This window comes from Hemiscyllium ocellatum, chromosome 1 (genome assembly GCF_020745735.1).
Source record: "Hemiscyllium ocellatum isolate sHemOce1 chromosome 1, sHemOce1.pat.X.cur, whole genome shotgun sequence".
Classification (NCBI taxonomy): Eukaryota; Metazoa; Chordata; class Chondrichthyes; order Orectolobiformes; family Hemiscylliidae; genus Hemiscyllium; species Hemiscyllium ocellatum.
In genome coordinates, this window is record NC_083401.1 from 47814721 (window position 1) to 47936616 (window position 121896).

Genomic DNA, 121896 nt, shown 5'->3' on the forward strand with positions numbered 1-121896 from the left:
GATGCACAAAGACGGGTGATATGTTAGATGGTACAGTAGAATTTTAAGCATGACTAATAAAAATAAAAGAAAATGAGAGAAAGCTGATTAGGAATATAAAAGTAGTTAGTTTCTATGGTAATTAGAAATGAAAAGAGTTAAAGCGAGCACTAGTCCTGCAGCAAGTACTTTGGGGAAATTAATAATGGAAAATAGGAGTTAGCAGATGAATTGAACAGGTACTTTGCAGCAGTCTTCACTACATACAGTTTCAAGTAACTTCCCAAAAATAGGTGCAGATTGGAAGTGAGAGGAACTGTTCTTTTTCTCTACCACTCGAGAAAAAGAACCAGAAATGACATCACCACAGGAAATGATATCACCACAGGAAAATGACATCAACAACCCAAAGAAACCTAATATATGAATGGAAAACAGGAATTATCAAGTGCTTTGCCCGGAGGCCCACTGAAGATGTTACCTAGTCGGGGTGACAAAATGTCTGGAAATGAACCTTCCAACTCAGCGAGCAAACCTACGTCCCAAACTCAACCTGAACTACAAATCTTCTCAAACCTCGCTACTAAGTGAAATGTAAGGTCATTATTCCAAACTAATATTTCCAAGGCAAAAATAATAACAGGATGAAGGTTTACTAGATTGATATTTGGAATGGAATGGGATAGTCTTGATAGGATTGTTGCTGAACAGGCTGGAGTTGTTATCACTGGAGTTGAGGAATAAGCGTCGACTTTGACTGATAGGTACAAAATCCAGAATGGCATTCAGAAATTGGAAAGGATGTTTCTTCTTGTGGATGTGTCCAGAGCTAGGGATGATAGTTTTAAAATTAAGGTTTATCCTTTCACATGAGAGACGATTATACAACATTGGAACTTTGAGGTGTTCAAGGAGGGTGTCACTGAATATTTTTGAGAGCTAGATAGACTTCTGAGGAGGAGAATATCACGGGTACTGGGGTAGATGGAAATGTGGAATTCAAAATAAACAGATATAATCTTATTGAATAGTACCGCAGGCTCAAGGGGTTGAATAGACGACCTCTGCTCCTATTTCATATGTAATTACTTGATTAGCTGGCAATGGATAATTATGTGAAAAGTAGCACATTAAGTTTGCATTTTAGATTACTTACCATTGTAACATATTTTGGTTTATTAGTGTCATTTGAGCATGCAAATTAGTGTTCAATGATTCATGGCAAAGAATACTCCCGATTTTTTTTTTAAAAAAACATACTGATAGCAAAGAAGATCAAACCTGTTTTATTCTAAATTTACTTTTAGACATTTATAAATTCATGATGAACTTATAGTAGATATTAAATTGTACTTTGTTGAATTTAGTGCTTTAAAGAATAGACACAATTAGCACAGTGGAGAGCGCTAGATTTTGAGGGAAGCAATGCCAGTGAGAAAAGTGAATTGAAGTATGGAAACACAAAAATTTCAATATACATCCTTCTTCTTCTCAAAGAATATTAACAGGCTCTGTAATTAATAGCTTTATCTGAACTCAAATGAACTCGTACAGAAGATATGAAACAGTTCACTCGTTTTGCTTATGTTTACTATTACATTTTTCTAGAATTCAAGTCAAAATTCAGTTTGCCCAATTCATAAATGTATAACCAGAAACAAAGGCAGACTACATTATTTTAATATCACAGCACTATCCATTGCTTTTAAGACCCAGACATTATGGAACTTCTGAATCAGTTATTACTGGGATACTGATATCCAATTTAAATTTGCTTCATGTTGTTTCTTTTCCACATCTGAACCACTATTTTTCCTAAACACTAAATTGAAGTCAGTGTTTTTCGTGTTCCTATCGGTAATTTAAAACAACATAATTGCACTTGGTAAGTTATTTGAAATAGTCCAGTTCAGTTTCTGTTCAAGAACTTTTATGAGCAGAACTGTTATGAGTAGAAGAAAGAAATTGCATCTAAATTATTCAATCAACACAATCATCCCTCTTCAGATGAAAAAGTTTTAAATTTTAATAAAAATCATTCTTTCAAAAAATAATGCTAAAAATGATTAAAAGTCTTCAATTAGGAAAAAATGCATTAGAAAATACATGACCTCTTGCTGAAAGGAGGCCCCCAAACAAAATTTAGTGGGAAATGAGATGTAGGAAATAATACTGACAAGCACTTTGGAGAATGTGGATTAATTTCCTTCACTCAATTTCTTCTAAAATCATAGGGTGCACTTTAAAAATCAGAAAGTGGAATGGAATGGAATAAAATTAGGAAACATTTGCTTGTGGAATTTCAGGTATAATGTAGGCCGATGAGATTCATGTGTATTTTAACTTAAAATACATTGGTTCATCTGAGCTATATTGGATTTGTTAGCAAAAATAAATCACAAGGATTAATGTTACAACAAGAATGTGTAATTGGCAAAAAGCTAGAAACCAGATCGCAGTGATCAATGGCTGCTTTCCTACTGAAGTTGTGAAATCTCCACAAAAACCTCATCCTGTGCTGTAGGATTCCACGATTTAACTGTTTAAAATTATGGTTGTCATGATTTGGAGATGATTTGGGGTGTACAAAGTTAAAAATCACAACACCAGATTATAGTCCAAAGGGTTTATTTGGAAGCACTGGCTTTTGGATCATTACTCCTTCAACCGCCTGACAAAGGAGCAGCGCTCTGAAAGCTAGTGCTTCCAAATAAACCTGTTGGACTATAACCTGGTGTTGTGTGAATTTTAAAATTACAGGGAAGTAGTAGCTTTAAGTGCCAAATCCAGTCATTTAAGGTATTCCATTCCACAGTTAACTCGGAAATAATTTGATATTCTAACTACTTCTGTGGCTTCTCAACTGCCTTTTAAATAAAGCTGGTAGGAGAACACTGCTATGACAGGGTAATATATTGCTGACAATTACTCCTGTCTATTACTTTTGCGTAACAAAATTCACTTCAAAAGCTGACTGCAAAACATAATGAATAGGTGAAGAAAACAATTCCAAAATGAATTGCCTCAGTCTAGCTTATTGTATATTTGAAACAAAATAGCAAACAATACTGAAATTCTTTAAAATGCGGAGCTGGAAGAACACAGCAGGTCAGACAGCATCGGAGGAGCAAGCAAGTCGATGTTTCAGGTCAGAACCCTTCATCAGGGCTGGGAGGGAGAAGGGAACTCAGAAATAAACAGAGGGAGGAGGGTCAGGCTGGGGGAAAGCAGGTGAGAGGGTTATAGGTGGAATAAGGGCAAAGTAGATAGGGTGGTGATAGGTGGATTCAGGTAGGGGATTTTTGTGATTTGTCAGTGGCAAGGGTGGAACAGATAGGTGAGAAGAAAGATGGACAGATTAGGTCAGGTCAAAGAAAAGGAGGAAGGCTGCACATGGGATGAGGTTGGGATGGGTAGGTTTTGAAGCTGGTGAACTCTGTTGAGGCCATTGGGCTGTAAGCTCCCGAAGCAGAATACAAGATGTTGTTCTTCCATTTTGCATGTGCCCTTATTTTAACACTGGAGGCAGCCCAAGATGGCCACGCTGCCAAGGGAGTAGGAGGGGAAAGTTGAAATGGCTGGCAAGTGGAAGGTGGTGTTGATTGGAGCATACAGAGTGCAGATGCTCCACGAACCAGTCCCTGAGTCTGCTCTTAGTCTCTCCGACGTAGAGGAGACCACATCAGGAACAAAGGATGCAATAGACCAGGTTAGAAGTGCAGCTGAATCTCTGCTGGATTTGCAATGATAATTTAGGGTCTTGGAGGTGAGTGTGGAAGGTTTAGGGGTTGCACTTCCTGCAGTTTCAGGGAAAGGTACCAGGTGTGGAGGAGAGATTGGTCGGGTGTGTGGAAATGACAAGGGAATCGTGGAGTGAATGGTCCCTTGGGGAAACAGTTAGAGGTGGGGAAGGAAATATCTTCTTGGTGGTGGAATCTGACTGTAAGTGACAAAAATGGCAGACGATGATGTATTGGATTTGGAGGTTGGTGGGAACCAGGGGACTCTCCTTACGGAGGTTGGGCGACGTGAGTTTGAAGGCAGAGGTGCAGGAAATAGAGATGTGGTTGAGGGCATTATTAATTGCGAGGGAGGGGAAATTACAGCCCTTGAAGTAGGGAGTATGGGATTGCATATTTGCAGAAGGGTGGGCGAGAGGTGTAGTCGAGGTAAGTGCAGAAGTTGGGTTTGAAATAAATGTCAGTGCTAAGTTGGTTACCAAAGATGGAGACTGAGAGGTGGTTTTTGAGGGGGGGAAGAGAAGAGTTGTCAGAGATGGTTAAGGTCAATTTGAGGTCAGGGTGGAAGGTGTGGGTGAAGTTGATGAACTGTTCACATTCCTTGTGGGAACACGAGACAGTGCCAATAGTCTTTAACTGGTAATGATTAGATTCCTTCTTGATTGGGTTGCCCCAAAGTCAAACTTTAATGAGGTAGGTCAAATTATTCACCCCAATTCATACTGTGTTCTCAATAACTGCCTTTCAGCTGAATATATCAGTTTTATTATCCCTTTATACCATGTTCTACAGAATTTTATTTGCTCTTTTTACATTTCACAGCACAATAGACACTGTTATAAAATAAGTATTAAAAGTAAAATATATCAAAAGACTAAAATTTACTGGATATAGGCCAAGGTGTAAGTTCAATTAAGGCATCCAAAAATGTCTGACGGGCCATTTCAATTCGTATACATACAGCATGTTTCTCAAAAACAGAACTGGCTAATGAAACTCAGGTCTGGCAGCATCTATGGGAAGAAAGCAGAGTTAGCATTCACAAGCAGAGTCAGTCTGGTGACATCACTGACTCCAAGTGTGAACTCTGATTTCTTCTCACAGACACTGCCAGATTTGCTGAGTTTTGCCAGCAAGTTCAGTTTTTGTTTCAGATCTCAAGCATTCAGTTTTATTTTTATTTCTGCACGTTTCTCATCTGATTTCTGAACAAGCATACAGCACCCTGTAGCAAGAAAAAGCTACCCTCAATAGTAGATCAATTACCAAAAGATGACCTGCACATATAGACATTAAAAGAGTTCAGGATGAAGTAGGGCTGTTTGATTGGCACAGTGATAGTCCCTACCCCCAAAGACTGTAGTGGTTCAAGTTCACCTCTACTTTCAACAGGCAATTAGTAATGGGCAATAAATGAGGACCTAGCCAGTGGTGTTAAACCCCACAAATCAATAAAAAGTGTAGGAATATCAAACTTCTGTACTGGTAGCTGATAATTTTAATGGATAAATTTCTATTAACAGATCGATGACTGCTTCAGATCCTTAAGATTTAGCTCCACCAACACACGCCTCATCTTCAAATAATGTGCTGTTGGAAAAGCTATTTATCAAGTGAACAGTGATTTTACAAGAAGTTTCTTAGTAGCTTGGTCTACATTTTAAACATGGCAAATGACTTCCCAGCCAGCTGATTTTAAAATTTTACACTTGAGTGAATTTGGATCTCACCTTCACCTCACACCCTGAAGTGACTTTTCTAACCGTCTGGATAATCTGCTGAAGAGGACCAAGGAGGAAAATAAACCTTTTGACCCTTCATTAGTTTAAAAGTCTTTTCTACTGGTTTAAAGTTTTGTTTTATTTTATTATACCTTATTTTCCATGGTTGAAGTTTCCTAGTACTACAGTCGGAGCATCGTATGGAGTTTTGAGTTTTGAGTTTATCTACAGAAACACTCGTGAAGTGGTACAACAAAGTTTAAATGACTAATTCCTTGGAGGGATTCCAGTAGGAGAAAAGATTAAATAGACTGACTCTTAATTCTCTGGAGATGGGCATAAATACAACAAACAGGATTAGACCATTTGGTCTCTTGAGACTGCCTGTTGCGGATCTCATTCAAATATACAAAATTGTACAGAAATCAACAGGGTAGATGCAAAATATTTCCACTGGCTGGAATATATGGATCCAAGAGAGAATTTAATGATAAGGGGTAGACCACTCAGGACTAAGATGAGGAACTTGTTCACCTGTGTTCATGAATGTCTGGAATTTTTTGCTCCAGAGGCTCAGCTATTTAGAATGTTCAACACCGAAATCTTACAAATTAGCAGTAGGCCATTAATCTGTTATGGCCTGCTCTATCCTTCATTGAGATGCAAGTGAGGCCACAAATTCATATTTCTGCCTTCCCGCCAAATATCGTCAACTCTCTCATTATTCGAGAATCTAACTCTGCCTCTACAATTGTTAGGAGTGTACCAATGACTATGAACCCTCATAAAAAATTGTCTCCTCGTTCTCGTCTCTTCCCTGAGGAGAAAAATCCTTTCATTATCCACTCTGTAGCAATTGTTTATTACACATCAAAAACATCAAGGGATATGGGGGTTGTGCATTAAAAGTGTTTAAATAGAGATCACCTAGGATCTCAATGAGAGTAAAATCCAGCAGCAGGGCTGAATAGTCTACTCCTGCTTCATTTCTTATGGCACAAGGGGCTGCATTTAAAATGGATCAAGTCAGAAATTCAAATTAACATAATGTCATCTTGGGCAAACCAAGTAAATGATTAAGAGTTTTTGTTTCTAAACACATAGGCTTTTAAAACAATAATCTCCAATAGATGTGTCTAACTGAGTTACTCACCTGAACTAGCATGCCTAGCATTCACACAAAACTGACACAGTGAAGATTGAGATGCGCTGGCAACTTGTCTAGGATGTCTGACACACTCTCACCAAGATCATATTTCAATAAAGAGCTGGAGTGTGCTACCATGGGGGTCAAAGGAATTGCTACAGGGACACCCTGGAGGCTTCACTTAGGAGTTCTGGCATCAAATTCGAGTCCTGGTGCAACCAAATAAAAAAAAAATTATGCAGCCCCTGAGAGCTCAACCTGCATTTGAAGCAGAAACAAAATGCAAGAATAAATCCTTAATTGTTTGAAACTTAGTCTGCTGTTCCCGTTGCAGTATAACATTCCAGATGCAGACATGCTTTAGTAGTCATGCACTCAAAAAGTCATGTGGCCATAAGAATCCTACCAAGCATCCCTGGCAATGGCTAGCTTCACCTCGAAGGGCAAAGACAACAAGATAAGCTCTACTAGATATGAATCATGTTCAAAACCTATGCAGGAGCAAACAAAAAAAATGTAGTCTTTAAACGATTAGTCTTCAGCACTCCTTTAAAAAAAAGGATCTAGGTAAGAAAAATATGCTATAAACTGAGATATTAAACTTCGTACCCATGTACAATAATTGGAGAACAGTGCAAGTTGGAACATTTATACTCTCTTCAAAAAGTCTGTTTTTAGTTACACTAAAAAAGATGTAGTTTCAGAAGTGAAGTCGATTTACACTCAACATACATGCTATGTCAAAAACCATCACAGCAGAAAATAAACCATCACGATGACCATTCAATCAAGCATTTTCTGAAGGGCAGAAAATATCAGTATACGAGAGTCATTTCAGAGATTTTGTTTAGCAAAAAATGCCTTTGTTTCTCCACATATTGGATTAACGCAGAGCGGACAACGTAGACTCAATTGTTTGGAAGAAGTTTCTGCAGATTTTAAGTGTGCATCGACCAAATCTGCTAGGGCCTAGAAAAGAAGAATTGTTACTTTATTAGGATAAACAAGTACTTTTACTCAGAATCATCAGTGTTAAGCAATAAGAATCACAATTACAACTAAGTGAATGAACAGGTTATGCAACACAACATGGTGTTAGTAGCACACAATTTAATTGCTGATAAACCCAGTTTTGGGCTGCTACACATGATCATAGTTCAACTCCACATAGCCAATAGTATCTCACACTTTTAGTTTGTAGGACAATCATCCTAACAAGTCCACCAGAACACAAAGGACTGAGGAGGACATGAGGATCCACTGAAGTTACTGCCAGAATCTTGGTTTTCATACAACGTCTGAATCATAGAACCACACAGTTTTATTTTTTACTACTGAATTTCGATAAGGGGGTTTAATAGACCACCTTGGTCAGACAAGAACTGCTTTTACTGTAGTAGTGTTGGCTCCCTGACTGATGGGTATTAACCAATCAATTGGGATTTTCATGCAATCTGGCAGCTTTTATGGTAATTTTTCTGGTACTCCCCTCAGAAATATCCAACCTATTCAATTTCACAAAAGGTTATGAAATTTTAATTTGTGATCTCTGCTTTGGGGGAGTTGAAAAACAGTAAATTGTTTTTAAACTAACTGCATTCAAGCCTTTATGCAAAAATATGTCACTGCGACACAGCCATATTAACCCAGAAGATACTCTGGCCTGATGCTGCTTATTGCTGACTAAGTTAATCACAAGAAGTTTTAACCTATTTCATTACCTCAGTCTATGACCAATATTCATCAACTAATGAAACAGGAAATATTTCATGTAATCTGATTTAAAGGAAGGAACTGCTTGAATTTAGTTTACATTTCCACAACCTCATATCTCAGAACACTGTACAAACAAACAATTAAGTACTTCTAAAAAGCAGCCTTTTTTTTGGTAGGAGTGTCAAAAACTGTACTAAAGAACACTGAACTTAACTAAGCTCAGTCATCTCATTGGACATTATATGAGCAAGTCACTCATAATGAAGTTAACAGCTGTCACTAAAAAGCTGAACAGGGAGAATAAGAGAATGCAGGATTAGAAGTAGGCATTTGAGCCATTGAGCCACTCCATCCTCAACTCCCTCGATCTTCTTACCGATTAAAGTTCTGTCACACCTTGAATATATTGAGCGACACAGCATCTAAAGCCCTCTGCTGTTATAAATTCCACAGATTCACTATCCGCAGAAAACACTCCTCCTCATTCTGAGGTTGTGCTCTCTGGTTCAAGATTTGAAGCTCTTAGTGTCTATTTTTATATTACTTGCTAGTTTGTCCTTTCAGTGTACTTTCATCTTTCATTGACCTTTTTGCATCAATGACCATGTGCCATTATTGAATTAAAAAGACCTTCATTTTTCTATGTTAAACTGGCAACAGACTTGTAATCTGCACAGTACACTGCCACAAAAATAATCACGGGGGTTAACTGCTCTACAAAATTAAACATAATAAAACTACATCACCTTTATAAACAGCTGGTTTCCATTTAGTGACTCTGCTCGCCTAATGTTTTCAACACCACACTGAAAACAGGTACCAAGGAAAGAAAACAAAAGAAGTTATTTAGAAACACATTTCTCCAAGACATTTATTTCCAATTTTATATGCTGCACAACAACCCACGTGACCAATCACTGAGAGCACGGTCTTTGCACCACCGGGGTCAAATCTAATTCACACTGAAAGTGAAAATCTTCTTTCCACAGTTTTGAGGTTTTCACATTAAATGGATTTGTTCATTCGAAAAGATCACACAATAAAAGCATCCCCAACAGAATATTCAATGACAATCTCACTCAGGGTTTAAATGAAGGCCGATATGGGAGGAAGAAAAAAATTCATCAGTGTAAAAAGACATGTCTTTGAGGTGGAGTTACCTTACATTGATGGACACAATAAAAAGAATCAACACTGAACTGCAGGAGATTGCCTTATGACACTGACAAGACTAGAATTTAATACCAGTAAATGTTCATTCTTCACATCCTTCAGCTCAAACAACACAAATGACACTTGGGATCTCACTTGCTCAATCGAAATCACATTGAGCAAGGACTAGTCAATTGTTCAAAAAGAGAGAAAGCAAAAGGGAACAGAAGACAAATTATTCCTATGGATCACCCTTACTCCTTTCCAAATGACTGGCAATGTGGTAACAATGGCAGAACACAGATGGAATTCAGTGCCAACTTTGTATCAAACATAGGCAAGGAAACCTCCAGCTAATTTGTATATATCCCCAATCCTAAAATTGCCAGCCTTCAACCAATACAAATCATGATATGATAGAGAAATGGTTGAAGGTACTGGACACTGCAAAGACAGAGCCGCAACAGCATTCGGGCATTAGTACTGGAGGCTTGCGCCGCTCGTCAAGCTGTTCTAGAACACAGTCATAACACTGGCATCGAGGTAAAAACAATGACTGCAGATGCTGGAAACCAGATTCTGGATCAGCGGTGCTGGAAGAGCACAGCAGTTCAGGCAGCATCCAAAGTGCAGCGAAATTGACGTTTTGGGTAAAAGGGCTTTTGCCCGAAACGTCGATTTCGCTGCACTTTGGATGCTGCCTGAACTGCTGTGCTCTTCCAGCACCGCTGATCCAGAATAACACTGGCAACCACCAGACATTGTGGAAAAAAAATTATCCAGGTAGTGTTTGATACATGAAAAAAGGACAAATCCAACCAGGCCAATTACCACCTTGTCAGTATACTCTTCAGCTTCAGTAAAAATGATAGATGATATAATTGACAATGCTATGTTAAGTAAGTGCCACTACATTAAACTGCTCTCCGATGGTCAGATAAAGTTCTGCCAGACCCACTAGCTCCCAAGTAGCTTCAATCTAAACATTAACGGCTGAGAGTGACAGCCTTTTACATCAAGCCTTCAACTGGCATCAAAGGAGCACTGGCAAAACTGGAGTTAAAGGGAATCGGGAAAACCCTGCTGGTTGGAGTTTTCCCCTGTAGAAAGATAGATATTTTGTGGTTGTTGGAGGTCAATCATTTTAAGTAAGGGATATAACCGCAGGAGCTCCTCAGGCTGGTGTCCTAGATTGAACCATATTCAGCAATCACAAGGTCAGAGATGCAGGTGGGGAGGAAACTGGAACATAGAAATGGTTCTGGATGGGGTCATTAGGGGCAAGCAAACTGTTTTCTGCAGCAGTGATTGAGTGTCACAAAGGCAGCACTGCCTGCTTGGTGCCAGAGTTAAGGACATCTCCCGAGAGCTTGAGAAAAACTTGAAGGAGAGGTGGGAAGTAGTTGTCATCATCCATGTAGGCACTTACGACACTGACAAGTGGAAAGCAGGGTCTATTGGAAGATTTTGAATAGTTAGGATCGAGACCAAAAAGCAGAAACTTCCAGGTAATCCAAACTTTCCTACAGAGTGTCGTGAATTTGGCCCAGACAATCACAAAGGCCAACCTCCCATTTGTAGAATCCATCTACCAGACCCGCTATCAAGGAAAGGCAGCCAGCATTCTCAATGATCCATCCCACCCTGACAATGCTTTTCTACAACCTCCACCATCAGGGAGAAGGTACAGAAGCCTGAACATACCAGGCAACATCCTGGTAAATTTCTTCTGCACCCTCCCATGTCCTTCCTATAATATGCCAACCAGAACTGTATGCAATACTCCAAGTGCGGCCACACCAGTTTTTCTTTTTACAGCTGCAACATGACCTCATGGCTCCTAAACTCAACCCTCTACCAATAAAACCTAACACACCATACACCTTCTTAACAACCTTATCAACCTGAGTAACAACTTTCAGGGACCGGTGCACATGGACACAGAGATCCCTCTGCTGATCCACACTACCAAGAACCTTACCATTAGCCCATTTCTCGATATTCCTGTTGATCCTTCCAAAGTGATTCACCTCTCACTTTTCCACATTAAACTCTATTTGTCACCTTTCAGCCTAGCTCTGCAGTTTATGTATGTCCCTCTGTAACCTGCAACATCCTTCTGCATGGACCACAACTCTACTGACTTTAGTGCCTTCTGCAAATTTACTAACACATCCTTCTACTCTCTCATCCAGGTCATTTATAAAAATGACAAACAGCAGTGGCCTTGCAGTATACCACTAGTAACTGAACTCCAGGATGGACATTTCCCATCAACCACCATCATCTGCCTTCTTTCAGCTAGCCAATTTCTGATCCAAACTGCTAAGTCACCCTCAATCCTACGCCTCCATATTTTCTGCATGAGCCTACCATGGGGAGCCTTATCAAACACTTTACTGAAACTCATATACACCACATCAACCACTTTACCCTCATTCCCCGTTTGGTCACCTTCTCAAAGAACTCAATAAGGTTTGTGAGGCATGACCTAACCTTCACAATTTCAGCTTCACATTCAGTAGCTTCATGATTACTCCATCTCCTATGAACTTCCTGGGAGTTTATCACTGACTCAAAATGGGACTGGACTGGCCAAGTAAATATGTGGCTGCAAACATAGGTCAGATGCTGGGAATTGTGTGGTAAGTAACTCATTCCCTTACTCTTTGAACCACGTCCATCAGCTATAAGGCATAAGTCAGGAGTGTGACAGAACACTCTCCACATGCCTGAATGAGTGCAGATCCAACAATATTCAAGAAGTTTGCCACCATCCAGGACAAAGCAACTCACTTGACTGTCACCCTATTGTACACCATCAACATTCACTCTCACCAATACCAAAGTACACTGGTAGTGTGTATCATGCATAAGTTGCGCTGCAACAAATCACCAAGGTTTCTTCTATGGTATCCTCCAAACTCATGACCTCTAGCACCTAAAAGAATGCATGCAACAGATGCACAATGAACAGTACCATCTGCAAGATCCCTTTAAAGCCACAACCATCCTGTCTTGGAACTATTTCATTCTTTTCACTGTTAATGGGATATCTTGCTGGAACTCTATGCCTAATGGTACCATGGATGCCATACACAATGATTCAACAAGGGAACTTATTATCACTTTCTCAAGGGCAATCAGGAATGGACAAGAAATATTGGCTTAGCTAGCAACATCCACATCCAGTGAATAAATAAGATTAACTGGATAGAAACACAGCTACTTTGTTGAGGATGGGCAAAGAAAAGCAAAATAAATAATACTTGTTGCAATTTTACATAAGAAAGGCATCTTTCAAGCAGCTTAATTTCACTCTATAGTAAACATGGTAATTTTCCTTCAGTGAACTTAGAGAACATGTTAAGTTTCTTTCTTGTATTGTTATTTTTACTGTATTTAACTGATTGGGATCTCTTATTCTCAAACTATACCTTGTAGCTTTAGTCACCCCCATGAAAGGAAACAGCTTCTTGGTATCTACCTTACACAGTCCACTTAGGATCTTATATATTTCAGTAGCGATCAACTTGCATTTCTGCTAGATTAGATTAGATTAGACTTAGATTAGACTTACAGTGTGGAAACAGGCCCTTCGGCCCAACAAGTCCACACCGACCCGCCGAAGCGAAACCCACCCATACCCCTACATTTACCCCTTACCTAACACTATGGGCAATTTAGCATGGCCAATTCACCTGACCTGCACATCTTTGGACTGTGGGAGGAAACCGGAGCACCCGGAGGAAACCCACGCTGACACGGGGAGAACGTGCAAACTCCACACAGTCAGTCGCCTGAGTCGGGAATTGAACCCGGGTCTCAGGCGCTGTGAGGCAGCAGTGCTAACCACTGTGCCACCGTGCCGCCCATCACTGTGCCACCGTGCCGCCCATAACTGTGCCACCGTGCCGCCCATAGATGTGAAAGATCAATTTACCATATATACTAGAGTAAAGTCAAATTTTTAGACTATTTGTTAAGATTAAATATATGGAGACGACTATTACATGGATAATACTTTTGAGAGACTGAAATTCATGCATTGAGAGTGTGATGCTGGAAAAGCACAGGAGATCAGGCAGCATCTGAGGAGCAGGAGAATCGACATTTTGGGTGTAAGCCCTTCATGAGGGTTCAAGCAACCTGCTGGATATATTAAGACACGCCTCTCGAGCAGGAAGGATTTGAGCCCAGAAGGTCTGGCTCAGATGTAAAAGACAGTACCACTGCGCCACAAGTCCCTATGTGAAGTGATTAAAACAGAACGTAGAGTTATAGAATCAGAGATATAAAGCATGGAAACAGACCCTTTGGTCCAACTCGTCCATGCCAACCAGATTTCCTGTATAAATCTAGCCCCATTTGCCAGCATTTGGCCCATATCCCTCTAAACCCTTCATATTCATATACCCATCCAGGTACCTTATAAATGTTGTAATCATAGCAGCATCCATCACTTCATCTGGCAGCTCATTCTGTACACGCACAACTTTGTGTGAAAACGTTTCCCCTTAGGTCCCTTTTATACCTTTCCTCCCTCACCTTAAATCTGTGCCCGTTAGGTTTCGAGTCTCTTACCTCTAGCAAAAGAACTTGCCTATTTACCCTCTAGAAAGTCAGCTTCCGATCGTCCAGGGAAAATAGTTCTGAACCCTGTCAAATTTTACAAAAGCCTTCCTACAGGAGAGAGACCATAATTGCATGCAATACTTCAAAAGTGGCCGAACCAATGTCCTGTGTAGCCGCAACATGACCTCCCAACTCCTGTACTCAATGCACTGACCAATAAAGACAAGCATACCAAACGTCTTCTTCACTATCTTATCGACCTGCAACTCTACTTTCAAGGAATTCCAAGGTCTCTTTGTTCAGCAGCACACCGTAGGACCTTACCATTAAGTATATACAACCAGCCCTGATATACCTTTCCAAAATGCAGCACCTCACATTTATCTAAATTAAACTCCATCTGTCACTCCCCAGCCCACTGGCCAACCTGATTAAGATCCCATTGTACTTTTAGGTAACCTTCTTTATTGTCCATTACACCTCCAATTTCAGTGCCATCTGCAAATCTACTAACCATATTATGTTCACATCCAAATCTGTTATATAAATGACAAAAAGCAGTGGACTCAGCACCAATCCTTGCGGCACACTGCTGGTCACAGGCCTCCCAGTTTGAAAAGCAACCCCCCCCTCCACCCTCTGTCCTCTACTTTTGAGATAGTTCTGTATCCAAGTAGCTAACTTGAAAAATGCACTTCAACCAGGTAGGACCCATTTATCATTCCTTCATAAGTCCTGCAACCCAAGAATGAATTAAGTGAACCTTTTGTGAACTACATCTAAAAGCAATTCTATGTTTTTTTTCATAATCAGGAGACAATATGTGTAGACAATATTTCAGATGTGGTTTCACACAACCACCTGTACAGCTGTGTAAGATGTTTCTACTTTTACATTCAATTCTTGCACACCTTCATAATGCAAAAATCATAATTTGCACCTTGCGTGCAAGGAACTTAGAATCCTGTAATTTCATATTATTAATGAAAGCAAATAATCATGACTGCGTTTTAACTTGGATTTGAGAGCCTTTTTTTTCCCACTGGAAGTTCCATCTACCAAGATAAAACGATGATTAAGTATATCATGGTAAGCCCTTGCGTAACAAAAATAAATCTCTCACTTCCTTAACCAATATGGGGAGATTGCCAAGATGACCATGCATCACAAACAACCTGACAACTCACCTCATTGGCTAAGATTTGTGCATATTCTATATCAAGTTCATGCAGTGTTTCAATGTGATCACTGGTGAAAGCAATAGGAACCAATAATAAGTTTTTGTTGCCTCTCTCACACAATCCTTTGATGGTGTCATCTGTAGAAGGTCCAAGCCAGGGCATAGGACCAACCTGTATTAAAAGAAAATATAAATTACATCATTAACAGAACTTCACTATTAAGAAGAGCTAAAGCACAATGGTTCAGGTTATTTACACCTGATTTTTCTATACTTATGTCAAACATGATGATGTTATCAGATGCAGGAGGACATAACTGAACCAAATGAACTTCAATAGCTGTAGTGACTGTCAATCACCTGCAGGTGTCACTTGATGACAGTATTTCATGTCATGACACTTTAAAATGAAATACCACATCACAATTTCCCATTACATAATTTCTTCAGTTTATCAATTCTCTATCAGTTCTACCCAGTTCAAATGTAACTCCATTGACTAAAATTTATTCAACATCATTTTAAAACACAGTTTGAAATGGATGGGTCACAAAAGTACACAGTAAAGTGGAATAAATACATGAAACATTATTTTGTGGTATAGTATCAAAGTCTCCCTATCAGTACACCCTAAACTTTTCCAGAATGAATTAGATTTTCAGTAAAATGTTAACCATTCAGTTGGACTCTACCAAGATCTATTGATGCAATATCTGCAATGAGCTTGTTGCTCAAATGATATTTCACAAGATTTGTTCACTCAAAATTTTTAAATCTCCCTGTCTTACTCGGCCTGAGCACAAGAACAGCAAGTTACATTGGGAGGGCAAACAGTAGCCACAGAAACTGACAGAATGGTTTTTGGGTCTGCATGCAAGTATTCAAAGATCTATACAAAACTAACAACACAAAAACAAGTATATTAAGGGGTATGAAGTGAAGGCAAGTAAATAGAATCAAGGTATAATTTAGTCACACTGTTGGACAGTGGAATAGGTTTAATATTCCAGGTGTAATCTTCTGCAAATAAATAAATAATGGTATGGAGTAATGTATGTTACCTTAGACTGCCACACCAGCCTGTATGGGTTACTGAAATTTAGCATTTCCATGACTCGCTGAACGGTTGCTCCTACCTCCTGTGGATAGGGGTCACCACGATTCACCACCTGAAATACAGACAGTGCTAACAAATTATGGTAGCGTAATGGATTCCATATAGTTAGTTATTCAAAAATAAGCAATGGACAATAAATGCTGGATTTGGCAGTAATGTACACGTTCAATTATTTAATTATATTCCCAATTAACAACTTATACTCTGTAGTAAATACAATGAAACAATATGTCAACTTATGACAAAGTATCTCTCAAAGCTCCCATTCACTATGTTCCAGTGGTTTATCATATAGGTTGCTTATTCCCACACCTATCAAAATACAGTGAACACACACACTATATATATATATATATATATATATATATATATATATATAGAGAGAGAGAGAGAGAGAGAGAGAGAGAGAGAGTGCTAGATTCTACTCTGAGCACCTCTTTTCGCTCCCATAAGGTTTATTTACTTTGCAAATACAGCACAGAAACAATTTTCATACACTGCGTGCATGGCAACTAACGTAGGCTTAAGTGAACTGCACAATAAACCATGGTATTGGCATTGTGGGATTTAAAGGCCAAAAGTATTTCCTCTATTGCCAACTCAATTATCCAAAAAGAAAGTCAACATTTGATTCCAGGCCAAGCTGGTTACAGTGCCCATCCTCAAAGTTACAGTACAAACACCATACATAATTACTTCTCCAGGCAGAAATTTTCATATCAATCCCAGATAGAATTTGAATGAGCTAGGATTTAAAATGGTGACCAAACAGGCTTTGTCACGAAAGCGAAAATAACTTTTGTTCAGGAAGCCAAATGTTCTGCCAACACCTTGAAAACTGCTTTGGAAGGAAGGAGGGGCCTTTTTGTCAACCTAGATGGAATTTGAAATGGTTTCAGAAACAATTTTTTTTTAAAACTCCCTCTTAGGACCTGGGGGCAGTTAGCTGGCCAGCAATTATTACCCATCCTAAAGTGTCCTTGAGAAGGAGGTGGTGAGTTGTTTTCTTGAACTTCTGAAGTCCATGATCTGTAGATTGAACCTCAATGCCATTCAGGAGGGAATTCCAGCGACAGTAAAGGAACGGCTATATTTTTCCAAGTCAGGATGGCGAGTGGCTTGGAGGGGAACTTGCAGGTGGTGGACTTCCCACATATCTGCTGCCCTTGCCCTTCTAGATGGAAGTGGTTGAGAGTTTGGAAGGTGCTGTCTGAGGATCTTTGGTGAACTTCTGCAATGCATCTTGTAGATAGTACATGCTGCTGCTATCAAACGTCAGTGCTAGATGAAATGAATCCTTGTGAATGTGGTGCCAAGTGGACTGCTTTGTCCTGGACGGTGAAAAGCTTCTTGAGTTTTGTTGGGGTTGCAATCATCCAGCCAAGTGGGGAGTATTCCATTCAACTCCTGACTTGTGCCTTTGGGGAGTTAGGTGGTGACTTACTTGCCACACTATTCCTAGCATCTGACTAGGAATTGTGTTTATATGGAGAGTTCAGTTCAGGTCAATAGTGGGGGATTCAGTGATGGTAAAAAACTTTAAAAAGTCAAGGGCTAATAGCTATATGGTCTTTTAGGCCATAAGATATAACAGCAGAAATTAGGATATTCGGCCCATTGAGTCTGCTCTGCCATTCAATCATAGCTGATAGGTTTTTCAATCCCATTGTCCGCTTTCTCATCATAACCTTTGATCCCCTTGGCAATCAAAAACTTACCTACCTCTGTTTTAAACATAAAGTCAAAGATGTCCAGCACGTAAAAACAGACCCAAATGATCTGGCCTCTACAGCCTTCTGCGGCAATGAACTCCAAAGATTCACAACACTCTGGCTGTGCCCTCGGGTCTTTGTCTCTTCTGCGAATGGAAACATCATCCCAATCTCCACTTCACCGAGGGCATTCAGTATTGTGAAAGTTTCAATCAGAACCCCCTCATCTTTCTAATCTCCACTGAGTATAGTCCCAGAGTCTCAAATGTTATTCATACGTTAAGCCTTTCATTCCTGGGATCATTCTCGTGAACTTCCTCTGGACCTGCTCCAGGTCCAACAGATGTTTGCTAAGGCGTGGGACCCAAAATTGCACAAATACTCAAAATGTGGTCTGACCAGAGCCTTACAAAGCCTCAGAAGTACATCCCTGCTTTAATATTCTAGTGCTTGAGATGAATGACAACATTGTATTTGCCCTCCTAACTGGTGACTCTACCTGTAAGTTTACCTTAAAAGAAACCTAGACTCGGACTCCTGAATCCCTTTGAACTTCCAATTTCCGAATTTTTGCCCCACTTAGAAAACAGCCCATGCTTCCATTCTTCTGACCAAAGTGTATGATCTCACACTTAAGGGCGGCACAGTGGTTAACACTACTGCCTCACATGCCAGGGAACGGGTTTGATTCCAGCCTCAGACAATTTCTGCGTGGAGTTTGCACATTCTCCCTGTGTCTGCGTGGGTTTCCTCTGGGTACTCCGGTTCCCTCCCACAATCCAAAAGATGTGCAGGATAGGCGAATTGGCCATGCTAAATTGCTCATAGTGTAGATTATTAGTCAGGGGTAAATATATGTTAGGGGAATGGGTCTGGGAGGGTTGCTCTTCGGAGAGTCGGTATGGACTTGTTAGGCTGAAGGGCCTGTTTCCACACTATAGGGATTCGAATTCTAATACTTTCCCAAGTTATATTTCATCTGCCAGTTATACCCAATCTCCTAACCTGTCTAAATCTTTCTGTCATCTCAATACTACCTGCTCCATCACCTATCTTTGCATCTGCAAACTGAACCAGAAAGCCCACAGTTCTTCATCCAGATCATTAAAGTATAAAGTGAAAAGTTGTGTTCCAACACCAACCCTTGTGGAACACCACCAGACACCAGTTTCCATCCTCAGAAAGACCCTTTTATCCCCACTCTCTGCCTTCTGCCAGACAACCAATCTTCTATCCATGCTAGTACCTAGCCTCTCTCACCACAGGTCCTTATCTTACGCAGCAGCTTCCTGTGTGACACCTTAGCAAAGGCCTTCAGGAAGTCCAGATAGATAACATCTATTGGCTCTCCTTGGTCTAACCTGCTTGTTACCACCTCTTATTGGAAGTGGTAATTGCCTGGCGTTTGTGGTGACCAAATATTACTTGTCACTTGCCAGCCTGAGCCTGATATTGCCCATAGATTGTTGCATTTGAACATGCACTGCTTCAGAACGGCACAAATAGTCCCACCTCAGACCTTATGATAGAGGAAAGGTCATTGATGAAGCAGCTGAACATGGTTGGGCCTAGGGCACCACCCTGTGGAGCCCCTGTAGAGTTGTCAAGGAGCTCAGGTGACTGACCTCCAACAATCACGACCACCTTCCTATTTGCCAGGTATGACACCAACCAGCAGAGAGTTCGTCTGCAATACCCATTGGTTCCGGTTTTGCTTGGGCTCCTCGATGCAGCACTTGGTTGAATAAAGCTTTGATGTCAAGGGCTAATCACTTTCACCTCACCTCTGGAATTCAGCTCTTTGGTCCATGTTTGAACCAAAGCTATAATGAGGTCAAGAGCTGAGTGACCCTGGCAGAACCTAAACTGGACATCCTTGAGCAGGTGCTGCTTGATTGCACTGTTCCCATGAATGAATAAATAAATAAGACTGATAGGGTGATAACTGGCCAGGTTGGATTTATCTTGCTTTGTGCCTACAGAACACACCTAGGCAATTTTCCACATTGTTGGGCAGATAACAGTGTTGTAACTGTAATGGAAGAGCTTGGCTGGGGGCACAAGCCTTCAGTACTTTTGCGGAAATGTTGTCAGGGCCCACAGCCTTTGCAGCATCCAGTGCCTCCAACTGTTTCGTTATGTAATGTGGAGTGAATCGAATAGGCTAAAGAATAGCATCTGTGTTGCTGGGGACCACAGCGGGAGCTCCAGGTGGATCATTCACTCGAAACGTCTGGCTCAAGATTTCTGCAATGCTTCAGTCTTATCTTTTGCACTTACACGCTGGCCTCTTCTGTCACTGGGATTTTTGTGCAGTCTGCTCCTTCAGAGTTGTTTCATGTCCATCACCATTCACTTGATGTGGGAGGACTGCAGAGGTTACAGCTGATCCATCAGTTATGGGATTGTTTAGCTGTGTCTAACATGTGCTGTCTGGCATGCAAGCAATCCAGTTTGGTACTTTATCAGGCTGACCCTTCATTTTTTTGGTATTCCTGATGCTGCTCCAGGCATGGCATCCTGCAACCTCCATTGAACCAGAATTGACCCCTTGGCTTGATGGTAATGGTTGGGTGGGAGATAAGCTGGGCCAAGAGGTTGCAGTACAATTCAACTGCTGTTGATGGCTCACTGCATCTCATGGATGCCCAGCATTGAGTTGCTAGATCTGTTCACAAATTTATCCCATTTAGCATGGTAATAGTGCCACACAATATGTTGGACGGTATTCTTAATGTGAAAGCAGGACTTAATCTCCACATAACGGTGGTCACTCTTACAGTTATTGTCATGGACAGATGCATTTGCAGCCGGCAGACTGGTAAGGACATAGGACAAGTATGATTTTCTCTCTTGGTTCCCTCACTACCTGCCACAGACCCAATCTGGCAGCTGTCCTCTAAGAACCAATCAACTTGATCAGTAGCACGGCTGCTGAACCACTTGATGGTGGACAATGAAAACCCCCACCGAGAGTACATTTTGTACTGTGCCACCCTAAGTGTTTCCTCCAAGTGTTGTTCAACATGGAGGAGTACTGATTCATCCTGAAGAAGGGCTTTTGCCTGAAATGCCGACTTTCCACTCCTCAGATGCTGCCTGACGGGCTGTGCTTTTCCAGCACCACTCTAATCTAAACTATTGATTCATTAGCTGAGTAAGGGCTGTACTTGATCAGCAGGCTTCCTTGCTCATGTTTAGCTTGAAGCTATGAGACTTCCTTGGGTCTGGAGTCAACATTAAGGACTCGCAGGGCAACTCCCTGTATACCATGATGTTACTACCTCTGCTGGGTCTGTCCTGCTGGTGAGACAGAACATATGTGGACCAGATAAAGTGAGTATAGCAGACTTTGTTCTCTGAAGGACATCAGTGAGTCAGATGGATTTTTCCAACAATTGATAATAGTTTCAGGTTCATAATTCCACACACTTTTCACTAACCATAAAATTAAAGTTAGGCTATTTGGTTCATTGAGTCTTTGCCACTATTTAATCATGGCAGGTATGATTCTTAGAGTAAAAAGTGAAGTCTGCAGATGCTGGAGATCAGAGCTGAAAATGTGTTGCTGGTTAAAGCACAGCAGGTCAGGCAGCATCCAAGGAACAGGAAATTCGATGTTTCGGGCCAGAGCCCTTCCTGATGAAGGGCTTTGGCCCGAAACGTCGAATTTCCTGTTCCTTGGATGCTGCCTGACCTGCTGTGCTTTAACCAGCAACACATTTTCAGGTATGATTCTTAACCCCATACTCCTACTTTTTTTCCTCTAACTTTGATCTCCTAACTATTCAAAAACTTTCTCTATTTTAAACATATTCAATGACCTGGCCTCCAAAGCCTTCTGTGGTAATGAGCTCCACAGATTAACCAGCCTTCGGCTGAAGAAATTCCTTCTAACCTCAGTTCTAAAGTGCCATTCCTGCACTCTGAGGCTGTGCCTTTAGGTCCAAGTCTTTCCCATTAATGGAATGAGCTTCGCCATGTCCATTCTATCCAGGTTTCTCAGTATTTTGTAAATTTTAATTCCACATCATTCTTCTGAACTCCAAGTACAGATCCAGAATCCTCAACCACTCCTCCCAATAAGCCCTCATCCTTGAAATCATTCTTGTAAACCTACACTGCACCCTTTCCAAGGCCAGCACATCTTTCCATAGATGACAGGGCCCAAAACTGCTCAGAATATTCCAAATGCAATCTGACCAGAATCTTATACAGCTTTAGCTGTGCATCCCTGCTCCTGTTTCCTAGCACTCTTGAAATTAATGCTGACATTGCACTTGCCTACCAACTGCCAAATGAACCTGTATGTTAGCCTTAAGGGAACCGTGAACTAGAACTCCCAGATCCCTTTATGCTTCAGACTTCAGCCTTCCCCAACATTCAGAAAATAATCTACATCTCTGTTCTTCCTACCAAAGTACATAACCTCACATATTCCCACTGTATTCCATCTGCCACTTCTTTGCCCACTCTCCTAGCCTGCTCAAGACTTTTGTAACTTTCCTGCCTCCTCAACATTACCTGTCCCATCTCCTATCTTTGCATCATCTGCAAAACTTCGCAACAATGCCATCAGTTTAACCCGACACATTGCCTTTTCCAAGTCAGCCAATCTTCTATTCATATAAGAACCTTTCCCCTAACATTATGGGATCTTATTTAATTTAACAGCCTCCTGTGCAGTACCTTTCAAATGACTTGCTAAATTCAAATATATCACATCCGCTGACTCTCCTTTGTCTAACTTTGGATTCAAGTTCCAACATCTGTTCTGGCAGGATTCAAACTGAGTTCCCAGAACATTCTCACAAGACTACGATTACAGAAACTCAGCTAATACCACTAGGCCATTGCTTCCTTGTTATGTCTTTAATCTCAGTTGTTCCCCTAATTTACAAAAAAAAATTTTTTCAAACCTGTGATACAATAGTTAATGAGCACAACCAAGACAAGACAGAAGATTTTGGATAGATCAGCTGAAAAAAATGAAGTCCAATACAAATTCAAAACTGGACCAGAAGCATATAAAACTTAGCAAAGTATGCAAAAACCCAGAATCCACTCGTGTGTTTTTCTAGTTAAACTGATTCTTTCAAACACAAGATTGCTCAAAGGCACTTACAGACATAGGCAGAGAATGAGCAGAGAACAAAATTACTACATCATCTCTTTTATTAGATGGAAATCGATCAAGTTCCTGCCGTATATGGTCCGCAAAGCACTGCAAGGTAAATAAAATCCGTTAACCAAACAATTACTAATATAAGAATGAATGTTGGTGCACTTCAAAAAAAAAACTGATGCTTATTCTGAATTAACTGTCAAATGATGATCAAAAGCATTTTATTTGCAAAGTCAAGTAACCCTAAAAAAGTAATTAAGTTTGAATAGTAGACAGCTCATCAGTGACAGATTGTATCGTCAGCACCCTTAACACCCAAGACAAATTAAGGTGTATCAACTACACTGCTAAGCTTCTGAAGGAATTACCAGCAGATAAAGGGCCAAGAGATTATATGGCACACTTTTAATTTCCTCACAATAAATCACACTTGTAAGAAGCACTTGACAGGACTCAAAGCTATGCTTTACTTTAAAATACAGAGTAAAATTAAAACCCACAACCAAAAGTTTAAATTTTGCCAATTTCTTAGTCCCGGACAAGTGTGTTCTAGTAGTCAACTACAGAGAAAAGCATGTCTAAGAACTGCTTTTGATACTGAGTATTCCAAAGTAAGAGAAAAAACAAATGGATCCACAACCATTACCTGAATTAATAAAGGATGTGTTGGCCACCTGTCAATCGTACTCCATTTCATCTTTGGTGCTGCTTTCCTCCCATTATAGTACCGATAAATTGCATTTAAACTACTTCCTATGAAAGAAAACCAATCAAATAATCTCTTACCTCACACTAGTCAATCAATTCTGGAGATCTCACCATTTTCCATTCAAACAGTGGATGAAATGTTGCACTAAGGTGGAATATATGTTTTATACTTTTAAGACAGCAAAGAGTATAGGTGCTTGGTATAAGTCACACAGAGAAAACTTGGGAAAATACAAAGTAAGAGATTAAATTATGATGGAAGGACTCAAAGCATTCATTTTAGAAGACAGAAGACTGGAGACATAACTGTTAAGGAAAGTATAGAATTGTGTAGTTTCCCAATCTCCAAAAGGCTTCATTAAACCCAAATGCTAATAAGAAGCACCTGCCTCACAGTTTGCATTCTGCTGGGGCTACAGAGTTCCTGACCTTATTATAGTCTTGGTTCAAACATGGACAAAAGAAATGAATTCCAGAGGTGAGATGAAAGCAATGCCCTCCTTGATATCACATTCCATTTGACTGAGTGCCCAATTAAGGAGCCCAAGCAAAGCTGGAATCAATGGGAATCGGGGAAAACCCTGATGGTTGGAGTTATACCGGTCACACAGAAATATAGTTGTGGGTGTTGAACCACTGCAGTGCTTGGAGTAAGGTACATTCATTGTGCTGTTGGGGAGGGAGTTCAAGGTTGTAACTTTGACAGTGACGGTTATGTGGAGAAAGATAGGAATGCAGATCAGAGTCAAAACGTGTGGTGCTGGAAAACTACAGCCAGTCAGGCAGCATTTGAAGAGCAGGAGAATCGACATTTCAGATACAAGTCCTCCATCAGGAATTGAGGCTTGTGGGCCAAGGGGGCTGAGAGATAAATAGGAGGGGGGGCTGGGGGAAGACAGCTGGGAATGTGATGGGTAGATGAAGGCGAGGGTGAAAGTGATAGGTTGGAGAGGAGGGTGGACAGATAGGTGGGAAGGAAGATGAACAGGTAGGACCATTCAAGAGGGTGGGGCCAAGTTGGAAGATTAGGACTGGGATAACATGGGGAATGGGGAAATGGAGAAACTGGTGAAATCCACATTGATCCAGTGTGGTTGGAGGGTCCCAGCGCAGAAGAGGAGACGTTCTTCCTTCAGGCGCCAGGTGGTTAGGGTTTGGCAATGGAGGAGGCCCAGGACCTGCATGTCCTTGGCAGAGTGGGAGGGTAAGTTAGAGTGTTCAGCCATAGGGTGATGGGGTTAGTGAGTGATTTGGAAAAGAATTAGCAAGTGATAGTGGGTCTCATAAATCTGCTGCATTTGTGCCTCTTGGTGGTAGCAGTCGCAAGTTTGGGAAGTAGTGAAATCAGAGGAACCTTGAAGAGTTACTACAGTGCATCAAGAACATGATACACACACTACTCAGTCTTGTAGTTCTCGTCAGTACTTGTACAACTAGTCCAGTTATTTTAAAATGTTAACATTTAGTGATACTTCTATACCTTATGCAAGCAATTCAGAAAATCTGCACATGGGTACAAATTTCATTGCAAATAAACCAGAATTTAATATTGAGTAGATCTTTGTTATAATTGTGCAGAAAAGTTGAGACGAGAGATTATATCGGCCCTATGGTCCACTACTACTCCCCCCCATTTCATGTGTTTGAAAACAGTATGAACATCTCCCAGGTGTGGAAAGGCATAGATGTCAACTTTGCTACATACATCTACTTCACCACTGAGGAGATCAGTTCAAATGTGAAGGCACTCAGATTTCCTGCTCTAGCTGGACTCCCACAAGACCAGGTAGTCATAGGCTTAACACATTCTACAGCCCAGACAGAATTAGAGCAACAAGAAGTTTTCAATTAAAACAGGATTCTACTTAATAATGTGCAACTGGCATACAGATTATTACTAAACTTTCAAGTACTGTTTTAAGGCAAATTTGAGTATTCATATAAATTTAAGGGCTCTGGTTGATAACAAAGGCAATACGTCAAAAGGGGGTTGGTAGGGATCAATTAATTCAATTAACAGAACACCTGGTTTGCCAACATTGTGGGTTCAATTCCCGGACCAGCTGAATTTATCACAAAGGATTCTCCTTTTCTTGCTGTTGTGCTGTTTTTTTTGTTCTTTGTTCTCAATCTCTTCTCCTGCCTGAGGCTTGGTGACCCTCCAGTTAAACTCAGCATTAGTCATCTCTCTCATGACAGATGAGACCTATGGTCCTCTAGGACTATGACAACTCTACCTTCAGTGGCTCGAAAGTCAAGTATTCATAATGCCAAAACTGAACAAGAAGTTTGAACTCGCACAAAATAAAACAAACTAAATGTCTGACTGAATATGGAGCGTATTGCCTGCATTTATAAACTCAACTGTAGTCTATACAGAATATTTTGGCAAAAACAAATGGATTTTACTAGGTAAATTATCTTTACATAGGGTATTTCGAATGCAGGCATGTGAATTAAAATTAAACTGGACTGGTGGTGTACAAGTGCTTTGTACCCCTTCAGCAAGGGAATGTTTAACATCAGGTATATCAGCCACTGACAGTCTGCAGACAGTTATATGCTTAGCTCAAACATTTGCGTCCTGCCCTTATGGAATAGAAGAAGTGGGATAAGGTAGAAAGAATTCCTTCAATAAAGAATAAATCTTGAAGGTAGCCTCATACTTAGAAAATAGTTTTAAACTTTCAACTTTTAGTGAACAGCATTATTCACTTTAGACATCTAACACGGCAATACCTGTGGTAGAACAGCTGTATTGAGGATATTGTGTAAAAGCTACTGCTCGCTCAATTCCATCTCTCTCCATCTCTTCCACTGCTTCTTCTGTGAGAGGATGAACATATCGAAAACCAATATAAAATTTGTGCGGTGCTGAAAAATAAGATGGCAAACAAGTTGATCATTATTTCCACATAATGTAACTGGAAACGGAACAGGATTGTCACATAACTCAAAGTTCCAATCACTTTAAAGAGCTAGCTGCATGACACATTTTTAGAATAGTTTTTGAAAAGGGAAGGAGACAAAGAAAAACAAGTAACTACAGGCCAGTCAGCTTACAAATTGTGTCTGGGAAAATGTTAAAAGTCTGCTTTACAGAATGTAACAGCAGAGCATTTAGAAATAATAAAATCAAGCAGAGTCAATGTGACTTCATGAAGAGAAAATCATGCCTGCCAAATCATGTATTTGAGGATGTAATAAGCAGGATAGATAATGGGGAAGCAATGTATGCAATATATTTGAATGTTCAGTTATATAGTAACATACCACACATTAGGCTACTTAGGATAATCCATTGGAGGTAATTTATTAGCATGGACAGAGGATTGGCTAAATAACAGAACAAAGTTGGCAAAGGAAGGCATTTTCAGGATGACAACCTCCAGCTATCAGTCATGGGCCACAATTATTTACATTGGATGACGAAATTGAACAAGTTTGGGGATGACAGACCAAAGTAGAAGGCTGCACACTAACACCAGCAATGTGCACCTGGAACTGCAATCGCCTTCCAAACTACCCACAGGCATGTGCATGTGCATAGGCATAACATTGTGACAATGTTGATCCTTGAACAAGGCTATGCTGTCCTGAGATTTTTTTCAAAAGGGGTTGTAAATAGCAGAGGTTCGGAACTGTCTGGAAATATCTACTTGAGAAGGCTTTTAAGTCTTTCTTTTAAAACACTTGCACAATGAGGGAGCGTGGCCAGTTCTACCAGTTCAGGTTTTGGTTTGGTTTGATTTTAGCAAGCAATCTGTTTGAAGCTAATGGTCAAGTTTTAGCTGGGGAGAAAGTTCCCAGATTCAACAGAAGTTTTCTGGCTGACTCTCATATTTCTCCTACAAGAACCTGTGTCTGATATTGCTTATTTTGCAAAGGGGGTGTTCATGGGGATGTTGTAAGTATTTGGAACAGCATAATTAAGTTGTGAGAGTGTCGACTGGGTTTTCAGATGGGATAAGTTATCTAAATTCAGTTCTCTTTTGTTCGTGTTGCATTCAGTAGTCTGTAAATAAATTCTGCTCTGTTTAAAACTGAGTAGTTGGGCCAGCTACATCAGTCCTTGAATATCTATTTTACATCTGCTTAAAACAACAAGAAAGGTTATGGTCTGAGTTGCCTTCTTGAAATGTTTTGAGGGGGTCTGACTTGACCTGACCAGTACACAAAGCTGGATGTCTAAGAAGCATTTGCATTTTATGTGCATAATTCCAGTGTTCACTTACTGCTCCTCACCCCCCTTGCTTGCAATAATTCAGCTGTTGTACTCTCACCTCCTTTGCCCTGCCACTTCTTTCACTCTTGCCCTGCTCTCTCATAAGGAACAATAAAAACCAAGCAGTGCAAGACAATAATTTGGAGAGGCGCAAAGTGAATTTGAATTGAATTAATTTAAAACATTTGAAAATATACTTTTATGGACCCTATTCTTTGATGGAAGCAGTTACCTGTCACACCAAAGTTGCAGCTGCAGCAAAACACTCCCTTCACGATCATGAGGGTGGAAGGCTCATAATTAAGTACAGCTTATGACCTAAGGCAAATGCACTGAAGTTGCAGAGAAAAGTCTGCAGGGCCTAACTATTGGTTTTCAATATATTTTTGATGAAACGTTGAAAATGACCAAAGGTTGCATGTTAAAAATACTTGAAAAATGTGGTGCTGGAAAAACACAGCAGGCCAGGCAGCATCTGAGGAGCAGGAGAATCGACGTTTCGGGCACAAGCCCTGCTCCTCGGATGCTGCCTGGCCTGCTGTGTTTTTCCAGCACCACATTTTTCAACTCTGGTCTCCAGCATCTGCAGTCCTCACACTTTTTCCATGTTAAAAATACTTCCAACAGTAACCATTTATATCAATATTAGAATCTATAAGCTGGAAAGGAAAATGTTAGTATTAGCCATTTCGAACATAGAACATTACAGTGCAGTACAGGCCCTTTGACCCTCGATGTTGCATTGACATGTGAAACCAATCTGAAGCCCATCTAACATACACTATTCCATTTTCATCCATGTATTTATCTAAAGACCATTTAAATGCCCTTAAAGCTGGCGGGTCTACTACTGTTGCAGGCAGGCCGTTCCATGCCCTACTACTCTGAGTAAAGAAACTACCTCTGACATCTGTCCGAGAACTATCACTCCTCAACTTAAAGCTACGCCCCCACATGCTAGCTATCATGGAGAAAAAAAGCTCTCACTATTCACCCTATCTAACCCTGTGATTACCTTATATTCTAAGTTAAGACACCTCTCAACCTCCTTCTCTCCAACAAAAACAGGCTCAAGTCCCTCAGCCTTTCCTTGTAAGACCTTCCTTCCATACCAGGCAACATCCTAGTAAATCGCCTCTGAACCCTTTCCAAAGCTTCCACATTCTTCTGATAATGCAGTGACCAGAACTGTATGCAGTAATCCAAGTGTGGCCTCAACAGAGTTTTGTACAGCTGCAACATCATGGCTCTGAAACTCAATCCCTCTGCCAATAAAAGCTAACGTACTGTATGCTTTCTCAACAACTCCATCAACCTGGGTGGCAACATTCAGGGATCTATGTACATGGACACAGATCTCTCTGCACATCTAGATGACCAATAATCTTATTAGCGCTCTGTAATCCTGTTACTACTTGCAAAGTGAATCACTTCACACTTTTCCATATTAAACTCCCTTTGCCTCCTCTCAGCCAAGCTCTGCAGCTTATTTATGTTAACCTGTAACATCCTCCAGCACTATCCACAACTCCACTGACCTTAGTGTCATCCGCAAATTTACTAACACATCCTTCTACATTCTCTTCCAGGTCATTTGTAAAACTAACAAACAGCAGTGGCCTCAAAACAGATCCTTGCCGTACACCAGTAGTAACTGAACTCCAGGATGAACATCTTCCATCAACCACCACCTGCTGTCTTCTTTCAGCTAGCCAATTTATGATCCAAACTGCCAAATCACCTCAATCCCATACATCCATATTTTCAGCAATAGCCTACCGTGGGGAACCTTATCAAATGCCTTACTAAAATCCATATACACCACACCAATTGTTTTGCCCTCGTCCACCTATTTGTTCACCTTCTCAAAGAACTCAATAAGGTTTGTGAAGCATGACCTACCCTTCACAAAACAGTGTTTTCTATCCCTAATCAACTTATTCCTTTCTAGATGATTATAAATCCCATCTCTTATAAGCTTTTCCAACACTTTACCCACAACCAAAGTAAGGATCACTGGTCTATAAGTACCAGGGTTGTCTCTTCTCACCTTCTTGAACAAGGGGAGAACATTTGCGATCCTCCAGTCTCCTGGCACTATTCCTGTAGACAATGACGACATAAAGATCAAAGACAAAGGCTCTGCAATCACCCCCTTAGCTTCCCAGAGAATCCTAGGGTAAATCCCATCCGACCCTGGGGACTTATCTATTTTCACACTTTCCAGAATAGCTAATAACTCCTCCTGGAGAACCTCAATCCAGTCTAGTCTAGTAACCTGCATCTCAGTATTCTCCTCATCAACATGGTCTTTTTCCAGTGTGAATACTGATGAAAAATACTCATTTAGCAGTTCTCCTATCTCCTCGGATTCGACAGACAACTTCCCACAACTGTCCTTGATTGGCCTTAACCTTACTCTAGTCATTCTTTAATTCTTGACAGACCTATAGAAAGCTTTAGGGTTTTCCTTGATCCTATTAGCCAATGATTTCTCATGTCCCCTCTTGGCTATTTTTAGCTTTATCTTAGTCCTCCCTGGCTAAATTGCAACTGTCAAGTACTCTTACTGTGCTTTCACGTCTCATCCTTACATAAGCCTTCTTCCTCTTGACAAGAGATTCAACTTGTTTAACAAACCACGGCTCCCTCGCTTGACCACCTCATCGCTGCCATACTTACCAAGGACACGCAGTAATTGTTCCCTGAATTAGCTCCACATTTCAGTTGAGCCCATTCCCTGCAGTTTCCTTCCCCATCCTATGCATCCTAAATCTTGCCTAATCGCATCGTAATTGCATTTTCCCCAGCTATAAATCTTGCCCTGCGGTATATACCTATCCCTTTCCATCACTAAAATAAACATAACTGAATTGTTGTCACTATCACCAAAATGCTCATCTACTTCCAAATCTAACAACTGGCTGGGTTCATTTCCCAGGACCAAATCCAATGTGGCCTCACCCCTTGTTGACTTGTCTACATACTACGTCAGGAAACCCTCCTGCACACACTGGACAAAACATGACCCATCTAAAAGTACTAACACTACAGTATTTCCAGTCAATATTTGGAAAGTTAAAATCCCCCATAACAACTACCCAGTTACTCTCGCTCCTATTCGGAATTATCTTTGCTATCCTATCCTCTACATCACTGGAACTATTTGGAGCCCTACAGAAAATTCCCAACAGGGTGACCTCTCCTTTTCTGTTTCTACCCTCAGCCCATACTACTTCAGTACACGAGTCCTCAACTGTCTTTTCTGCCACCGTAATACTTTCCTTGACTAACAATCCCACACCTCCCTCTATTTTCCACCTTCCCTCTTCTTACTGAAACATCTAAATCATGGAATCTGCAACAACCAGTCCTGTCCCTGCTCTATATCTGACATGGCCACAACATTGAAGTCCTAGGTACCAACTCATGTTGCAAGTTCACTCACTTTATTCCTGATGCTCCTGGCATTTAAGTTAACACTTCAAACACCTTCCTGCTTGCCGGTGCACTCTTACGATCTTGAAACCTTATTTATGACCTCACTATTCTCAACGTCCTGGTCACTGGAACTTCAATTTGGGTTCCCAAACCACTACTGAATCAGTTTAAACCCCCCTGAAGAGCATTAACAAACATTCACCCCCAGGATACTGGTACCCCTCTGGTTCAAGTGTAGATCATCCGTTTTTAGAGGCTACACTTACCCCGGAATGAGCTCCAATTATCGCGGTATCCTAAATCATCTCTCCTGCACCATGCCTTTAGTCTCGTATTCAATCTCTCTCTCTCTCTCTCTCCCCCTATTCCTCACCTTGCTAGCAAGTGACATGGGTAACAAATTCAGAAATAACAACTCTTTGTTCCAATTCCAAGCTTCCATCCTAGCTCCCTGAATTTCTGCCTTAAATCCCCATCTCTTTTCCTACCTATGTCATTAGTGCCTATGTGGACCACGACTTTGGGCTGCTCCCCCTCCATCTCAAAGATCCCAAAAATATGATCCAGGACATCACAAACCCTGGCAGCTGGGAGGCAACACATCAACCAGGAGTCTCTCTTATTCCCACAGAACTTCTTATCCATTCCCCTAACTATGGAGCCCCCGGTGACTAATGTTTTGGTCCTTTCCTCTCTTCCCGTCTGAGAAACAGAAACAAACTCTGTACCAGACACCTGCACCCAATGGCTTACCCCAGTAAATCGTGCTCCCCAACAGTATCCATGACGATATACTTGTTGTTGAGGGAAATTTTGACTGCTGATGGAACAAGCTGCGAGACTTTCCAGTGGGAGAACATCCTGAATGACAGTCAAGCTTGCCCAATGGTGCCACAGCCATTTCTGGGTATTAGTTTCTACCCACCCACAGTCATCCTGTTCCATGATTTCCCTTGTAACTAAAGCCATCTGTTTACTCAATGGAATTCTAAATCCTTCAGAGAGTGCATCAGATTGAAGGCACTCTCACAAGTTCCAAATGAGCAATGTTTTCAAACTGAATTTCTGTACAGAATGGCGTATGTAGAAAATAAAACAAATGTCAAGTTATGAACCACTGTTTTGATGTTTTGACATTACCGTACTTTCCCAATCCAACCTCCATAAACATGAACTAGTTCATTTGCTGTAGATAAATCCCACTTCGCATGAATTCCAAGTTATACATTGACTTCGGCTATCTGGTCAGCATGGACGAGTCAGAATGAAGGATTTGTTTCCATGCTGTACAACTTTCCAACTCTATGATCTCTCATACTTCCCTATGAAAGCTTTTTTTTTCAAAAGATATACTTAAGAGGGAAATCAGGAGGGCAAAAAGGGGACATGAGAAAGCTTTGGCAAATAGAATTAAGGAGAATCCAAAGGGTTTTTACAAATACATTAAGCACAAAAGGGTAACTATGGAGAGAATAGGACCCCTCAAAGATCAGCAAGGCGGCCTTTGTGTGGAGCCACAGAAAATGGAGGAGACACTAAACGAGTATTTTGCATCAATACTTACTGTGGAAAAGGATATGGAAGATATAGACTGTAGGGAAACAGATGGTGACACCTTGCATAATGTCCATATTACAGAGGAGGAAGTGCTGGATGTCTTGAAACACAAAGGTGGGTAAATCCCCAGGACCTGATCATGTGTACTCTATAACTCTGTGGGAAGCTAGAGAAGTGATTGCTGGGTCTCTTGCTGAGATATTTGTATCAATAGTCACAGGTGAGGTGCCGGAAGACTGGAGGTTGGCTAACGTGGTGCCACTGTTTAAGAAGGGTGGTAAGGACAAGCCATGGAACTATAGACCAATGAGTCTAATGTTGGTGGTGGGCAACTTGTTGGAGGGAATCCTGAGGGACAGGATGTACATGTATTTGGAAAGGCAAGGACTGATTAGGAATAGTCAACATGGCTTTGTGTGTGGGAAATCATGGCTCACAAACTTGATTTGAGTTCTTCCAAGTAACAAAGAGGACTGATGAGGGCAGAGTGGTAGACGTGATCTATATGGACTTTAGTAAGGCGTTCGACAAGGTTCCCCATGGAAGACTGGTTAGCAAGGTTAGATCTCACGGAATACAGTGAAAACTCGCCATTTGGATACAGAACTGGCTCAAAGGTAGAAGACAGAGTGGTGGTGGAGGGTTGTTTTTCAGACTGAAGGCCTGTAACCAGTCGTATGCTGCAAGGATTGGTGCTGGATCCTCTACTTTTTGTCATTTACATAAATGATTTAGATGCGAGCATAAGAGGTACAGTTAGTAAGTTTGCAGATGACACCAAAATTGGAGGTGTACTGGACAGCGAAGAGGGTTATCTCAGATTACAACAGGATCTTGACCAGATGGGCCAATGGGCTGAGAAGTGGCAGATGGAGTTTAATTCAGATAAATGCGAGGTGCTGCATTTTGGGAAAGCAAATCTTAGCAGGACTTCTACACCTAATGGTAAGGTCCTAGGGAGTGTTGCTGAACCAAGGGATCTGGAGTGCAGGTTCATAGCTCCTTGAAAGTGGAGTCGGAGTAGATAGGATAGTGAAGAAGGCATTTGGTATGCTTTCTTTTATTGGTCAGAGTATTGAATACAGGGGTTGGGAAGTCATATTGCGACTGTACAGGACATTGGTTAGGCCACTGTTGGAATATTGCATGAAATTCTGGTCTCCTTCATATTATAAAGATGTTGTGAAACTTGAAAGAGTTTGGAAAAGATTTACAAGGATGTTGCCAGGGTTGGAGGATTTGAGCTATAAAGTGAGGTTGAACAGGCTGGGGCTGTTTTCCTTGGAGCGTCAGAGGCTGAGGGGTGACCTTATAGAGGTTTACAAAATTATGAGAATGGATAGGGTAAATAGGCAAAGTCTTTTCCCTGAGGTCAGGGAACTAGAGGGCATAGGTTTAGGGTGAGGAGAAGAAAGATATAAAAGAGAGACTCAAGGGGCAACCTTTTCATGCAGAGGGTGGTACGTGTATGGAACGGGCTGCCAAAGGAAGTGGTGAAGGCTGGTACAATTGCAACATTTAAGAGGCATTTGGATGGGTATTTGAATAGGAAGGGTTTGGAGGGATATGGGCCGGGTGCTGGCAGGTGGGACTAGATTAGGTTGGGATATCTGGTTGGCATGGACAGGTTGGACTGAAGGGTCTGTTTCCATGCTGTACATCACTATGACTCTAAAAGATACTGAATTAATACAGTTGATAAGGGAGAGCCAGTGGGTATGGCTTACTTCGACCTTCTGTGGGGCATTATTGAAAGCCTTTCGAAGAGATTAGCATGTTAAATTAAAGCACACAGATTTGGGGCTAGTAAATGGACATGGGTAGAGAACAGGTTGGCAGTCAGGAAACAAAGAGAAGGAATATTACACATAGGATACAGAAGGATCAGTGCTTGGACCCCAACAATATAAATCAATAATTTGGATGAAGGAACTAAATATAATATCTCTGCATTTACAGACACCACAAACGTGGGTGGGAGAAGAGATGCAGCAATGTGATTGGGTTTGGCTCATGGTACAACTGATTACTAATATGTCTTTGTATGGTGCTATTGTTTTAATTTGTCTTTTTGTTGGTATTGCTATAGATAAGCGTATTATTGCTAAACTATTTACTTTTATCGACAATATTGGTTCCAACCTGAAAGTGCTTCTTCTTTACTTAAATCATGATGAGCAAACATCATTGGTTGCCCTTGATTCCCCTCTGGGCGAAGGGGACGTAGGGCAGTCTTTTGCTGCCATTGGATTGGATTAATTTGATCCATGCCTTTATGGTGTCATCATAGAATGACCAAAGTGGGGAATGAGGATCTAAAATTTGAATTTAGGCAACAAAATATGTAGATTTTTATTATAACAAAATGGTTTCTTGAGTTAAAAGAATACTATAAAATGGCCTGTGAACCATACTGCAGATTTGTAGAATTAAGTTGCAGTTCAAGGATAAGAGGACAATAGAGTTTTCAAAAGCTGAATACTGACACATTAATTGACCATTTGAACGAACCTTGAACCAGTATGCGGCATGGCAATTTACGTAAATAAGATATCTTTTAGCATAGAATACCATTGGATTAGTCTGTCTTCAATCATGTCACCTTATTATGGTTGATTGGACCTTTCTTGTAATTAAGAACCTTTTCCCAGGAAATATCATTTGAATAACTTGCTGTAAATCATGTCAATATGTGATTAGTCTTTCTTGTAATTAAGACTGTACTATTTCTTAAATAATGTGTAATTTTCAAATGTAATTGCACAACTTCACCCTGGAACATGGAAGCTTCAATCTCTGTTGCTGGATAGAATGCGTCAAGGTACCTTAATTCAATAAACTAACGAACCTGACTTTTTGAATAGACCGCATTTGTCGATTCTTTTGTCCGATCTCGAAACAAGACACTCCTCTTGAGGGGACGCAGATCTTCAACAACACAAATGTGGGTGGGAGAAGAGATGCAAAGAGATGTTGCAATGTGATTTGGACAAGTTGTGAAAGAGGACACATGCATGGCAGCTCAAATCTATAGTATTGATAGATGCGAGGTTACCCACTTTGGAAGCAAAAAGAAGGAGGCAGATTATCTGAATAGCAATAGATTACAAAACAGGGAAATGCAATTAGATCTAGATGCTTTCGTAAATCAATTGCTATAAAAAATACATAGGTGCAGCAGGCAGTGAAGGAGGCAAATAGTATTCTTGGTTGTATAGCAATAGGATATGAGTACAGGAGCAGGGATATCTTGCTGCAATTGTACAGGACCTTGGTGTGACCACACCTGGAGTACTGTGCACAGTTTTGGCCTCCATATCGGAGGATGGATGTTCCAGCTATGAACGAAGAGCGATAATGGCTTATTAGACTGATTTCTGGGATGGCAGAACTTATAGAAGAGGAGAGACTGGCTCAGTTAAGACTATATTTACTGGAGTTTAGAAGAATGAAGAGGCTCATCAAACTCCTTAAAATTCTAAAGAAGGTAAATGCAAGATGGATGATCCCGATGACCACGAAGCCCAGAACTAGAGGTCACAGTTTAAGGATAACTGAGTCGGCCACTTAGGACTGATAAAGTGAAATTTCTTCACCCAGAAAGTGGTAAGTCTATGGCATTCTCTGCCACTAAGAAGAGATTGAAGCCAAAAAACATTGAATATTTTGAAGGAGGAGTTAGATATAGTTCTCAGGGCTAAAGAGATCATAGAGTAAAGGGATAAAACAGGTATGGGATAGTGAGTTGGATGATCTGTCATGATCCTATTGAATGCTGGAGCTGGCTCGAAGGACCTGCTGTTCCTACTCCCACTTTCCTATGAATTACAACATTTTGACCCAGACTTTCTGCCGATGCAAGTTCCCACAGAAATACAGCCTCCAAGATTATAGTATTCAGATTCTGCCAGTCAATGTAATCTTTTACTTTCAAGTACACACCAAATACCTACTCTCTGCACCCTGCCACCCATCCCAACAGTAGCACTGTCTTGCCTTTAACATGTGAATTTTCTTCTCTATTCAGATAAAATCCTCTAAATTCACATTTTTGGTCTATTTTCTCTCTGCATATTACCTTGGGAAGTAATATGAAAATAAATTTTATAAATTGAATAATCTTCTCCACCAGTCACTAAGGAATTTATCTCCATTTCAAAAGCTTCAAATTACTGTTTATATATAAAACCCAACAGTTGATGTTCAAATGTTTAACACTTATAATTTGAACAGGAATAATTACGCATATTTGAGAGCAGTGCAGACAAACCACCAAAATGTAAACCAACTACTCTTATCTTATCAGTTCAGAAATACAGTTGGTTCAGTTACTGCCCTGCCCCAGGTTATCTGCCTAATCACAATATGACACAAGTATAAGGAGGGGATTGGGATAAGTCTCTTCAGTTGATTATCAGAATCTTAAACCGAACATTTCAAGTTTAGGTTATCTAACATGCCAGGAAAATGAAATTACAAAACAGAAAATGTAAAATGCATTGGATATATTGAAAAACATTGATGCAACCTTTGAGATCTAAAGAACTATTGCTGGCCACACCACAGACATCATTCAAGAAACTTGTCAGTATTTTTTTAAAAACGTCACTGCAGCAAAGCATACAGCTTGGTTGACTCTGGGCCATCTAACCAATTTAGATATGATTCAGGAGGAGGAATAGGCTGCTCAGCCTCTCGAGTCTGCTCTGCCATTTAATACAACCATAGTTATTCTGAATGGTACACATCCCCACCTACCTCTGAGTACCTTTTCTCCCAGTGTTCATTAAGAATCTACCTACCGCTGTCTTAAAAACATTCAAGCTCATTGTTTTAAACTACCTTTTCAGAAAGAGAATTGCAAAATTCTCAACCCTCTTAAGAAAATTTCTCTGCGCATTTTAATGGGAAACACAATATTTTGAAACAGTAATCCCAGTTTTAGATTTGCACAGAGAGAAAAAAAATCATTTCCACATTCACCCTATCAGGACCCCTCTGGATCTTTCATGTTCCAATCAAGTCGCCGCTAAACTCCAACAGATACAGGTATAGCATGTCTAAACCTTTCTCATAAGACAACTTGCTCATTCCAGATATCACTTTTGTATATTTTCTCTGAACCGCTTCCAATGTACTCTTATCCTTCCTTTCATAAAAAAGGAAACAGTACTCCACATATGGTCTTGCCAATGCTCAACACAACTGAAGCAAAACCTCTGTCCTATCCACTCAATAAACAACACTACTAAATTCTGCTAACTAAATCTTCTATTCATGCCAAAATTTTTCTGACACCATGAGGTTTGATTTTCCATAATAACCTTGATGTGGCATCATATCAAATACCTTCTGGAAAACCTTCTGAAAGTACAGTACATACATCCACTCCCTTTATTATCATGTTACATCCTCAATATATATACCCAATAAATTGGTTAAACAGAATTTCCAAACGGAATTCAAAAAATGTGAACTCTGTCCAATTACCTTGAACTTTAAGTATCCTATTAGACTTCAGCAAACATTCTGGAGAACAGCTTTTAAGCTAACTGACATGTAGGTCCCAGTTTTCTGTCTCTGCCCTTTTTTGAATAAGTAAGTCATATTTGCTATTCTCCAATCTCATGGAACTTGCCCCCAGCTCTTGTAAATTTGGGAAAATTAGATCAAACGCATTAACTATCTCACTTGCCATTTTAAGGAGCTAGGATATTCAGGGAGCAGTTCAGAGAAAATATACAAAAGTAATATCTGGAATGAGCAAGTTGTCTTATGAGGAAGGTTTAGACATGCTATACCTGTATCTGTTGGAGTTTAGAGGTGACTTGATTGGAACATGAAAGATTCAGAGAGGTCCTGACAGGGTGGATGTGGAAATGATTTTTTTTTTCTCTGTGTAAATCTAAAACTGGGATGACTGTTTCAAAATATTGTGTTTCCCATTTAAAATGCACAGAGAAATTTTCTTAAGAGGGTTGAGAATTTTGCATTCAGGGCCGGGGACTTCTCAGCTGACATCTCTGGTTTGTTCAGCGCAACTTCCCACTGATCATAATTTTTTTGTTTCTCCCTCTTCTTTCCAATCTCTTGGATGATATTTGTGTCCTTTATAGTGAAGACTGATACCTGTGTACATTTATCTACCATCTAATTGCCATTATTAATTCACACACTTGACATAGGAACCTCACTTTGATAACTTTTCTTAAATATTTATAGAACCTTAACTGTTATTGTATTTCTAGCTAGCTTTCTTTTGTACTTCACATGTTTCTGCCTTTATAAGGTTTTAGTCATAATTTGAAGTCTTTTAAAAAATTCTATCTAATCTTCTGAGCTGCTACCTACTTTTGTATAATTATATGCTATTCATACAAACTTGACCATACCTTTAAACTGCTGTGTTTCTGGTGATCTATCCCTTAACCAAACTTCCCAGTTCAATTCCCCCAGCTACATTTTCACATCCTTATAACTGCCCTTATTTAAGTTTAGAATGCTGGTTTTGGATCTATGGCCCTTTCTTAAACTGAATGCAAAATTCAATCATATTAATTATGTTTGTTGCTGTCCAATGGTGCCTTCACGCTGAGTTTATTAATCCTTTCTTGCTGCAAAATGCCACAACGGCAGCTATTGTGACAGCTCAAGAATGAGGAGAAAGTGAGGACTGCAGATGCTGGAGATCAGAGTCGAGAGTGTGGTACTGGAAAATCACAGTCAGGCATCGTTTGAGGAACAGGAGAATTGACGCTTTAGGCGTAAACCCTTCATCAGGAATGAGGCTAATGAAGGGCTTATGCCTGAAACGTCGATTCGCCTGCTCCTCTGATAATGCCTGACCGGCTGCGCTTTTCCAGCACCACACTCTCAGCTCAAGAATAAGCCTCAGAAACTGCCCCAAAAACATTCTAAAATCCCCTAAACAAAGTAATTTGACCATCTGATTCTTCCAGTCTACATTGTCTAAAATTCCATTCGGTTTTTGCCTCACTTTTCCAATAAACACTTGTTAGCTCTTTCCTTACACTCCATCTTACCAGTGGTTATTGCTAAAGGGCCTCTACACCACTCCCGTAAATAACTTTTAGAATTTAGAATTTCTAATCTTTACCCAAATTACATCTATATCATGGTTTCCTGAAATTAGGACATCCTTTTTATTCTGCTAATGTCATCACTTAATTATCAAAACTGCCTCTATATTTTTCTGGCTTCCTGTCTTCAACATATTATGTGTCCTTCAATACTCAGATCCCAATCTATGTCATCCCACAGCCATGTGTCTGTAATGGCTATCACTTTTATTTATTTCTTTTTCTATCAGTTCATTGTTTTGAATGATAAGTTAATTCACAGAGTACCTTTAATTGTATCCTTTTACTATTTTTCTTATCTTTAGCAGTACATGTTGACTTATCTTAGATTTGTCCTCTCTGTCCCTTTCTGTCATGGTTAGCTTATAATTTCCCAAATTAATACTTTTCAGAACTTGATTGCTAGCCATTTCTATTTGGTTTAAAACCCTCTCTACTTCCCGAGGTAGAACCAAGTGCATTCACTTCTCAATAGTAGAGCATTCACTTTCCATAGTACTGATATCACTGCCCCATGAACTGGAATCACTCCTAATGCACCAGTCTTTGAGCTACTCATTCATTCCTCAATTCTCATTTGCTCTATGCAAATTTGTACATGGAGACTCCATTTGGTAATTCGGTACAGCATTCTTCATACTGACTGCACAGAATCTTGCTTCTTGGCCTGCCCATGTCATTGGTTCCTATTTGAAACAAGATGACTAGAATGTTAACTCCAGCTTTAAGTCCCTCTCCAGCAGTGTATATTACCCAAACCCTGGCAGCAGGCTGGATGTTCACCCTTCTCGAGAAAAGAATGCTGCTGGAATAGGTGATCTGACAAATAACTACAATATAAAAGCTGGGTCTCTGGATAGACTGAAACTGATGACACTCATAATATAGTGGTTCATTACACTTTGCTTGCTGTGAAACATTACAAACTGAAGTAATACCTGTCTCTGGAGACAATTCATCTAGTAGTTTCACCATGCCGTCTCCCTGCTTAGCAGTCCACATTTTAATCGGAGACCCTCCACCGATACGGTGATACTGTTCCTGAATCTTGGGAGTACGGCGTTTTGCAATAAAAGGAGCAAGTTTGCTGAAAGAAAAATCCCAGAAATTAAATTACGTTTCCTCCTCACTCCTGCCTCTTGAAGTATCTCTCTCTCACATTTCAAAAAAGTGTATGGGCAAAAATTCTCTACTGCTTGGTTATCAAAGTTACATGACAATGATTGGACTTACCTTTCTACAAAGAAATAATAGACTGAAATTTTTATTTCTCCTTTCTGGGATGTATCTCTTTACTATCAATGGAGTCAACAGATCTGCAAATATGTAGCATGCATTGGGATTAACAGTCAAAAAAGTCCTCTAAAAGAGGACTCTGCTCCTTTGCCAAAATTATACTGTTCATCAAAACTCACAGAAATTAAACTTTAAGTGCTAAAATACTTCTAAACAAATATCTTTTGTTTCAGAGATTAGGAAGATTGTATTAACTGTAACATGACGAGTGGACTTTTGATTCCAGTGTAAAATGTTTGTTGTCATACATATGGATCATCAAACCCCTAGAGGGTCAATGACTACTTAGCACGGAATGTATGGTGCTACCTAAATCACGTGACATTGCTGTGATAACTCATGATTTAACCAAATCTCAACTATACATTCCAACAAACGATGAGCTGCATTTACATAAATCCATGACTCTTTCCTACTTCACTTTTTTCCAAACTTGCATTAAATATATATGTCCTGAGATAACGCGTTTCTTCTCAGTAAAGGAAAGTATAGGCTGAACCAGTGAAGGCTACAGCAAAATGTTGGCAGAAAGTGGGACAGCAGTTACAGAAAGGGAAGATGAAGAGGCTAAAACAATAAAATCAAGAAAAACTGAAAGAAAAACAAGAAATAAGTTTTCAACAAATCACCTTCATCATCATACTTCTATGATATGAGCAGTAGATCAGAGGTTATGTGAACATTATGATGCAAAGTAGGAAAAACAACCAACAGTTATCTACTGAGTAAATGAAGTATGACTGAAAATGTGTTGCTGGTTAAAGCACAGCAGGTTAGGCAGCATCCAAGAAACAGGAAATTCGACGTTTCGGGCCAGAGCCCCCCGAAACGTCGAATTTCCTGTTCCTTGGATGCTGCCTAACCTGCTGTGCTTTAACCAGCAACACATTTTCAGCTCGGATCTCCAGCATCTGCAGACCTCACTTTTTACTTTAATGAAGTATGACTGTCAACCTTAAAACGGGCCATTTGACCCCAAGTGCTATTATGGGAAGAACAAATAAATCAAAACACTTCTTGAAGAATATCAGAAAATAACAGAATGGAATCACTACGGAATTTCTTCATCTTGAACATTCTTCCTTTCTGAATCAATGTTGTCTATCATGAAATATTGTTTCAACAATCACTTAGAATGCAGACTGACACAAGCTGTGCAGTATGATACTACGGAAGCTGCCTTTGAGACTGACAATGTAATAATCAACTGTTTTAATAAAAATGGAGGATACTTTGGTGTAGACTTTGAACCAGAGGATTTTAAGAGTCATATGCAAGACGTAGAGGAAGATTAGGAGAAATACACTAAGAATTGTAAACTTCATCAAACTAGAGTCAAGTCAAACACAAACAAAAGCGAATTCAAGCATGAAAGTAAATAACTCTGTGTAAACAATATTTCTATTTCTGGAGCTAATTGTTAACAAAGAAAAACGTGTGAAGGCTGCTGCTGAACAGAAGAAAACATTTAGAGTCATAGATATTTTTGTGGTTCGATTTTAGAAGCATAAAAACTAGGAGCAGGAGTACACCACGAGGTCCTTTGAGCCTGCTCTGCCATTTAGTATGCTCACGGCTGATAATCTAACTCAACATCACATTTCTGATTTTGCTCTATGCTCTTGAAGCATTTAATATCTAAAAAATAAATCGAATATGTTCACTGACCCGGCCTCCACAGCTTACTGTGGTGGTGAATTCAACAGGGTGACTACCCTTAGTAAAGAAAAGTTCTCTCATCTTAGTCCAAAATGGCCAACACCACATCTTGAGACCCGCCCCCAACTAAGGGAAGCATCCTCTCTAGATCTAAGCTATTATATCAGAATTTTCTGCTTTAATACCCACCCTATTCAGTCACATACCTCTAAGATAAATTTCAATTTACATAAATAATTTTTTTTTAAATTCTTAACAGTTCAAATTATTTTTAATCCATCATTTCTTTATTTTGAATTAGACTCCCTACAGTGTGGAAACATGCCCTTCGGCCCAACAAGTCCACACCGACTCTCCGAAGAGTAACCCACCCCCCCGACTAATGCACCTAACAACTATGGACAATTTAGCATGGCCAATTCACCTGACCTGCACATCTTTGGAATGTGGGAGGAAACCCACGCAGACATGGGGAGAATGTGCAAACTCCACACAGTCTCCCAAGGCTGGAACCAAATCTGGGACCCTGGCGCTGTGAGGCAGTAGTTCTAACCACTGAGCCACCATGTATTTGTCAGATGTAGCCAGGCTGCTGTCAATAAGTTCGAGAACAAAACTTGTATGATATATCAACAAATAAAAAAAAGTGACAATAGCAAAAACTATGGTTTGAAATACACATTAATAAAGCTGTGGGAGAAAGTTAAAATAAGAGTAGAAATTGGAACAAATACCACTGTACTTGTGCATACATAACTAAAAAAATTAATTTTTTTAATAAAAATTTTTTAAAATATGAACTCACTGTTTTTAGGGAACCATTTGTAAAAGCAGAAGATGCTCTCAAAGTAAAAATAATTAAGATACAACTGTAGGTTTTACCTTTGAGCTGGAAGTGGAATCAGGTCTTTATCTGTGAAAAGCCGTAGTAAGAAATCATGAACATCATCTAAAGTTTCAGGTCCTCCCATGTTCAGCATAAGGATGCCAGTCTTGGGTTTCCTAATCAAATGGGACGATAAAGATGACACGAGCACATCAACATATTTATCTATTTCTTGAATATTATAATTATAACATTCTTAGAACACAGAAGGAAGCCCATTGAGATTCTGTTAAGGCTACACGACATAGGAGCAGCAATAGGCTATCTGACCCATCAAGTCTGTTTCACCTTTCAAATAAGATCCTGGCTGACCTAATAATCCTCAACTCCACTTTTCTGCCTTATTCCCTTACTGACTAAAAATATGTCTACACATTGGCTCTCTGAAAAAGAACTTTGCTAATGCCACTGTCTTTGTCTTGCAGCCTTACAAATTTTAACACATGGAATGCTTATCCAATCCCACTGAAAGAGACAATCAAAATTATGTCCAATACCTTTACAGTTACTGTATTCCAAAGCCTAACCACTCGCTGCATTAATAAAAACCAATGTCGTCTTGGGTACTTTTGTGAATCACTTTAAATCTGTACCTGCAGGTCTCTATTTCTTCCATCAATATTTTTTTTCTATCCACTTGGCTCAGATATCTCATGATTCTGATCACCTTGATCAAAATATTTTTCAACCTTGTCTTCCCCACGAACAAAGCCAGCTTCTTGAATCTATGCAACTAATTTAGACCTCCCATGTTGGTACCACTCTTCTAAGTCTTTTCAGTACCTTTCCTAATGCATTTACATCCTTCCATAAAGTGCAGAGCTCTGAATTCATCACAGTTCTGCAGCTGAGACCAAACCAGTATTTCACCAGCTCTTCACTTCACCTAACCTGCCACCTTGAATAACGTGCACACATAATCAAAGCTCTCGTTGACCACAAACATCCTTTAGTTTATACTACCTCACTTCATTCTTCTTACCAAAGAATGTTTGATAACATTTCCACGCACTAAATTTTACTTGCCATGTGACCATCTAGTTTCCCAGCCTTTGACAGTGTATCAGTATACCCTTAAGCTTACATTTCCAAACTCCAAATCAGAGACAACACAAACGACTCAAGGTGTGTGAGGGGACTCTGTGGAAGTCCCACCTCCATGGGAATTGCCTTGAATGCTTGAATTTCCAATGGGCAATTCCTCTGCTCCCCAGAAGCCTAGGCTAAAGTCTTCAACTCTGAAATAGAGGCAGAGACTTCAGACAGTTTAGCAGCACTCACCTGGGCAGTGACAAAGGCAAGGTTAGACAGTACAAAACCCCAGTCTAACACCTAGGTAAGCAGAAGACCATTCTGCCCTGCCCCTCACCATGACCCCCACAACTTAACAACTCTCTTTGCCCCCCTATGATAATCACAACTTGACCCAATACTTTTCACTTATCTGTCCACTGACCAACTTAGTGATCGCCCCCATTCACTAATTTATCCACTTCCCATTTGCCCATTCATTAGCATTCAGCCTAGACCTTTAAACCTACAATAAAACAGCTAGTGCTATAAAAAAGGGACATGACCTGTTCTTACCCCTAAAACAACAGCACTGTGATGCAGCTCATTAATGGATTCTGGGCTCAGCAGTTGTGAAGATGCTAGATTTTCAAGACTTGGCAAGGAAAATAGATCAGAATGGCTGCCACTCTGAGGAACATCTGAGCCATTACTTCCAAGTTTTATTATCCACAATTGTGGTCTAGAACAGAAATGTAATTGACTGATATCCAATAGAAAAGAAGTGGTTCCAGGATGCCTGAGGAACAGCTTTGAAAAAACTGCTCACTGTTCCTCAGTTTCTTATCACTTATCAAATGACATAATGTATGCTGCCCATGTCCCTTTTATTCCATGGCTGGCAAGTCTATTGCAGAAGTCCAGATTAGAAGAATCTGTAACCTCGCATAGATAGAGCAGTTATGAAAAAAGATGAAAACCAATAAGTCTTACAAATTAAATAAAGTCAATTTAAAACAATAAATGATCACTATATAAAAACATTACTTCAAGAGCTTCATCTTAAATTAAGCCTAAAATGTGCCATATTACTGAAGTACAAGTCTTCTTTGTTCAGTATTGTCAGTGGGATGCATTTGACAGTACAACTGTTCACACTGCGGATAACTGTCTCAATTTCAACTGGGTCAGCAGCCAGCCAATGCTGACCACCTTGGGTCAGCAGAAGCAGGAATCCATATTCCACTAGAGCTTTGTCACTATAATGACATAAACAAATAATACATGAAGGGTGCTCTGGCAAGGGGCATATATATTTTATTAAATGTTTACCCGAAAAATATGAACACAACTGCTAGGGTCTGACGTCTGAGAAGTTGTCTTATTAATGTTTACTGTACACATTTTAACCGTTATTATCCATTCTTATATGTATCTCTTACCTCTTAGAGAAACAGCTAATTTTACTCACTCTACCTGATACCAAGAAATGATCACGGACTCTGACAATGTTCATGTAATAGCGCTAAAGTTTGGGGTTCAAAAATAATCATTCTTCTTACCAAGTTGTTCCCATACAGTGACAACACTGGAATCTGCTAATGTTGAAAACTGCCTTGCCATTCCTGCACACAAAAAGCAGGACAAACCCAAGTGGGCCAAATACTAGCTCATCAGTTTACTCTCAAATCATCAGCAAAATAATGGAAAATGTCATCGACAGTGCTATCAAACAGCACTTAACAACTAATTGCTCCCTAACACTCAGTTAGGAATCTGCAAGATCTACTCAGCTCCTGACCTCACAACAGCTTTGGTCCAAACATGGACTAAACAGTCCAACATCAGAGGGAAGGCATGGGTCCTGATATAAAGGGCACACCTATTCACAAGTAACAAGAAACAGCTCCAGCTAAACTGGGGTAAATGAGTTAAAAATCACAAAACACCAGGTTATAGTCCAACAGGTTTAATTGGAAGCACACTAGTTTTCGGAGCGACGCTCCTTCATCAGGTGATTGATAGAGTATCGCTCCGAAAGCTAGTGTGCTTCCAATTAAATCTGTTGGACTATAACCGGGTGTTGTGTGATTTTATAACTGTGTATACCCCAGTCCAACACCGGCATCTCCAAATCATGGAGTAAATGAGAATGGGAGAAACTCTCCTCTGTTAGGAGGCATACCCAGCACTAAGGAAGTTGGTCTTAATTGCTGCAGTTCAGCCACATTAACAGATCACCAAATGGACACTGCCACAAGAGATTCTCATGTAGTGTGCGAGACCCAATCAGGGAATTGGGTGTGAGCAATATTCCCAGTTATATGCGGGGCATTACAAACAAAATATAAGGGGCACACAAATAAATTACCCACACACACTACAAAGATTGTTAACTGAGGTAGAACAATATGTCATTAATAAAGATGAGGAAACTGACAAGTTTTCTTGAACATATTCCCAAGGAATGTCGATAAGAAATAGAGGCCTATACAGATTCTTGGGGGGCATAACAGGCAACAAAGCAGGAACAGGAAGAAATTCACTGTCGCTGATTCTCTAAATGCAACTGAATAATGGTGAATGAAACCAGGTTAAATAATTGGGATTTTCAAAGTGCAATTGTGAAGCTGAGAGTGAATGACAATTTTTTTGTCTGGCGTAGACACAGAAGGAGGTGCGATTGGGAGGGGGAAGGGGAATATTGCTGGAGAACAATACAAGTGAGAAGATAGCCTTATCTGTAATTGGCTTGAAGGTACACTAAAGCCTCATGAAATGGGAGAGATTACACATGTGGCTGTGAAAGGGTGTGGAGCACTTGTAAGGAGAGAGAAGTTGAGGGAGAACAGAAATGTCACAAATAGATAGTGGACAACAAGAGCATGCCAACTTTTAACAGCACAAATCAACAAAGCTAGTTTGCTTTGTTTTCTAAAACAGAGCGAAAATGACTGTTTTGGCATTGAATTAAAAGTTTTATATTGGCACATGCTATTTTACTTCAATGTTTTTTCCTTCTTTACTCAGGACAGTAAATCAATACATGGACAATCCCAGAAAGCTAGTACCAATCAATAGTCCTTTCACTTTTCTTTTAAAATAACAGAATATAAGAGTGGGAGTTAGCCATTTAGCCTCTTGAGTCTGTTCCATCATTCGATACGAGCATGACTGATTAACAAACTCAATACCCTTATCCAGCTCTTCCCATTTCCTTTGAGCACTTTAGTCCAAAAACTATACTTAGATTTTCCAGAAAGTCAATGTTAGGCTTCAACAGTTTCCTGTGGCAAAGAATTCCAAAAGGCTCACCGCTCTCCGGGTGAAGAAATTCCTCACTCCTGTTGTAAAAGGCCTACTCCACAGCCTTAGTCAATGACTCTCTGTTCTGGACTCCCCCATTATCAAGAACAACCTTCCACATCTGCCCTGTCTAATCAACCTCATCACATTTTTCTCAATTCTAGGCAGATTGTACGGGAAAAAAACTTGTAGAGTGGAACACAATCCTATCAAGCCGAGTAAACTTCGGTTTTTTGGTGGGGGCGGGATGCTGTTAAAAGAGATTACATGCAGTAACTACCTTGTTTTCATCACATTAAAATCTAAGATATATGGGCCAACAGCTTGCAAAGAGTGATGGCCACAACTACATATATATCACAATACAAATGTTTCACAAGAGTCAAGAACTCTGAACTTATGAAAATGTCTTTTAAGGTCAATTTCAATTTCCTTCCATGCATCTATCAGGACTTCACTGTTTATAGATGCAAATAAGCTGTTGAGTAGAATCTGTATTCCACCTTTATTAAAAGGCATTCTGTATATTACACAATTAAGCAATGTTACATATGAATAGCAGTGCCAAGGTAATGCCAGGTGTAAAGGCCATACATTCGAACAATTGACCAACTGAATTAAGGGAGTCAGGTTGCAGTGGTAATGCCACTGGTGCAGGAGGTCAAATGAGGGATATTACTTCGGGTATAATCAAAATTGACCGAATTAAGTTTTCTGGCATCAGCCATTTGGATTCTCCCTTCTTTCGGAAGGAAGTTGTGAAATTTGAAAGGTAGAAGACAGAGGGTGGTGGTGGAAGTTTGCCTTTCAGACCGGAGGCCTGTGACCAGCGGTGTGCTACAAGGATCAGTGCTGGGTCCACTGATGACACCAAAATTAGAGACCAAGCAAGACACTACAGCAATGGATGAATGGACAGCGGGCAACAATCGCCCGTCAGGAATGTTCGCTCCCAGTTGGGGAAAATTTCAGTGAACAAGGACATTCAGCTTTGGATCTTCAGGTAAGGGTTCTCTGAGGCAGCCGTCACGATACGCAACAATACTGAATCACCGAGAAACTGATAGCCAAGTTCTGTACCTGTGAGGATGCCCTCAACTGTAATTTTGGGTTAATGTTTTGCTACGTGACCCCACTAGACTGTTTCGTATCTGTAAAACCTTCCTTACTGTCTTGTTTTGACACTATCATCGTGATAAGTTGTTATGATCTATCTTAATTAGTTTGCATGGTTTTGGATTACTTTGGTTAGACCTTTGGCATATGACCCTTAGACCTATCATGTTATTCCAGTTAAATAAAAACCAAAAGAACTGTGGATGCTGTAAATCAGGAGTAAGGGCCGGTGGGGGGGGCTGCTCAGCAGATCTGGCAGCATCCAAAGAAGAAAAATTAGAGTGAACGTTTCGAGTCCGGTGACCCTTCCTCTGGTTTTTCTTCACAGATGCTGTCAGACCTGCTCAGCTTGTTCAGCATCTTCTGTTTTTGATCCATGATACTCTAGTCATTTGGCTTCTCTTCAGCATCACTTTTTCTAACTTTTTGTAATTATCTTGATCTCATTTAATTGGATTATAGGTCAGCCCTTCACTCATACCGTCGAACACTCTTGGTCACCAGCAGAGACTTATTATTCGACAAGCCACTCACTCCATTTGTATGATCTTGTGATCTTTCTGTCCATAAATTGTGCACTTCCCACTCACTTCATTTGACAAAGGGGCTATTACAAAAGCTTGTAATTTCAAATAAACCTGTTGGACTATAACTTGCTGTCATGTGATTTCTGACTTTGAAAATATTATCGCTGTTCCATCAACGTCAATGGGTCAGAATTCGGGTACTTTTTAACCTAATAGTATTGCGAGTCTATCTACACCAAAATGGACTGCAACAATTCAAGAAAGCTGCTCACCACAACCCTCTCAAGGGAAACTGGGAATGTGCAATAAATGTTGACTCAGAAGCCCACAACTGACAAAAGATTTTAAAAAGCAGCAGCATGTTTCCTTGCCAGTGTTTGACCTGTTGTCAGAAAATTTCATTAGGCCAATTTTGAGTATCAACAGGTCATCTCCCTTATTTGAACTCATGCACCACAGGCATACTATTATGCGACTGGATTTCTTGCCCAGTGACATTACCACTAATGACCCGTCTCCCTCAGTTCAGTTGGTCAGTTGTTCCAATGTGTGGTCTTCCTACTTGACATTACATTGGTACTGATTCACATTTTGGACTATAACCTGGTGTCATGTGATTTCTGACTTTGGCCACCTCCGTCCAACACCAGCATCTCCACATCATAACATTTCCAAGTCAGGACAATGAGTTGCTTGGGTGGTCTCACTACTGTCCTTGCCCATCTAGATGGTAATAAGACCCATGTTTGGAAGGTGAATTTCGGCCACGCATCTTGTCAATGGCACACAAGGCAGTGACTGAGCAATATCACAGTTTTTTTTCCCTGGATGTGGTACCAACCAAGTGGGCTAATGCGTTCTAGATGGCGTCAAGCTTTGTTAATGTTGTTGGAGCTACATTCGTCCTGGCAAATGTGATCTCATGAATTATGTAAATGGCTTCAATAGTCCACTCCTCCTCCTACTTACATTTTAATATCTGGACAAACAAACCATATGCCATTAAGTGAAATGGGGAACATAAGCAATATTGATTTAACTCTTGTCGACTCAATTATTTAAAAAGGAGCAAACTCTAAGTTTACTAGTACATATTTCCATATCCAACCTGCTCCAAATTTTGATGATATCAGATGTTTCTGGCAGTGAATTAGAAAACTGCTATTGTGACACTCCTGTTCAAGAAGGGAGAAGAGACAGAAAGCAAGAAACATCTTACTTAACCTAGAATCTGCCATTGGGAAAATGTTGGAGTTGTTAAGGAAAAAAGAACTGGGCATTGTAGCAAAGCTCAATGTCATCACAGTCAACATGATTTTGTGAAAGGCAAAATTATGTTCGATGAACTTCCTAGAAATCTTTAAGGATATAACAAGCAGAATTGACAAAGGGGTATCAGAAGGTGTCGTGTTTTTGGATTTAAAATCTGATTGAAGATTTTTTTGGATTTTCAGAAAGCATTTAAGAAGATGCCACATATAAGATTATTGCATAACATTGGAGCTGACAGTATAGGGTGTACAGTACTGGCATGGATGATGGATTGGTTAACACAGCAAAGAGAGTTGGGATGAAATGGATTTTTTTAGTCAACTTTGAAAGATATAAGTGGAGTACCATGAAGAAAAGTCCTGGGACCACAATTATGAATCTGTATTAATGATGCAGAAGGGAGAAGAGTACAATGTAACCCAATTTACAGACAATGCAATGAGGTAATTGTACTGTGATAAGGACATAAGGAATCTGCAAGGGGATACAGATAGGTTGATTGGATGGCTAATATTGGCAGACGGAGTGTAACGTAGTGAAGGATGCATTTCGGTAAGAAGAATCAAAAGGCAAGCTATTATTTAAATGAAGACAGACTCCAATAAAGTTCAACACAGGGATATCACAGTGTTCTAATGAATGAAACACAAAATTCTTGCATTTAGGTATAGCAATCAAATAAGAAGGAAAATGAAATTTGGCCTTTATTGCTAGGGGGTTGGAGTTTACAAACAGCGAGCTTTGTTATAACAACAGGGTGATGGGGAGGCTGCGTCGTGAGTATGGTGTGCCATTTGGTCCCTTTATTTAAATAAGGATGCACTGACATTGGAGTCTGTTCAAAAGCGGAGTTGTAGATTGAAGGGGTCGACTTGTTAAGAACAACGAACAGATTAGGCCTTTATTAATTGGAATTTAGAAGAATTAGAGGTGATCTTATTCAAACATACAAGATACTGAGAGGGTCTGACAGGGTAGATGTTGAAGACATATTTTCACTGTGAGCATGTGTTTGGCTAAGTATTTGGGGGCGGGGGGGATTAAGCACCTTGAACGAGGGGCTCAGTGGTTAGCACAGCTGCTTCATAGTGCCAGGGACAAGGGTTTGATTGCAGCATCGGGCGACTGCCATGTGGAGTTTGCACGTTTTCTCTGCACCTGCGCGGGTTTCCTCTGGGTGCTCTAGTTGTTGAGGATGCTTAGGCTAGGTGGATTAGCCATGGGAAACACAGGGTTACAGGGATAAGGCGGGTCTGAGTGGGGTGCTCTTCAGAAGGTCAGTCTGGTCTTGATGGGCTGAATTGCCTGCTTCCACACTCTAGGGATTTCAAGATTCTATAGGACATAGTTACAGAATAAGCTGTCACTCATTTAAAACTGAGGTGTGAAACGGGTAGTGAATGTCAGGAATTCTCTTCAGTGAGCTTTGGAGACGAGACCATTTCAAGTATTTAGAGAGAAGGTAGGTAGTTTTGAAACACTGGGGAGTTGAAGACCATGTTGAGTCACAAAGGAGGAGTTGAGTACTGGGAAATACTAACCATGGTCTTGTTAAGTGGCTGGGAAGACACAAAGGACAGAATGGCTTAAGTCATAGAGATGTACAGCATGGAAACAGACCCTTCAGTCCAACACAGTCCATGCTGACCAGATATCCCAACCTAATCCAGTCCCATTTGCCAGCACTTGACCCATATCCCTCCAAACCCTTCCTATTCATATACCCATCCAGATGCCTTTAAATGTTGCAATTGTACCAGCCTGCACCCTTCTTCTGGCAGCTCATTCCATACACATACCACCCTGTGTGAGAAAAAGGTTGCCCTTTTAGGTCTCTTTTATATCTTTCCCCTCTCACTCTAAACCTATGCCCTCTAGTTCTGGATGCACCCACCCTAGGGAAAAGACTCTGTCTATTTATTCTATCCATGCCCCTCACGATTTTATGAACTTCTATGAGGTCACCCTGCAGCCTCAGCCTATTCAGCCTCTCCCTATCAAGCAAATCCCCCAACTTTGGCAACATCCTGGTGAATCTTTTCTGAACCCTTTCAAGTGTCACAACATCTTTTTGATAGGAAGGAGACCAGAACTGCACGCAATATTTCAAAAGTGGCCTAACCAACGTCCTGTACAGCTGCAACATGACCTCCCAACTCCTAGACTCAATGCTCTGACCAATAAAGGAAAGCATACCAAACATCATCTTCACTATCCTATCTACCTGTGACTCCACTTTAAGTTCTGCTCCTACTTCTTATGTTCTAACTTTTCTATTGAATGTGGAAGAAATACTTACAAAAATCAACTTGGGCCATTTCAGAGTGTGATTTTTTGAGAAGCTTTGAAAGAGTTAACTATCTTTTGGATAGTTAACTTTTTCAAAGCTCCTCAAAACGTAAAGACCAGCCTCAAAATGTCTCCTCAAAAAGTACTCTTTAAGACTAGCCATTTGAGAAGCTTATTAAGAATATCCCACTCCTCCTCCCTAAAATTCACTTAGAGTCAGTGATGTACAGCATTGGAACAGACCTTTCAATCAAACCAACAATTTTATACATCAAAATTTTAATTTACCTTGCATTGAGTTGAGGTTTTTCTTTTACATCAGCTCTTTGCTCAGCTGCTGCTGAGGTTGAATGCCAGTGCCATGGGGCACGAGGACACATTTTATTTGAGTTGTTCTTCGTGACTGCACAAGAAACAGAATATATTTTTCACATTATCAGACAATTCAAAGAATGCAAAACATACTCTGCAAGCATGCTAGATGAAACAAATCATCGTTCTAACAGTTCATTCTACAATCACAGAATCATAATGGTGCCAGAGGCCATTGGGCCTATCATATCTACACTAGCTGTATTATCCAATGCTAGTCTCTTGCCTTTTTCCATATCCCTGCACATCATTACTATGCAAATAACCATCAATGCCCTCCTGAATGCTTCAATTGCACATGCCTCTACCATATTTCCAGGCAGTGCATTCCAAAACCTAACAACTCACTGTGGAAAGAGATTTTTTCTCACATTACCCTTGCTTCATTTGAACCTCATTTTAAATCTATGTCCTCTTGTTCTTGCTTCTTTTACAAGTGAGAACAGTTCATCTAGTCCATTTATCATTTTAAAAACCTCAATCAGATTACCTTTTTAACTTGCTTCTCTCCAGGAAGACTAGTCCTAATTATTTCAATCTATCCACATAGTTTAAGTTTCTCGTACCTGGAACCATTCTAGTAAAATAATTTCTGCACTCTCTAATGCTTTGGCATTTTTCCTATAATGTGGTACCCACAACTGAACACAACACTCCAGCTGAGATCTAACAAGTGTCTTGCAAAAAGGTTCATCATCAACTTCTTGCTCTTGTTATGTCCCTATTAATAAAGCAGAGATCAGATATACTTTATTTATTGCTCTATTCACGTGCCTTGCTACGCCAATGAACTGTGCGCATTAGAATTGCACTCCCATTTTGTATTGTCTTTTATGGAGTTCTTCCAACATCACACTAAAATAATTTCACAGAGGCTGGTACCCTGTCAGCAAGTCACCCATGGAGGGTCCTTGACACTGCTGCAGGTCTGACAGAACCTCTGACACTTCTGTTACTTTTTCCCCCCTTTTTTATTTTATTAAACAATTCAGTTTACAAAACTGTTAACATTAACAGCTGTATGCAAAGAGACAGCAATTTTATAAGGGAGAGGAGCAGCTAAACAAGGCCCAAACCCTACCATTCAACCAGTTTACAGGGAGATGAGGACAAACCTCAAATCCCTTTTTTTAAAAATCGGTTAGTCAGGACTCCTTGATTGAACCATATTAACCAACCCAAATCAAGAATCTTACTCCATGCTGTCCACCTGGCTGACCTCATTACAATCACTACACACAAATCTCAGCATTAAACCTCATCTGCCATCTCCTCCAACTTGTAAATGTCCTTTTCAAGTTGCACCGTGTTACAATTCATTCAAAGTACAATAATTTGCAGTTATCTGCTGCTTATCAAAATCCAGATCACTAATATGTATGTATTACATACGTGGAAAAGCAAGGGTCCGTATACTACCCCTGCCGAACTCCATTATAAACCCTCCTCGAGCCCAAAAACTATTCATTGATCATTATTACCTGTTTTCTATCACTGTCAACTTTGTATCCATACGATCCTGTTTATACCATGACCTACAACTTTCAAGTCTGTTGTGAAGCACTGTATGAAATGCCTTCTAGAAATTGATGTGTACCACATCAAAAACATTACCCTCATCAACCCTTTCCATTACCTCTGCAAAAATACACCACCCAGTTAGTTGAACATAGTTTCCCCTTTGGAAATCTATGCTGACTCTTCCTCATCAACCTACCTTTTCAATATGACTACTGATTCATTCCTAAGTAATGCTTTCCAAAAGTTCTTCTACTATTGCAGTTAAACCAACTAGTCTATAATTACTAGGATTATTATCAACCTTTTTTTGAACAAAGCTGGAATGTTGGCAATTCTCTAGTCTTCTCCCCAGAGTCCAAGGAAGACAGAAATATAATGGCCAGTGCTCTCTGCAATATCTATGCTCACTTCCTACAAAACCCTCTTCAATGCATCACCGCTCAAAGACGTATGATCTACAATTCACCCAATTATGAGCTACAAATATATTATAGGTATTGTTATTGGAGGAATGGTTTGGTGTTTTGAAAAGCAACATCTAATTTCAGACAATTATCAATTTACTTATCCCATCTCTATGTAAAAGATAGTAGTAATAAAGGACTGCACAAGTAAATTCATAAATCAGCTTTTCTAATGCTTTTTTTTGCCAGCCTCCCATCTTCCACAAATGTAATCTCACCCAGAAATCTGTTGCCTGGGTCTTAAAGTACAAAGATTGATTTTTATGGTTCCATATACATTATATTAAAATTCTCAGCTTTGCACTCAAATCTATATTTGGTTTTGAATTTCCAGGTTTTGATTCTTTCCCAGAAATGCACTTTGCTCAAACTCTCGCCTTTTTCATTTTCCCTTTTTTGATCTCAAATTGCCAGAATGAATTTCTGTAATTCCTTCCACCCACTTCTCTGTCTCTCTCAATTCCTTCAAGACCCTCCTTATAAGTTCTCACTTTGGTCAAGTTTTTGGTCACCTGTCCTGTAGATGCAGCAGCTGCCATTACTCACCCTCCCAATGTTCAAGGCCCCAAATACTCATTCACAAGGTATAACTTTGAATTACTTGTACTTGTTTCAACTTGGTATACCATGTGTGTTTTTCACCATGCAGTCCCTTTTAAATTACAAGGACAACTCTAAACTACATGACCACATTACAGAATATCCGTCTATAGTCCAGAAATAGGACTGTAAGCTCATTCATATCTGTACTCTGCTGTCTGCACTGCTCGAGCCTCCACTGGGTTTTATTCAAGGCACAATTAGTTTCTAAAAGTTCAACACTGAGTTAAATAACTTCAAAGTTAAAAATCACACAACCCCAGGTTATAGTCCAACAGGTTTATTTGGAAGCACTAGCTTTCGGAGCACTGCTCCTCAACCACCTGATGAGGGAGCAATGCTCCGAAAGCTAGTGCTTCCAAATAAATCTGTTGTACTATAACCCGGTGTTGTTAGATTTTTAACTTTGTACACCCGAGTCTAACACTAGCATCTCGAAATCTTAAATAACCTCAAAACTGTAATCACGATCTCTGGCCATTCTGCGCACACAACAGCTATTGATGATTCGACTATTCTCTTTCACAGGTCTTCTTGTCGCAAGTCTGTTTTTTTCAAACTAACATAACCTTTCAACTTACACCATCATTAGCTTTGTCATTTAATATCTCTTGCTTTCTAGTCTAACAAAGATGTTTCCTTTTGTTCTACATAGCACAATTATTCAAGTTACACAGCCGATAATTCCACTTCTATATTCGGTCATTCCCTCATAAAATAACTTCCCACGTCTTATTTTGCTCATGAGGCAAATATCACCCTGACAAATCCTGGCAAACTTCAGAGATGATCAGCGAGGAGAGGACTGACATCTAAGACAGACTCTCTTGAAGAAAGTAAAATAAGCTGACAGAGACATTACCCTTACTGATCCTTCTGATTGAATGCAAAGTCATTATTCTACCATGAATACATTTATCCTTAAACTTCTTTGGCACAGACTTGTACAAGCTCAGGGTTACAACTCTGATCAGCTCAAGGTAACAGAGGAACAGAGTCAAAGCGTACTTTTTTGATGTCCTGAAGTACTTCGTAAACAATTAACTATTTTCAACCATAAGTAACATCAAGCAGCCTACAGTCTGTTAAGTCTCTTGCAATTTGACCATTTTTAGGCAAAAACTGCAGCCTATTTGCTCACAGGAGATCCCAGAAACAGCAAGTGAAATAAATGTGTGGTTAATTTCTTAATGGTAGGATAGGCAGCAGTAAAAATGCCTTAGTAAAAACGTTCATACACAAGCCTCACTATTCTTCTGCACTTTACGCCACAGGATATTTTATGCCTACCCAGCGAGGCACTGAAATATTAAAACAAAGTTTTAATGATTTCACATGGGACTTTTGTTCAAACAAACCCATTAAAAACAAGAACCCGAGTAGGCCATTCAGTCTCTCGAGCTTGTTCTGCCATTCCAGAGGATCATGGCTGATTGACATTATTTACGTTCACATTCCTACGCTTTCCCCTGGATTTCTCTACTGATCAAGCATGAATCTCAGCCTTAAACATACACAAGGATCCTGCTCCAACAGTGTTCCGTGAAATGAGCTCCAAGACTCTCAAACTTCAGAGAAAGAATTCCTCCTCAGTCTTAGTCTTAATTAGTGCCCCTTGATTTTGAGACTCTACCCTCTGGTCCTAGACACTTCCATGAGGAGTAACATCCTCTCCATCTTTATCCTGTCAAGCCCTTTAAGAATCCTACATGTTTCAATTAGGTCACCCTTCTTTCAAAATTCCATTGAGTAGAGTCCCAATCTGTTTAATCTTTTTTTTCAGAAGACAAGCCCTCTGACTAAGGGATCATCCTAGTGAATCTTCTCTGAAACGCCTCCAAAGAAATTATATCTTTCCTTCAACAAGGGAACCAAATTCACAATATTCTAGTTCTGGCCTCATCGGCATCTTGAGCAGTTGCAATAAGACTTCACTACTCTTACACTTCAACCCCCTTGAAATAAGAACCAACCTTCCTGATTACCTGTTGCACCTGTATGCCAACTTTCCATGTTTTGTGCACAAGTAACCTGCCTTCCCCACACTTACCCCACTCCCAGTCCATTTGTGCTGCAGTTTTCTTCAATTTCTTCCCATTTAAATAATTTTCTGAAATTTTGTTCTCAACTATTTGCCGACTTATTAATATCTTTCTGTAAACTGTATGTAACCCCCAATTTCCTTTCAACTATTTCGTGTCATCTGCAAATTTGGCTAAGTACATTCATTGCCTTCTTCCAAATCATTAATGTAAATCGTGAAGAAATGGGTCCCAGGATTGATCTCTCAGAACCCCACTAGTCACTATCGTCAAAGCGTCTCGTGTTGAAAAAGCACCCCTTATCCTCATTCATTTGCTGTCATTTCCAATTCCCTATTCTCCAACACCATGGGCTCTTATGTCTTAACGTTGCGTGAGATACTTTGTCAAACCCCTTTATGATAGTATATTTTTTGAAAAACTTGTGCATTTCGCCAAGCAAAGTGCAACTGCAAGAATCAAAGTGTGAAGCAGAATTAAATTTCTTCAGCAGTGCTAAATCTTGCTATTCAGGTAATGCTCATAAAAGAACAAATCATTGTGGGTCAGCTAAATGTGTTTTGAGTGTCAAGGAGGAAACAAAAAAAAACCAGGAAGCAATTATAACTAAGACTCAAAGCTGATTAAATAAAGTTGAGGGGGGAAAAAAAATTAAGCACCTGAAACATCGAAACATTTCTTTCTTTACACCTTGTCAGAAATTACAAATATTTGCTTTGTTTTCCAGCTCTACAACATTTTGTTTGAAAACAATGTTCCATTAATACATCAAAAGCCTCAAACAAAATGCAAGAAAAAAATCAGGAACAGAGGGGAAAAGGCTTGTTTCAAATCAGGAACAAGTTACCTAAAGAGGCAGTGGAGGATGTTTCCAGAAATAGCTTTACAAAAAGGATAAAGTTAAAAAATCACAACACCAGGTTATAGTCCAACAAGTTTATTTGGAAGCACTAGCTTTCAGAGTGCCGCTTCATCAGCTACATGATGAAGGAACAGCACTGCAGGCTTATAGACAAAAATGCAAGGTTGTGTGCAGGATGTGGAACAAATACCCTCTCAAAGCTAGATGAGCCAAATAGCCAGCTTCCTGTGGTATGTTTTAATGAATCCCTGAAATGAAATGTATACTTGGCTGCACAACGATACTTTAGGAGGAGGAGGAGGAATGGACCATTCAGTCCCTTAATTAGTCTCATCAATTCTTTTGGATTTTGGCTGCTGTCTCCCTCAATAACATTTATCACCTAAATATTCTTAGCTAAAAAAAATTTATGAATTTTTAAAAAATTGATTCACCTTCCATGGACTTTTGTGGTGGTGGGTGGTGGAGATATAAGATTAATTAATCCCTTTTGCAACTTTCTGACCCCATATGTCACACAATAGAGAATAGATTCAAATTCAAGACTCTCAGATATATATGAAGAACTGCGCTTCTGTTGGATGAGAAAGTCAAATCAATTGGAATTCACCAATGTCCAAAATAAGGTGGACCTGGCAACTAAACACCAGCTCACGGACACCTCCTCCTACTGCCCCCTTGACCATGACCCCACCTTCCACCACCAAACCATCATCTCCCAGACCATCCATAACCTCATCTCCTCAGGGGATCTCCCATGCACCGCCACTAACCTCAGTCCCACAACCCCGCATCGCCCATTTCTACCTTCTGCACAAAATCCACAAACCTGACTGCCCTGGCTGACCTATTGTCTCAGCCTGCTCCTGCCCCACCGAACTCATCTCTGCATACCTTGACATGGTCCTGTCCCCCTTAGTCCAAGAACTCCCCACCTACGTTCGGGACACCACCCACGCCCTCCACCTCCTCCATGATTTTCGCTTCCCCGGTCCCCAACGCCTTATCTTCACCATGGACATCCAGTCCCTGTACACCTCAATCCCCCATCACGAAGGACTCAAAGCCCTCTGCTTCTTCCTTTTCCGCCGTACCAAAAAGTACCCTTCCACTGACACCTCCCTTTGACTCACTGAACTGGTTCTCACTCTGAACAACTTCTCGTTCCAATCCTCCCACTTACTCCAAACCAAAGGAGTAGCCATGGGCACCTGCATGGGCCCCAACTATGCCTGTCTCTTCATAGGATATGTGGAACAGTCCATCTTCCGCAGCTACACTGGCACCACCCCCACCTTTTCCTCCGCTACATCGATGACTGTATCGGCGCTGCCTCATGCTCCCACGAGGAGGTTGAACAGTTCATCCACTTTACTAACACCTTCCACCCTGACCTCACATTTACCTGGACCATCTCAGACTCCTTCCTCCCCTTCCTAGACCTCTCCATTTCTATCTCGGGCAACCGAATCAACACGGACATTTACTATAAACCGACCGACTCCCACAGCTACCTAGACTACACCTCCTCCCACCCTGCCCCCTGTAAAAACGCCATCCCACATTCCCAATTCCTTCGTCTCCGGTGCATCTGGTCCCAAGAGGACCAGATCCAATACTGAACAACGCAGATGGCCTCTTTCTTCAAAGACCGCAATTTCTCCTCAGACGTGGTCGAAGATGCCCTCCACCGCATCTCCTCCACTTCCCGGTCCTCTGCCCTTGAGCCCCGCCGCTCCAATCGCCACCAGGACAGAACCCCATTGGTCTTCACCTACCACCCCACCAACCTCCATATACATCGTATCATCCGTCATCATTTCCACCGCCTCCAAACAGACCCCACCACCAGGGATATATTCCCCTCCCCTATCAGCGTTCCAAAAAGATCACTCTCTCCGTGACTCCCTCGTCAGGTCCACACCCCCTACCTTCCACTGCAACCACAAGAAATGTAAAACTTGCGCCCACGCCCCCTTACTTCCCTCCAAGGGATCCTTCCATATCCGCCGCAAATTCACCTGCACCTCCACACACATCATTTACTGCATCCGCTGCACGCGGTGTGGCTTCCTCTATATTGGGGAGACAGGCTGCTTACTTACGGAACATTTCAAAGAACACCTCTCCGACACCCGGACCAAACAACCCAACCACCCTGTGGCTCAACACTTCAACTCCCCCTCCCACTCCGTCACGGACATGCAAGTCCTTGGACTCCTCCATCGCCCGACCATAGCAACACGACGGCTGGAGGAAGAGCGCCTCATCTTCCGCCTAGGAAACCGCCAACCACAAGAGATGAACTCAGATTTCTCCGGTTTCCTCATTTCCCCTCCACCCACCTTGTTTCAGTCCCAACCCTCGAACTCAGCACCACCTTCCTAACCTGCAAACTTCTTCCTGACCTCTGCCCCACCCCCACTCCAGCCTATCACCCTCACCTTAACCTCCTTCCACCTATCACATTTCCAGCGTCTCTCCCCCAAGTCCCTCCTCTCTACCTCTTATCTTAGCCTGCTGGGCACACTTCCCTCATTCCTGAAGAAGGGCTCATGCCTGAAACGTTGATTCTCCCGCTCCTTGGATGCTGCCTGACCTGCTGTGCTTTTCTCCACCGCAGAGACCTGACCATTTTCAGCTCTAATCTCCAGCATCTGCAGTCCTCACTTTCTCCAACAAGAAGATTCTATCTCCTCCTCCTGCTCCTTCTCCCAAAAGGGACAAAAAAAACGACATTTGGAGACTGCAGCAGCTTTTGGCCGGGGACATGTCCATTCACACACCCCCACCACACACACACAGACTCCGTTTCCCCCCCACCCCAGGACACACAACCCCTTCCCACCCTCCCCATCCCTGACACCCCACCCCCCAGGAGACACACACACACCCCCGGGACTCTCACACTCCCTCTCCACCACCACCCCCCCCCCCACCAGACACACACATACACACACACCCTCCCCACCCCTGACTGCCCCCCAGACACACGTACTCTCCTCGCCCCCCGCCCCCCCCCCCCCCCCGGGACACACACAATCCCCACCCCCGGGACACAGACACCCTTCCCACCCACCCCCCTCTGGACACAGACAATTCCCTTCCCCATACCCCCCCGGGACACACACAATCCCCCCCCCCCCCCCCCCCGGGACACACACAATTCCCCCCCCCCCCCCCGGGACACACACACTCCCGCCCCTCCCCGGACACACACAATCCCCCTCACTACCCTCCCCGCGCCCCCCCCCCCCCCCCCCGGGACACACACAATCCCCACCCCCGGGACACAGACACCCTTCCCACCCACCCCCCTCTGGACACAGACAATTCCCCTCCCCACACCCCCGCCCCCCGGGACACAGACAATTCCCCTCCACCCCCCGGGACACACACACTCCCGCCCCCCCCCCGGACACACACACTCCCCACCCCCCACCACCACCCCCCCCCGGGACACACACTCCCTCCCCACCCTCTCTCCTCCCGGCCGGACCCCAACAAGAAAGTTCCAGAACCGCCCCGCGGAGACCTGACCACAGAGAGATCGGACAGGCCGAGGGAGAGGCCGTGCCTGTCCCTCACCGGCCCGGGCACGGACACGGGTTCGGCTCGGTTTTGTTCTCACAGAGCTCTCATGGCGCAGGAGGATTGTTGTCAAGGGCACTCACCGACACAGAAGCGGGCGCACATCCTCAGCAACGCCATGTTGCGCAGCTTTCAATTCCGTCCCAGAGTGTGCTGTGACTGCCTCGGCCAGTCCCACCTCCCAGCTCCCCCTCCCCGAAACACTCAAAACCAGGGGGCAGGGAGGTGCTGCACTGTCCTGAACATCACTCCCCGCCCACCCAAATCATTCCAACAACACTGTCAAGGAAGTAGTGAAAGAAAACAGTGTCTTTATAGAGCTCTTTCCGGTATTACATAATATCTCAAAGTGCTTTACAAGCAATGAGGTGTTTTTGAAATGTTATATAAGAAATGCAACAGCCGATTTGTTGACAGTAAGTTCCCACATGCAGCAGTGCAATGAGAATTATGCAGTTGTTGACGACTGTGAATAACTCTCCTGCTCTTTATCACACAGTGCTGTGATATTTTTATATCCACCAGAGTGGGGGAAGTGCCAACATTTTACTGTCTCACTCAAAAGATATTTTGCCTCCCATACAATTTTCAGTCTTTGTGCAATGCCAGGGACACAAGCTAAGCAGCCTTATAATTAGCTAATTAAATCAACCCTTTTTTCCGGTCGTATAAATTTAGGTGATTGGTTGAAATTTGGCATGCTTGCGCTCAGACCTGAAAAATGCTGTCTATCTGAAAGATTTGAACTGGTTAAGCAAGCTATTTCACAAAGCTATGATGTAGAGCCATTTTCCACCAACAGGATGCTGCCATGTCAAGTTCTGCCCACCACACAATTGAACATTCATACACTAATTTTGATTTGAATTAGCTTTACTGTCATTTGTGTACAGTGAAAAGTTTACAAGTCACCACTTATAGTGCCATCTTAGATACAAAGGTACCTAGATAGATTTTTGAGTACAAATTCTTCAGAAAAAAAAGAAATATAATGAAATAAAAAAATCCAGCATTACAGACCTTCAAGAACAAAACTAATAATAAAATTAGATACATGAAGAAATAAAAGTTCTGAATTATACAGTCAAAGTAATACAGCACGGAAACAGATCCTTCAGTCGAATTAGTCCATGCTGACCAAATTTCCCAAACTAGACTCATTCTAATTGCCTACATTTGGCCCATATCCCAATAAACCTTTCCTATTCATGTACCTATCCAAATGTCTTTTAAATGTTGTAAACATACCTGCATCTTCCACTTCCTCTGGCACTTCATTCCACATACAAACCACCGTGTGTGTGAAAATGTTGCCCCTTAGTGGCTTTTTAAATCTTTCTCCTCTCTCCTTAAAAATATGCCCTCTCGTTTTGAACTCACCCACCCTTGGGAATAGACCTTTGTTATTTACCTTATCTATGCCCTTCACAAATTTGTAAACCTCCATAACATTACCCCCCAACCTCCTGCGCTCTCGTAAAAAAAATCCCAGAATATCCTTATTGCTCAAACTCTCCAGTCCCAACAACACCCTGATAAATCTTTTCTGGATCCTTCCAATTTAGTAATATCCTTCCTATAGATGGGCAGCCATAACTGTGCATGGTACTCCAAAAATGGCCTCACCGATATCCTCAACATGTTATCCCAACTCCTATACTCAATGGTCTGAGCAATGAAGGAAAAGTTGCTTCTTAACCATTCTGTCTACCAGTGACGTAACAATGCACCTGAACCCCTAAGTCTCTCTGTTCAACAATACTACCCAGGAGCCTACCATTAACTGTCTAAATCTGCCTTTGTTTGTTTTACCAAAATGCAATTTCTCACATTTATCCAAATTAACCTCCATCTGTCCCTCCTCAGCCCAGTGGCCCAATTGAACAAGATCCTTTTGTAATATTAGATAGCCTTCTTCACTTTTTGCCAAACCACCAGGTTTGGTATTATTCACAAATCATGCCTCCTGAATTTTCTTAAAGGGAGACATGTCAGGAGTGGGATTTGAACCCACACCCCTAGAAAGGGACCAGAATTCACAAGGCCAGATGCAGAGCAAGAACTAACACTCCTTAAGTCTGGCGCCTTAGACCACTCGGCCATCCTGATGAAGGGCTTATGCTCGAAACGTCGAATTCTCTATTCCTGAGATGCTGCCTAACCTGCTGTGCTTTGACCAGCAACACATTTGCAGCTGTGATCTCCAGCATCTGCAGACCTCATTTTTTACTCCTGAATTTTCTTCCAAACCATTTATATAAATGACAATTTGGTTATTTAAACAGTTTTAAAATTAATAATCCAAAACCCACATAATATCAAAAAAATCCCAATTTATGAAAAAAAATTACATGGTATTTTTTAAATTATTTGATCAAAATGACTCCAAACCCTAGATAAGGATTGGGCCAGATCCTAAATTCCCACTCAAATCACAGGTATATTGTCTTGGCTGTGTTTGCTGACACTATCTCATGCATGCTAATCCCATTTTAAATCGTGCAGGTGCAAATTTTGTGAAGCGGATGCAATGGTGTGTGGTAACAGATAGGGACAATAATAAGAGATAGTGAAAGATCGGAACTATAGGGATCGGGAGAGAGCTGTCCTTAATTCACAGGATATAAGTATCACTGCACCAGAATTTATTGTCCACCCGAAACTGTCCTCAAGAAGATGATTGTGACCTGCATTCTTGAACCTCTGTAATCATTGGTGTTTTGTTTTGGGGGTCTAGGTCCAGCCACAGTGCTGTAAAAATGAATGAAAGGAAGTTGACCCAGTGACAGTGAAGCAGCAGCGATACGGTTAAAATAAAGCAGTACAGGCATAGGCCCTTCATCCCACCAAGACTGTGCCAACACATGATGCCTTTCTAAACTAAAACCCTTTTGTCTCTTCATGGTCCATATCCTTCTGTTCCCTGCCTATTTGTATATCTGTCAAGATGCTTCTTAAATGTTGCTATTGTATCCACCTCTACCATTTCCTCTGGTAGCATATTCCAGGCACTTAACACACACTGTGTTAAAAAAAACTTTCCTTTAAACTTACCAGTTTTTATCTTAAATCTATTTCCCCTAGTTATTGACATTTTTGCCTTGGGAAAAAGGTTGATTATTCATTCTATCCACACTGTTCAGAGCTTTGTAAACATCTTCAAGTTGGCCACTGAGGCTCCAATGTTCAAGTGAAAACAGAGTTTTCCAATCTATCCTCATATCAAATACCCTCCAAACCAGACAACATCCTGGTAAACCTTTTCTGTACTCTCTTCAAAGCCTCCACATCCTTCTGGCAATGTGGCTACCAGAACTGTAGACAATATTGCAAATGTGGCCTAGCTAAAACTCTATAGAGCTGCAGCATGATTTGACAATTTTTATACTCTATGCCCTGACCAATGAAGGCAAGCATGACAAATGTCTTGACTTTATTGAATTCTGTTTCCATTCTGTGGACTTCTACATCTAGATGCCTCTGCACGTTAATTCTTCTCAGTGTTCTGCTATTTATCATATACTTTCCTCCTGCATTAGATCTTCCAAATTAAATTCCATCTGCCATTGCCTCATCCAAGTTTCCACACTATCTATCTCTTGCTGTATGCTTTGGCAATCCTCCTCATTATCCACAGCTCTCTAATCTTTGTACCATCCTCAAATTTCAAATCATGCCACCTACATTCTCCACCATATCATTCACATATTTACAAACAGCAACAGTCCTAGCACTGATCACTGCAGAACACCGCTGGTCACAGAGCTCATCAGAAAAACGCTTTCCACCATTACTCTGCCTTCTACAATCAAACCAGATCTAGATCAATCTCACCAGTTCACCATGGATCCATGTGATTTCATCTTCTGTATCAGCCTCCCATGAGGAACTTTGTCAAAGGTCTTTCTAAAGTTGATGTAGATATCTACCATCCCGCTTCAAACAACTTTTTCACTTCCTCAAAAGACCCAATCCATTTTGTGAGACGTGACCTCCTCCATACAAACCTATGCTGCCTATTGTTAATAAGTTCACATTTTTCCAAATTACAAGTAAATCCTGTCCTAATAATCTTCTCCAACAATTTCCCTACCACCGATGAAAGGCTCACTGGCCTGTAATTTTCCTGGGTTATCCCTGCTGTCCTTCTTAAATAAAGGAACAACATTGGCTATTCTCCAGTCCTTCGGGACCGCTTCTGTTACTAAAGGAATACAAAGATTTCCAAGATACAAAGGCCTAGCAATTTCCTCCATTGCTTCCCTTAGTGTTCTGGGATAGATTCTTTCAGGTCCTGTCTACCTTTATTGTTTTCAAAACACCCAACACCTTTTTTAATATCAACATACTGCTTTCTAAACTCACTATCCACCACGTCCTTCTCCTTTGTGAATGCTTCAGCAAAGTATTTGTTAAAGAACTCACCCATCTCCTCTGGCTGCACACAGAAATTCCCTCCTTTGTTCGAGTAGACCTACCCTTGCCCTAGCTCTCTTGCTCCTTATTTGTGTATAAAACGCCTTAGGATTTTCCTTAATCACATTTGCCCAGGACATTTTAAGAAATCTTTTAGCCCTCCTAATTGTTGTGGTTCTGTTCGCCGAGCTGGGAATTTGTGTTGCAGACGTTTCATCCCCTGTCTAGGTGACATCCTCAGTGCTTGGGAGCCTCCTGTGAAGCGCTTCTGTGATCTTTCCCCCGGCATTTGTAGTGGTTTGAATCTGCTACTTCTGGTTGTCAGTTCCAGCTGTCTGCTGCAGTGGTTGGTATATTGGGTCCAGGTCGATGTGCTTATTGATTGAATCTGTGGATGAGTGTCATGCCTCTAGGAATTCCCTGGCTGTTCTCTGTTTGGCTTGTCCTATCATAGTCGTGTTGTCCCAGTCGAATTCATGTTGCTTGTCATCTGCGTGTGTGGCTACTAAGGATAGCTGGTCACGTCGTTTTGTGGCTAGTTGGTGTTCCCATGCAAGGACTGCACAAAACACTACACAGGACAAACAGGAAGACAGCTAACGATCCGCATCCATGAACACCAACTAGCCACGAAACGACGTGACCAGCTATCCTTAGTAGCCACACACGCAGATGACAAGCAACATGAATTCGACTGGGACAACACGACTATTATAGGACAAGCCAAACAGAGAACAGCCAGGTAATTCCTAGAGGCATGGCACTCATCCACAGATTCAATCAATAAGCATATCGACCTGGACCCAATATACCGACCACTGCAGCGGACAGCTGGAACTGACAACAGGAAGCGGCAGATTCAAACCACTATAAATGCCGGAAGAAAGATCACAGAAGCGCTTCACAGGGGGCTCCAAGCACTGGGGATGTCACATAGACAGGGGACGAAACGTCTGCAACATAAATTCCCAGCTTGGCGAACAGAACCACAACAACGAGCACCCGAGCTACAAATCTTCTCCCAAACTTTGAGCCCTCCTAATTATTTGTTTGAGTTCTTTCTTGTTTTATTTATATTAGAGTCATCATCATAGAGCCATCCAGCACCAACACAGATCCTTCAGTAAAACCAATGCTGACCATAATCCAAAACTAGTCCCACCTGCCCGTGCTTTACCTATATCCTTCAAAATATTTATTATTCATGTATTTATCTAAATGTGCTTTAAGCACTTTAACTGTATACATATCTACCACTTTTCCTGGAAGTTCATTCCACACACTTAACCATTATGTAAAACAATGTACCCTCTTCTTTTAAATATACCGCATCTGACCTTAATATTATATATTCTCTAGTCTTGAAATTAAGGGAAAAGACACCTGCCATTCATTTTATCTATATCCTTATTCTTCAAGGGTCTGTCTTCAGTTTCCTGAAACTTATGTTTTCCTCCTTTGATGTTTTGACTAAGCTTGTAATTTCTTGTCATCAGAGGTTTCTGAATCTTGCCATCTTTCTTTCATTTTCACAGGAACATGCTGGTTGTGAACTCTAATCAACTGACCTTTTTTAAATATTGTCCACCTGCTGAAGGAGCAACGCTTCGAAAGCTACTGCTTCCAATGAAACCTGTTGGACTATAATCTGGTGTTGCGTGATTCTTAACCTAGTTAACATGGGAAAAGTTAAAAATCACCCATGACAACAACACTGTTGTTTTTACATCTTGCTATAACCTGCCCATATATCTGTTCTTCTCTCTTTTGCTGGCTGTGGGGAGGTCTGGAATACAATCCAAAATGACTGCAGCCTTCCTATTCCTAAGATCTATCCAAATTGCCTAACTAGATCAGCCCTCCAAGGCATCCTCTGAGTACAGCTGTGATATTGTCCATTGTCAGTAACACAACTTCCCCACCTCTTTTATATCCTCTCCATCTCTCCTGAAACATTTAAATCCCATAACGTTAGGCTATCAGTCTTGTCCCTCTTTCAACCAAGTCTCTGTAAGAACTGCAACATCATTGTTATAATTATAGTGATTATAATTGTGGGTAAGTGGAGTTGAAACGCCCATCAGCCATGATTGAATGGCGGAGAGGACTAGATGGGCTGAATGGCCTTAGTTCCACCCTATGTCTTATGGTCTTATGATGATTATAGTGAAGACAATAACAAATCTGCCTCTGACTGGAATGTCCAGTTTAAGTCCCAACTCATGATGGCCAGAGATGTGACATAACATGCTCAAACAAGTTGAATGCTGTAGAACAAGTTGAAAAACTCGAAAAACAACATTTGGGATTCTTGGCTTTATAAATCAAGGCGTAGAGGGTAAAAGCAAGTAGTTATGGTACATTTCTATCTCACACTGCATACACGTCTTCTAGTGCACTGTGCCCAATACAAGGCGACTTCATCTTAGAAAAGATATTAAGGCCTGAGAGAAACTGTAGAGATTTACTAGCATGGTATTAATGTTTAATTTTAAAGAAGTGTTAAGTGGAGAGCCAATAAAAACTGGGTGATGGTGGTGTAGTGGTAAGGTCACTGGATGGGTAACTTGGACATTAATATTCTGGGGCACGGATTTAAAATTATAACAGAGAAGCTGATGGAAATTAAAGTATCCAATCATTCGCCCAAACTCCAGACTTAAACTGGACATTCCAGTCAGAGCCAGATTTGTTATTGTCTTCACTATAATCATCACTATAATTATAACAATGACGTTGCAGTTCTTACAGAGATTTGGTTGAAAGAGGAACAAGACTGATAGCCTAACGTTATGGGATTTAAATGTTTCAGGTGACTAACCTCACATCATAAGAAAATCCCTCCATGCCTAGGATCAAAAAGTAAAGCTTCTCAGACTGACTCCAGTGCCAAAAAATCTTTCCCTTAATAAGAGGACCAAAACTGTTCACATCATTCCAGCTTGGTCTAACTAGGGCCTTGCATAGTTTTAGCAAGACCTTCCTGTTTTTAAATTCCAGTCCATTTGAAACACAAGTCGAAATTCTGCTTGCTTTTTCTACCATTCACTGAACTTAAACTTTTAAACAAAAGTACTTGGACTCGCAAAAGCCTTTGTGCTGCAGCTTTCTAAATAATATTCAGCTCTTCTATTCTTTAAGAATTTGTGATTGAAAGTGGTGACACATATACTGAGTGGATTGTCAGTGATCTTCATCATGAATTCTGATACAAGAGCTTGGATGTCATGCTACAATTGTACAGGGCCTTGGTGAGATGGCACCTGGAGTACTGTGTGCAGTTCTGGTCTCCTTATGTGAGGGAGGGTATAGAGGGAGTGTAACAAAGATTTACCGAAGCAAACAGCATTGCAGGAAATCATTCCTTTTCTGCTACAATCGACCATGATTAGTTATTAATGTATATTTTGCAGTAACAAAGAAATTCAAAAAGAAAACTCTCAGGAATTGTTAGAATGATTTTTGGAATGGCAGTACTGATGTGTCAAATTCTAACACTACTAGACAGGGTAAATGCAGGAAAGATGTTCCCAATGACCAGAGTGTCCAGAACCAGCAATCTCAGTTTAAGGATATGGGATAAGCCATCTTGCCCTGAGATAAGGAGAAATTTCTTTATCCAGAGAGTGGTAAACCTACAGAACTTTCTGCAACAGAAAGTAGTTAAAAGACAAATCATTGAATGTTTCTAAGAAGGAGTTAGATATAATTCTGCGGACTAAAGGGATCAAAGAGTATGAGAAGAAAATGGGAACAGGATACCGAGTTAGATGATCAACCATGACCATATAGAATGGTGCAGCACGCTTGAAGAGCTGCATTCCTGATGATGGGCTTTTGCTCAAAACGCCGATTTTCCTGCTCCTCGAATGGTGCCTGACCTGCTGTGCTTTTCCAGCACCATTCTAGTCCTGACTCCAATCTCCAGCATCTGCAGTATCCACTTCTGCCTTGAAGAGCTGAATGGCCTGCTCCTATTTTTGTACGTTTACATGAGATTAGTTAATCCTGAAATGACCAAGACGTGAACTCAAAACCTTCTGGTTTATATGGCTTTGCTTTATACTAGAAACGAGCAGTGCCATTACTTACTGATAAGGTTATTTTCGTAGCCTACCCGGGTTCTCTCCGACAGAATCAGAATGAACCTTGAAGTACATAATGTAATGAAACATGCATGATTTTCATAATTCTGTAAACAAGTCCTGTTTAGGTGACTGAAGAAGCAAGCAACATTGCAGGAAATCATTCCTTTTCTGCTACAATCAGAATAGCTAAGGATATGGGATGAATACTTAATGAATAGTTAATAATGTATATTTTGCAGTAGCAAAGGAATTCAAAAATAAAACTCTCACAAATTGTTAGAATGATTTATTATTGTAAATTTTGAACAAGCATTCTTGATATCAACATTGTACGCGAAGACAAGATAACCTACTGATGACAAAGTGATGTCAATTTCCAGCAGTTAAGCAATTCTTTAAATACAGATAACCAAGACCAAGGATTTAGCCAAGAGTCTGTACCTGAAATCACAGCCAGTGCTTTCAGATGCTGATGGATCGGCTGATCACTTGACAATTTTCCTTCTTTTTATGCAAGAGATAAAGTACATTAAATTTATTTTATTCCAGTGTTGCACCAAGGAGGTGTTACGGTTTGCACCGTTGAACAAAGCGTGGATACAAACATACGTCACGAATATGGTGTCTGTTGAGAAGCCATGTTAAAAATCGTTCCAGACCCAGGCCGTAACCACCATGAGGACAACTGCCATATTTACGCTAGGAGAAATAAGAATACAAATAAAGAACACAAGTGGAAATGAAAAATTTGAAGTCAGTTGAATAGGCATGCACACGTTGGAGTGATCTGCCTCCTTCCATGCTGTGAAAATTCTATGGTATGAAAACAAGACCTAATCAACTTATTCAAGGCGCCATCAAAGATCCCATTATATTTTTAGAGCAGCAGGGAGTTCTCCCAAATGCTTTCACAACTGTCACATCTCATTTATTGTAAGTAACATCAAAATTAATTGGGTATCCTGAAAGCTTGAGGGAATTTGATGGCTACAATAATAATTTGCAACATACAAGTACATTTTCCTTTTAATTCAAAAATATTAGGAAGGTTATATAAAAAAAAATGGTGCTGAGTTTAATTTCAAAGCACCACAGGAGTTACGTTTCTTTTCACCTTTAGCTTCAGTGCTTAGATGTAGTTGTAGATGTTCAGTGGTCCAAGAATTTATTTACTGTCCAGTGACTGAATGCTGATTATGACAGGACATTGACTAGGTGTAGTGCCAACAGCCAAAGAAGGTCAATGTACACATAGAAAAAACTAACACCTGTACAGCATCTTATTTCATCTTAAAGTCATTCACAGAAATGAATTGTGCTGAAGTGATTAGCTGCCAGATTTTCCAATTTAACAAGAAACAGCAATGAGAAATAATTAAATTTTGGTTGTTTAGTATTGCTCAGAGAACTGAATGAACGCATTGCTAAAAAGCACTAGTTATTTAGTCTACAGGAACATCAAATAGGCAGTCAAACTGGGCACCACACCTTCAGTGGTGTACTGAAGTTCTGAACTGAACTCTCAGCTCACTTTTTCAAGTGGTGCTTCAAGTTGTAACTATCCGAATGAAAAGGTAAGAATGTTAAGTGAACCAAACTGAAATTGTGTGTTCTTCATATCTGATGGATGGGATTTAGTGCCCTCTGGAGGCAAGTTGAGAGAGGAGGGGGCATTCCAATGGGAGGGAGATTACCAGGTGGGAACTCAAGCCACTTCTGCTAGAAAAGCACACTTTATAATGATAGCTTGTGGATTCCAAATCAGCACTGATGGCAATTCATAGCTGCTGGCCTTTGAGAAACACTTCATGCAACAGGCCTTCCGAAAGCAAGTGACATGGTGTTCTCCCTAGGTCTCCAACTGGGGTAAGACTTCTATTACCCAGTTTAAGTACCCTTAAAGAATTACCACTTTTATAAGGTACTAAAAATATAGTTGACATTCATACAACAGTGCCCTTGGGAGAAATTCTCAAAGAGAGGAAATTGGAAAAGAAAAATAACGTGGGAAAAAACAATGTGAAATTAGGGAGAACAAATTAAACCTTCGAGACGAAAACTAAATGCTCCTAAAATGTTGGCATTATCAAGAAATAAAAAAAATCTAAATGTACATGCATGAATTGTGAACTAGAATATTACTACAAGAAATTATAGCAAACTATTACATGGTTATATTGACTCATATTTTAAACTCACCGTTAAGAGCACACATAGAAACTGTTGGTATAAAGGGAGGGGCGAGGTGGTGGATAGCAGTGTTGGGAGATGAGTATGTGAAAATGCATTTTTGTCTTTCCATTGATGACTAAGATTGGTAAATACACTTATAGTGTAATACTAACCTACACAGGCCAAACAGTACTCCAGCTCAACAGCAATTAACATGGTAAGATTACACAACTTTTGTTTGTACGTAAATGTAGAAAACTAATACATGCAGATACCGTCAGAGGGATTATACACAGAACCAAAACAAGTGAAGGACACTTCCTGAAGTCTCCCTATGAAGTGAAAAGGCTGTGAACCACTTTTGATAAATGACCTGGAAAATAAACAATTCCAACTTACCTGGTCAGTGTACCAGTAGTAAGGAGTAGGATCAATGCCTTCACGCTCATAACCTTCCAACAGCTCCTCACTGTCCCAGATACGCATTGACCCTCCCACAATCTCACCAACATTTGGCATTAGGACATCAACCTCAAAATTAAAGGAAAAACATTTTACTTGAGCAGAGTGTTGAAAATTTGGAAAATTACATTATTTTAATTGTCTACACAACATGGGCATTGCTGGCAGTTTCTTGCCCTCATCACTCTCCTTAAAAGGGAGATGAGTTGAGGGTATTGATTAGCATGAGTTATTGTATCATTGTTATCAGAGTGACATGCCTGGGGAGGAGTAGGACTGGCAGCTCAATGTTCTAGGGTATAAAATCTTCAGGCAAAACAGGGAAAATCGTAAAAGAGGAGGTGGTATCACAATATTGATCAAGGAGTCAGTTACTGCAAAAAAAGAATTAATATATTTGAAGGTTCCTCAATTGATGTCACCTAGTAAAATTTAAAAACAAAAAGGGAGCAATCACATTGTTGGGAATGTATTAGACACTGCTAAACAATCATGGAAAGCTTGAAGGGTAGCTATGTAGGCAAATTTCAGAAAAGTGTAAAAATGACAGAATAATAATAGTAGGGAGTTTCAATATCCTGAACTTTAAGTGGAATACACAAGGTATGAAAAGTTTTGAGGGGGAGGAATTCTTAAAAATGTAAAGCCACATATATAAAGTTCAATGAGACAGGACAGTGTTGGACCTAATTTTAGGAAACAAAGGTGAGCAAGTGGTGAAAGTTGAGAGTGGGAGAGCATTTCTATGAAATTTCTATATTATTAAATTGGAAAGGGCACAGAAAAGGTTTACAAGGATGCTACCAGGAGTGGAGGATTTCAATCATAAGAGGAGGCTGGATAGGCTAGGACATTTTTCACTGGAGGATAGGAAGTTGAGGGGCGACCTTATATAGGCTTATAAAATCATGAGGGGCATAGGTAAGGTGAATAGCTAAGGTTTTTCCCCTAGGGTACAGGAGTTCAAAACTAGAAGGCATCAGGTGAGAGGAGAAAGATTTCAAAGGGGCAACGTTTTTACAGAGGGTGGTTCATATGTGGAATGAAGTGCCAGAGGAAGTGGTAGATGCAGGTACATTTAAAAGACATTTGAACAGGTACATGAACAGGAAAGGTTGAGAGATATAGTGGCTGGGTCCACTGCATTTGGTTATTTATATAAAATGATTTGGATGTGAACATAGGAGATATAGATAGTAAGTTTGCAGATGACACCAAAATTGGAGGTGTAGTGGACAGCAAAGAAGGTTACCTTAGAGTACAACAGGATCTTGACCAGATGGGCCAATGGGCTGAGGAGTGGCAGATGGAGTTTAATTTAGATAAATGTGAGGTGCTGCATTTGGGAAAGCAAATCTTAGCAGGACTTATACACTTAATGGTAAGGTCCTAGGGTGTGTTGCTGAACAAACAGACCTTGGAGTGCAAGATCATAGCTCCTTGAAAGTGGAGTCGCAGTAGATAGGATAGTGAAGAAGGTGTTTGGTATGCTTTCCCTTATTGGTCAGAGCATTGAGTGCAGGAGTTGGAAGATCATGTTGCATTTGTAAGGACATTGGTTAGGCCACTGTTGGAATATTGCATGCAATTCTGGTCTCCTTCCTTTCAGAACGATGTTGTGAAACTTGAAAGAGTTCAGAAAAGATTTACAAAGATGTTGCCAGGATTGGAAGATTTGAGCTATAGGGAGGGCTGAATTGGCTGGGGCTGTTTTCCCTGGAGAATTGGAGGCTGGGGGGGGAACCTCACAGAGGTTTATAAAATTATGAGGGGCATGGATAGGATAAATAGATAAAATATTTTCCCTGTGGTTGGGGAGTCCAGAACTAGAGGGCATAGGTTTAGGGTGAGAGGGGAAAGATATAAAAGGGACCTAAGGGGCAACTTTTTCATGCAGAGTGTGGTGCATAGAATGAGTTGTCAAAGGAAGTGGTGGAGGCATCTAAATGGGTATATGAATAGGAAGGGTTTAGAGGGATAATGGGCCAAGTGCTGACAAATGGGACTAGATTAGGTTGGGATATCTGGTCAGCATGGATGAGTTGGACCCAAGGGTCTATTTCTGTGCTGTACATCTCTATGGCTACAATTTGGACAAACACAAGCAAATGGGACTAGTTTAGTTTGGGAAACATGACCATACAGACTAGTTGGACCAAAGGGTCTATTTCCATGCTATATTTAAGATAGTCGTGGCAAAAGATGAAGATCAACTGGAAATAAAGGTTTTGAACTGGGGGAAAGCCAATTTAAAAAGAAGTTAGGATCTGGCCCTACTTGTCGGAAAGTCTACATCAAAGCAGTGGGAGTCTTTCAAAAGGGAAATCATGAAAATGCAGGATCAATATATTCTGTAAAAGTGAAGAGCCGAACCAAAAATACTCCATAAAACTCTGGATGTAAATGTACTGTACTGGATAAGGAAGAAAAGGGAAGTTTGCGGTTGATACTGAAGGCTTTTCATACCAGAGCTCTAGCGGCAAATAAAAAATGCAGGGGATTACTGTTTTAAAAAAAAAGGAAAGTGAAGAAGGAGCAAGAAAAAACTGCAGCAGGTAAAAGAAAATTCCTAAGTTGCAAACTGACAGTGGAACCAAAAGATGTAGGTGAGGTTTTAGATGATGGCATTTGTACTTACAATAGAGAAGGATGATGTCGGCAAAGAAACAGAGGGTGTAATAAACTTAACTTACTATTGAGAAGGAAGAGATATTTGCAGTTTTAGTGGGCTTAAAATTGGATAAAATCCACAGGGAGGAAGCGAGGACTACAGATGCTGGAGATCAGGGTCGAGAGTGTGGTGCTGGAAAAGCACAGCAGGTCAGGCAGTATCCGAAAAGCAGGAGAATCCTGATGAAGGGCTTATGCCTGAAATATTGATTCTCCTGCTCTTCGGATTCTGCCTGACTTGCTGTGCTTTTCCAGCACCACATTCTCGACTAAAATCCACAACCACAGAGAAGATGTATGTCAGGCTGCTGGGGGAGGTAAAGGAGCAGATTGCAGGGGTACTACCATTATTTTTTAAAATCCTCTCTGGACACAGGAGGTGTGCCAGAGAACTGTTAATATTCAAGAAGGATAAACCAGGGAACTGTAGGCCAGTGAGCGTAACATTAGTGATTGGAAACTATTGGTAATGTTCTGAGGGATAGAATTAATCTCCATTTGAACAGGCAAGGGCTAACCAAGGATAGGCACTATGTGTTTTCCATGTCTCACAGGTTGAAGATTTTTGTAGAGAAAGATTTGTGAATGATAGTAGTATCCTGGATGCAATCTACATCTAGTGGTTGTGGTCAAAGACTGTTTTTGTGAATTAGACCATGCTCAGCATCCTGCGTCTAATGGCATACTGTAGGATTTGGTACTGGGTTCCTTCCTTTTTGTATTATATATTAATAATCTGGACATGAATATAGGCGATTTGATTCTCAGGTGACACAAAAATTGATGCAGTGGTAAATAGCAAGGAAGAAAACCTTGGGGATAGACTGGTTAAATGCATAGAACAATGGCAAATGGAATTTAATCCTGAAAACTGCAAGGTGTTACATTCTGTGAAGATTAACAAGGCAAGAGAATATATGATGAATGGTCACACCTGAGGCAGTACAGAGAATCACAGAAACCTTGGTGTGTATGTCCATAGAAAGCAACAGGATATGAGGATAAGGTGGTTACAAAACTACATCGGATACTTGCCTTTTAGCTGAGGTACTGAATACAAGAACAAACAGGTTATCATAGAGGTACATAAGACATTAGTTAGGTCACACTATGCCCTGTTCCGGCCTAGACCTAGTCCACTGAATTCCTACAACAAACTTGGACTTGAACTGATTAGCCTTTAACAACTACAGGTAAAACAATTTACTACTACAATCACTGGTCAAGAGGATGTTTCCTCTTAAGGGAGAATCGAGATCTAGGGGACACTTATTAAAAATACAGGGTCACCCATTTAAAATGGAAGAGATGAGACCAATTTTTTCCTCACAGCATCAGTGCCTTTTCAGGAAGGGAATCTTTAACATTTTTACGACAGGAGTAGCTAGATTCATGGTAAGAATTGGGAGGGGCTGCGTGAAAAGTTATCAGGGATAAGCAGGAATGTGAATTTGAGGCTATAACATGACTTTTTAAAAAACAGCAGAGCAGGTTCAGAGGGCTGAATAACTGGCTCCAGCTCCATGCATGTGCGTACAAACTATAGGAAACTACCATCAAGCTTAATATTGTATATGTTCCAACAAAGCCTGGGTACGAGTTTTGCCCAGGCTGGTTAAACTTCAGTGAAGTAACCAATTTTCATCCATGAACCACTAATGTACACTCTTGTGGGCAGGAGAAACTCAATGTGTCAATTAATCACCATTCCACATCTACATTGCTCTCTGTTTGGAGTTACTCAGTAGTGATCAATGTCTTATGCCTTCTCACCCAGAGTTAAAAGACAAATGGTAATCACCTAGCTATGAGTCTGATGGAGACCAACCAGAAAAATAGACAGTGAACCAAATCCAGTATCTTTGTAGCATGTCATGATCTGACAAACCAGATCCTTGAACTTACAACAATCTACTTCCAAAGTTACTGACAGTAATTTCATGCTCTGAGTAGTTAGAGCTCTTTGGTGAGCTTAAAATGCCTTGACATCTTGGCATTATTACAGCAGACACAAATACATTTCTTCACTTTTTGTCAGGGGGGGGCGGGGAATGCACTGCAGTGTTACTAAATCATACAAAGAAGAAAAACCACATGCTCAAACTGTTACATCCCAGATAAAGCAAATTCAACTAGGAGAACAAAACGAACATAAAAATTGACTAGGAAAATAACATTTTAAAAAAGTTAAATTTTCAGATTCTATCTGTATACAATGGTAAATAGTGTACAGCAACAATTGCTCGACAGTGCATATGCACAGCAAGTGGATGAGGATAGAATCATGTTCACACTGACTAATTTCAAATACAAAGAGTTGTCACTCAGTTGAACAATCAAAAGGAAATTGACATTCCTTGAACAAATATTTCCCCGTGAACGAAATGAAAAAGAGCAAATAAAAAAAATTCCAAAGAAGCTAAATTAAATGCTTTATAAAAATGTCATCATTGTAGTGAATCAATCATGTTCTATGCATAATTTCTGTAATGTAGCCTGAGTAATCTACTGCTATTTGTGTACATCTGCTAACTTTCCTCAGGTTGGGGATTTTAAATGATTTCCTGCTGGATGAAATATCACTTAAACTCCAGAAAACCCATCTCAACAAGCCCACATTTTGTTTATAAAATCAAAAGGGACATGTATAGGGTAAATAGACAATGTCTTTTCCAGGGTTGGGGAGTCCAGAACTAGAGGGCACAGGTTTAGGGTGAGAGGGGAAAAATTTAAAAGGGACCTAAGGGGCAAATCTTTTCACACAGAGGATGGTGCATGCATGGAATGAGCTGCCAGAGGAAGTGATGGAGGTTGGTACAATTCCAACATTTAAAAGGCATCTGAATGGGTTTACAAATAGGAAGGGTTTATGCGCCAAGTGCTGACAAATGGGATTAGGTTAGGATCTGGTTGGCATGGACAAGTTGGATCAAAGGGTCTGTTTCCAAACGGTACATCTCTATCTAGCTACTAAAACCTTCATTAGTACTTTTGTTTCCTGTCCTTTCCTACCAAGACCTTATCATCCAAGGTGACTCATTCAAGTTTTACTACCCAGACTCAACTCACATTTTCTCCTCATCGCCACCTTTGCTATTCAATTCGATCCTAGTCTGCTGATGACTTAATCTTAAAATTTTTACCCTTGCTTGCAAATGTCTCCATGGCCTTGCTTCATGTATTACTGAAAACCCCTTCTCCCTTCAAAGCTAAAGCTTTTCATCCTCTTAGTCTCACTTCCCACACAAAACACTCTTGTTTCATCATTAATGACAGTAGTTCCAAAAGCTCAGAATTCTTACAAACCCTTTCAGTTCTCTATTTTCCATAAAGCCTAGCTCTTTAACTAAGTTGTTGGTCACCTCTCTCAATTTCTACTTCTTGGACTTCCCTTTGGAGTTTCCATACATTTTTGAGAAGGATTTTGTCCTATTTTAAATGCTGACATCTTAAAAATACTTTATCATTCTTGATTGACGAAAAATGTTACGGAAGCGTAACATCTCAAGTATATTTTGATCGTCAGTTAACCAAAGTCATTGTGGGATGAGCTTCAAATGCAGATCTATGTTTACTTGACATCAATAAAATCGAAAATGCTCTCACAGATTCAGTGAGCCGACGATCCTCTGGGCAACGCTGCATGTAGAAGGATTTGATCTCAGTGGGAAAACGACACAGTAGTATAGGTTCATTGATTGCATCAGTCATTAGTCTCTCTGGAGCCTCTGGGATATCCTGTGACAGAAAGCAAAAAGTTCAGTCCATCAGAAGTATTAATAGAATCATTGAACCCCTACAGTGTGGAAGCAGGCCATTCGGCCCATCAAGTTCACACTAACTCTCTGAAGAGCATCTCACCCAGACTCAACTTCTATCCAATCCTTGTAGCTCTGCATTTCTCATGGCTAATCCACCAAGCCTCCACATCCCTGGACACTATGAGCAATTTGGATTGTGTGAGGAAACCCACACAGACATAGAGATAACATGCAAACCCCACACAGTCAACCAAGGTTGGAATCTAACCCAGGTCCCTGGCACTGTGAGGCAATAGAGCCAACCACTGAGCCACCATGCCGCACTGGTAATAGGCTTCTACGAAAGCAACTTGAATATTTGCATGGGCATACAGATCATTCAAATGTTTTTCTATTGGACTAGAAATCTAGGTTAAAAAAGTCAGAACTGTAACTTAGCTGCACTTGGAAGAGCAAAAGCAACTTAGGCTCAACTAGAATAGTAAAATTGCCATGAACTACTCAACTGAAGTACAAGTTTTAAAAATAAAAAAAAGTTGCTTCATCTGTCTAAAGATCATGTACTTCTTTTTAACAAAAAAAATCCTGAAATGTGGACCACACAGGGAAATATTCATTACCCTTTACCAGAATCAGTCATGTCATCTTAAGTTGAAGATATGTAATATAGGCTGAACTCAAGTGATAGGTTCCCATCTCTGAAGGACACAAGCTAACCAATTGTGTTTTTAACAACAATCCAGTTGCTTGCATGGCAAATTCCTGGTGTTAGCTCACAAATAACTAAATTTTATTGATCTAGCTTTTGCAATTTGTTACGGTAGGTTTTGAACTGTCAGAGAAAGAAAAAATATCAGTCAAAGGTTTCTCTCTTTCACCATCCAATAACATACCAGAAAAATATATGTATGTTTATATAAACAGGTTTGCACTTCTTAGTATAGAATAATTTTAAGAGAACATTATATCAGGGGAGTAAAGGCCTCAAAAAGCTAACATTCTGCATCCTGTATTCCTATTTTTTTCCATTTTGGGTGATCATAATCTAATAATTTGTGAATCCAAGTAATCAGTTAACAGGAGAATTGTTCGTTGTGGCAATGTGGATCAATGTATCCAATTCAGCATAAGATGAAAACAGCACTGGACTCTGACTTTTCTTTACCCTTGATTATATTTGCCAGCAATTTGGCAAATAAGATTTAAATATAAATATTTCTACATTAATTTGTCCATGAGCAAGGTTGGATGAAGAAAAATGAAATTTCAAGCAGAAGATACCCACAAAGGCCCACAAATTCAGCAACAGTCCTTCATAAGGATGCCACAACACATAGGCGTTTACATATATGATACATGTGCTTTAAAGACTTACTGTCTCAACACTTGCACATTGAGAACGGACAAGTGCTATGTAATGACAAAATTGTCGAACTCCAGAAAAAAAAACACTTACTTCTCCAAATTCATAGAAAGTTCCATCATCTTTCTTGATATCGTGTTTTTTTAGCCACGTGATAGCATCTGTGTAATTCATTCTTTTGAAAGGGCGTTGAGGAGGCTGGAAATTCTAATTTGAAAAATTGAACAGAAGGAAAGGGATCAAAAGAACAGAAACTTTCATGTAAGTCAGATAATTTTGAAAAAATGCACTTTTCTTGAAAGCTTATTTTAATTCATGTCATTATAAAATTCTTTGAAATACAGTTGAACAGAGTACTTGCAGGACAAAATGCTTGCTTACAAGTTTACTTACGGGTTTACAAGTTTACTTACCGGGTTTAGTTCACGCACAAGGTCCTGATAAGGAGACTTCAAAATGCGTTCAACTACATCACAGACAAGGAATTCCAAACGGTTGAGAAGCTCATCAAAAGTAATAAATGGACACTCTGCCTCAACATGAGAGTACCTTGAAAATTCAACAGAAATATTTACACTCTTTGTGATTTAATTTTCAGAGGTTTACAATTCTTCCAACAGTTGACATGTTTAGCCAGGAGTACATGTACAAATAGCATGCAGGTTTCCTTCAATTATCAATTCATTTCAGTCAACTGGCTAATGTTATGGAGATTATGAGTAGATTTGGAAAAGGAAGCTGTCACTTGAGATACCACAGCTCAGAGGACTTGGTTTCAGAATCAGAGTTGTATACAGAAACACACCCTTCGGTTCAACTCGTCCGTGCCGACCAGATATCCTAAATTAATCACGTCCTATTTGCCAGCACTTGGCCTCTAAACCCTTCCTATTCATGTACCTATCCTGAGCCTTTTAAATGTTGTAATTGTACCAGCATCCACCACTTCCTCTGGCAGCTCATTCCACACACGCACCACCCTCCGAATGAAATAGTTGCCCTTGGGTGCTTTTAAATCTTTCCCCTCTCACCTTAAACCTATGCCCTCTAGTTTTGGACCACCCCCTGCCTCAACCTGGGAAAAAGATTTGGCAATTTGCCCTATCCATGTCCCTCATGATTTTATAAACCTCTATAAAATTCACCCTCATCCCCTGGCAACTCTCCAAACCTGGCAACATCCTTGTAAATCTTTTCTGAAGTCTTTCAAGTTTCACAACATCTTTCCTAAAGCAGGGAGACAAGAATTGAACATAGTATTCCAAAGGTGGCCTCACCAATGTCCTGTACAGCTGTAACATAGCCTCCCAACTCCTATACTCAATGCACTAACCAATAAAGGCAAGTGTACCAAACACCTTCTTCAATATCCTTGCCCTTAGGATGATCTGTAATAAATGTCCCAGGCAGAGGCAATTGATCTTCAAAACCACAAACATCATCTTCTATGTCAAATATGATACAGCTATTGGAGACCCTACTCATTAATCATCATTAATTCAGTTCTACTAATGTTCCTTCACGTCAGGTAAATTTAAAAGTGAGTAGCGTTTTGTGATATCTCACCAGAGCCTTGTGCCAAATATCACAGTGATTCAGAGTAAGTGCCCTTGATTTTGAGGTTCAATTCAGCCCAGCACAGCACCAAGGAATCTAAATTGCTTTTGCAATGTTAATTGCAATTCAGCATTCACAAAGAATGGTAAAAACCATGGGAATAATATGACTAGTATCCAATATTAACACTAATAAAAATCCAACATGCATTTTTTTCAGTCTATTTTATCAAAGACATTATATAGCGTGAAGGTGCTACATTAATGTTGGAGATTAGTCAGACTCTGTATTTGACTAACGCCAGAGTCTTTACACTAAACGTATAGAGTCAGCTTCTGGCATCACCTTGACATAAGTTGTACTTGCATCATTTGAATGTTAAGTGATAATACCAGTTCGTAGCTAATGTATGAAAAAAACAGTACTGACTCTGCAAGATGTCTGCGTGTCCGAGACTGCTCAGCACGGTAAGACTGAGCAACACAGAAAACATCTCCAAGGGATGGGATACAAGTCTCCAGATATAATTGAGAGGACTGGGTCAGGAATGCTTCTTCACCAAAATAATTCAGCTTAAATAGTGTAGAACCTCCCTCAACCTGTGTTTGGACCAGAGTGGGTGGGGTGACCTGTGAGAGAGAGATGTGAAATTCACAAAATTATCATCACGTTTGCAAAGGAAAAAAATAACCATCCCTCTCACATATTAATTCACTGTACCTGCTTATACTGATCATATGTGGCCAACTCTAATAATGTAACCATGTGAAACATGTGCTGGAACAATCCAGTACGCATTCAATTCTGCAAGGTTTGCAATGACAGCCAAATCCAGAGACAGCATTTGCTGTAACATTCTCATTTGAACAAAACATGGCTGGTGGAGGTACATAACAATCCAGATGATGGTACACGAAGCTTTCATACACAGTACTCTTCAGAATGGATTGACAAACTGAGTAACCATCAATAGAAAAGCTTAATAGATATGAGGTGGATGACACATATCAATTAAAAAGACTGAGAAGGGAACAGCCTCCCCCTACCTCAAGAGGCAGTGGAAAGAAGGAAAAGCAAAATGAAGTAGTACTTCAGCCGAGTTATGTTTCAAACTAATAGTTTTGCAAATTAACACTCACGTCTCTCGCTTTTTTTTGTATTATCAAAAGTAAATAAATTATGACCGTATCATAAACTTTGTTATAATTCTATTAATGAAATTAACAAAAACATAAACCTCACAACTATCTGGTACTAAAGAATAAATCACACACATTACACTCTGGAATTGTTCACAGTTATATAGCATGCAAACGTTGACCCTCAAAACAGTGAAATCATCTTTCGGCACCCTAATTCAAATGATTAAATGTAATTTTAGACACTTGCCAACAATTACAAATAAAGCATGTAAGACACATGGGGAAAAAAAACATACTTCAAAGTAGCCATTGTCAAAGTAGTGGTCCCGAAAGCACTGCACCAGAGCAGAGCGCACTTTGAAGATTTTGGACAAGTTCTCTCCTCTGAGCATCATGTGACGATTGTTGAGCTGCACGTCTACATCAGATTCTTCATTCAGCAAGTTGTCTGCACCCCCTGCTGGAGCTAAACCAATGAGCTCCCAATAATCACAAATCAATTCATGCCCTCCTGGAGCCTGAAAAAGACATGTGAAACCAAGCATATCAAGTACCGAGTGACAAAAGTTTTCCATTTCTCAGCCAAGACATTACTCTCCATCATGCAGTTTGATTGAATAGGATGGAAGACTTACATAATTGGAGATCCCAAAGCATTTTGGAAACATTGGGTGACATTGAAAAGTACTCATCTGTTAGTAAAAAATAATTTAACAACCAAAATGCTTAGTTCAGAACTAGAAATGTTGCCTAAGACTAAATTATCTATTAAGTTTCTAAAATTTTAAAAAAAGCATTTCTTTCTCCACACATTTTTTTGCAGCACCTTGTGAAACTTGGGACATCTTGACAAGTGTGAATGGCACACTAATAATTCATTCATGCAAAGAACAAAGAAAGTTTACAGCCCAGGAACAGGCCCTTCGGCCCTCCAAGCCTAAGCCGATCCAAATCTACTGTCTAAACCTGTCACCCAATTCCTAAGCATCTGTATCCCTCTGCTCCCCACCTACTCATGCATCTGTCCAGATGCATCTTAAATGAATTGACCATGCCTGCCTCTATCACCTCTGCTGGCAACGCATTCCAGACACCCACCATCCTATGTGTGAAGAACTTGCCATGTGTATCCCCCTGAAACTTTCCACCTCTCACCTTGAAAGCGTGACGTCTCATTATTGAATCCTTCACCCTAGGGAAAAAGCTCGTCTCTATCCACCCTGTCTATACCTGTCACGATTTTGTAAACCTCAGTCAGGTCCCCGCTCAATCTCTTTCTTTTCTAATGAAACAAACCTAACCTACTCAACCTCTCTTCATAACTAGCACCTTCCATACCAGGCAACATCCTCGCAAACCTTCTCTGCACCCTCTCCAAAGTGTCCACATCCTTTTGGTAATGTGGCGACCAGAACTATACACAGCATTCTAAATGAGGCCGAACCAATATCTTGTACAACTTTTTTTTTATATAGATATTTTTATTGGGAATTTAACATTTTGACAAATTTACAAAAATAAGCAGAATTTTCAAGCACAAACATTAATATAAAAATAGATCTTAAATATATAATCATCAAAATTCAACTAATCCACAATCATCCAGAGTGTATAGTTGAGTCGCTTACATCCTTCAAATAAGAGAAAATGTTCTCTAATACACTCATAACAGTATGATTAAAAGGAAGCTATTTCCAAACAATAAGAACAAACAAAAAAAAATTAAACATGTTTGAATGGAGATCTTCCCCCTTGTTCTCAGGGGGCCTTACTACCTTTCCAACGTTCCACCATATCCTCTCCCAAACAGTGTCCCACCCTCGACCCGGGCGCTCCTTAATAGGATTTAGATATAATACCGAGCTAGAGTTAACAGTGAGCGCCGCACCCCCACCCCACCCCACCCATACCTGAGTATATCTAATAGCATCAATGCCACGTACAAACACACATAACTATAAAATTACAACTCCAACAGATTACAGTTAAGTATAATAACATAGCAAGGAAGACAACCCCGCTCCCAGAGGCAAAAGTAAAGTATAATAAAGTATCCATTTCTCCCCACGGAGTGTGGGAGAGGCAAGCCAACATAAATTGTCTCTTACGATTTATTTAACCGAGTCTAAAAGTTTCTTGGCCTCTTCCGATGATCTAAAATTATACTCGGATCCTTCGTGGGTAAAGCATAACGTCGCTGGGTAGCGTAAGGTGTATTGAATATCTAAGTCCCTTAAACATTTTTTCACCTCATCAAACGCCTTCCTTCTTCGTGCCAAAGCCGGGGAGAAGTCCTGAAATAACATAATCTTGGATCCTTCATGAATCATAGCTTTAGGATCCTTTCCAAGCTTTCTGGAGGCATCCAGGAGTATCTGCCTCTCCCTATAACTCTGCAGCCGGAACAGGACCGGGCGTGGGCGCTGGTTTGGGCCAGATCCGCGTACCACGACCCGGTAGGCCCACTCCACCCTTACCCGGTCAGTTTCAGCCCCCAGGTTTAAAAGCTGGGGCAGCCATCGCTCCAGAAATGCTACTAACTGTTCTTTCCCTTCTTGCTCTTGAAGGCCCAGCAATCGAATATTCTTTCTCCGATTTCTGTTGTCAATATCATCCATGTAGATTTCAAAGGCCCGGACTCTCTGCTCCAGAGCTCGCACCTGTTCTGCAGCTGTTTGTGCTGCAGCCTCGGAGGTCGTGGCCTTTAGTTCCGCCCCCTCCACTCGGCCCTGCAGCTCCTCCATGGTTTGATTCTGTTTCTGCAGCTTTTCTTCGAATGCATTCCATCTCTGTCTGGATTCTGCGATGAAATTGACGAGTGTCGATTCCAATCTGGCAATCATCTCTATAAGGCCTGTTTTTACATCAGCTGCAGCCGGAGGAGAGGAGGGTGGGGGAGGGGTCTTTGTTTTCTGAGAGCTGCGGGGTCCCTTTGATTTACTCATTATCCACTCAGTATTAGACTATTTAAATATAATATTCAGCAGCTAATTAAGATTAAATAAATTTTTTGGGTGGTTTGGTAAGTGTGGTGGGGACAGGAAACCCACTTTACCCAGGTTTTGGGAAGGGCTCTGTAGACTCAGACTTGCTGAGTCGCCGCCATCTTGGATCTCCATCTTGTACAATTTTAACATGACTTGCAAGCTCTTATACTCATACTCTGCCCAACGAAGGCAAGCATACTATATGCCTTCTTGACCACTCTATCCACCTGTGCAGCAACCTTCAGGGTACAATGGACCTGCACTCCCAGATCTCTCTGCCCACTTCAGGGGCAGGTAGTAGTTTGGAAAACTTCCAAATCAGAAGAGTTTGGGAGAAATCAGCAAGTTATTAGAGTTGCAAACGATTAGGCTCTCAGACTTATGAAAAGTTCACATTGCAGACTTGGAAAGGATTCAGTGGATTATCTCCACAATCCACAGCAAAGAAACCATAAGGTACCAGTTACACAGCAAAGAGTCGAGAGAGGGATGTAGTATTACTGGACTGGAGTCTTCGCAACGGATAGTGTTGGGAACAGGTTGAAATATTGTTTTAATGCATTTTGAGACCTTTCTAACTGGTATTTCTGATTTCTTTTATGCAATGAACTTCTGCTTTGTTATTAAGGAAACTCTGTGAATATATCTCAGTGACTAAACACATTAACTAACTAAACTTTTTTAAAATCAAGCTAGGTTTCACTCGAGTGTCTGATTATCCTCTAGCATCATCAGCTGAGATCATAACAATTGCATTTTATACATTCTACAAGATACCGTGCATGAATGGCGATATAACGCATTAGTTAAACCACACTTAGCATATTGTAAACAGTGTAGGTTCCTTATCTAAGGAAACTGGAAGAAATCCAGAAAAAGTTCACTTAGTTTCTCCCAGACATGTGTGGACTTTAAGGAGTTGAGTTGGTTGGGCCTTGACTCATTGGAGTGAGAACAATGATGTGTGACCTTATTGAAACATGCAAGATCCTGAGGAGGCTCCACAGGGCAAAGAGATTGTTTCTCTTTTGAGAGACTCCACAGCCAGCGGGAATAATCTCAGAGTTAGAAGGTGCCCAGTTAAGTTGGAAATGAAGAGGAATTTATTCTGACAGGGTAATGAATCTGCTGAATTCTTCACTACAGGGAACTGCAGAGCTGGGCCATTAAATATATTCAAGGCCAAGAGTTTTGGTAAGTATGGGAATGAAGGGTGATAAGGAAAAGGCAGGAAAGTGGAATGAGGATTATTAAATCAAACATTACCTCACCAATTGGTAGAGCAGACTTGATAGACCAAATGGCCAGTTTCTGCTCTTATATCTTATGTCTATTAGGGCCCATTGACTGCAACATCTCTTTAGTCTTCAGCTAAGAAAACGCACCTACAAAAAGATTTTTGAGGTCTTTCTCCCCCCTTACAATTTACATTGTTTATGTCACTTGTTGGAATTTTCATGTCATATTTTCTCTATTAATATTTAAAACACACTAAATTTCATAACTTGCATCCTTCTAGCCACTTAAAATGAAGCAAGTGCTTATATGATAGGAAATTGGAAACAAGCACTTTGGAAAAAGACCCCAACTGAAAAGGTAGAATAATTTGCCCTTTCACATTTCTCAATTAAAAATATCTTTACCATCTTGCCTTCTGGCACAATGTTTAAGGTTCCATAAACTGCGATGGAGCTCTCAGTCGATAGTACCAGTCCATTGTAGCACTGACACTGAAAGGAAGAGAAGATAGTCAGGGTATACCTTACATTGAAATAAGAATCTAAATGGTTCAAACAACTTGAATATGAACAGAGAAAGAACTGAAAATTACTTAAGATTTTAACATGAAGCTAAAAGTTATTTCAACCTTAGCCTAAAATTGTGCAAAGTCTGCTGTCAGTGTTAGGTCCACAGAAGACAGCAGCAACAAAAATGTGGACCACCATTGGCATTCTCACACTATGAAGAACAAAGATTGAACGTTCCATAAATTGCGTATGAAAGACTGAAATTAAAACATTACCAACTCATCACTGAAGACACATTGAAGAAATCCTGTACCATCACGCAGAACAACAAACATCAAGTTCTTTCCTGTTAAGAAAAATGAGGATAAAGAGCTATTCTGTTTAACTTTTTACTTAATCTTTTAAAAAAAAGATACTGAAACAAAATTGATTACCACAAACACTGGCAAATAGAAATCGACTGTTTTGCACTTAAAGCCCATTTCATTGGTATAATGAAGACTTCTGTTTGATTAGCCTAGTATACAACTGAAATTCAAAAATACATGAAACTAAAAGAACACAAGGAAATATGCAATAGTAACAAGACTGGGAGAAAGTGAGGACTGCAGATGCTGGAGATCAGAGTTGAGAGTGTGGCGCTGGAAAAGCATAGCAAGTCAGGCAGCATTCGAGAAACACGAGAATTGATGTTTCGGGCATAAACTATTCATCAGGAATGGTTTGGGTCCAGCAGCCCTTCCTCAGAACTCAGCCCCTTCTAAGGAAGAGTCACCGGACTCCAAACATTAATCCCGATTTCTCTTCACAGATGCTGCCAGACCTGCTGAGCTTTACCAGCAACTTCTGTTTTTGTTTGTGATTTAAAGCATCCACAGTCATGGCGTCACAAAGATATACAGCACGGAAAGAAAACATTCAGTCCAATTCGTCCATGCCGACCAGATATCCTAACCTAATCTCATCCCATTTGCCAGCACTTGGCCCATATCCCTCTAAACCCTTCCTATTCATATACCCATCCAGATGCCTTTTAAATGTTGTAATTGTACCAACCTCCACACTTCCTCTGGCAGCTCATTCCATACATGCACCATCCTCTGTGTGAGAAAGTTGCTCCTTAGGTCCATTTTAAATCTATACCCTCTCACCCTAAACCTATGCCCTCTAGTCCTGGACTCCCCAACCCCAGGAAAAAGACCTGGTCTGTTTTAGCCTATCCATGTCCCTCATGATTTGAGAAACCTCTTTAAGGTCACCCCTCAGCCTCTGACACTCCAAGGAAAACAGTCCCAGCCTGTTCAGCCTCTCCTTATAGATCAAATCCTCCAACCCTGGCAACATCCTTGTAAATCTTTTCTGAACCCTTTCAAGTTTCACAACATCCTTCCGATAGAAAGGAAACTAGAATTGCACGCAATATTCCAAAAGTTGCCTAACCAATGTCCTGTACAGCCACAACATGACCTGCAACTCCTATATTTAATACTCTGACCAATAAAGGAAAACATACCAAAAAGCCTTCTTCACTACCCTATCTACCTACGACTCTACTTTTAAGGAACTATGAACCTGCACTCCATAGTCTCTTTGTTTACCAATACTCCCTAGGACCTTCCCATTAACTGTATAAGCCCTGCCCTAAATTACCTTTGCAAAATGCACCTCATATTTACCTATATTAAACTACATTTGCCACTCTTCTGCCCATTGGCCTTTCTGATCAAGATCCCGTTGTACTCTGAGGTAACCTTCTTCGTTGTCCACTACACCTCCAATTTTGGTATCATTTGCAAACCTTCTAACCATATCTCCTATTGTCACATCCAAATCATTAATTTAAATGACAAAAAGTAGTGAACTCAGCACAGATCCTTGTGGCACTCCACTGGTCGCATCCTCCATCTTGCGACTACCCCGAATGGTCCTTTCCATTTTTAAAAACTAATTCTAAATGTGATGGTGGACGGCCTACCGGATCCATTGTAGTCACTGTGGTGATGGTGCAACTAGAGCTCCTAATTCCCAATGAGTCAAAAACAAGGCTCATTCCCACCCAAAGGAAGGAAATAGTTCAAGTAAACATAGTATATCCTTACTTAGAGATACTGTTGAGTTCCTCAAAATAATTTGGGCTACAGGGAGAGGCTGAATAGGGTGGGGCTGTTTTCCCAGAAGCTTCGGAGGCTGAGAGGTGACGTTATAGAGGTTTATAAAATCACGAGGTTCATGGATCAAGTAACTAGTCAAGGTCTTTTCCCCGGGGCGGGGGGGGGGGGGGAGGGAGAGAGAAGTCCAGAACTAGAGAGCAAAGATTTAGGGTGAAAGAGGAAAGATTTAAAAGGGACCTACAGTGCAATCTTTTCACACAAAGGATGCTTTGTATGGAAGGCGCAGCCAGAGGAAGCGACGGCGGTTGGTACAACAACAATAACATTTAAAAAGCATCTGGATGGGTATATGAATACGAAGGGTTTAGAGGGATATGGGCCAAATACTGGCAAATGGGACCAGATTATTTATGATATCTGGTCTGCTTGGACAAGTTCAAATGACGGATCTATTTCCATGCTGTCCAGCTTTATGATGAAGAACTTGGTAACTGATCAGGCTCCATCTAGTGGCAGATATAACTCAATGCAGGCAGAACGATCAGCTTCAAATAACTTCTGTGGAGCTCAGGACTTCAGTACAAGTTCACAACAGCAACCAGGACAAAAATGGTGATGGGAACTTTAAAGGTAAGAACAGAGGTTGGGAAACAAAGAGAAGGCATGGATCATGTAGAGTGACTGAAGGTGGGGTGGGATGCAGAGAAAGACCATAGGAACTGAGTGAGTGCATGAGAGAAAAATGGAGGAAAGGCCTTGAAAGCAGACAGGCCACACAGGAGGGCTGAAGCAGACCATGTTAAACAAACTAAAAGTTAAACAAATACACTATTTTTCTTAACTACATTAAAGTGAAACCACATTAACTGAATCAACTTTACCCTTAACTGTTCAGCTTCTTAGTTGGCAGATCAAGACCAGTAATATTATCAGGATCAAGGATGTCACTGAGTGTCTTCAGGGATGGTGATAAAATGGAGGCTGTGATATACAGCAGTACTAATAAAATAGGTAGAATAAAGGAAGAGATTTTGCATCAAGAGTTCAAGGAGCTAGGCACTGGATTAAAAGGCAGGATCTCAAAGCTCCGAGTATCCCACCGTGACACGTGTGAGTACAGAAATACGAGAGTAGTATAGGTGGTTCATGGTTCAAGAAGAACGATGCTTTTAGATTCCTGGATGACTAGGACCATTTCTGAGGAAGCTGGGACATCTACAAGCACAAAAGCCTGCACCTGAACCAGGACAGGACCAAGATCCTTGCGGGAGGGTTTCTATACTGTTGGGAGAAGTTTAAATTAGTTTGACAGGGGCAGGGGCCAGTTTTCATTTTTTAATAATGCAGTATATCTTAGAAAAGGAACCTAGGCAAAAGGAGTTCAGCCATGTTGTGTGTCAAGGCAATAAGGGATGCTGGAGGGCCTTTATTTTAATGCAAGTATTATAGGTAAGACAGATGAGTTAAGGATTGTGACAGATTGACACACGGAAATGCAATGCCATCACAGAGACATGGTTGAAGGAAGGTTACGTAGCAAAGAGGGATGATATCTTGAAAGGGTCACTAAATGAGGCTTTGGGGGTACAATTTAAGACTAAAAAGGACAATCACATTGTTCGGAGTTTATTACAAGCCCCCAAACAGTTATTAAGCAATTGAGGAGCAGGTATGCAGTCAATTCACCAATGAGTTTAAAAATAATAGGGTAACTGTATTAGGGGATTTCAACTACTCCAATATTAATTGGGATAATCTCAGAGTAAAAGATTTAAAAAGGTGTCGATTTCTTGAAATGTATGGTCCTACTAGAGACCATGCAGCTGTGGACCTAATTCTGGGGAGCGAAACCAGACAGGAATTTGAGGTGGCAGTGTGGGAGCATTTTAAGCTTGTTATGGAAAAGGAAAAAGATGGTCCGCAGGAACAGTTTTGGAATGGGGGTAGGCAGAGTTTACTAAAATAAGGTAGGACCTGGCCAATGTAGGCTGGAAACATTGGATAGCATTCCAAAAGACATTGGAGTGTATAAGCCCAACATGTTCCCTATACGGTGAAATGTAGGAGCAACAAGCCCAGAGAACGCTGGAATTTTAGGAATATCCAGGACTGGAAAAGAAGATAAAGCAGGTGCAAAGACACTAAATCTACAGTTGTAAAGGAATATAGAAAGTGCAGAGCGAACTCAAGAAAGCAGTTAGGGGCATGAAAAAGAAAAGGGTAAGTTTGGAGAGAATCCCAAGATATTCTAAAAGTATATTAAGGGAAAGAGAATAAGCAGGGAAAGAATTGGGGCAAATCTGTGCGTGGACATGAAGGACATTGGTGGAGTGTTAAATATTTTCTTTATTCAGGCAAAGGAAAATGTAGGCACAGAATGAAAGAACGATGGACTGAGATTCTTGAGCAGTTTGATACAGCGAGTGATAAGGTCTTGAAAGTTTTGGCAGGTTTAAAAGGGGACAAATCCCTGATGAGTTTTATCCAAGGTTGCTGTGAGAGACAACGCAGGAAATCATAGGGACCCTGACCTAAATTTTTAATTCCTCTCTGACACAGGGGCAGTGCCAGAGGACTGGGGGACAGCTAATGTGGTTCTACTTTTCAAGCACGGTGTTGGAGATAGATCAGGGATCTATCTCCATTTCAGCAAGTCTCATATTAGTGGTAGGGAAACTTATGGAGAAAATTAATCTCCATTTACAGAGTCAATGTTTAATCAATGGTAGTCAGCATGGCTTTATCAGAGGGAGTTGATGCCGAACAAATCTGTTTGAACTTTTCAGGAGATGACAAAGCGTCTAAGTGAAAGTAGTTCAGTTGATGGAATTTATATCTATTTTACTAAGGCCTTTGACAAGGTCCCACACAGGAGACTGAAAGAAGGTAAAAGTACATGGGATTCAGGGTATCTTGACAATTGAATCCAAAATCAGCTTAGATCCAGGTGACAGATGCTGATGACAGAAGGCTGAGAAACTGGAGGCCGGTGTCCAGTGGCATGATACAGGGATCAGTGCTGGGTCTCTTACTGTTTGTGATAAGTACAAACAATGCAGATTGGAATGTGGGACGGCATGATAAATTAGTTTGTACAGGACATGAAAATTGACTTGACGGTTGACAGTAAGGAAGAAGGTCTTAAGTCACAGGAGGATAGGCAGATCAATGGCAGATGGAATGTAACCCTGATAAAGGTGAGGTGATATACTTTGGAAGTAGTAACAAGATGAAGCAGTACTCAATGAATGGCAGGACACTGGGAACAGAGGGAAAGGGCAGTTAAGGTGGTATATGGGATACTTACCTTTATCAGTTGAGGTACAGATAATGAGAGCAGGAAGATTATGTTGGAACTGTGCAAATGTTTGGTTAGGCCACAGCTTGAGTGTGTCTGCAGTTCTAGTTACCACATTATAGGAAGTTTGTGATTCCACTGGAGATGGTGCAGGGGAGATTCACCTAGATGTTACCTGGGATGAAGCACCTAAGTTACAAAGAGGGGCGAGAAAAGCTCAGGTTTTCTTTGGAGCAGAGGAGGTCGAGAGGGGACCTGATAGAGGTATAAAAGATTATGAGGGGCATGGACAGCCTATACTGAAATCAGCTGATCCCTTTAATTGAAGGATAAGTAATAAGGGGGCAATTTTAAGGTGAAAGGCAAGAGGTTTACAGGGGACTTAAGAAAAATATTTTTCACCCGAATTGGCAGGGGTCTAGAATGCTCTGCCTGGGAGGATAGTTGTGATGGGAAATATCACAGCCTTTAAAAAAATACTTAATGCCATGATATTCAGGGCTATAGGCAAAGTGTGAGAATGTGGGAATAGTGTAGATTTAGCACATTTTGTGAGTAGATTCAATGGGCTGAAAGGCCTCTTCTGTATTGTATGATTCTATGAATACCAGTTTGTCCAGGAACATCATAGCATACAATGAGACCTATCCTGGGAAAAAAAATTTGGTCTTTTGCTGATGGAAAGAGGAGAGCTAGTAAGTGCTTCAGTGATGTTTCAGAAAAATATTAAAAGTTCATCGCTGCTCATTTGGATCTAAAGTGTGTGATCTTCCAGGTAGCAAGTTTCAATGCTACAGTTTAACGATGCTGAAAATGTGTTGCTGAAAAAGCGCAGCAGGTCAGGCAGCATCCAGGGAACAGGAGATTCGATGTTTCAGGCACAAGCCCTTCTTCAGGAATCCTTTCCTGAAGAAGGGCTTGTGCCCGAAACGTCGAATCTCCTGTTCCCTGGATGCTGCCTGACCTGCTGCGCTTTTTCAGCAACACATTTTCAGCTCTGATCTCCAGCATCTGCAGACCTCACTTTCTCCTACAGTTTAACGAAGAAAACCTTCAGGCCAAAGTTGAAAGGACTGGAGCACAATTATGAACATTACATGTAGAAAAGTGTGTCCTTGCAAAAGCAAGAATTCTTATCCTCTTTCCTAGGCTGACATGTAAGTTATTTTGAAAAGCAGAATACAAACCTTGTCTCCGCAATCTGTGGACCCAGCCAAAGATCTTCACTCGTTGCCCTCTGTGTGCTTCTGTGGCTCGGATTTTTATCTATGAAATTGACAATAATAAAGAAATTAAAAACAGTTTGTTGAAAAAACACATCCAATTTAGACTCTCAAACTCAGAACCCCAATAGAAGTTATTTGGACTTGCAGTTACTTACTGAAGGAGAAATATAACAAGTTCAATCCAAAAAGGTGAGACATGAACCATGCGAAATTACGAAATGAATTGCTGCGCCAGGTTCTCAGGGTTTTTTTTCAGTTTCAGGACACAGCACCATCAGGTGTATCCATGAAATAATGGATCTGAATTGCCAGCATTATTGTTCTTACTAGTCAATGAGAAAGTAAGGTGCAGAGACTTGGTACAACAAAATTGCCCTTCTCTCACATTGGTGGCATATTGTCAAATTGCGCAGTTAGTATTTCTTAAACTGTTCTGTCCGACATATTCTGCAATGTAATGACTATTCCCACTTAACTAATGCCAATCTTCTGCGCACTGGATCTGATCCACAAATCAAAACTAGCTCTTTTCTTCCTACCCAGACAGACTCACCTTAAGCCAACTTCATATTTCATCAGGTCCTGTACTACAAAAGCAACATCTTGACTGTTATCAGATAGCATCTTAAGGGTGTTTAAATCTACCCAACATGCTTAACTGTAGAAACTGTTGTGTTTTTGTAATGAAAAGAAAAAGATTTGAGCTTTTTTAGAAAATTACAAAATACAAAATAGTGTATCCATTTTACAGTATAACAGCACCAATATAAATTTTTTTAAAAACTAACTACTAATCTACTCTACAAACTACCAAAACAACATAAAACAAAGACTACATAAAAAGAAGACCACAGTATCGAACATTACTAACAACAAAAAAGAAAAAAAAGGTAAATAATTAAATAAATAAGCGCTCAAAATAAGATTATATCAAGTCATAACGAAACCCGTATTTATACAGGATTCTTCCTCCAGGGGCCCCCGAAGCAATGAACATCATCCTCATGGCTAAACAAAAGCCCTAAACATTACGGCCGATACATCTGCATCGGTGTAGTTCAAAAAGAGCTGCCGTGTTCGATAAAATACTTCTGTTTTTTGGTGCACCATATTCATAAGGAAGTCCAGGGGAATATAATCCATAACTATCCTATGCCAATTCGAACGTCCTGGGGGACTTTGCAATACCCAACTCAATAAAATATCTTTCCTCGCACAAGAAAAGGATAGTAAATAGTTTCTTCCCTTATGTATCTAGAGAAGGAAAGTTTGGAAAGCTCAAAAGGAGAGACACTGGGTCCAAGCCAATCTCCATTCCCAAAATCTTTGCCAAGGCGTTCGCTACACTGCCCAATAGCTACGAATCTTATGGCATGTCCATAAACAATGAGTGAGAGTACCAACTTCTATTTTACATTTAGGGCACATTGGGGATGCTCCAGCCTTGAACTTTGCAAGCCACTCTGGTGCCATATGAGCCCTATGAAGTATCTTCAATTGAATAGCCTGAGTTCTATTACAGATAGAGATGTTCCTGGCATTTTCCCAGATATTCTCCCACATCTCCAAGGAGATCTCTATCCTCAATTCTTGATTCCAGGTTTTATATAACTGTGCCATGCCCTTCGATACCTTATCACCTAGCGAGTGGTAGACAGTACTGACTGAGGTGCACCCATCGGCTGAAGCACTCTCCTTTCCGTATCTGATTTGTATGGATTAATCATCAATGTACTTTTTTTTGTATGAAGTCTCGTACTTGAAAATATTGAAAAAGGTCCTTGCTAGGCAACCCGAACTTCTGACGCAACTGTTAGGAGGACATCATGACCTCCCTATCGAGCAGGTCTCCCAAACAGGAGATGCCTCTGGACTCCCAAATTTTAAATCCAGCGTCAGTTAAGCCTGGCTGAAATCCCAACACTCCCACTATAACAGAGTAGAAGGGGATTTTTTTTGTAAATTACCTGTCGCATCATCCTCCAAGCTTTGATTGTATTTAATACAAATGGGTTTTTACAATGATCCATAATAACTCTCATCTTATCCATAAATAATAAATTGATGAGGGGGACATTTTGCTTGGGAAGCCTCAACATCCAACCAAATTGATTGTGGGTCACAAGAGACCCAATCAGCTACATACAATAACAGAAAACCCAGTTGGTACCTTCTGCAATCCGGAAAATCTAGACCTCCCCTTACTTGTGGGAGCTGCAACTTATCTAATTTCATAAGGGGCCGTCTATGATTCCAAATAAAGGAGCCTAGCCAACCATAAAGCTGGTCTGAGTGCCTATCTCGGCAAACATTATGGGGTATAATAGGCGAGGTAGAATATTCATCTTGATAAAAACTATTCTTCCTAGCCAGGATATCGGGAGATCTTCCCAGTTGGATGTCCTGCCTTATTTTCTCTGATACATGTATATAATTAGCTTTGTACAGCTGATCAAACACGAGGGTAATAAAAATATCTAAATTGTGAAAACCTCCCAGTGACCACCAATAGGGGAAGCGTGATTCTTCCGGAAAATTGGATATGCCGTTAAGACCTCCTAGCGGCACAGCTTCTGATTTCATAAAGTTAATTTTGTAACCTGAGAACATCCCAATAAGTTATCCACTTGAATTAAGTGGGGCACAGATATCAATGGGTCATTTAAGAAAAGAAAGACACCGTCCGCATAAAGAGTGATTTTATGTTTACCCAATCTTACTACCGGGGGCATTATATTAGGGTCAGTTTGGATAGCTTCCGCCAGTGGTTCAATCATTAGTGTAAATATTAGTGGTGAGAGAGGGCATCCTTGACAACAACCTCTGTCAATACTAAAACTAAAAACTATCCGATGTTATGCCGTTGGTAATCACTGCTGGTTTAGGGTTGTTATATAATACTGCGACCCACTTGGTAAAGACCTTTCCAATGCCAAACCTTTCCATAGTATAAAAAAGATAAGGCTATTCTGTCCGATCAAATGCCTTCTCTGCATTTAGGGATTTGACTAATCCCGGTATCGCTCCCTGCTGGCAGACTTGTCAATGTATAATTTCAGTTACATCACACTGTAAATTTTTGCTATAAATTCTATGTGTTAGGGTTGAGCCCTCCACTATCACCTAACGAAGGAGCGACGCTCTGAAAGCTAGTGTGCTTCCAATTAAACCGGTTGGACTATAACCTGTTGTGTGATTTTTAACCATGTTTAACACTCTTAATATTGTTAGTCGATCTGCAACCTTGATAAACCCCCATCTGATCCTCTTTTATAATAAATGGTAAAACCCTCTCCAATCTTAATGCCAACATTTTTGAGAGAATTTTAAAGTCCACATTCAATAAGGACACAGGTCTATACAAAGTACAGTCATCTGGGACTTTTCCTTTCTTAAGGATGAGAGATATTTGCTTCCCTCGGGGAATGTGGGCGGCTACCCTGACTATATGAATAATTATGGAGTAAAAAATTAGGTTTGCAGATGCTGGAGATCACAGCTGAAAATGTGTTGCTGGTTAAAGCACAGCAGGTTAGGCAGCATCTCAGGAATAGGGAATTCGACGTTTCGAGCATAAGCCCTTCTATATGAATAATTATGCATATCTCTAAGTGGTCCGGTCAATGCGTCTATAAATTCTTTATAAAACTCAGCCTAGAATCCGTCTGGCCCAGGCACTTTACTGCTCTGGAGTTGCCTCACCGCCTCCTGGTCCTCCTGAGTTGTCAAAAGCGACATCTGCTCCAAGGTTAAGCCCAAGAGGGCCAGATTTTTAAAGAAAGACTTCATCTTCCTCGGTCTATCCTCACAACCCTCTGACTTATACAACTTGAAGCAGAACTTTCTAAAGGCTCCTTTGATCTTTTTAGGATCACAAGTCAGAGTACCAACACCCTCTCTAATAGACCTAATGGATTGGGTAAACTTCTTATTTCTAGCAAGGTATGCTAGATACCTGCCAGGCTTATCGCTGTGATCCACTAATCTCTGCTTCGCAAATAGTATCTCCCTCTTTGCTTTTTGAGTAAGTGAAGTATTCAAAGTAGCCTAAAGGGCTGTATTCTGCTGTAATTTAGCAATGGACGGCCTATCAACAGATGCTATCTCAGCTGCCTTCAGGCGAGCCTCAAGCAGATACTGTTGTTCTCCCTTTTGTCTTCTCCGGCTCGCATAATGCGAGATAACCCAACTGTGCGCATATGCCTTATCAGTCTCCCACATCACCGATGGGTTACTGAATTGATACGCCAGAAAGTTTAAAATTTCTGTAAGAAATATTCTATGAACTTACTATCCTTCAATAGGAAAGGGTCCATAAGCCAATGTCGGGAACCCATCGTCATCACTAGTCTTGACCTCCATATACATTGCTGCGTGGTCAGAAATAGTTAATTCCCTATTTTACAAGACAATATCGAATTCAGAAAGGTCGAGGGGACAAAAACATATCGATTCTGGTATGACACTTGTGTGGGTTAGAATAAAAAGTAAAATCTCTACCCACAGGGTAGAAACATTTCCACACATCTATTAGTCCCAACTCCCTATTCAGATCAGCCAACTGCCTAGATCTCAGAGATCTACCCTCGGTATCCTGTCCGCCTTGGGATCGATAATACAATTAAAATCTTCCCCTATAATTATGTGACACACCCCAAAAGCCATCAACTTGGAGAGTGCATCTGTTACAAATTTAAAAGGATGCGAAGAGGGGCAATATACATTCAAAATCCTGTACTCCTCTCCATATATTAGGGCTTTAAGTAATATATACCGTCTGGACTCATCTTTTATCTGGCTTAGCATTTGGAAAAGAAGATTCTTCTGGATAAGAATGGCTACTCCCCTACTTTTTGAGCTAAAAGATGAAAAGAACACCTGCCAATCCTCCCTGCTGCAGCTTCGAATGCTCCTTATCAAGTAGATATGTTGTTGTGGTTCTGTTCGCCAAGCTGGGAATTTTTGTTGCAAACGTTTCGTCCCCTTTCTAGGTGACATCTTCAGTGCCTGGGAGCCTCCTGTGAAGCTTCCCCTTTCACCTAGCAAGGGGACAAAATGTTTGCAACAAAAACTCCCAGCTCGGCGAACAGAACTACAACAACGAGCACCCGAGCTACAAATCTTCTCACAAACTTTGAAGTAGATATGTCTCCTGAAAAAGGGCTACATCAACCCCCTCTTTTTTTAAAACTTGATAATATATTTTTCCTTTTAATTGGTAAATGGTTCCCCTTGACACTCCAGGTGCACCATTTAAAACGAATGACGAGCCATGATCGTTCAAGAAAGTCCAAGATCTCCCCAGGAGGAAGAACCCCACTCAAAAAGCATCAGGTAGAGACCATAAGCAATTCATATAAACTTAAAAATACAAACTTTAAAACAATTAAATCAAAACAAATAAGAACTACTCCTAAAAAATATAAGACATAATCAAAAGGAGACTTTTTTCCATGTCCATAGGGGCACTCCTACCTTCCAGTAATCCCACCATAACACCTCCCAGACATTACAAAGTAAGATAAACAAATGCCAATGTCTTATAATACAAGAATTAGAAGTGGGCAACCAACCTGCCCCCTCCGTATTATTACCTAGGCACTCTTTACAAAACAGCAACATAAAATAAAATATATAAAATTACAATCCCAGCAAATATTAAGGGAAAAAAAACCTCAGAAACATCCCCCAACAACCGGATAAACCAAGCCAGTTATAGATAAGAGTTAAAAGAAAGAAGCACCCCCAAGGATGGATGGAAAACAGAAAGGGGGAGAGAGGAGGGGAAATGAAGGGGGTAAAATAAAGTAATTGTTCATATAGTTCAAGTCCATCAGTATATTTGAGAGCATCCAAAAATTCTTTTTACTTTTTTTGGCGATCCGAAATTATACACATACCATCCATGACTGAAGCTCAGCGTTGCCAGGTATCGCATAGAGTACTGAATATTTAAGCCCCTCAGACGCTTCTTTACCTCGCTAAATGCCTTCTTCTTGCATACCACAACCAGAGAAAAGCCCTGGAACAGCATTATTTTGGATCCCTTGTATACCATGGCTTGGGGATTCTTTCCCAAAACTCTGGAGGCCTCCAGCAACATTTGTTTTTCCCTATAGTGCTGGAGTTGCTCTCAGACTGGGTAGGGGTGCTGATCCGACTTAAGCCTGCGCCCAGCAACCCAGTGGGCCCGCTCAACCCATACCCGACCTAACTTAGAGTCCAGCTTCAGCAGTTGAGAGAGCCATTGCTCCAAAAAGTCAGCAAGCTGGCCTTCCTCCTCCCGTTCGAGAAGGCCCAGCAACCAAATATTTTTCTGACAACCATGATTTCCGGATGATTCAGCAACAGTCTCAGTGGGCGCAGCCCGTTGCTCTGACCCTCCAACACGCTGCCCGAGTTTCTTGATCTCTCGGTCATGCTTCTGCAGCATGACTCCCACCTGGACCGGGTGTCTTCAATCGATGCATCAATCTTCTCTCAGAACTTAACAAACTCCGAGATCAGGTTCACCTCTGCAGATAGGTCACCCGAGGTGGCTGCGGACGCATCTGTTGCTGTGAGGGAGGGAGGGTCCCTGCTTGTTGCAAACTTCGTGGTCCTTTATCTTTGGTCATCTTAAAATGCATCAAACTGTTAAAGTTTGATGTAGAATGACTGTAGTTGCTGGGAAAAAGCTATTTTTAATTTAAAAAGTGAGGGGAGGGTAGGTACCCCACTTTGCCTGGGTCCTGGGCAGAGCTCAGCAGACCCAGGCCTACTGGGTTGCTGCCACCTTGAATCTCTCCCCCCCCACCCCATCTCCGGTAACTGTTGTTAAGCAAATTCAACTTAGTGGAAGGAACCAGCTTCTGCTTAACACTGATACAACTTCATTTGAAGTGCAACCTGGAAACTCTGTCCAAAGTATGAACAAGACTTCCACAGCAGAACAAGAAAAACAGAAACTAGGTGCAAGAGTATACCACTCACGTCTTCAAACCTGCTCTGCCATTCAGTATGATCATGGCTGATCCTCTGTCTCAACCAGAGAATGAAGACTGGGTACTGTGCAATGAAAAAGGATTGTTCGTTGGGGTCTGTTAGTGAAGAATAACGATAACATGATGGAATTCTTCACAACGATTGCAAAAATACATGAAATCTGAAACCAAGATGCTGAACCAAAATAAAGGGAAATCCAAGAGTGAGAAGCATGGATTGGTACAGGTCGATTAGGGAACCTTACAAAAGGAATCAACAGTGGATAGATAATATTTAACATTTAAAGATTATGTGCATATAATACAACAATATCGAAAAACACTAATCATTTATAAGGGACTTTTTCAAAAACCTTCTGAAAATACAAATACACCACAATCAGTGGTTCTTCCTTACCTAGTCTACTAGTTACATCCTCAGAAAACACAACTAGACATGTTTTGCACATTTGACTTTTATAAATCCATGCTGGCCTATGTGCATTCGAGTTAATAAACATGGATCACAGCAGTTCAACAAGGCAGCTCAACATTAGTTTCTCAAGGGGAATGGGCAATAAATGCTGGAATTGCGAGATAGTTTGCCCAATCTATACATGAATTAAAGTTATCCATGATTAGAGGTGCACCGTTATTACAAGCAACTGATTTCTTGTTTAATGCCTTCCCTTAAGTTTCTTCCACTTGGAATGCCCATTGTTAATGTAGTATTTCATATCCATGTCTGTCAGATGGGAGATCGACATTCAACTCCCTAACTGGAAGTGGCTGACCCGTGTGTGAGACTGTACGTAAGCAAGGATGACTTCTTAAGGACTCTTGTGGTCCAATGGAAGTGTCCCTACGGCTGAGCCAGGAAGCCTGGGTCAATCCCACTTGTAATACATCCAAACAGATTGGTTAGAAAGTATCCAATCTCCAGTATTGTATGGAGCCTATAGACAATTCCAACGTTTTCTGCCTCCTGGTGCTTCTTATCTCCTCCATCGAGTACAGATCATGATTTTCTGAGCCAGTGCCTTGCCTCACTGTTGCAGTGATTTCATCCTTAACTATTAATGTTATCCCACATTTATTCCATTTTTGCCTGTCTTTCTTAAATAACAAATAGCCCTGGATGTTTGATTCCCATTCTCTGTAATCAAAATGATATCATAAGCATTTACATCTATGTGCATTGCTAATTCATCATCCTCACTGTGAATGCTCCAAGTATAAAGTCACAAAGCTTTTAGACCTGTCTTTTTAATCTCATTAGTCATCTTAGCATTATTTTGCATGATGGCCTCATTTGTTTTTATCCTATGTTTTTCTTGCCTTCCATTTTTGCCTCTTAGCTTCTGTTCTTTTGTTTCTATCCTTGTTTCTCCCTATTCTCTGTCTCTCTGCTCAAGTTTCCAGACCCCTGTCATTCTAGTTTAAACCTTCCCTGACAGCAGCAGAAAAAAAAGGACCAAAGGACATTAGTCCAAGTGTCAACCACTCCTCCTTCTCCAGAACTGGGCCTCATGTCTCAGGAATCTGAATCCTTCCCACCTATTTCATGACTCCATCTATGTATTAATTTGGTATGCCCTGCCATTTTTACACTGTCTAACATGCAATGTTGGTGATAATCCTGAGATCACTACCTTTGGAAGTTCTACTTTATAATTTACACCCTAACTCCCTAAATTGTTTTTAGGACCTCATCCATTTTTACCGATGCTTTGATACCAATATGTACTATGACGACTGGCTGTTCATCTCTCTCTCTTCCCCTCACACACACTTCAGAAAGTACCACAGCCCTACTGAGGCATCCTTGACTCTAAGATAAGACAAGCGTGTGTCTCTTGAAGTCTTTCTTGCAGCCGCAGAAATAACTGCAGCCCTTACTATTGAATCCCCTGTAACAACAGTTCTGTCATTCTTCTTCTTCCCCTCTTGTTCACTACAGCCACTCAATGTGCCAAGGTCTTGACTTTTGCTTCTACTCCCTGAGAAGTCATGAGCTCCAACAATATCCAAAATGGTAAATCTGTCACAAGAGAACAACAGTCAAATGGGACTCCTGCACTATTTGCCTTCCTCTACTCTGCTTGGTTGTCACTCATCGCCTCTCTGCCTGCAAATAAAATAATAGGTGTGCCCGTCTTTTTTTGAGGCCTTCTGTGCAAGGGAAAGAAACTTAATGTTTGGAGTAATAATTTATTTCACCCATTTCTCCTTCTCATTAAATGTACACTTCATGTTCTTCAAACCCTTCAACCACACGGCAGCGGCATCAACATCAACTTCACTAGTTTCCTAATCTCCCTTTCCCTATCTCATCCCAGATCCAACCCCCCAAACCTGGCACCACCTTCTTGAACTGTCCATCTTCCTTCCCACCCTTCTACTCTACCCTATCACTATCACCCCTGACATGCACCTCCCTATCACGTTCTCAGCTACCTTCCCCCCACCGCCACCTTCCTATTTATCTCTTAGTGCCCATACATTCCCAATAAATCACTTGGTCCTCAGGTGCTGCCTGGTCTGCTGTGCTTTTCCAGGGCCACACTTTTCGAAACACAGTTTTAAGACAACCAATGATGAAATCATTCCTTTATGATTTAAATTGGCTATAAATTTACTTGTCTTGATCAGCACAATCATGAAGAGACAGTTTGGCATTTTACATTGGTTTACTCAGGAAGTATATTAATTACTAAACTGGTTGACTAAGTAGACTTCAATTGATACTGATTTCTGGTGACAAAATTACACTGCAACACAACTAAGTTATTATTTTGTTGAGCTGAAATTGGAAAGTGGGGCATACACCTTTATCTGCTTCTTGACCACTCATGAAATGGAGGGTTAACCAACAGTACGTCAACAATGTCATGGACGACGACAGATTATTGCCTATTCAAATATTATATGTATTGTTAACTCATTGCACATTAAAGGTGATGCGTTATCAATTTGCAATTGGTTTTGCCCATTACCTGCTGTGGCTCTCCAAGAGTAGCATCCAGTTTAATAACTATCTTTTTGGCCTCCTCCAAATTTTTCTCCCTCCGTAATGCATCTTCAAGCTGTTGAAAAGAAAGCAGATTTTTAAATAAAATCGGTTTGTCCGGAAAAAAGTTAAATGTATATCCCACTATTAAAACATTAGCAAACACCATTGGTTCCACACAATTTGGAACACACATACCAACCCAAGCTACTAGAGTTCCACGCATTAAATGGAAACTACACAGAAACAGATGATTCTGCCAAAATGTCTGCCTTGATGTTTACATTTCACATCCCAGCACATTTCATCTACCACATCTCATCCTTGCCATCTTTTTGTTTCCTTTTCTCTTATTACTCCTTATGAACGGGGATCGGTTAACTCAGCAAGCGAGATGGTCTGGTAGGAGCATGGTTACGACACCTTGATTTTATTGAGAGTTAAATATTTCTTTGAAAAGCATCTAAGGTATTTGCCTCTTATGGACCAGGCCAGACCCCACCACCACCACACACCCCCCCCCACCCCCCACCCCATAAAGCATTTCGAGAAGGTCACCCAGAAGTTAACTTTGCTTGTTGTTTTAAGCGGGTGTAGAGTGGATATTCCAGGAGAGATGCTGCTGGTCAAACCACTGACTTTTAAAAAAAACAGAATTTACTTACAAGATTATTGAATGAAACACAAACAACAGTAAACAGAATAACAAATAACCTAACCTATCTGAAAACTCAACAGGTCATCTCAACTTAATGTTGTTCGAAATAGTTGCAACAATCCTCATGAACACCTCTTGGCACAAAAGGTAAAATCAAACACATGTTCTTACAGGATAGAAGTCAGAGAGAGAAGAGAGAACCAACCTGGACCTGCTTCTTTTGGTCCAGCAGCTTTTTTCACACTCCTACTAAAAACCAAACCAGAGTCAAGCTGAGCTGGGAGAACTGGTCACTCCCCTTTCATTGTACAAGTGTTTCTTATAAATTTGAAAGCTTTCTGCCTGAGGCTCAGGTTGATGTTTTGGACGAAAGTTTGCTCACTGAGCTAGAAGGTTTGTTTTCATTTGAAAATCTTCCAGCTCAGTGAGCAAACTTACATCCTGTGGCCGTATCTGTCAGCTATTATCAAATTGGCACTAAAACCCTTCAACCCCAGAAGGGAGTCTGTGTCGTTTACGACTTCTCTGAAAAAGAAACTAAGACAGCATAACCTTGTTAAAGGAGCAGCTTCGTCATGCCTCAAACACTTCATCTGGTTACCAATTACTTAAAAATGAAATTTCTCCTCACTTCTTTATTTAATTTATTGCTATAATTTATTATAGCAATCCTCCTCTAAGTAGAAACAATCTCTTGAGAGATACTGTCCAAATTATTCATAATCTTTAAGCTCTACATCTGGTCTCCCTATTGTCTTCTCTTTTCTAAAAAGGGATTCCACCTGTTTAAATTTCAACTAATATAGGTAATCCCTCAGATTTGATGCATTCTGAGCATTGTACTGCACTTTGCCAGTTTTTCTCGTTCTAATCTCTAGAATGCAACATGAATTTTGAGTTTGTTTCAACATTTAACTTAGAGAGAAAAATTCCAAGACATCAAATTATTCATAAATTATCAAGTGGTGGCCATAGGAAAATGAAAGAATTTATTTTGCGTTAAAATGCAACAAAACAGAACCTCAGAAAAAATTATATTCATCCTAGTAGTCGAAGGACTACCAATACCATTTCATGGGTTTTACAGTGCGGACCTGTGTCAAACATGAATTTAAATTCACTTAATCTAAAACTTGCATAGCTTGAAGGGAAGCAATTACTCATCCCAAGAGGAGGACTTGGATTGAAGCTAACACTACCACTGATCTAAGTATTTTTCTACTCAACAATATTTGGTTTAAATTAAAACCACTGATCATTATTTACCGGTGGTAACTCACTTTATGGGCGGATTGTAAAACTGCTAATGTGACACTCCTATTCGAAAAGGGAAAGAGGCAAAAAACTGGTAATTGTAGGCCAATTGGCCTAACATTAAATGTTGGAGAAGTATTTGAATTAATTATTAAAGAATAACAGAACTTTTGGAAAATCATAATCAAGCAGAGTCAGCATGGCTTCAGGGAGGAGAAATAATGTCCAGCTAATTAAGAGTCTTTGGAGGAAGTTGAAAGCAAAGTGGACAAAGTAGAACCAGAACTTCCAGAACATGTTCAATATGGTACTTTACGAAGGATAAGATAAGCCCATGGTGTTAGAGATAGTACACTGGTATGATAGAGAAAATTAGCTAATGGGCAGAAAACAGTGAGTGGAGATACAGGGATCTTTTTCAGGACGGTAACCCACGACCAGTGGAGTTCCATCAAGGTCAGTGCTGCGACTGCAACTGTTTACAATGTATCTTAATGACTTTGAGGAAGGAAGTGAATGTACTGTTGTCAAATTTGAAGACATCACTAATGTCAGTTGTGAGAGGGATACAAATAATTTAGACAAAAAAATTGATAAATGTACAAAAAGTTAGCAAATGGAGTGTAATGTGGGAAAATGTGAAGTTGCCCATTTTAAAGGGTGAAAACAAGAACAAAACTTTATTCAAATGGAGAAAAACTGCAGAAAGCTGCAAAGGGACTTGGGAGCACTTGTGCACGAAACAAAAGCTAGCACACAGATGCAGCAGGTAACAGGAAGGTTAGTGGAACGTTAACTCTTACTTCAAGGCAGTTGGAGTATAGGATAATTGGAATATAAGATAATAACAACTGTACAAAGTACTGGTGAGAGACCATCTAGAGTGGTGTTGGCCTCCTTACGAAAATATATAATTTCATTGGAGGCAGTTGAGAGAAGGTTCACTGGAATGGAGGGATGATCAATAAGCAAAGATTAAACAGGTTGGGGCTTGGAAGAATGAGATGTGACCACATTGAAACACATAGAATTCTTAAGGGGCTTGACAGGTTAAATGCTCAGAGGATGTTCCCCCTCATGGGAAAGTCTAGGACCATAGTCTAAGATTTAGTGCTAATTAAAGACAGAGATGAGGAGGAATTTCTTCCCTCAGATGGCTGAGAGTCTTTGAAACTCATTGCCATGGAGAAATGTGGGATTAGACACTCCTTGGATGCTGCCTGAACTGCTGTGCTCTTCCAGCACCACTTATCCAGAATCAGATTACCAGCATCTGCAGTCATTGTTTTTACCTTGTGTCCAGTTAAGGCTAAGATATACAGATTGCTGATGAGTAGGGGAATCAAGGGTTACAGGGAAAAGGACAGGAAAGTCGATGTGAGCAATGTCGGATGAGCAATATTCCTATTGATGGGCACAGCAAGCTTGAGGGACCAAACAATCTCCTCCTGTTCCTATTTCCAATGGTTTTAAATATCACAGATCAAGTCCCACTGTGCAGACTTAGACTTGAGGTCAAGATTAAGTCTGAGACTCTGGCTCAAGACTGAGTAAAACATTCAATACCAGGCTGCTGTCTTATGAGTGAAGTGTTAAATAAAAGGGCAAAGATCATATGGCATAGATTAATACCAGCCAGTTCCCTCAAGCCTTTGACATTATTTTTTGTTCAAGCAAGCAATGTTTCATATATAGACTGGTGTAATTTGAGAATTTGAGCTCTACAGTGAAGGAAAAACAGATTTTAATTTTCAGCTCTGAAGATCTGACTTGTTTTCCAAAAGAAAAGGACTGTTGAGAAGTTGAGAAGATAATTGCTAATGTATTTGCTGACTTGAGATTTACAAACTAGATTGTAAAAGAGATGTAATAAATGTAGAATAAATGGAACAAGGATCATTTCAAATCTGGGTCCAGAATAGGGGATACACATCAGGGCCCATTAACCAGAATACATGGCATTAGGAAGCCCACTGTGCTTGACTTGGGGGCCTTGCCTAGCCCTGCACGAGAGCATGTGATTTCTGCCTTTGAACCATTGTTTCCAAAGCTATCCAGTCCTTTCCATCACCTCACATGCGAGTCTGTTGAAGACTAAATGATAAAACATTTAACATGGATTAATCAAAAGCTCAATTTCCTTAACATGCAACCACTAGGCTGAGAGAAAAACTGCTACATTTCCCTTTACTTCCCCTATTTGTGTATGTTTCCATGGTATTATTGAATGCATAGTATGGTTGTTATATTGTACCCCAAAAGTAATTGGAAGTACCTTGATAAAGTGAACTGCCAATCAAAGGTAAGCATTGAATGAATTCAAATCCTGCATATTCACTGCAGGAACGGTCCAAATGAGAAGTGTAGAAAACGAATAAAGATCTTTCTTACCTCCCTTTTCTCTTTTGATTCGTTCTTCATTTGATCCCGTTGCCAGAGCTTTCTAACATTTTTCATCTGTGACTTTGATATAACCTCCCAGCGCTTAAAAAGATGTGAAATGCAATCTTGTAACAATTGTGGTAAAAAACGATGTCACCAACAACAAAAGGACCAATCTCCAAAAGTTGTTGTTTCTCAGCTTCTCAATCAACAACTCACACGGCTTGACAACAATAATTTTAGAATTTCTACACTCTATTATAAAAACCTTAATAGCACAGCACTTGGAAAACAGTAGCAGGATCAGACAGAGTCAGCATGGACATTGACAAAAACTGAAATCATGCTTAATAATTCTACTGGAATTGTTCACGCATACGAGTTGAATTGATAAGGAGGAACTAGTAGAGGCAATTTAATTGGACTTTCAGAAGGCTTTTGATAAAGTCCCATACAAGAGATTAGCATGTAAAACTAAAGCGCATAGAATTGAGGTAGCGTACTGACATGAATAGAGACCAGGTTGGCAGACAGGAAACAAAGAATGAATAAATCGGCGGGCACTGACAAATGGAGTGACACAGGAATTATTGCTTTTTCATAATATATATTTATGATTTATATAGGGAAACAATGTAATATCTTAAGTTTGCAGAGAACAAAAGGTTTGGTGGGAGGGTGAGCTGCGAGAAGGATGAAGAGATGCTTCGTTGATTTGGACTATTTGAGTAAGTGGGCAAATGCATGACAGAACTATAATGTGGATAAATGTGAAATTATCAACTTTAAATCATAAAAATGGGAAGGCAAATTATCCGAATGATATAAAATAGGAAATTGGGGTGCAATGAGACTTGGTTGTCTCTCTACAGCAGCTGCTGAAAATAAGCATGCAGGTGCATCAGTTTGTGAAGAGACAAATGTTAAGTAAATGGTATGAATTCCAGAGATGAAAGGCTTGTCTTATGGGGACAGATTGAACAATTTAGGTCTATAAAGACAAACAGAGAAGAGGGGCAATTAATTAAATCCCCACCATTGTAATTTTCGTGACACTACCCAAAAAAGAGCCATTATTTGTGCCTCAGTTTCCTAAATTTGCTTCAATCAGAGGGGTTTCATTTATGGTTTAACGTATGGGTTACAACACAAGGTTTTCATAAATTAAAAATTAGACTGAAGGAAGGTCAAGCTATTTCAGGCCCAAGGAGAAGCACAGATTATCAAATGTACATATCAACAGTTCCTTTATTAAGTGAAGTTCCTAAGCAAAGTTCAAAAAAGGGAGTACCATTTGCGGAGCTTTAGACAAAGCTAAGATGATTCCAATTAAGAAACAATACAAACATAGTGCCAAGGTGAAACAAGAACATCACCAAGGAACATACAATACCCAAAGTCACATTCAGATTTCTCAGCAAGCAAACAGACTATTTAATATGTACACTGTCCAAGAAATAAACCAAAGGTGGAAGTTGATCCAATGTTGCAAAGAGAAAATGAGTTTCATTTGTTTGTTGCGTTATGATTAAGCAAATCCAAGCTTATGCAAGAGTCTGAACTTTCAACAACCTCATCTTTGTAAATATGGTAATTTAGGTCGCATTCATTTATCAAAAAATATTATTCTAATTTAATTCCAAAAGACCAATACAGAACCTGTTACAGTTTTTGACAAATAAAGTTGTCTTAGTATGATTTAACTTTTAATATCTCTAGGAAAAAAGGTCGTACTTCATTCAGTGTTGGGAATCATTTGGCCAAAAATTGAAATTGTTAATCATAATCTAATATAATTTTCTTTCATATAAAAAATATATATTAAATGAAAAATATAAAAAAGCTACATTTAGCTTAAAAGATGAATTACTTACTTGCATGCCCTTCAATTAATTTTGGACTTTTTCAATACAGTCGTGTCCCCCCTCCCTGGACCCGTGGCGGATATGTTCCCAAGATCTACCATGGAAACCCGAAACCGCGGATAGGTGCGAACCCATTCATTTAAATGGCAAACGGACCTTTCTGACAGCCTCCTGATCCCTGGTTCTGGAACGTTCTCTATAATATGTTCCGGCCATGGTAACTGTGAAAACTGGACCAGTGGATACAGGGTATACCATTTTCCGCATAAAGAATTGTAGAAGGTGCATTCGGACTGCCTACCTTTGTAACCTCTCTCTCCCGATCCAAACAAGATTACAGAGCATATGTCAAACATGAAACTTTATGATATTTGCGTCCAGGACAGGATACTGCCATTTAATCAACCTTCGTACACTACAAAATGATTCATTTGCTTTTTTTTATGTGAATATTTATGAAAGAAAACATTTTTTAAAAAGAATTTGTATTCACCTCATTTTCATTTTGGGAGTCCACATAAATAATTGGGAATGGTTCCTTGCCTGCCACTTTTAAGGCCTACAAAAGGAACAGAGGCAGTTCATAACCCTTATATACATTTTCATTAATAAAAATAATTTATTTCAAATGCTGTTACTGACTGAAAGTTTACCCAAAGAGCTGTTTTAAATGGCTTGTCTTTTGTTCCTGTTCCAGTTTCATCATCTCCTTCACGACCAGAGACATACAGTTCAGCTGTAACATAAGAAAATTGAAAATCTTATTCCTGTAGATACAAGTGTTAGAGGCCTATTACCTTGTGAAAAAAAACCTAGACTTATATTGTGTCTTACTGCATTTTCACAAACACTAGAAAGTGCTTTCTATGCCAAGAACTGTATGTGTAAATATATTCAATCTGATGCACTATTTCACTATGCAACACCTTTGCTGATTCATTAAATTATAATGATAACAATCGGGGAACAGCAAAATTATGAACCTGAGTTATACTACTGTTCACTGGCAAATCAAAATTGTAAACAACTATAATACTCAAGTTGAAACTGATGTTATGTTCCAAAATTGCAGGTTTGATGGTTAAATATTCTCCTCTCCTCTCTTCCAGAGATACGCATTTGCACAGATATGTGCAATGTTTTAATTCGTTGCTCAAATGTCATCATCAGTGCTAACCCAGACATCTGCATTGTTTTATTACTAGTATTGCTATAACCAATTAATCCAAACAGATCGAAGATTGAATCAGAGACCCTTTAGCTTATCTGGTTCTGCTACTCACTTGCTGTCTTTATGAACTGAACCTTCAAGGGGACGATTAAACAACACTCAAGTTCTCTGTGATGATACCTAAAAGCTTTAAAACCACAGCTAAATCCATTGCGCCAATCTCACATCGTTTTACGTTAATTGTTATTTTTCCACCATTTGAATGTACTGCCAAGACAGCATGCTCAAAGTCAACAAGAAGGAACATGCTTTATTCTAACCTACATTATAGTTTCTAATCAAATGTTTAACCAACTAGTTAACAAGTTCTTTCTCTTTTCAAAAAAGGATTTAAGCCATATTTGGGAGTTGGCTATTCCACATTGCTTCTGTTTTTTTTAAATTCTATAAAATTCCCTTGTTACAGTGGAGGCAAAATTTACACATGCACTGTCTATTCATATTATCTACAACAGCAAATTGAGTTTGTGTGTAACATCAACTCATCTAATGCTACAACCTTGTGTTTTCCCCATGAATTTTTCTTCTCTTCGGCTAATTACCTAATATCTTTTGAAAGTCATACTTCAGCCCACCCTCACAAGACCTTTCATGCATCTCAGATCCTAAACAGTTGTTGCATGAAAACATTTTCCCTCATGTCACCTCTAGACTTATACCTCATCTTAAATTGGTCTCCACTAATTTTTGACCTTTCCATCAATGAGAGCAGTTTCTCCCCATTTAATTAGTTCAGATTATTAATCATTTTTAACATTACTATCAACTCTACTCTCAAATGTTCCAAGATATTCCAAACAATTCATACTCCTGAAGTTCCTCTTCCTTGAGCAATTCTTAGAAGACTTCTTTGAACCCTGTCTAAATCTTCATACCCTTCTTGATGTGCATACCCAGAATTGGACACCATACTTCACTTGAGGCCAAACCAATGGTTTATAAAGATTTTGTCATAACTTTACTTGATTTCACATTCCAACATCTATTTCTAAAGCCCAGGATCCAATATGCTTCTTTAATTACTTTGTCTATTTGTCTCATCACCTTCAATAATTTATGCACAAATATCCACAGATCCTTTCTGCTGCTTTTGCCTATAGAATTAAACTCTTCCGTTTATATTCCATCTAATTGTCCTTTCTAGTAAAAGTTCTCTTATGCTAAATCTGATCTGCTACATAGGCAGCTTTTCCACAGTCAGTTTATCTCCTCTTAAAATCGATCATTATCCTTTTCACTAATCATTACATTTACAGGTTTACATTATGTGCAAATTTTGAAATTGTGCCTTGTCTGCCCAAATCTAAGCCAGTAATGTAGATCGAGAAATAACTGTACCGTTACTAACAAAAGAAAAATAGCACGGATGCTAGAAACCCAATGAAGAACTTCAGTTCACTGACCTGAAAAGTTCATCGCTTCTCTCTCTGCAGATTCTACCAGACTTATTGAGCGCCTTAAACATATTCTCTTTCTATGTCCCAGTACTGGCTCCAGGGAAACCTGCCTCCAGTTGTTGGTCATCATTCTCTGCTTACAGTCACTCAATCTTCTTGTCACATCCCTTTTATTCCATGGGATAACAACATACTTACCCATAGGTCCATCCTTCTTGATACACTAAGTTCTTTGACAATGGACTTTCTTTTCTTATTTTACACCTGAAGTAACATCATAATTATACATTACACATAATAGATTTGATTGATGTTGACCTTGTGGTGTCCTCTAGTGGTCCCTAGCATTACAGATTCCAGTCTCCAGCCAGTTCAATTCAGTCCACGTGATATCAAGGAACAGTTTGAGATACTGCAAAGGCTACAGACACTGACAACATTCCGGCAATAGTACTGAAGACTTGGGCTCCAGAACTTGCTGCTCCCTTAGCTAAGCTGTGCCAATACGTTAGAACACAATCATCTTCTCAACAATGTGGAAAATTGCCCAAGATTGTCCCATCCACAAAAATCAAGACGAATCCAATCCAGCCAATTACCGCCTCATCAGTCTACCCACCACCACCACCATCAGTAAAGCGATGGAAGGTGTCACTAACTGTGCTATCAAGCAGCACTTGCTCAGTGACATACAAATAGGGTTCAATCAGGACCGCTCAGCTTCTGACCTTATTACAGCCTTGGACAAACAGAGACAAAACAGCTGAATTCCAGAGTGAGGTGAGAGTGACAGCCCTTGACATTAAGGCTGCATTAAACCAAATATGGCAACAAGACAAAACCATCACGTGCTACCATCTTCAACTTTTCTTTAATTCAGCTATGGGATGTGGGCATTATTGGCTTGCCAGCATTTATTGCTCATCCACAGCTGCCCTTGAGAAGATGGTGGTGGGCTGCCTTCTTGAACCATATGCTGTAGATTGACCCACAACGTTCTTAGGGAGGGAATTCCACGATTTTAATGCAGCCACATTTAAGGAATGCTAATATATTTCAAGTCAGAATGGTGAGTGGCCTGCAGGGGAAGTTGCAGGCGGTTGTGTTCCCATGTATCTGGAAGGTGCCATTTAAGGATTTTTGGTGAGGTTGAGTGGGGGTGGGGGTGGAAATGGTGCCAATTAAATAGGCTGCTTTGCTCTGGATAGTGTCAAGGTTCTTGAGTGTTGTGGGTGCTGCTGCACCCATACAGACAAGTGGAGAGCATTCCATCACACTCCTCAGTGCGGAGGCACTAACCCAGTGGTATTACCATGAGACGACTAACCTAGAAACTCAGCTGACATTCTGGGGAACAGGGTTCAAATCCTGCCACAGCAATGGGTGGAATTCAAGAAAAAGTGTCTGGAATCTACTGATGACCATGAAGCCATTGTCAGTTGTCAGGAAAACCCATCTGGTTCATCTGGGAATCAGCCATCCTCCAAGTGTGGCTTACATGGGATTCTAGATTCTCAGCAATGTGGTTAATTCTCAACCTTCCTCTGAGCCATTCAGATGTATCAATCACTATGAAGTCTGACAGAAATGAAACCAGGCTGATCATCTGGCATTGACCTAGCACCAAAACACACACCAATGCCAGAAACAGCCCTGTCGACCTTGCAGAGTACTCCTTCCCAACATCTTGGGGTTAGTGCCAAAACTGGGAGTGCTGTCTCACAGACAATAAAAATAGAATTAAGTAAAAATAGAAAATGCCAGAATCTCACTCTCAAGTCTGACTGTCACACTGGAGAAAGAAGTAAAATTAACCTCTCAGCAGAACTGAAACCTTGATTCTTGCTCTCTCTCCCTCCAAATGATGATGCTGAACACAACTGTGCACGTCGAACAGATTTCAGATTACTCACCGGCCTAAATCATTGAGGAATAAAGGGCTGGTTAAAATAACCCCCAGTGCCACCACTGAGTGAAAAGCACTGTTGCCAGAGTTTTGGTTTCAGTTTTACAGGCCTATCTGGGTGTGATGCCAACGATGATCAAGGGCTGCAGCCCGGGGGGGAGAAGCAGCTAGACACATAACGCAAGGTGTACAATATTGAGGAGTCGAAGGAAGCCACACCACAGACACCCTGGAGGCATCAACCATCCACATAAGGCAGGGATGAGCACCCAGCCCCGGCCACCAGGCAGGAAGTGCGGCCATCCAACCAGCCGAGAACACAACCCTCCCCCGGGATTTTCCCATTTCACAAGATCTGCTCCTTACCCAGGGTCAGCTTCTCCGCCTCCTGATTAATGTCCCCGGAAGACATGTTTGCAGGTTCAGACCGCCAGACCTTCCCCGCCGTCCCCCTGTCCCTCTCGCTCTCCGGCCGGCAACGGCTGCAAAGGGGCGGGGTTACACTGAGACACACACACACACCCCTGACGTCGGGATCCGATCTCTGATTGGTCGACAGCAGTGTCAATCAGGAGCGCATGCGCAAGGCAGGGCGCTTGCTTTTGATTGCATCAGGCTTGAGTCAAACGGGGGTGGGATGGAAAGGAGATATGGGGTGGTTGTAAGATATGAGAGGTGAAGGAGATAAGGGGGCAAAGGACATTAGATTAGATTCCCTACAGTATGGAAACAGGCCCTTCAGTACAACAAGTACACACTGACCTTCTGAAGAGTAACCCACCCAGACCCATTCCCCTACCCGATACTTACCCCTAACTAATACGCCTAACACCATGGGCAATTTCGCACAGCCAATTCACATAACCTACACATCTTTGGATTGTGGAAGGAAATTTGAGCATCCGGAGGAAACTCACCCAGACACAGGGAGAATGTGAAAACTCCACACAAGACAGTCGCCCGAGGCTGGAATTGAAACTGGATCCCTGGTGCTGTGAGGCAGCAGTGCTAACCACTGAACCACCCTGCCGTCCATGATGGGGGGAAGGAGATATAGGGGAATAGGCGATATGATGGGTCGTAGATATGTATGGGAGAATAGGAGATATGGGAGTGGGAGATATGAGGGATAGGAGATATGGGGCAAGAAATATGGACGGTAGGAGATTAGATTAGATTAGATTAGATTTACAGTGTGGAAACAGGCCCTTCGGCCCAACAAGTCCACACCGACCCGCCGAAGCGTAACCCACCCATACCCCTACATTACCCCTTACCTAACACTACGGGCAATTTAGCTTGGCCAATTCACCTGACCCGCACATCTTTGGACTGTGGGAGGAAACCGGAGCACCCGGAGGAAACCCACGCAGACACGGGGAGAACGTGCAAACTCCACACAGTCAGTCGCCTGAGTCGGGAATTGAACCCGGGTCTACAGGCGCTGTGAGGCAGCAGTGCTAACCACTGTGCCACCGTGCCGCCCATGTGGGGGAACAGGACATATGGTGGGTAGGAGATATGGAATAGGTGTTATGGGGGATAGGAGAGATGGGGTGGATAGGAGATACAGTGGTTGAGAGATATGAAGGGATAAGATATAAGGGGGTAGGAGATTTGGGGGGATGGATAGTACGGGGCCGTGGGAGATATGGGGAATAGAAGCTATGTAGGGGATAGGAGCTATGTGGGGAATAGTAAATGGAGGGGATAGTTGATATGAGAGGGAATAATAGATATGGGGGGGATGGGAGATATGGGGACATCGGATATATAGGGGGCATCGGATATATGGGGGCATAGGAGATATTGGCATAGAAGATATTGGAAGCATAGGAGATATGGGGAATGGGAGATATGGGGAAATAGGTGACATAGGGAAACTAGGAGATATGGTGGGAAGGAGATATGTGGGGATTGGTGATATGGGGTGAATGTGGAGGATAGGAAGTATGGTGGGATGGGAGATATGAGGATAGATTGGAGAAATGGGGGATAGGTGGATAGGAGATATGGGGAGCAGGAGATATAAGGAGATGGGAGATATGGGGGAATAGGAGATATGGGAAGGATAGATGGTGGGGAAAGGGGAATGTGAGATATAAGAGAATCCCTACAGTGTGAAACCGGCCATTTGCTCCAACAGGTCGACACTGACCCTCAGAAAAGTATCCCACCCAAATTTATTCCACTATTACTCTACATTTTCCATGGCCAATTCACCTAACCTGCACATCTTTAGATAGCAAGAGGAAACTGGAACACCTGGACAAAACTCACCTGGACCGACACAGGGAGAATGTGCAGACTCCATACAGATTGTCGCCCAAGACTGGAATCAAACACAATGATAGGGGGTAGGGGGATAGAGAGAATGAGGTTAGGGCATAGGTGGGGAGGGGAATAGGAGGGGAAGGTGATAGGAGGGGAGGGAGATAGAGGAAATGGAGGTAGTGGAATATGAGGGGAGGGGAATGGGGACATAGGAGGGAACATAGGAGTGGAGGGAGTTGGAAGGGGAATTAGGACAATAGTAGGGATATAGATGGTGACATCTTGCAAAATGTCCAGATTACAGAGGAGGAAGTGCTGGATGTCTTGAAATGGTTAAAGGTGGATAAATCCCCAGGACCTGATCAGGTGTACCCGAGAACTCTGTGGGAAGCTAGAGAAGTGATTGCTGGGCCTCTTGCTGAGATATTTGTATCATCGATGGTCACAGGTGAGGTGCAGGAAGACTGGAGGTTGGCAAAAAGGGTTCCACTGTTTAAAAAGGGAGGTAAAGACAAGCCAGGGACTATAGACCGGTGAGCCTGACCTCGGTGGTGGGCAAGTTGTTGGAGGGAATCCTGAGGGACAGGATGTACATGTATTTGGAAAAGCAAGGACTGATTCGGGATAGTCAACATGGCTTTGTGCGTGGGAAATCATGTCTCACAAACTTGATTGAATTTTTTGAAGAAGTAACAAAGAAGATTGATGAGGGCAGAGCGGTAGATGTGATCTATATGGACTTCAGTAAGGCGTTCGACAAAGTTCCCCATGGGAGACTGATTAGCAAGGTTAGATCTCATGGAATACATTTGGATACAAAACTGCCTCAAAGGTAGATGACAGAGGGTGGTGGTAGAAGGTTGTTTTTCAGACTGGAGGCCTGTGACCAGTGGAGTGCCACAAGGAGCGGTGCTGGGTCCTCGACTTTTTGTCATTTGCATAAATGATTTCGATGTGAGCATAAGAGGTACAGTTAGTATGTTTGCAGATGACACCAAAATTGGAGGTGTAGTGGACAGCGAAGAGAGCTACCTCAGATTACAACAGGATCTGGACCAGATGGGCCAATGGGCTGAGAAGTGGCAGATGGAGTTTAATTCAGATAAATGCAAGGTGCTGCATTTTGGGAAAGCAAATCTTAGCAGGACTTATACACTTAATGGTAAGATCCTACGGAGTGTTACTGAACAAAGAGACCTTGGAGTGCAGGTTCATAGCTCCTTGAAATTGAAGTCACAGGTAGATAGGATAGTGAAGAAGGCGTTTGGTATGCTTTCCTTTATTGGTCAGAGTATTGAGTACAGGAGTTGGGAGGTCATGTTGTGGCTGTACAGGACATTGGTTAGGCACTGTTGAAATATTGTGTGCAATTCTGGTCTCCTTCCTATTGGAAAGATGCAGTGAAACCTGAAAGGGTTCAGAAAATATTTACAGGGATGTTGCCAAGGTTGGAGGATCTGAGCTACAGGGAGAGCCTGAACAGGCTGGGGCTGTTTTCCCTGGAACGTCGGAGGCTGAGGGGTGACCTTATAGAGGTTTACAAAATTATGAGAGGCACGGATAGGATAAATAGGCAAAGTCTTTTCCCTGGGGTAAGGGAGTTCAGAACCAGAGGGCATAGGTTTAGGGTGAGAGGGGAAAGATATAAAAGAGACCAAAGGGGCAAACTTTTCACGCAGAGGGTAGTACGTGTATGGAATGAGCTGCCAAAGAATGTGGTGGAGGCTGGTACAATTGCAACATTTAAGAGGCATTTGGATGGGTATATGAAGGGTTTGGAGGGATATGGACCAGGTGCTGGCAGGTTGGACTAGATTGGGTTGGGATATCTGGTCAGCATGGACGGGTTGGACTGAAGGGTCTGTTTCCATGCTGTACATCTCTATGACTCTATGACTCTAATAGTGGGGATAGGAGGAGAGGGGAATGGGAGGGACAATAGGAGGGGAGAGAAGAAGTGGTGGGGAGGGGAATGTGAGGGGGTGATGGCAAGGAAGGTGAGGGGGGGATAAAGATAGGAGGGGTGTGCTGGCTGAAGACAGGCAGGGAAGATGATAGGGCCAAGGGACGGGGTATGAGTAAATTCCTGCAGATGCTCGAATCTGTACTAAAAACAAAAACACTGTCAATCACAGTGGGTCAGGCAGCATCCATGGAGAAAGTGAGGATTGCAGATAGTGGAGAGTCAGAATTGAAAAGGGTGCTGCTGGAAAATCACAGCAGGTCAGGCAGCATCTGACAAGCAGGAGAGTCGACCTTTCGGGCATGAGCCTTTCATCCGAATGCAAGCTAATGTTTTGATTCAAGATGACTTTTCAGAAGGGTTGCTGTAAGGAGAGGGTAGGGCTGAATCTGGGGGGAGGAGCCAGGGTGGAGTGGAGCCAAGTCTGGGCTGGGTGGAGGATAATTTGAGGTGTCAAAAGCAAAACAGGAATTGCTGGAACAGCTCTGCAGGTCTGACAGTATCTGTGAAGTGAAATCAGAATTAATGTTTCAGGTCCAGTGATCCTTCGTCAAAACTGTTCAGGGCCTTTCTCTTCATAGATGCTGCTAGACCTGCTCAGCTTTTCCAGCAATTTCTGTTTTGTTTCTGATTTACAGCATTCTGCAGTTCTTTCAGGTGTGGCAACTGGAGTGTGGAGCTAGACCAAGCCTGATTTGAGAGGAGGTATGGGCCAGTTAGAAGGTGATTGTGGGGCTGGGCTAAGGTGACCTGCTTCAGATTGAGGGGAGCCTGGACAATGGTCTGAGCAGGGGAATAATGCAGTTCCTCTCACTGTCCCTAGGTCAGAATCCTGGAACTCCATCAGCACTGTAGCTGTCTGTAAAAGGTTTGAATTCAAGAAAGTGGATTACCACCACCACCACCATCTCAAGGCAGTTTGAGATAGGCAAAAAATGTTGCTTTTGTCATAATGCCTATATCATAGATTCCATCTGAAATAAT

General features: G+C 40.8%; 2 protein-coding genes and 1 non-coding gene across 4 annotated transcripts; all 3 read right to left on the minus strand.

Moving 5' to 3' along the window:
* Nucleotides 1–1249: 1249 nt before the first annotated feature.
* Nucleotides 1250–63306, minus strand: fech (ferrochelatase). 2 transcript variants are annotated; one of them, XM_060852088.1, is made up of 11 exons: nucleotides 63093–63306; nucleotides 53846–53960; nucleotides 44033–44152; nucleotides 41134–41282; nucleotides 26612–26746; nucleotides 23811–23917; nucleotides 23165–23263; nucleotides 16272–16379; nucleotides 15218–15382; nucleotides 9050–9109; nucleotides 1250–7556 (listed from the first exon to the last, which is right to left on the minus strand). In XM_060852088.1, exons 1-11 carry the CDS (start codon nucleotides 63127–63129, stop codon nucleotides 7422–7424), a joined length of 1230 nt encoding a protein of 409 aa, XP_060708071.1. In that variant the 5' UTR covers nucleotides 63130–63306; the 3' UTR covers nucleotides 1250–7421. The 2 variants fall into 2 exon arrangements, with proteins under 2 accessions (XP_060708071.1, XP_060707983.1); XM_060852000.1 differs by lacking the exon at nucleotides 63093–63306 and adding an exon at nucleotides 62018–62091.
* A 1692-nt stretch (nucleotides 63307–64998) lies between these two features.
* Nucleotides 64999–65118, minus strand: trnal-uaa (transfer RNA leucine (anticodon UAA)). Its single transcript has 2 exons — nucleotides 65081–65118; nucleotides 64999–65044 (listed from the first exon to the last, which is right to left on the minus strand). It is a non-coding gene; the product is annotated as a tRNA-Leu (tRNA).
* A 6666-nt stretch (nucleotides 65119–71784) lies between these two features.
* nars1 (asparaginyl-tRNA synthetase 1) lies at nucleotides 71785–117184 on the minus strand. The gene is made up of 15 exons (XM_060829133.1): nucleotides 117042–117184; nucleotides 112795–112877; nucleotides 112635–112700; nucleotides 110286–110378; nucleotides 105969–106058; nucleotides 95972–96050; nucleotides 89651–89721; nucleotides 89271–89357; nucleotides 84937–85158; nucleotides 83928–84127; nucleotides 82355–82490; nucleotides 82035–82148; nucleotides 80424–80555; nucleotides 74085–74216; nucleotides 71785–72212 (listed from the first exon to the last, which is right to left on the minus strand). The coding sequence occupies exons 1-15, from the start codon at nucleotides 117085–117087 to the stop codon at nucleotides 72081–72083; spliced, it is 1683 nt and encodes a 560-aa protein (XP_060685116.1). The 5' UTR covers nucleotides 117088–117184; the 3' UTR covers nucleotides 71785–72080.
* Nucleotides 117185–121896: the final 4712 nt, after the last annotated feature.

Bases quoted from the DNA above. Each gene is read 5' to 3' on its own strand.
- fech (XM_060852000.1), bottom strand. From the start codon at position 62,075: ATGCTGGAGATTAGAGCTGAAAATGGTCAGGTCTCTGCGGTGGAGAAA. The intron at 44,153-53,845 runs GTAAATTAAAAT...CCATTTGATTAG, and splicing joins AAACCTCAACTCAATGCAAG to GAAACCCAAGACTGGCATCC. The intron at 26,747-41,133 runs GTATTACTTCAG...CTTATTTTTCAG, and splicing joins TGAATTGTCTCCAGAGACAG to CACCGCACAAATTTTATATT.
- nars1 (XM_060829133.1), bottom strand. From the start codon at position 117,087: ATGTCTTCCGGGGACATTAATCAGGAGGCGGAGAAGCTGACCCTGG. The intron at 89,358-89,650 runs GTAATGTTTTAA...TCTTCCTTTCAG, and splicing joins GTGTCTTCAGTGATGAGTTG to TGTCAGTGCTACAATGGACT. The intron at 84,128-84,936 runs GTATGTTTTTTT...TCTCTCTCACAG, and splicing joins TTGACAATGGCTACTTTGAA to GTCACCCCACCCACTCTGGT.